Source organism: Apium graveolens, chromosome 3 (genome assembly GCF_009905375.1).
Source record: "Apium graveolens cultivar Ventura chromosome 3, ASM990537v1, whole genome shotgun sequence".
In the NCBI taxonomy this organism is placed as follows: domain Eukaryota; kingdom Viridiplantae; phylum Streptophyta; class Magnoliopsida; order Apiales; family Apiaceae; genus Apium; species Apium graveolens.
Window position 1 is genome coordinate 74,917,230 of NC_133649.1, and position 144,179 is coordinate 75,061,408.

Genomic DNA, 144,179 nt, shown 5'->3' on the forward strand with positions numbered 1-144,179 from the left:
AGTTCAAGGTTGCAATACTTTTTAATATTGTGTGATGTTGACAAATGAGTATGTCGGAATACCTGGCCTTTTGACACCAATTTGCTCAGGCTCTGGAATATGAACTGTTACACGTCTAAAAGGATTTATAAGTGTTAGTACTTTCTAAAATAATTGTGTGCTTCATTTAATTTTAAAAATATTATAAATTCGCAAATACTCTTGATAATTGTGTTTCATTCGACCTTTAAACCTGGAATCACCAAAGTAAACGCAATCAAATTTAAATTCACCATAGACCTACTTTTTGATTTTAAAAAGGGTAAGTAGGAATATACAACTGGTTATCAGCAAATCTTTATTTTTTTAATTTTTAATTAGCTAATTCAATATAAATGCCATCAAATATAAAATCAATGTAATAGAGGCTCACACCTACTTTTGAAAAAAAAAATCAAGGTCTAAAAAGTTTTAGTAGCATCATATTTGCTTTAGATAATTTATTAAAAATAATGTGTTTTAAAATAAAATATAATATTTTTTTTTAAAAATTCAGTTTTAGTTTTTCATTTAAAGGGAAGTACAGATAATTTTTTGTACATGATTTTTGTTTGTACGCTTAAAAAACATAGTCATTTTTGTTAAAAAAATCTTACAACATTGAATATTTTCATGAATAGCCCATGAAAAAAAATAATAGAATTATTAATTAGTTAATAAATTAAATATAAATAAAAATTATTTAGATAGACAGTAAAGTTTGCTTTCACATTTAATGAAATGTTTCTTTTTTTTAAAATTATCTTATTTAAGTAATAATTTTATTTATTAACATCTTGATAATGGAAAAAGGAAAGATGTTCCCATTTAATTTAAAATATTTGTAAACAATTTTTTTTTGAGAGGCCAAAAATATGATAAACTATTATGTATTAATAGTCAAGATCATGAATATTAATACATACTAAAAATTTTGTATTAAATTTCCCGATTATGTACTACACTTGAAAAAAATAAGACTTAGACCTGTTTTAGAAAGAAAAAATATCCAATATAAAAATAGTTTCTACAACATCCAATTTATATAATTTGTTTATACCAACGGAATAATATAACATTAACTCTACAATCTTTATATTTTGTTAGAGACATATTCTGAAGAATTTAGCTATGTGTTTTTTATACTCTTTCTTGCCTGCACTTTCAAATTTTTTTCTACTTCCCCGAAGGTTGTTCCCGTATGATTTACTTTTACCATATCATTTCCCTTGTCATCTCATTCTAGCTTGAACCTAGAGAAGCCAGGAGTTGCATTCATTTGAATACTTACTTTAACAGTACATTACACAAAAATGACATTGAGAAAATACTCGTCCATTAATGTCATAGTACACTTGCTTAACCGACTTTGGTAACATACTCTGTTTGTATGTAACATACTCATGTATCATGAAATAAACCACAAGGGTGCCACAATCTGTAATTTGAAATAAAAACGGGATTATATGAAGGTTGGGTTTTTTTGGTAAAGAACTTGCAATTTCTGATATTCATTCTTGGCCCTCATCAGTAGAGTCTTTCTACCGCACAACCCATTATCCTTCTGCATAATCCTTAACGAAATCGACCAGCTTGAGCACCAGTGTCGGCATCTTGCCCTCCCCTGCGATCGAAAAATATGCCTTCTGTTGTGTAGTGTTTCCTACATATTCCCTTTCACACTCCTCACCAAACCATTTTTTCTATGAAGAATATCCACATAAATACATGTCCAGACTCCCTATTAAATAACTGTATAAGATTAAATAAATTTTATCTAAATTATAATTATACCATGGTTTAGCCTAGCAACTACCCTTTTCTTAGGTACTAAATTAATTTAAGGTTTAAGTTTTGAATTCAGATCACTAAAAAAATTAAGCAGATTTAACATTGACTTTTACGCCTGAACATCCGAGATACATTTACTATAAAAAAATGGGTATTTAAAATTAATCTAATGCTTGCTGGAAGATAATTATTGGGTATCATTGACTCCAACTACATATAAATATACAGAATACTAACAGTAACACGAAGAAAAAATGTAAAACACCAGCTAAACCTAAAAAAAGAACTATATATGAAAATAAATGACAGATGGATGCAATTATAAACTATCACCAAGGAACTGTGATATTCAACCTTCCCACCTCAAGTTAGCATCATTCTCATTCTAAGTCAGAGGTAGAAACTGTTGCCACTAAGAGCGAAGCCACAACAACTCTGCATTCTTGTTACATTGCTTGTGTGGATACCTCAAAGCTCCAATCTATTCATGTTTTGGCTGACAAAATGAATTTAAATATCTCCAAGATTATTAAGAGAATATTCACAGAAAATTGATTACATTGTAGCTCATCAACATTTAAAATCACCTTTTCAGAAGAATTGGAGTCAAGATTTAGGCTTTCTACCTTCATCCCATCACTATGAAAAAGTAAAGTTATATATTAGCTTAGCTTACTTTAATCCTTTAACCGGCATCACCGAATGGCCAGCTTTATTCCATCTTGATAAACCAGCCTGATAGGCTGATGAGAAAATGTCAAATGTAAGATTAGGTAGCATTTCTAGATAAATTTGCATGTCCTAATTTATCTAGGAATATATAGAACATCAATCAAATATATCGATTAAAAGTTTTATCATCTCCAAATTGTGAGCATAAACACTAATATCAATCATTCACTATGATATATAACGTCACAAACCTGAGGAGCAATGTAAGTGGCTGTACCACTTGCTTGTGAGAAAATTTTAGTTGTCCATGTCTTCACATACAGTGGAGAAGTTACGTTTTTTGTCAGCCGATCTGAATAAAGCATGTAAAAAATAAAATAACATGCATCACTGATATATTTGGTGTATACATCAATAATCAACAAATGCAACACACGACATAATTTAACTTATTTAAATTGATAATTTAAATAGCACATACCACTATCATTTCCTATGCTAACTTATTCACATGCCTAGCACATGGAGGTGAACTCAAGAGCAGAATTTTAGCTCTTTGGAAAGATGAACCTATGCTACCAATGATACTCAATGTTATTATAGTTGTGGGATGTCACGAAAACTATCATTTCCTTAATAGGCCAATATTCATTTAGATTAATGAAACAGAAGTTACATATATCCAGTACTCGTGTCTCTTTTTAGTTATGCTATTTATTATACATTTATACTCATTAAATCCGTAGCTCATTTAACTAACACGCTTAGTATATTTCACAAACATAGATAATTATTTATGTCTCACCTTCCGTGTCCTTTCACCACATAAGGGAAGTCTGAAACATTAAGTCTTGCACATGCACAGGTTCTATGGTCCGTACATGTCCTTATACTTTTGCATCCTGAAAAACTTGGAGGGAGCTTTATATTTTCTCCAATATCATTTGACACTGCGCACTAAAATCCTGTGATAAAATTAGTAAGCAACGTATTTTATACATGGCTAATCAAACAACATATTGTGTAGGACAATAAAATCTCATTACTTCGAATTTCCTGAATAATATGGTGATCTTCCGGAATAAATTAAGAAAGAAGAAATTTTATAGCACATACATTAATCATATAAAGATATCTGTGCACATGGGAGGAACCAAGGATCTAACATGGGGGGGACCAAAATAAATAAAAGTAGAAAACATACCGATTTATTTGAGATGTGCACGCTTTTCTTTGATCAAATAAAAAGAATCAATGATCTCCTCGGCAGAAATGGTCTCCGCAATCTCCTTTTCAATATACACTATCAAATAGTCCCTAAGAAATTCATCTTCCATTCGATTGCGAAGACTTGTTTTCATAATTTTCATAGTAGAAAAAGCTCGTTCAGATGTTGCAGTAGATGCTGGAAGAGTCAAGACAAGCCTTAATAGTCTATCAACTAATGGATACATGTCAGCTTTCCCTGTGGTTACCAATCCATGACATAAATCACCAAGAGTAGACAGATTCTTTAAATCTGGATGAACTGGAACATCTAACCCATAATGTTATAGTTCACACTGTAGATGGATTTTTTCATCTCCCAAAAAATCTTCTAGATAAAACTTTTCAGCTAATTTGCAAATGTTCTCTATGTTGAAAGACATGTAACCATCCCTAGGATTTAGTGATGCACTTAAAATGAGAAGCTCTGTCGTTTGTTCACTGAATCTATTGTTTAGCTCCTGTAATTGTTGATCTATGGCAGCTGTAAAGATTTCTACTCGGTAATGATGTTCTATTGTCACCATTTGCTTTTGTTTTCCTTGTCAACGAAGAGAAGTTAAAGAAGTTGTATCTTTAACATGGACTAAATCCAAGAAACGCTCCCTCACAAAGCCGCTTTTATCAACGAACCTAACCATAATAGCCATTTTCTCCCTTTTAGAAATATCTCTAGATTCATTCACAATCAAACAATATTTTGCATCATCAATCTCATCACAAATTAAATCTTGCACTTTCCTAGCAAAAACATGTAAAAGTTCTTTTTGAATTTTTGGTGAAGTGTATTTGGCATTTTTGGGGGCTTTATCTAAAATTAATTCTTCTACTTGAGGATTGTAAGAAGCCAAAAGTTTTAACATCTCAAGAAAATTACCCTGATTCTTCGAGTTGCAGCTTTCATCATGTCCTCTGAATGCACAAGCTTGGAATGTTAACCATTTGATTGCATCTATCGATATTTTAAGACGCATTCAATTTCGTTTGATCTCTTCTGCACTTTGTTTCTCCACTATCTTCTCCAAGTGACAAGGCTGATTTTTAAGATTATAATAACATTTAGCCACAAAATTATGAGCTGAATTAGAACCATCTCCTTTCCCAACATGACATCTAAAAGCACAATCTTTTCCATTGTTTACTTTCCTCCAACTGTTAAACCCCTTGACAGTAAAAGTATTCGAGCCACAACTTCCTAATGGATTTTTAGCAAAAAGAAAACAATAAAAATAATATGCTGCAACTTTTTCTAGGGAGTACTCTAACCAAGGAAATTTATCAAACTAACTCTTTTGAAATTGGCGGGGATGATTTTCTGGACCAGAGAAGGGATAAACTTGCACAGGTTGATATGAGCCAAGATCAATGTATGCTCTCCTAATTAAATCTTTTTCATTTGGATAATAAGTCTCAATTTGTTTTCGCAAACCAGGATCACGTATTAACGAATTGAAATCAATAATTTCATCAGTGTTCTCAGAATCAATACCTTCATTAACAATCTCTGGATTTTAAGGATTTTGCTCGGAGTTTCTGTTTATCCCACCAAAAATCAGAGGCTCAACTCCATCTCCAGTGACTTCAATTGAGGCGGTAGAAGGTTCTTCATCTTCACAAGTAGTTGTTTGCTTCTTCTTGGGTTGAAAATAGGATGTAATCTCTTTTCTCTTACTCATATTTACGGATTAGATGCAAAGGTAGAGTAGATAAAGTGAGATGATATTAAGGATTGTAATTTTGTAACTTGTATGTATAGTGTGTATTGGGGGTTTTGGGACCGAGCAGAACAACTGAACAAGTATGTTTTATTTTTAGACTTTAGTTTTAAGCATCTTTTTTTTTGTTTCAAATTGTACTATCTTTATCTTATATGTTTATTTATTAATTATTAAGATTAATGAACAAATTCCATGATTTCCATCTAATCAATATTATTTTGGATGAAATAATTAAAAAAATCAATAAAATTTTGTATAATCAATTCTCAATTTCAGATTTTTTTTTAAATCTAGGGGGACCAAAAAAAATTTTGATAGTAAATTTTATATTAAAATTTTGGGGTTATTCGTAGTTGGCGGGGACCGGGGCTCCCTTCGGTCCCCCCTAGTTCCTCCCCTGTCTGTGCATGCATTATATGAAACCATGAAATCGATTGGCTAACAGGTCCTGATTTAGAGGGAAACACCTGTCAATAAGGCCCTGCAGAAAACATGCTGCATTATGCACCTGTACACCTTAATCAACAATTATTTCAATGATTTTGTAAAGAGACAATCAGGTAAAATCTTCATGATGTTTCATGTAGTGAAAGATTTTACAACTTTACTTAGAGTTTTTAAAATCAATCCAATTATCATAAAAATCAGCAGGCAATAAAGCCGTCCTTCTCAGGGTCTCAAATACCTTCTTGTAATTAAAATCAATAGAAGGATCGGTTGTAAGAGTTCTTTAGTTAAGCTTAGACCTTATTATTTCCACTTCATTCACATAGTCACATAAATAGTAAAGCATCTCAATACTAACAGATACTGGTTGTTTGTAGCAATCACTTTCAAATAACTTCAGTTGACCAAGATCAAAAGAAGGGATCACCGCAGAATGGTGTGTTAGAAGGTACTCAACCATGAAGACATGCCAAGTGATTAGGTCTAACAAATTCCAATTAAGGATCCTGTAATTTAAAAAAAATAATATGAACTTTGGAATTGTGTTACAAATTCGAAAAGAAGAATGAATTGACCATTGAATGGGTAGAAGAGTCTCAAACAAATGAAAGCAGAACTTTCATCAGAAAGAGACTCCAAATGCTTTCTCAAATTTTGTAATAGAGAAAGATCAATGTAATCAAACAGCAAAGGATCATGCCACTTAGCGCTGCCACAGAATCACCCAGCTCGAATGGACAAAAAAATAATAAAGTACTAAATGGCCTTAGAAAAATAGTTGATATTAATTCTCTACGTAAATGACCTGCATCGTTATAAGCCAAAATGCCCCATGTTGCCTCTGTTTAGAGCATGATTCTCCATATTGCGATCGGATACTTATTTTAATCGCTGAAGAATTCTGGATAAGCTGAGATAAAGGATTCCGAGATTCAGCACCTTTAACACATAATTTATAAACAATAAATCAATATTATACTAAAATAGGTGGTCAGCTATTAAAAAGTTTGACAAAAAATAACAGTGTCTAAATGTTTGAGTATAATGTGTATTATAGTACCTGAACATTTGTCAACACTACTTGGTGAATGTTTGTACATTATTGCTTAAACAATTTTGATTTTGATCTCCTTAAAGAATACCTGATACATAATTAATGGAACATTGTGAAAGGATAATAAATACAGTAATACGATACAAGTAAAATTAAAGTGTAATACAAATAATAAAAAGTTGTACAAATACAATCACATGGTGAATGTATAATAAATACAATAATACTACTGGAGAATTGACTGGAAAAATATTAACCTAATGATGAACTACCGTTTGTTTGTGAAAAATCAAGTTCATTCAGTCTTCTTTGAGATGGAGTAAGTACATTTGCAGGAAGAACACAACGATTTTTAAAGCCTATGATAAGAGAATTGAGACATATTATATATTATCAGTGTTAAGGAACATATGGAACATCAATCAAATATATCGATTAAAAGTTTTATGATCTCCAAATTGTGAGCATAAACACTAATATCAATCATTCACTATGACATATAACGTACACAAACCTGAGGAGCAATGTAAGTGGTTGTACCACTTGCTTGTGAGAAAATTTTAGTTGTCCATGTCTTCACATATGGTGGAGAAGTTACGTTTTTTGTCAGCCGATCTGAATAAAGCATGTAAAAAATAAAATAATATGCATCACTGATATATTTGGTGTATACATCAATAATCAACAAATACAACACACGACATAATTTAACTTGTTTAAATTGATAATTTAAATAGCACATACCACTAATGACAAAGAAACATTAGGATATATGCTTTCGGAGATTGTTGATCTTGGAGAAGGACTATATGTACCCGTGTTTGTGCTAGACTAACTACTTGTTCTTCTTCTGGATACTAAAAAAATAATAGTGCAAAATTATGAACAAAAAGGACTTATTATACGATATTCAAATATTGTGAGGGAGATACCAGTCGGTGCAGATGAAGGAGATAATGATTCTTCTCCGATCGTTTGTGACCTTGAGTTACAAAATATTAAAACATCACTCCTAATGTCAAATATAACAGAATGATCTGCAAATATGAGGCAATTTAGGTCTTACCCGAGGCGTCCATGAAAGTGGCTTACAACCGCATATCTAAACAACAATGAAATTAGAGGAAAATTGCAGGGTTTACATGTACATCCGATTCTCGATGGTTAGTTTTTCTTTAGATCAAATACTCATGATTGCCCCGCAATAGAAGTGAAATGGGTGGTTACGGTTTGGAAAGTTAATTGAAAATCCCTAAAATTGTGTCGTGTTGTTTACGAAGACCCATTGAGGAATCGGGTCGCTCCAGCATAATGGATAGTCCATTCCTAAACAGTACAATGCTAGTTTATTCTTGAAAATGGGTTGACCCAATAATATAAAATGGATACCTTAGTGCTAGCAAAATTTAGGAATATATTGATATTGATATTGATAGTAGATGAATTAGTGTTGTAAGGAAACCAATAATTATCATTGAATTAGTGTTGTAATAGATGTGAGAAAATCATGCAAATCTTTCCTTAGATAAGATGTTTAAATTTAAAATTCAAAAAATTTCCATGTTTAGTGTTGTGATGGGTAAAAAAATGGGTAAACTTATATGGATATATCCATGGATATATAGATTTTATACTTAATATGGGTCATGGGTAAATTTATTTACCCATTGGGTAAATTTTGCGGATATATCCATGGATCTAGTGATTTTATACTTAATATGGGTTATGGGTACCCATTTGGAAAATGGGTAAATTAAGGAGTAGTCATTAAAAATATATAGATATACGATAAGTGTTATCTAAATTTTAAAATGAAATAATAACTTAATAACTTCATTTTCGTTAACAAAATTAATTTTATGGATTTTTTCAAAAATACCTAAGTTATAATTTTTTTTGCAAAAATACGATGCAAATGGAATAAGCTCGAAAACTCGTTTAAAAATTCGAAAACTCGAATAAAAAGCTCGAAAAGCTCGAAAACTCGCAAGTAGCTCGAACTCGACTTGTTTATTATCCGGGTCGAGCTCGGACATAATTTTCAGGCTTGATTTTTTTTTTTGCTCGACTCGACTCGATTAAAAAGAGCTCGAACTCAAATATAATAAGCACAAATTTGACTCGACTCGAATTACATCCCTACGCATGCTGCTATTTAATTCGTTTATTTTCTCCGGTAATATGTCAACATAATGGGGTCACTGTCACGTTAAAAAAACGAATTAGCCTAAATAAACTGCATAAAACTATTAATTAACTAAATAAATAAGCTACGGTTATAGATCCAACTTCTGAAAGCTTACGGAACATATAGATACATCATACATCCAATAACGTGGATTACCCGAGAAGACGCAAACACCCCCCTTTCTTCTCGGACCATCTCACTTTCTTCAAACCCCTTCTCTCCCTACATCTCATTTCAATTAATCTAATTTATCATTTCAATTCAGGTAATTTTGAATCCGATCTGACTTTTTTGCTTAATGGGTTCTTGATTTATCTTGTTTCATGTGATTTTTGATTGAAAACTGTTTGATTTCAATGATCTGGAACATGGATTTTGATGTTTGTTGATTAAACTTTGAATCTTTATTCATTTTGATCTGTTTTTTTGTTGGTAGTGATTGTGTATGAATCTTAAGCTTTCAGTTTGAAATGGGTCGTTTGATCTTTATTGAGCCAAGGTCAAGATTTGTTAAGTGAATAATTTTTGTGTGAAAGAATTGAGAAAAACTAATTAAAAGACTCAATGGTTATTGGAAAATGATGTTGACCATATTTGTTGGGATAGATTTATTCTATTATTTTTGGTTATAGTTGGTAATTTTAATTTAAATCACTATGATATGTAATGAGTTACTGCATATGTATTTAGGTTGTTCGGAGTGAGTTCTATAATCTTGATCCAAATAACATTCAGTTCTGCAATTTTGTTTACCTCTATAATATTCTGTTGTTAATTTTAACAGAAAATATGACATAATTTAATGTAGTAGCAAGCACCGCTCCGCGGGAACATATTAGTTCCATGGTCAACAAGGGTTATGATTGCGCAGTAAAGTAAGAGCTGATGTTAGCTCATTTTATTAATCTTAAACATTTAAAATAAATACCATAGGCTAATGTTAATCCCCTTTTAGTTTATTTTGGGGAATATATAATTGTATCCTTGCCCCATTCTTAAAACTTGTAAATTGTAATGTAATGGAAGTGAACAAAAACGTGATTGGAATTTGGAATTGTGTCTATGGGTGAACTTGAGGTTAAATACGGGTTGAGTTGATATATAGTTAAAAATTGGAGTTAAAACGCCAATAGTATGGAAACATTAATGACCTAAGGTTTGACCTAAGGTTTGAAGCTCAAAATTCGGGTACGCTTGGTGCATGTAAAAGACTGTCAATGTGGTTGCTTCAAAAAGAGCCTTACTTTGTTGCCTATGTTTTTACTTTTGACACTTGATCATACTTAGCATATATGTTGGGGTGAACTAGTTTAGATGCTCTTATTTTACTAGGTCATTGATAAAGAAATTAGTTCTTGCTTCTACTAACAGTTGATTTGTCTACTTATTTTACTTATAATCCTTCATAACCTGTAAAGCATGAATGGTCTCACTTTCTTTTCCTCTTTTTTAATTAATTTGTTTTATTGTTGTGGATGGACTATTTCATGAATTTCATCATGCCAATTATATAATGCTAAATTAGTTTGTAATAATGTATTATGTAACTCCCTTGTTGTAATTGCAGTAGCAGCTATAGCAAAGCCGAGACTATACTATGGTCATGGTAGCCTTTAAATTTAAATTATTTTAGTTGATGGCTGAATTTTAAACTCATAGTGCCTAGATTTTCTTCCAGAGTTTGAATTTGTTATAATTCTTTAAGACGTACATTCAAATTTGTCAATTCTATAGTTTTAGGATATATATGTTATTTTTTAAATATTCATGCTGCAAAGTGAGATGGGATGGCTTCTTATTTCTCTATCATCCCAGAGTAGTTTTTGAACTTTTTGTTCAGGTAGTGTGATGTATTTTAACATATTTTGGCAGAAAATATCTGTCAGTTCTGAAATTACGAACATCACCAGTGGACACAATGTTACATTCCATGTGACTGCATCCAGTATCCCTTTAATGCTGTTCAGTTACATTTGCGAGCCATTATGTTTTGATCTCTGATATTTGTATACCTCTCTATTACTCTATATAGTATATATCCCTTACTATTCTTTATTGTATTGTTTCATGTGTATCAGGTGCTATTCTAATGGCAAAAGTTAACAATGTTGTTGGAAATTCCAATTCCCAGCGTACTAGAAGCAGCTCATGTCCATTGAGGTCATGCTGTTCGAAGGGTATAAAAGACGTCCATAAGAAGAAGAAGCAGGTTACTGTGTCGGAGAAGAAAGAATGGGGTGATGCGGTTTGTTCAGTTTGTCTTGAGTACCCTCACAATGCGGTTCTTCTTCTTTGTTCCTCCTACCACAAAGGCTGTCGCCCTTATATGTGTGCAACTAGCTATCGCTATTCCAACTGTCTTGACCAATACAAGAAGGCTTATACTAAAGTCAACCTCACAGAGAGTTCGTTTCCTATGCATAGGTCAATAGACGAATCCAACTTAAGCTTAGGGTTAGATTGGTCTGATGAGAAGAAGGAAATATCCGAACTTCTGTGCCCTCTCTGTCGGGGACAGGTGAAAGGTTGGACTGTTGTAGAACCGGCGCGCCAATATCTTGACAAGAAGAAAAGGGCCTGTATGCAAGATAAGTGCTCATTTGTTGGAAGTTACAAAGAACTAAGGAAGCACGTAAGGGCAGCACATCCATGGGCTCGACCCCGAGAGGTAGACCCTTCACTTGCAGAAAAATGGAAAAAGCTAGAGAACGAGAGAGATCAAAATGATGTGATGAGTACAATCAGGTCATCTATGCCAGGTGCAGTTATTATGGGAGATTATGTTATTGAGGGTAACTATCGTGGATTTTCTAGAAACTATGATGTAGGTGACTATCTTGGTCTGGGTGATGTTCTCCTTAGGTTAGAAACATATCATGGAGACGAGGATGATGATTCTTATCCTGATGAAATTCTTGAGGGGGGTTTTCATTCATGGGATGAGGAAGATGGCGTTGGGAACCACCCTTCTCGTTCTTTGACTTCATCTGGACGCATCAATAATTATATTACTCGTGTTGGTCGCCGCCACAACAGAATGTTGATGGGGGTTTCAAGGAGACAGCGAAGGCGTAGAGCTGGTAGTGAAAATCAGTAATCTACACTGAAATACCGCGAGGGGGAAGTTGACTAGTAGATCATCAACAAATCTGTGGCTTAAAACTGCTTACAGCTTCCCCCCTCAAATATCCGAATGCAATGATGCAGCAGCTTCTATTTCCTTTGATGTAGGCCAGATATAACTTTGTTTGATGTAGTCTCTCCCTTGTGCTTCAGCAATCAGCATTAGGTGTATGAAGGTAGATTAGTCATTAGTGACACTACTACACTCATTGGTCAAAGTTCTTTTCTATTTAGTTTTTTTTTTAATCTTGTGTCTTGGAACAGTTGTTTTCTATTCTGTGTTCTTTAATTTTACTTTTCACTGCAATTTCAGTTTATGCATTTGAATTCTTCATGTACAGATTGAACAAAATTGTAAATATATTTCTTCAAACACTTGCAAAATGCTTTCAAATTCCTGTGTAATTGCAAGTTTATATTTGGTGACCTTGTGTTCATTTGTTATCATTTAGTGTTCAGTGCTGCAATGGCTAAAAGGGATACGTCCAGTTTTAATTTAAAAAAAAATGCTAGTCCCGGAATATTTACAACCTTTCCTATAGCGCTAATATTTAGTTTCAATATTTGCAAACATGACCTCAAGTCTGATCGACTTCACTAAAATTTGAGTGCAAGTCCTCATCAACTGAGATTTCCCGTTAAATTTTACTAGCTTTATATCCATACGATTTACGGCATGCTTTATATATATCATTAGGATGCTTTATATAATATCATTAGAAATATTTTATTTTATTCGCCACTTTACTAATAATACTTTTTTTTTGGTTCTGGATGCAGATCGATCTTAATTTATTTATGTTAATCCAATTTAATTTACCTTTTCTTACTTATCTTACGTTTTTTTGCATAAAATTTCATGTTTTTCAAATTTTAAAATTAATAAATTTTATATTTATTCACTCTAACTTTATTATACTATATCTTCAAACCTTACTCACAATTTTTACAACGAAATGTACTATTTACCAATATTTTTATTTTCAATTTAATTTACTTAAAATTTATAATTATTAATATTAATGTTAGATATATTTGTGATGTCATGGCCTAATATGAATTTGTGTTTAAATTTCCAGATCTTACTTAATATGACAAATCAATACTTAACTGGAAATCAGTACTTATACTGAAGTCAGGACTTAAGATATCAGAATTTAAGTTATCAGAACTTAAGTTATCAGAAGATATTTATCAGGAAATAATATCAGGACTTAAGGAGACTTTCAGATAAGGCAGGCGGCTGATTGAAAGGAAAGAAGATCGAGACTAAGACAGAAAGAAATATGCATGAAGAAGGAATTCTATGAAGAATAGAATACTTGGAAGAAAAGATAACTAGTTGATATATTTTAGGAAGCAGAATTATATTCCATATCAATTAGAACATTATCTTGTAACTGTGTAGTATATAAACACAGGCATATGGATTTACACTATATGTGTTATCTTAATCGAAGTTATTATTCAATATAACCCTAACAGCTCTCATGATAATTTGTTCATCACTGAGAGAGTACAGTTCCATATTGTAACAGAGTTTATTGTGTTGAATAAAATATGTGTTCTGTTACTTTAGTTCTTATATTCGATTTGATTGTAGTAAACACTGTATTCAACCCCCTTCTACAGTGTGTGTGACCTAACAAGTGGTATTAGAGCAATATGTTAACACACATACAGTTTAAGATCCGAAAACAATCATGTCTGAAGAAGAAACTCCAACCAAGCCCACCAAAACCGAAGAACTTCCAAAAACCATAACCCATAGTCGATATGAGACTATAAGAGTTCCCATGTTGAAACCTTCCGAGTATTCCATATGGAAAGTGAAGATGACTATGTTTCTGGAAGCTACAGATCCTGAATATCTCGACAGGATTAATGAAGGACCACATATGCCAACCAAACTCTCTGTGGAAGTTGCAGGTCAACCAATCAAAGTCTGTACCAAAGGAGAAAAGTGATTACATTGCTGAAGATATCTCATCGATTGCAAAAGATGCAAAGGTAAGACACTTGTTGCATAGTGTCATTGATAATGTCATGTCAAACAGGGTAATTCAATGCAAGACTGCAAAAGAGATATGGGATGCTTTGGAAATAAGGTGTCAGGGAACTGATTCAATCAAGAAGAACATGAAGACTATACTCACTCAAGAGTATGAGCACTTTGACTCAAAGTCCTGATGAGTCATTAACTGATTTATATGACAGATTTGTCAAACTCTTGAATGGTTTGTCACTAGTTGACAAAGAGTATGATATTGAAGATTCAAATCTAAAATTCCTGTTAGCTCTTCCTGAAAGATGGGATTTGAAGGCCACAATAATAAGAAACAACTATAATCTTGATGAAACAACTCTTGATGAAATTTATGGGATGCTCAAGACTCATGAACTTGAGATGGAACAAAGAAGTAAGAGGAATGGAAGAAAGTCAAGGACAGTTGCCTTTGTGGCTGAGGAGGAAATTCCCAAAGTTGTTGCCTCAAAGAAAGGAAAGAGAAAGCTCTCATCACAAAGTTTGATACTGAATCATCAAGTTCTGATAGTGATGATGACTCAGAAACTGAAAGTATACCTGAGATGGACCCTGATGAAGAGATGATGAAGCTGTGTGCTCTTATGGTGAAAGGAATCACAAAGATTGCATACAGGAAATTCAGGAGAGGAAAGAAGTTTTCCAGGAAAGGTGCAAGTTCTGATAAGAAAGGTTTCAGAAAATCTGAAGGCAAAGGAGGAAAGTCTGACAGAGGAGATTACTCAAATGTTAAATGCTACAACTGTGGTGAGAAAGGCCACATATCTCCTGATTGCAAAAAGGGAAGAGTGACAAAGGCAAGGCTCTTGTCACAAAGAAGAAAAGCTGGTCAGATGCTTCAGATTCTGAGGATGAGGAAAACCATGCCTTGATGGCAAATGTTGATAGCAGTTCTGATACTGCTGACTTAAAGGTACCTCAAACTAATTATGCCTTTCATACTGATGATATTACTGAGTTGAGAAGATATCTTAAAATCATGTTCATTAGTTACAAAGATCAAACTTTAACATGTGAAAGATTAACTTCTGAAAATCTTGCTTATAAAAAGAGGAATGATTATTTAGAAAAAGAGTTAGTCATGTTCCATCAAACTCAGAAAGATAGAGATGATGCCTTTTATGTTAGGGATGAAGTTCTAAAAATGAACGAATCTCTAAAAACTGAGTTAGAAAAGGAAAGAGAGATTATCAGGACTTGGACTAACTCTGGTAGAGCAAATCAGGATATTCTTAGTAGTGGAAACTGGAAAGAGGGCTTAGGTTATGGAGATTATAAGAACAGTAAGGGAACTGTAGAAACTGAGCCTATAGTTGTTAAACAAAAACCAAAGGTAAATCCTGTTAAGTTTGTAACTGCAAAGACTGATATTGAGAAATCAGAAGTTAAGGAAAATTAACTTCTGACAAACCTAAACAGGATAAGCCAACTGAAGTTAACATAGGCTTAATGACGAAGAAGCAGCTTAATCATAAGCTGAAAGATGTTAAGAATGTAAACAAGGTAAAACCACCTAGGAAAAATAAGAATGGAAAGAAAGGTGTGAAAAAAATAACAATTATAAGCCTGTTCCTAATGCTCCTAGAAAAACATATCATAACTGTGGAAACTCTAACCATCTGGTTTCTTTTTACAGGAAGAATAAGAACATAAACTCCTTACCTTCAAAATCAGGAGTTAAGAGGCAGTCTGTTAGATATAAGCCACAAAATTCCTTGTTTTCATTGTGGTAGTTTATGACATTCCATTTATACTTGTAAGGAATATCATAGTCTTTACTATGATTATTATCAAATAAAACCTTCTTTAAAGAAAGTTAGCATTATTCCTTCTAGTGTAAGTTCTGATGCAAAGTCTGATATTGTAAATTCTGATAAGGAAACTGTTAACATAAACTCTAATGCTAAATCCGCTGCAAATGTTAACAAACTTAATAAGGCCAAAGGATCCAAGCAAGTCTAGGTCCTTAAAACTAATCAGTTAGTGGTCTTTGTGATTGCAGGGCAACATGAAGAACATCCTAGTTCTGGACAGTAGATGTTCATGACATATGACTGGAAATAAAGCCCTGCTATCAGACTTTGTGGAGAAAGCTGGCCCACATGTTTCTTATGGAGATGGCAACTATTGGAAAAACTCTGAGATATGGCAATATCAATCTTGGGAATGTCATCATTGAAAAAGTAGCTCTGGTCTCATGACTTAAACACTATCTGCTGAGTGTTAGTCAAATCTGTGACAGAGGTTATCATGTGGATTTCTTTGAAGAACACTGTGAATTTGTAAGCAAATCTACAGGCAAAGTTATTCTGAAAGGATACAGGCATGGTAACATTTATGAAACCAAGTTTTCAACAAGTACTGATGGTTCTGCAATCTGTCTGTTAAATAGAGCATCAATTGAAGAAAGCTGGGATTGGCATAAGAAACTCTCTCATTTAAATTTTAACAATATAAATGAACTAGTCAAGAAAGATCTTGTGAGAGGACTGCCAAAATCAGTATTTGCTCCTGATGGCCTTTGTGATTCATGTCAGAAGGCAAAACAAAGAAAATCTTCATTCATGTCATAAGGCAAAATCAGTATTTGCTCCTGATGGCCATTGCTCCTGATGCACCTGTGCAGGGGGAGCATACTGAAGATACAACCACATCTCAAGAAGTATCAGAACCTACAACAGGCTCTTCAAGTTCTGATGGGCCAAGTTCTGATAATTCTGGAAACTCATGTTCTGATATTTCTGGAAACTCAAATTCTGAAGGATCCAACTCAGAGAGTATAATTTCAGGGGGAGCATCAGAAAATGTTGATGGAGACAGCATGGATTATGGGGGAGCATCCAGTTCTAGAGATAACCCTCCATCTGCAAGGAAGTGGACTAAAGCACATACACCTGACTTAATTATTGGAAATCCTGATGCAGGTGTCAGAACTAGAACAGCTACATCAAATGAATGTCTCTATCATTTTCTTTCTATCTCAGACTGAACGAAAGAAAGTGTAAGAAGCTCTTCAAGATGCTGATTGGGTGAAAGCAATGCAAGAAGAGTTAAATAAATTTGAAAGAAATAAAGTTTGGACCCTAGTGGCAAGACCAAAGAACAGATCTGTTGTTGGTATAAAGTGAGTGTTCAGAAACAAAACTGACAGTGATGGCATAATTACAAGGAATAAAGTAAGGCTGGTTGCAAAAGGATACCCTCAACAGGAGGGAATTGATTATGATGAAACATTTGCACCGGTTGCTAGATTGGAAGTCATAAGGATATTTTTGGCTTATGCTGCTCACAAGAAGTTTAAAGTCTTTCAAATGGATGTGAAAAGTACTTTTCTTAATGGAGAATTGGAAGATGAAGTATATGTGGAACAACCTCCTAGGCTTTGTAGATTCTAAATGTCCAAATCATGTCTACAGGGCTTGATAAAGCACTTTATGGCCTTAAGTGTTGGAGTTTAATCGCAGCGGAGCCATGGTAAAACACTTTTACACATATAAAATCCAAATAAAAGCATATAAATCGTGATTAAAACATATGAATCGATTACTAACCTTTAATAATGATCCAAAAGCAACGATCCGAGATCCTTAGCAGCTGCCCCTCAAACGTGAAGCACTCCACCGGTATCCACCAAGAAAACGACGTTAAGGAGGAAGGAGGAGGTGGAGAGAATTAGGTTTTCTGAAAAATTTGGGTTTTTTGGGTTCCAATGAAAATAGGGTTTATAATAGTATATTTATAGGCAAAATTTTCAGCTGAAATTTTCTCATAAAATATTATTATTATTAACCCATTTATTATTCTCATTAATAATTAAAACACATTTTAATTATTAATCCTTTTTCTAAACACTTTAGAAATAATTCTCTCTCTTGATTTAATTTCCAAAAATTAAATTCTTAATTAATAATATTAAGAACTTTTCTTAATTAATTTATAATCAATTAAATCTCATTTAATCAATTATTAAATTTGCCAATTAATTATTTATTTCATAAATAAATAATTATTAGCCATTATTAATTAATTCCTCCACCATTAAACCATTTTCTTTTTATGGTGTGACCATGTAGGTTCAATATTAAGCCGGTAGTAGAAATAAATAATAATAAAACTATTTTATCATTATTTATATAAATTCTCTAATTTATTAAATATGATTAATTAATTAATCATATTTATTCTACATCGTGAGGGATACTTCTCAGCATATCGCGACTATCCGGATAATACGAATTCACTGCTTAGAATACCAAGAACCTATTCAGTGAATAGTTACCGTACAATAAACTCCTTCTACCCTACAATGTCCTGATTAAATACAAGGCATGGATCTTGTGTCAAGCCTATCTAATTTAATCATTTGCTTACCATTTACTATGCTTAGTTCTATGCAAATTAGAAACTCCTTTCTAATTTCATTCACTCTGGCCAGAGATTCCTGAACTAGCATAAGTGGATCAGCCTTGAACATTCGCTTCCTTCACTGGAAGGGGTAGATCCTTTATTGATCATACACTATCTTCGTGTACAAATTTCTATACCCAGTAGAGCCCTAATAATTGTCCCTGGAGACTAAAAACTAAACCAAAGCATAGTTCAGTGTACACAAGATGACTATGATGACCTCAAGTCTAAAGATACTTGTACAACTATCACTATGTGAACAACTGCTGACACGTGAGTGAACTCCATCAGTTGTTCAGCTGTGCGAGTCATGTTCAGTGAACTTATTCTATAATAAGCACCTACATACTAGTTATAATGTCACCACACAAATGTTTATGAGAACAGACATCCTTCATAATGAAGCAAGCATAGTATGTACCGATCTTTGCGGATTATTAATTACCAGTTAGTAATCCTATGATCAGGAACTATTTAAGTTTAGAGTAATCATCTTTTAGGTCTCAATATTATGATCTCATCATAATCCATAAAAAGCTTTACTCTAAACTATGGTATATCTTATTTAAACACTTAAATAGATAGAGCCCGTAATAAAAACAAAACAAGTCTTTTATTAATATCAATGAAATCAAAACAGATTACATAAAAGTTATTCCTAAATCCTAATACATGATTGGACTTAGGACATATTCCTTTCATTAAGCAAGCTCCAAGAGCATGGTATGAGGCATTAGCTCAGTTTCTTCGGGAAAGTGGATTTAACAGAGGGACTATTGACAAAACACTGTTCTATCTCAACCATGGAAATGACTTACTTTTGGTGCAAATATATGTTGATGATCATTTTTGGTTCTACAAATGACAGACTTTGTAAGAAGTTTGCCAAGCTGATGCAGTCAAGATATCAAATGAGTATGATAGGAGAACTTAACTATTTTCTGGGCCTTCAAGTCAAGCAGAATGAAGAAGGAACTTTTATTTGTCAATCTAAGTACACCAGAAATTTGTTGAAGAAATTTGAAATGCAAGATTGTTCAAGTGCATCCACTCCTATGGCCACTGCAACAAAATTGGATAAGGATACTGGTAAATCAGTAGATATTACTGATTACAGAGGTATGATTGGTTCACTACTCTATCTAACTGCAAGTAGACCTGATATCATGTATGCTACATGTCTTTGTGCAAGATTTCAAGCAGATCCAAGAGAACATCACTTAACAGCTGTGAAAAGAATTTTCAAGTACCTTAAGGGTACAGCTGATCTGGGATTGTGATATCCTGGAGAATCAGACTTTAAGCTAATACGTTACTCAGATGCAGATTTTGCGGGATGTAAAATTGACAGGAAAATCACAAGTGGAAGCTGCCAATTTCTTGGAGGCAGATTGGTTTCTTGGTTTAGCAAGAAACAAAAGTCAATTTCCACATCAACTGCAGAAGCATAATACATTGCTGCAGGAAGCTGTTGTGCACAGATTCTTTGGATGAAGAATCAGTTACTGGATTATGGGTTAGAATTTTCTAAAATCCCTATTTACTATGATAATCAAAGTGCTATTGCTATGACAGGTAATCCAGTTCAACACTCAATGACAAAGCACATCAACATTAGGTACCACTTTATAAGGGAACATGTGGATGAATGTACAGTGGAATTGTATTTTGTTCCAACAGATCAACAACTAGCAGATATCTTCACAAAACCACTGTGTGAAGCTACTTTTACAAGATTGGTAAATGAACTTGGAATGGTTTCAGGTTCTTTCTCTAAATCTGCTTAGTTTATGTTCTGATACATCAGACTTTATGATCAGTATTTACATATATTACTATCTTTGTGTATTTTGTGCTTAAATTGAAATTTGTTTAAGTGCTGATTGTTGTCTGATGTGAATTTCTAAACTCTGATAGTGATATGAATGTTTTTGTGACTATTCAATCCTATGAGGATAACTGTGCTAGATGCTGACCTAGTAGTCTTTTAACACAAGTAAATTATGATATTGAGCTTAGTTAAGTTTACTTTGTGTATATTATTACTAAGTCAAAAACTAGAATAGTGCTTCTTATATGTTAAGTTCTGATGTTAGTAAATCTGATGGATGTACAAAGTGCTGATAAGCCTCACTTATCAAAAGAAAAAGAAAAGAAAAGAAATGAAAATCAGGTACTCCTTTGAGATTTAGAGTAAAAATGTGGAAGGGAAGACCCAAGTGCATAGCTGGTATTAAGTAATATGCATTAGAAAAGCAAAAAAAAAAAATTCTTGGTGACTTTTCACACTCTATGATTACTAGAGAAATACTCTGATAACATCATAAATTCTTATAAGCAGTCGTGACTCACTTACACTGAGAAGCTACTGTAAAATGGAATTTCAAAAGATGTATAAAATGAGCACAAAACAGTTGAGGTGGACTCATGCATGAACTCATTCAATAGTAGGCTTCAGAATAATGACATATTTTTAGTAAAGTTCTTAGTTATGCCTTATTTCTAAGATGTACTGAAGTGAATCAGACTTTACTCTTTGTCTGATATTTAGCTTAATGCACACACTTACACTCCATATGAATGATAAAAATTACTGTGGTGATAAATGTTCTTTTAGATGAACAGTTTAAGTGTCAGTTGCATAAATTCTGAGGACAAGTTCTGATGGAAGTTCTGATGATTAAGTTCTGATGTGACCATGTCAGTATTTGTGTGAATAATTACATGAATAAACATTCACTTTTCGAGTTAAGAAGCCATATTCTGATGACTTTTAAATCCTGATAATAATCAAGTTCTAATGCTGACGTGGTAGTAATTATTTACTTGGTTTATTTTTGGTCATTACTTGAACGAGAATATTTTTACAGAATATTGGTTAATGTGAGATAAAACGGTCATAATCATTATGGGTTAGTGGTTAGCGTGTATGTCTTGAAAAACTGCATGCGCACAGTAATTGTTATTATATCTCATGCCCATTAACTCTGGCTTTAGATCTTAGCTTAGGACTAAGGTTGTTGATGTTAGGATTCTAAGAATGGACTATCTTGTAATTTTTGCATGTAATTGATAAATTTCATGAAATGTAATCATCTGATATATCAATGAAATTTTCTTTAATTGCAAGATTTGTTCTTTGTTTCTCAAATTATGTGACTGTGCATGTTTAATTGCAATTTATTAATCTTTACTTCATCGATTTTTAATTTTAATTTTGTGATGAATGTTTTGATTAAATTCTGTTGATTTGAGGAAACAACTGAGGAACAGGTTCAAACATCAGAACCTGTTATTGTAGAAGCTGAGAAGGTCTCTTCTCAGAAAGATACTGTAACTGGGAGTTCTAGGCCCCTCAAAAGGCTTAGAAAGTTAAATTCTGATGATAAAGCTCCTACAGTATCTCCACCGTTGAAGAAATTAAAGAAACAGAGAGCTCACAGGGACATAGTTGAGTCAGATTCAGAGGATGTAGTGGAAGCAGCTAAGGAAGGGGATCAGGAATCTCTGATCTCAACCGAACCAATTGTTATTGAATCACTTCCTTCTGCACATCCAGAAACTGCTCAAGACAGGATACCTACACCTCTTATGTTACCTATAGTTGATCCAGTACATACTGAAGAACCAGGTACAAGTGCTGAAATTGATATTCATAACTTGATTGTGCCTGAGATTTTGTACTTGGAAGCTCCATCAATTCAACTCCCTCCACCAACAACACCAATTTTGGATGTTGATCAGAACCTGGCTGCAGATCATAATTTAGAGGATGATGTTGAAGCCTCTATAGCCTCAAATACTGCTATTTTTATCAGAGGATGTTGATCCTGCAGGATCTACAAGTTCTGATGCTGCCAATGAAGAAACTACTGGTGAAGCTGCTGCTAATTTAGATGCTGATGCAGCTGGTCCATCAGGACATGCACCTCAACAAACAGTTAATAAAGCTGATTTAGTCAAGAAGTTTGTTACAGGGGAAGCACCAGTACCTTGGAGTGAAACTACTAGAGGAAAGGAGTGGATTAAGGAATGGAACACAGTTAGTTTTGTTCCTTCTGAAAAGATTCTTGCTGAGCATCTGGAAAAAGCTGATGAAATGATGATAAATGATGATTTTAAGGCACAGCTGAGAGTTACTGTATTGAGTACTAGGCACCTTCAAGGTCTACACTCAACAACTCATGCCAAGGTGAACAAAATTCAAGAAACCTTGATCCAGCAAGATATGAATGTGAAACTTGAAAAGAACAGATTTTTCAAGTCAGCCTTTAACAGAATTGCCTACATTGAGAATACTCAGGAGAAGCAACAAACTCAAATTGATGAAATTCTGAATAATCAAGCTTCTCACCAAAATCAACTCAATGAGATCCAATCCTCAGTGGAATTGCTTGTCTCTCTTCTTTTACCTGCTGATGCCAAAAAGGGGGAGAAAGTGATTAAGTCCAAATGCAAATCTATTTAGACACTGAAGGGAAAGGATGATGGAAATGATGACCAGGGAAACTCTGATAAGGGTAGAGGTCAAGACAAAGGATTTTCATCAAGTAAAGCTAGAATTACAAGTCAAGGAACAAGTTCTGATACGGGGAAAAGAATAAGTTCTGATACTGGTAAAAGGATAAGTTCTGGTGAACATCTGGAACTTGATGAAGAAATTTCAAAGCAATTATTTCTTAAAGAAAATCCAGGAATGGACTTTGAGAGTCTAAAGGAAGAAGAAGCTAGACTCAAAGCAGAATGTGTCAAGACAAAATCTAAAGCTTCTGTTGTTGAAAAGAAATTTCCAAAGCCTAAGGGTATTGTGATAAAGGAAAGAACAAATTTTGAGGCAACCAAAGCCAAATCACAAGTGGAAATTGATCCAAGGTCCAAGGGCAAAGAAAAAGTTGATGAACCTGTAAAGGTTTATTTGCCAGTCATGGATGAAGAAATAATTGATGATGAAGAAGATGCTAGTCTTACTCTAATTTCAAAGAAGATTTTTCAAACAACCTCTGACATGGCTCATGTTGTTCAGAGTCAAGATGTAGTAAGTTCAGATATGACAGTGAAGCAAGCAAACTCTGACATAGCTCAAGTTGGCTTGATATCAGAAGATAAGGAAAAGGAAACCTCTGACATTGCTCATGTTAAACCTTCAAAGATACTCCTATCAGGATTCACCAAAGCTAAACAAACTCAATTTTTGAAGACTGCAACAAGTAGGTTTTGAAGCAAGAGTTGTTACAGGAAAGGAAGCAAGAGATAAATCTGGATTGGGTAATTCTGATGAAAGAAGAGTACATAACACTACCAATGATCCAACTTTCTTAAGTGAACCAGGTGTTGGAGCAACTCCTGAAAGATTGAATCGACTTAAATCTGTACAAATGGTTTACCATACCTTTTTGAAAGAACATATCTTGTTATATTTTATGACAGATGGAAGGGTATACCATATCAGGCAGAATGATATACCACTGAAGTATTTTGAGGAACTGGAACATGTTCTATTCCTACTTCAAGTAAAAGACAAATTAACAGATAGTGCTGCAGGTTATTTAAAGTCACAAATTCAAAGACAGAAGAAGATTTAATCTGTAAAGTTTGACAGCATATACTGTCCCAAGTACGGAGATCACAAAGGTGATATTGTCGAAATGAAGCCTAACTTTGCTAAGATCATAACTACTTTTCTGGATTATAAGGTCGTGGAATTCAATTTAGAGTCTGACAAGGCATATCTGATCAGACTAGATCAGGAGATAAGAAAAGCTAAGATAAATGATCTCAGAGCAGCTATTTTTCAAACTGGTGAAGATACAACTGAATTGATAAATGCTAAAAGGAGGATGGTCAATGAACTTGAATATGCTGAGAGATGTCTTTTAAAGAACTATCTCGGAACAACTCCTGACATCAAAGAGATCAGAAATTGAAGCCAAGTCAAAGATCTACAACTGCTTAAATTCTGAAGTGTATACAGACTGAAGCTGTTATCAGAAGTTAAAGATGGTAAAGTTGAAAGGACTGTAAGTTGTAGTTATCTAGTCAAATTCTCATGCATTTGTACTTAATATTTTTGACATCATCAAATATCTGTTGAACTTGTATATTATGCTAATTTACAAGTTAGGGGAGATTGTTAGATATATTTGTGATGTCATGGCTAATATGATTTGTGTTTAAGTTTTCAGATCTTACTTAACAAGACAAATCAGTACTTAACTGGAAATCAGTACTTATACTGAAGTTAGGACTTAAGATATCAGAACTTAAGTTATCAGAAGATATTTATCAGGAGATAATATCAGGACTTAAGGAGACTTTCAGATAAGGCAGGCGGCTGATTGAAAGGAAAGAAGATCGAGACTAAGACAGAAAGAAATATGCATGAAGAAGGAATTCTATGAAGAATAGAATACTTGGAAGAAAAGATAATTAGTTGATATATTTTAGGAAGCAAAATTATATTCCATATCAATTAGAACTTTATCTTGTAACTGTGTAGTATATAAACACATGCATAGGGTTTACACTATATGTGTTATCTTAATCGAAGTTATTATTTTTTGTAACCCTAGCAGCTCTCGTGATAATTTGTTCATCACTGAGAGAGGACAGTTCCATATTGTAACAGAGTTTATTGTGTTAAAAAAATCTGTTTTATATTACTTGAGTTCTTATATTCGATTTGATTGTAGTAAACACTGTATTCGACCCCCTTCTACAGTGTGTGTGACATAACAATAAATTCTAAAGCAAATAAGTGACTTATAAGTAATAAATAGATTAATCCTTATAAGCTATATAAGTGTTTGGATAATCTTACTTATAAGTCATATAAGTCAGAATTTCTTTTATTTAAAATAATCAAAACAAATAATTTTTAAATATAATTACCTTATTTCATGAATTTTAGATTAGATTAACATTTAAATATATTTTTTGTAAAATTAAAGTTAATAAAAAGATAAAAAATCAAAATAAGCTGAGAAAAGCTACATCGTTACTAACATTTAATTTATCAGCTTATAAGTTAAAAATTTGATTTATAAGTTAAGTTTATAAATACCCGTGATAAATACTTACGGGGTTACCGGTGAAAAGTCACTTATGTCATCGCCAAAAAGGCCCATAATTCAAACTCGGTGGAGACTCCAAAATCAATGTCTCCGTCGCCGAAAAAAATGAAAGAAAAGCGTTTAAGAAAGTATACGTAAGATATTTGAGATATAGTTCATGTATTAGATTAGACTGTAATTTTATGTATCATAATTAAATGTTACAGATTTCGAAAATTAAAATTATTCGATAATTTACGAATTATCAAATGATTTTTAAAAAATCAGATAATTTATCGACAATTTATCAGAAATCGATTAAATTGAATTAATATTTTTGACCGATTTATTTACGTTTTTTGAAAAATCGGTCGATTTCTCTAAGAGAGATCATCTTATCTGACTTACTAATTTATTGTTTACATTATATTTTCAAACAATTTGTTTACAGTTTTATAAAACTCAATCTTAATTTTATGTAAATTGTGTACGGACGAGTTTGAATAGTAATATTGTGAGGGACACCGTACACCATTATATGATTTTTGTATCGTTCGTTGACGAGTCTGAATCACCATTATAATATATTCATGTCTCGCATTTGCTGTGCAGGAGCAGACTTGCGGTGAGCCGTTGAGATCAATTCAAGACTTCAAGGTGGAGGCAGCTGAGTCAGAGTTTCTCTATTTCATGATATCACTACTAATTGTTTCACATGAAATATATTTAATTTAAATCTTGGTTTAATCGCTTTCATATTTTCAGTTCACTTTCATTACAACTCAAAAATAATATAATTTAATTCACAACTATTGTATTCACATCACTACATACGGGCTCCATATCAGATCACCAATACAACACTTTTCTAATTATAAAAAACTTTATGAATAAAATTACACTTATCAAATAATATACAAAAATCAAAAAAAAAAAAGTATACCCAAAGATGATGCACATACAATATAAGAAAACTACCTTCATAATATGAACAACTTATAATGGACTCGTGACCTGTGTAATATCTAATATGAAACTCTGTTATAGAATTCGGTCGACTTAGCCGATAAATTGGTCAAAATATTTATTGATCCAATTTTATTTTTCATAAGTCGTGCTTTTTTTCAAAAATTGTGTATAAATCTCAAATTGGTATATCGGCAATATAAATTCGATTTCCGAAATCTATAAACATGATATGAAACAATTATTTGAGTAAGAATATATCGAAAATAATGTTTTTTAATCTCTAATAACAAAAAATAAGGCTGTATCCAGTCCGGTGTATTTAGAACAAAAACAATAGGGGTACTAGTTGCTACTTGTTATGCAAGATGACAAAATATATGAAATATCATACCAGCAGGCAGCAGCAGGAGCAACAGAAACGAGGTGACTCCAAGCAGTGGCTAAAGGCCAAGCTTCTTTTACGTTCTCAATCTGCCCTCACTTTGTTGTTAATGTTGCCTCTGACCTTTCCTCATTTTTTATCTTAAATAAATAAATATTTGTGCTTTTGTTGTTTTAAGACTGACTTTGTATCTTCAGGTGACTTGCTGAGTGGTTTCTACTTTTTGCTGCTTTTTGAATTATGCATTTCTTATCCAAGGTCGGATCCAGGTTAGGCCCAGCTGAGGACCCGTTCATTTTATCTAATTACTAATTACATAAGTTAAAAAGTGCACAAGATGCCTATCGAATTGGGTTTTAACCGGGCCTTAAAAATCCGGACTTTGACCGGACCGGGCCGAAATCCGGGCTTTTTCGGGTTGGTCGGGCTGAAACCCGAGTTTTTAACAAGGCCGGGTTTTGCCTAAAAATATAGGACCCGTCGAGGCCCGAAATCCAAGTCGGGACCGGGTCAGGCTTTGACCGGGCCGGACTTGACTGGGTTTTGACCGGATCGGGTCAGAACAAATTTTCGGACCCGGATTTTTTGTGCATCTCTAAGTGATTGAGCTCCCGCCATGAGGTCAGGATTTTTGTGGGTCTAATTAATAAAAATAATAAATATTCTGTTAATTCTTGACTCGAAATTACTGTTAACCCTATATTATGATAATTTATTTTATTAGTGTGTTTATGGACACCAGTGTGTTCATGGACACATGTAAATCGTGAAATTTATAAATTTAATTTATTTAATTGCATGTTATTTTTAAATAATAGTGGACCACGTGCATTCACAAAAATCAGACCAATTATCATGAACTAAACTTAAAAAAAAAAAAAATTGCGACTAAGAGGTGCCGCCCGCAAGGGTTGCCTCAGTTGGTTAAAGAGAGAAAAACTATCCTCTTGGTCACAGGTTCGAATTCCACGGGAGGAGAATTTATGATTATGTCTCCTGAGTCAGAGTATGTCGCTTAAATACGGTTTACCCTTGGTTCACGTGGTTTGCAGGTTATTGCGTGAGCCCGTAGGTTTACCCAGTGCGTACCCGAAGAGTAGCGGCTACGGGTTACCTACGCTGAAAAAAAGGAAGTACACGTACGAGACAAACCCTATAATAATTAAAACTTCCCCATCCCGTTAATTTTTTTACCGTTTTTCCTTATGTTTGGCACGTATCATAAGTCTACTATACAACGTATAGCTTCATAATATTTTTTTTTCATTTTTTTTGTTTTTTATAAAAAATTAAATATTACATCTTTATTTATAAGGAAAAAATTTAAACTCTTATATTTTATAAGAGTATTAAAGTGTGTCGAGCTCTCATCCCTATATAAAAAATTGGGTAGGCTGAAGGGAATTTAATTTTTCTAAATTTGAAGTGTCAGTATTGGTTTCACTTTAGCATAAATTAACATATTTGAGTAAATACTAGTTTTTTTATACTTTAGTATATGAACAAGCATTTTGGATACTAATTTATGATAATTTTTTTATTTAATGAATTTTAAATAATCCAAGACCATATTAAGTTGGCAGTTTTGATATCTTTAAGATTTTTAATGAAAATTATTATTACTGAACTTGTAATTAGTTTTATAAAGGAAAAATATTAAAGTCCATACTTTTGATATATATTATATGAAAAAAACTATGCATCTTTTGTTTTTGGTATGTTGAAAGTTAGATTTTAATAATTTTAAAGTTCAAAATTTTCAAATCTATTTTATGTGATAAACTCTCTAAATTGATAATTTTTTGCGGTGCAAAAATAATTTTCTCGGTCCTAAAATACCACTTTACATGATTTTTACACTAATAGATAATAGTGACTGAAACTAAGATATTAATATTAAAAATAAAATATTTTAAAATATTTCTGATTAATATAAATTAATAGTATTATTTAAAAATGTATTTGTAGATAATTGAACTTAAAATTAGTATGAAAATTATAACAATGAATTTTATTCAAATATGTGCTTACATAGAATTTGAGCCGCGTGAATTAAATAAGTTAAATTAATAATTAAATTATAAATTAATATTTAGTTGCATCGAATTGAAAAAGAATTTAAATTAAGAATAAGTAATTAAATTGTATCATGGTACCTTATAATTCGTGCGATGCACAATTTTCTAAAATTTATATGTTTTACTTTTTAATATTTTTAAAATTAATTTTATTATTTTTTTAATGTATTTATATTATCATTTCTAATATTATTTCAATATTTATTTTTATTTATAATAAATTATTGCAATATTATTACAACAAATTTGCAAATATTAATAAATATACAGATGCTAAATTAAATTACTGTGACACATATCAAATATTTAATCAAATTTTATTTACGCGTGTATTCTAATATGATATTTTATATATTTAAATAGCAATAGAACAATGTAATCATTTTATATTTATGATTGGTTAAACCCTATAACCATACTTTTATTATATCACATTAGTGTTTGAATAGTATTAGAATAATATAATAATTTTTTATTTATGATTGTATTAAAATATATTTTCAATTGAATTTAAAAGTCTTATTTTTTCATATAAGATATAATATTGATCATTTATATCTAAAAATATTATGTCAACGACGTAGATTGTTTATACGACCAAAATTTTGTATAAAAACTCTTATACGGTTATTATATAATAAGGATATAATATAATTATAACGAAAATTGATATTTTGATGTTAAATCAAAATAGTATCTACTTATTAATATCATTGACATTTAAAACATTTTATAATTTTTGTTTATTATAATAAGCTTTTTGTTTTTTTAATAAGCCAACACTGTCATAGTTTTTTTTCAAAAAACTTAATATTAAATTTTAAACTTACATTAACCAACATATTTTCTAACATATGACTTTAACGTGGTGCATTGATTAGGGTGACAGATTAATTTTAACTTTAGTAGTTTGCATATGTGGCTTGTAATTTAATATATTTATTTTAATATTTTTTTGTTTAACACTTATATTTATTAAGTTTGATAGTTTGTTTTCATTGTCAGACTTTTAGTTGCTGATGTAGGTGGTAAAATTTCACTTTTTATAATCATACCACCAATTGTACCATATGGTAGATAGGTTATGTTATGTTTCACTAGATATGTTATGCTTTGTTTCAGTTTTTTTGGACAGCATCAATGTAATGTGAGAAATAAAAGTGAATTATCACCAGTGGAGCTAAGTTTTTACGCATCAGTAAGTTCATGTGAAGAAAATCATGGGTTTATTATTGTCTCTACTTACTTTGACTTATTTCTATGTATCATTATTCATCATTTTTTTACCTACACACATATTTGTGCGCACACAAGCTTTCCTGAGGTTTTGTAAGAAAATAGTCTCTTCATTTTTTGAGTCTCTTCATTTTTTTGCAGATACTGCCCTAAAATAGGTGGTATTATTGGGTGATTAATAGTTTGATAGTAAAGTTTATATAAGAGTTTGATAGGATATTACAATATTGTATCTATGTTATTTTGATTTGGAAGATAGGTAGTTTTAAAATTTTAAGGTATTAGAATAATTTTTTTTTTCATAATATAATAAATGTGATATCATGTTGAGGAACAAATCATTATAAAATTTCAAGATTTAGAGTAAGATTTTAGAATAGATCATAGTCTTATATTAATATTTAAAATTAATTAATATTATAACAAAAGCCATTTTAAGAATTTAAATCAGTGATGTCAAAACTGGTCCTCTTCTATTTTTAATAAAGATTTGCAAGATTTTATGCACTAACTATGATATTTTATTAATTTAAATTACAGATGTGTGAGGTAATAATAAATTACATAACTCATTCCTATATTTTTTTAGTTTAAATAACGATTTTGTAATACTTTGTATGTTATATTGTTTGTTTCTTGTACAGTCCAGACATTTGCACCAAGCAGAAATGGTATACAAATAGAAACAACGGGGACAGTAATCTAAATGGAAAGCGGAAACAAAACAACTAGGTGTAGATAAAAGCCGACCCCTTTTGTTTACAATTGGCCATTGAGACTCCCATGCGCTGCTTCACATTGTGTTTGTCCCCTCTTCTACGTTCTTTTTCAGTTCTTTCAAAAAAATGTTGCTCTTTTTTCTGATTCGCGCGCCACAGGTGCCCACTTTAACATTTTTAATTCAAAGAGCGTTTAACAGCAACAAAGAAAAGCAATAAAAAAAAGTTTAACTCTTCAATTGCACAAGTATTTAAATCCTTGTTATAAGATATTTATTCATCATCACACACAATGTGTAAAACAATTTTTTACTTTATAAAATATAGAGGCGTAATTCAAACCAAACCGGCTCGAACTCGACTCGATAAAATGGGCTCGACTCGACTTGAACTCGTTTTCGAGCTCGATCTCAAACATAATTTGGGGCTTGATAAAAAACTCGAGTTAAGTCGCGTTTTTTTAAGCTCGATTCGAACTCGACTCGAAAAACTTGAACTCGATTATTTTGTTTTCTAAATTTCAAAATATTCATGTACTTGATAATATATTTATCATCCGATTATCTGTTAATATTAATTTTACAAACTAATTTGCTAGGTTTTCATATATTTACAAGTAATATTAGGCAAATTATAAATTCTCAAATGATTGTTTTGTCATTGACGATCAAATCACATTGCCTTATTTAAGAAAATTCTGTGTAAGATATAATACTCACATAATTATATTTATATATAGTGATTAATAATATGAAAGAAAATTTTTTACATACTTCAATTTAAATATTGAACTAATGATAATGTTATTAGCATTAGTTAAATGTATGTATATTATATCTCAATTATCACTTTAATTAATCATTTGATCAGTCGATGCATCAATCACTTGGTTAAATTTGTTTTCTAATTTTTATATCCATATAGATTGATGATTGTACAATTATAAATTACAATAATGAGATGGTAATATTGAAATATGCGAATTGCAATATTACTTTAAAATTATAAATGAAATTTATAAGTCGTAGTCTCAGTTGCACTTCATGACAAATCATACTAATAATTATAATTTATATAACTAACAATAATTTTTAGTCTATGATTCCTATTTTGAAGAAGCAAATATAAGACGTTTTCACGACAAAAAACCACATTTTGTCATTGTTACTGTTACCGTAAATTATTTAAGATGTATAGATCGAAAACTCAAAAATTCGGTAAACTCTACACAAAAACTCAGTAAGCTCGAACTCGTTAAACTGAGATAAGCTCGAAAACTCGATAAAAATACTCGATAAGCTCGAAAATTTACGGACAGCTCGAACTCGACTCGCTTAATTTACCGGTCGAGTTCGAACATAATTTGCAGGCTCTATTTTTTCTTGGATTCGACTCGACTTGATAAAAATAAGTTCAAACTTAAATTTAATAAGCACAACCTCGACCCGACTTGAATTATGCCTCTAACAGACCAGAACGTATAAATGTATGCATATGGAGACCAATTTTTTATCGGAAACCTTGGAGACCGTATATGTTCTATAATCAAAATACTATAAAATATATTATTTTGTGAAATATGTTTTACCAGTATCACTAATTCATTAAAATTATTGCAGATAATTTAAGTTTAATAAGTAGAATGTGTATGTTCTGAAAGCTGAACAAATGTTCTGCAAACTTACAACGTTTTGCAGAATAAAATATTTTTGTAATGTTTTACATACAGTACATATATGATATTCAAGATTTTGAATGAAATAAAGATTTTTGTAGAGTATGATTTATAAAATAATATATTTTATAATAACTTTATGCAATATTTAAATTGTAGAACAAAAGTGATCTCCAAAAAAAATGGTCTCTATAGAATTTAACCATTTTGTTATATTGATGACTGATTAATAATCTAAATATCTAATTCAAACTGTTAGTCGCATCTGGATGTAACTTTTGGGGTATGGCTCGGCCAACCCAAGGGCTAAGCATCCGCGTCTCTTTCTTTTAAGGTAACGATGTAAAGAAATCAAACTAACAATATCATTCTTTTATTTTTTTGATTGATTAAATGGGAAGATCTTGTAAAGCTTTCAATCGTTGTCTCAAATCTAATTCTGGTTCCCCCCTTCTAGGTTGTACTTTTTAGTAAACGAAAAGGGTCTTGCCCCTCCAAATATTCACAAATTATGTACACTAGACTCTTGTATTAACAACATACCAATATCTAGTTATCTATCAGTTTTATTAGTGGGAATAGAAATTTAAAACATTCATTCCTTACCCATATACACAGTATATCTGTTACCCCTTCTGTTTTGCAGGTTTGTTCATTCTATAGATTCAATTTATCAGTGTTCCAGAAATTGCTAGGCGTGTCAGGGCAGTGAAGGTACGTTTGAGAGATTAATCGGCAAATCGGAAATTAATCGGACAGATTAATCGGAACATTAATCGGAAGAATATAAATTTTATTTTTTAATTTCTATAATTATATAATGATTAGTATGTCAAATATTTGTTTAAAAAAAAGAAATTAGAATAGTATTAAACAATATCTACACATTTGAGACATGCGTTATGTACTAATTATTGAGTTTATAATATTAATTATATTTTAATTCACACTTTTAAATTAATTATAATATGTTATTTTTATATTTTAAGTGAGAAAATAAATATATTAGATTACTTGTTACTTATTACCAATACTTTATATTAGAAATTGACATGATATTGTGTGAAATTATGAAATTAATGAATTAAAATTATAAAAACGTAAAAAAAATATTTTTTTAATTATTTCCGCCTAGACCGCCTAGTACCGATTTTTGACCGGCTAACCCGCCTAATCCCGATTTTGACCAGATTTTTTGAAAAAACGCCTAAATCACCGCATAGGTCCGAGTCGGAGCGTTTTACCACCGCCTAACGCGTAGGCGCCTTCTATGAGGCCGCCTAGACCGATTTTTAGAACACTGCAATTTATCAATTAAATGTAGAAAATCGATTCATCGAATTTTAGTAATCATATACGAGAAGTATCCATTTTACACCCAAGACATGAAAGCACCACTCTCTTTCACTACGTACAAATTATTCGTCCAATCCATATTCCTCTTTATCCCCATCTTTGTGTTGATACGGAGAAGAAGATGAATTGTTTTATTCAATTAACATTGCAAAATCGGATAAGCGAATACACACCAATCTTTCTCGTTGAATTGAAATTGTAAGAATGATTTTCGACAGTTGTTTCGAATTTATCAGTCATCCGGGGAACCTAAATCACCTAAATTTCACGGAAGTTTCTTTGTAGATATGTTCCACGTGAATAAAATCACAAACTCTGGTTTGCCTCGTGCACTTTTCTTATTATTATGGGTTTGTCTCGTGCACTTTTTGTTGTGCAAGACATGCCTGTATCATAATAAGACTAAGTCATATTGACAACCCTAAAATTAGTTGTATTGTAACCTTAATCTGTAATTTATGCTTGTAACACTTAATGTCTGTAAAATATAAATGGAGCAGATTGGAGCATTTTTTCCCTAAACAGTGTCAAGCATAAGAATTTTATCTGGAAGAAGATCAAGAAGGTCATGTCTCAGAAGAATTACGAAGAAGTTTGGAGTTGAATAATTCTGTTTGGTGAAAAACTTTCTAAGTCAAGATCTCTACAAGTCACAAAATTAGTGTTATAGAGAAGTCATTCGAAAACTCAGAAAGACCTATCGAGAACTCAGGAATTGTCTATCGAGAACTCAGGAAATGCTATTGGAGATATCGATAAGTCAGATACCCATTCGAGAACTCAGAGATATCGACAAGTATACATTCATTAGAGAACTCTGAGTTATCGATAAACCAAAATTCACGAGAGAACTCGGAGTTGTCGATAAGTCAAGTCAACAATGAAGTTTCAGAGATATCGACAAACCAACATGCCTATCGAGATGTCGAGTTCTCTACAGCTTAATTGGAGATCTCGAAGTGAAGAAATTTCTCTAAGTACAGAATTGCAGAACAGTTCAATATCCAAGGTTGCAAATCAACAAATAATTCACACGGCTGGATTGACAAGTCTATAAAAAGCATCTTGAGAGATGTGCAAGATTAATGGTGAAGATAAACTGACAAAGGAGGATCAACCAATACACAGTGGATGAAGATATGCTAATCTAGATATGGAAATCTCACTTTTCCTTTAAATAGAAGTGATTAGTGACATGTTAGAAAAGTAATTAGCACTTCTTATTGTTCACTGTGTAAACCAAAGTTAACTATCATATAAAGTTAACTGAGGTCCTTTGTTTAAGATAGGACTGAACAGATTAGAAATTGTATTCTCTCTCAAGAAAGAAGCTAAGTTCTAAACCAAGAACTTAGAGATTTTGTAGCAAAACACTGCTTGATTTTTAATATAAAATTAAGTGAGTTTTGAAGATCTTTGTTTTACATATTTGTATTGTTATTTATGTTTAACATCTATTCTACAAAATCATTGATAACAACCAACTGCTAAACCCAAAGTCGATCAAAAAGTAAATATTTAAGCCAAAACACATTCACCCCCCCTCTGTATTGTATTCATATCTAACAAGTGGTATCAGAGCAAAATCTTAAAGTAAACAGATTAGATCTTGGAAAAATGAATACACAGAAAATCAGTAGTATCAAGATTCCTCCCTTTGATAAGGCCAACTACACTTAATGAAAAAAGAAAATGTTGCTGTTTATAAGAATGGCCAATCACCTTTACATTCAGATCCTCAAGAATGGGTCCTTCACTCCTATGGTTAGAGTTGAGGAAACCACAGATGGAGACATGGTTATTCCAGCTCATTATGCTCCCAAGGATGCCTCTGAGTATACTGAAACTGAAATAGAGAAAGTTTCCCTAGACAGTGCTTTGCAACTGATACTAATTGAGTCACTTGACAATGTAATGTATAATAACATTGTCAACTGTGACACTGCTAAACAGATCTGCGAAAAGATTGAGATACTCTGTGAAGGAAATGAGGAGGTTAGGTCAAATCAAAGAAGGATATTGATTTCTCGGTATGAGGGTTTTATGGCTAAACCAAAGGAAGGTATTACTGATATGTTTGAAATGTTTAATAAGCTGATAAATGACTTGTAACTTCGTGATAAATTTTATGGTGTTGAAGAAGTGAATTTGAAGTTCTTGCTTACTCTCCCTGATCATTTGGAACAAAAGATCTCTGCAATCAGAGAAGGAAATGATTTGAGTAGAATCACACTTGAAGTGCTCTATGGGGTTCTGAAAACTTATGAACTTGAAATGATTCAAAAGAAATCATTAAGTGATGGTCAAGGATATGTAATGGATGGCTCAAGTGCACTGATTGTGAATGATGGCCAGACCTCTAATGATGAGCAAAGATCCCAAACTCCAGAAATTTCTACAAGTGAGAAAAGAGTCAATGACACTAAAGAGCAAGTCATACTGGAATTGGATAAAGAAGATGAGTTCTACACTCTTGATGAGCTTGATGAGCTAGACAAATCAATGGCTTACTTGGCTAGAAAATTCTCTAACATTAGAGTGAAGAAACCAAGATTTTTCAAGAGCAAAGGACAGTCCTTCAACAAAGATAGCAGCTGGAAAGGAAAAGGGAAGTACACTCCTGATAGCAAAACTGGCTACAAAACTGGATCTGTTGATAGATCAAACATAAGGTGCCTTAACTGTGATGAGTTGGGCCATTTTGCTACATAATGTAGGAAACCCAAGAAGGCAAAGAAAGACAAATCCTATCTTGAATTGGAAGCAAAGTATGATGCTCTTCTAAAAAAGCAATAAGGGAAAACTTATATTGCTGAGGGCAAAAGCTGGGATGATTCAGATAATGATGAAGATGAAGAAGTTGGAAACTATGCACTCATGGCCTTGGAGCAAGGAGATTCTTCATTATCTAAATCACAGGTACCAACTCTTACCACACTTGATTTAAATGTGAGTCAATATAAGGAAACTGTTGAAAAGATGAGCACAAAAATGTTCCACATTCATACAAGCATGATTGCTGCAAATGAGGAAGTTAGCATATTGAAAAAGATCAATGAAAAACTTGAGAGTGAAAAACAAGAGACTGATTTGTTGCTGGTTGAGCTTGATGCTGCTAAGCAAGAAAATGCATACTTAAAGAACAAATTAAAGTGTGCAAGTGAAATTGAAGCAGTATTGAGAGAAAGGCTGGAGAAGAATGAAGTGAAGCTGAAATCCCTCAAAAATACTTCTGAGTTGATTGGCCAATATCATGAAAAGAACAAGCCATGTGCAAACATTGCCATTGGTCTTGATTATGAGGGTTTGAACAACAAAAAGAAGTCTGTCAGTGACAAAGGAAAATCAACTAAAACTGAGAATGTTCCAATTATTTTGAAGAAAGTTGAATCACCTTTGTTCAAGGCATGTGAGGTGAACTTCAGTGAAGAAGAGTTGATCATCAAACAGGAGATACTGATGAGGACAAGGAAAAGAAAATGATGAGACAACTCAGTCTTCCATCTCTGTTGAAACACTAAAAGCCAATCAAGAAACTAAGGAGCCTGTGAAGGAGATTAAAGCTGAAGAAGTCAAAAAGAAAAAGAAGAATAGAAATGGAAAGATTGGGATAAACAAAAGTAATAATTTTGCTTATGTTGCAGATGCTCCTAGAAAGAGGTGTGAGAATTGTGGATCAATGAATCACCTAACTCACCTTTGTAAAACGATTGTTAGCAATCCACCTGAAGGAGTCTGCAAGTACAATGAAGCTAAGGCTAATGATCCCTATTCATTCTGTGACAAGTTTGACTGCATTCCCTGCGACATGAAAGTGATGAAGAGTTGCCACAAATTGAGAATTGATCTCATAGAATTAAAAGTTGGTTCTATATCTGAAAGGGAAAATACCCAACAGTCTATGAATTCCATTTTATCTGAAATTTCTCATTCTACTTCTGCAAAATCAGTTAACAAGAAGAAAGTGCCCAACACAGCTTGGGTAGCTAAACACACTTAATCCTCATTGTGTGCAGGGCAAAGGAAAGAAGATCATATGGATCATTGATAGTAGATGTTCCAGGCATATGACAGGTGATAAGGCCCTGCTATCACAATTTGAGGAGATGGCTGGCCCTTTGGTGACCTTTGGAGACAACAACAAAGGATTCACAATGGGATATGGCAAGATTATTTCTGGAAATGTTGTCATTGAAGATGTAGCACTAGTTGCTGGATTAGAAGTAAATCTTCTAAGTGTTAGTCAATTTGCAGACAGAGGTTTTCAAGTTGTTTTTAACAAAGAAGATTGTGCTTTTATTAGCAAAAAGACTGGTGAAATTGCTCTTAAAGGAGTAAGAAAGGGAAGCTTGTTTGTTGCAGACTTAGACTCAACAAATAAGGATGGAGTGTGTTGTTTCTACACCAAGGCATCAGAAGAACAAAGCAAATTGTGGCATAAGAAGCTATCTCACTTGAATTTCAAAGCAATCAACACCTTAGTCAAGAAGGAGCTCGTGAGAGACATGCCCAGTCTGGAATTTACTCAACTGGAAGTTTGTGAAGCTTGTCAGAAAGGAAAAATGAAAAGATCAAGTCACAAGTCAAAATCTGTGAATTCTATAAGTGCACCTCTGCAACTTATTCACATGGACTTGTTTGGGCCCGTAAATGTCTTGTCCATTTCAAGGAATAAATATGCCCTTGTCATGATTGATGATTTTTCAAGATACACTTGGGTTGAGTTCATGTACTCTAAAGATGAAACTCCAAACATTATAATTGAGCATATCAAGAAAATTGAGAAGCAAGCTGAAGGAAAAGTTAGTTTGAAAAGATTAAGGAGTGATAATGGAACAAAATTCAGAAACTCAACATTAAGTGAATTCTGCAAAAGCAAAGGCATTGTTCAAGAATTTTCAGCAGCTAGAACACCTCAACAGAATGGAGTAGTTGAGAGGAAAAATAGAACATTGGTTGAAGCTGCTAGAACCTTGCTACAAGATGCTCAATTGCCAACTAATTTTTGGGAAGAGGCTATTAATACTGCATGCTACACTCAAAACAGACATCTCATCAACAAAGCTCATGGCAAATCACCTTACTCAATCATGTCTAACAGGAAGCCTACAGTGAAGCATCTACATGTGTTTGGAAGAAAGTGTTATATTCTAAAAGACAACTCTGAATATGTGGGAAAATTTGACTCTAAAGTTTTTGAAGCAATTTTTCTGGGATATTCATTGGAAAGAACAGCCTACAAAGTTTATGTGATTGATCAAAAGAAAATTATGAAAAGCACATATGTGACTTTTAATGATGACAAGTGTCTAGGATTGAAATGCCTTGATGTAAATGATGCTGAAACCCTTGCATTTGAGAATCTAACCATTGATAGTGATTCTGATGAGGAAGATGAAGTTGTGGCACAACAAATGATAAATGAAGAGACCTCTGAACAAAATCATGGGAATGAAAGCTCTCTTCAGACACCTGAATTTGATGGCACAAACTCAGGGGGGGAAGGAGAGAATGGAAATGACAGTCATGGTAATACTGAAGAAAATGATGAAGGCACTAGTCAACAGACACACACTAGAAAGTGGGATAGGAGTCATACAGTAGAAGCTATTATTGGTGATCCCTCAGCTGGTGTGAGAACTAGAAGTGCAACTGCTAATGAATGCCTACATGCATATTTTCTATCTCAAGTAGAGCCCAAGAAAACTGAAGAAGCCCTAGTGGATCCTGATTTTATATGTGCTATGCAGGAGGAGCTGAATCAGTTTGAGAGGAACAAAGTTTGGAAATTAGTCCCTGCACCAAAGAACATAAGCATAATTGGAACTAAGTGGATGTACAGGAACAAAATGGATGAAATTGGAATTGTTACTAGAAACAAAGCAAGGTTGGTTGCTAAAGGCTACTCACAAGAAGAGGGAATTGACTATGATGAGACTTTTGCTCCTGTTGCAAGACTAGAAGCATTAAGAATTTTTCTGGCATTTGTCGCACACTCAAATTTCAAGGTGTATCAAATGGATGTCAAGAGTGCTTTTCTTAATGGTGAAAAAGAACATCTTAATAATTTGAATGCTCGTGCTGATATATTGATTGAAGAAAGTGGAAAGCTTAGCAGATTATTAGATGACTATGCTCCAAATATATAAATTATGTTCTGGTCGATATGCTGTGATGATAAGTGGAGGAGTGTAATAAATGCTTTTATGCAAACAATTTAAATATGAATGATTGTTTATGTTGGATTACTATCATGTTATGTTTATTGTGGATGTTTAAAATGATACATATATGTTAGGTCACACAACACTGTAGAAGGGGGTTTAATACAGTATTTAATACAATCAAACGATTTAGAACACAAGTAACATAAAACAGATGTATTCGATATAATAAACTCTGCTAAAATAGAACTGTTCTCTCTCAGTGATGAACAAATATCACGAGAGCTGCTAGGTTACAATGTATGATCTTCTCGATAATGATAACACATATAGTATAAACCTATGCCTGTGTTTATATATTACATAGTTACAAGATAACTTCTAATTGATATGGAATATAATTCTGTCTCCTAAAATATATCAATCAGATATCTTATATAATTCTTCTAGTCCTCTAACTCTTTCCTTGCATATCTTTTTTCGTACTTATCTATAATATCAATAAGTTCAAAATTTAGTAAGATATCTAAAAGATATCTTAGTCTATAAGTCCTCCCGTACTTAAGTTCTGATATGACCTTAAGTCCTGATATGACATTAAGTCCTGACTTCCAGTAAGTACTAATTCCAGTAAGAACTGATATTATAGATAAGTACGAAAAAAGATATGCAAGGAAAGAGTTAGAGGACTAGAAGAATTATATAAGATATCTGATTGATATATTTTAGGAGACAGAATTATATTCCATATCAATTAGAAGTTATCTTCTAACTATGTACTATATAAACACAGACATAGGTTTACACTATATGTGTTATCATTATCGAGAAGATCATACATTGTAACCTAGCAGCTCTCGTGATATTTGTTCATCACTGAGAGAGAACAGTTCCATTTTAGCAGAGTTTATTATATCGAATACATCTGTTTTGTGTTACTTGTGTTCTAAATCGTTTGATTGTATTAAATACTGTATTAAACCCACTTCTATACTGTTGTGTGACCTAACATATATGTATCCTTTTAAACATCCACAATAAACATAACATGATAGTAATCCAACATAAACAATCATTCATATTTAAATTGTTTGCATAAAAGCATTTATTACACTCCTCCACTTATCATCACGGCATATCGACCAGAACATAATTTATATATTTGGAGCATAGTCATCTAATAATCTGCTAAGCTTTCCACTTTCTTCAATCAATATATCAGCACGAGCATTCAAATTATTAAGATGTTCTTTTTGTTTTTGCCAACCAAATATATGTATTATTTATATATATAATTTGTTTACAATTTTCATATACCTTACTAATGAATTTTTGAGTTTTGGAAACTTGTTCGGATGACTCCATGGATTGAGAATATAAATTTCTAATTCCCAAATCAATGTCAAAATCCAATGATAGTTGTTTTTATTATGAATTAAGCAAAGTTAGATTTGAAACAAATTACAAACACAACTACCACAAAAAAGTCTCGTCTATATAAACATTTGACTTACTTTTCATTATAAGGAATGAATAATATTGCAGAAGGTGCATCAATCAGCCTTCCAACAACATAAGCCTCAAACTCTTCATTCAGTTTTGTATGCTGCTCCAGGATCAGCAAATGCAAATATTTGTGTATTATCCGCTTGAACCACGGTAGTATACAAATATCTACAATTTAAATATAAATATTTTATAAATATTCTTATGAACATATGTGAAATGTGAGACAATTAAATTTTGAAAACTAAGGAAAAAACTTATGCCATATAACTTGATATAATGGCCTGACCAAGCATTCCAAACTTAAGACTAAGGTCCACAAGTGTATGACCAACATCATCGACCTTTACACTGATAAAAGTAGATAGACAAAATAAACAACTAGGATTTTTATTATAATACTTAATAATCAGGATACATGTCTCAATATTTATATAATAAACTGTTACAAGCTAACTTATGAAAACACCCTTAATATATTATATCAATAATAATATATAATAAATATATATTCTAACACCCCCCACAAATCACGATGCTGCACCATTAAGTATTGAGAGTTTGTCAGACAAGAACCGAAAGCGCGAAATCGAATGAGCTTTGGTAAAAATATCTGCAATCTGAAGTGAAGAAGAGACATAAGGAAATGTGATAGTACCTTGCTGCAAGTGATGACGGGTAAAATGACAATCATTCTCAATATGTTTAGTGCGTTCATCAAAAATAGAATTACGAGCAATATAAACTGCACTCTTATTATTGCAATATAGCGGAGTAGGATGAGTAAGCTTAAATCCCAAATCTGCAAGCAACCAACGTAACCAAATAACCTCACAAGTAGTAGAAGCCATTGTACGATACTCAGCTTCTGAAAAGGGTTAGCATGGAATGATGCATCAGAATCCATAACCCATGATTCAACCGAACATTCAACACAACAAATTAAAGCATCGTCATCCACCACTTCTTCAACTACGTTAGCTGAATTATCCTCTTCACTCTTTTCTTTCGAAGCCGCGGGAGCCGTGCACTGATTCCTGAAGTGACCCTTTTTCTGACAATTCCAACAAACAATATCCTTACGATCTTTGAATTGTCCTCTCTTCTGTGACTTCGATCTGCTACGCCCCTTATTCGACCCCTTTTGGAACTTTCCGCCTCTACTCTCAGCACCCAACAAGGAACCCGGCGACTCTCCTGAGTTTCTCCTACAAATATCTTCTCCAAAAATCGAATATCGAACTCCATCAAAAGTCATCTTACCGCTTCCAGATGAATTACTTATAGCAGTGACAAATCCCGACCAACTGTCTGGTAATGAGGATGCCAACAACAAGGCTTGTACTTCATCATCAAATTTAATATCCACCGATGTCAATCTTGCTAGGATGGAATTAAATTCGTTCACATGATCAGCAACACAATCGCCTTCATTCAATCTAGTGGCAACTAACAAGAGAATCAAATACACCTTATTTGAAGCAGACGACTTCTCATACATGTTTGACAAAGCCTTGATAAAACTATAAGTTGTCGTTTTCTTGACGATATTGTAAGCAACGTTCTTCGCCAAAGTCAACCTGACAACCCCCAGAGTCTGCCTGTCCAAAAACTTTCAGTCTTCCTCCTTCATTGAAGTTGGTTTCTTCTCTTCCAGCGGTTCGTGTAGTTTTTTCTGATACAAATAATCCTCAATTTGCATCTTCCAAAACCCATAATCTTTGCCATCAAATTTGTCGATCTTTACCTTCCCTTCTTCTGCCATCGCTCTCACTCGCCTGAAAACCTAGGCTCTTGATACCAGTTGTTGAGTAAACAACAACGAAAGCAAAACCAAAGCGAATAAATAAGAATAAGAAAATAAACGACAATCACACAAGACAAAAATTTACGTGTTTCGGAAATTCTTACTCACAATCCGCACTAATTTTGTATTGATCTCTCATAATTTGTTGTGTTATTATTTTACAATTACATGAGGATTTATAAGAGAAGAAACTAGACCTAAATCAAAATTATAGTCCAAATCTGAAAAGTAGACTAATCTTTAAACTAATCTGAATCTGAATCTGAATAGTCTATTTTCAAGGGTTTAATTAATAGACTCCACAAACCCAACAAAAACAAGCGGAGAAAGTTGAATAAACGAAAACTCAGGGGAGAAATTTGCAGAAAATGCGAAATGAAATAATACCAGTGCTAGTGGCCAGTGGGCTCCCTCACCCCTGGGATTGTAAAATCTATGTTCCCATAGTCCAAATTAGTCTCCCTCTATAAAAGCCGAACTTGGCCTCTCAATTTAAACAAACAACCGCATACAATACACAGCAAATACTGAGACCAATACACAAAATGGGTACTTCAGTTCAAAACCGGCTGCACCATCTCGAGCCCGGCTTTCATGATCTCAACCGAAACTACAACAAGTCCGGTTATCGGTCTGACTCACTGCCTCGTAGCTGCAGCCTTCCTGGAAATCAAAATCTTTTCACAAGCTCAAAAAAGTCCATTTCAATAGATGATTACTCGAGTGACGAAGATGACTTCAACTCTGATTATCAAGAAATGATCGAAATGACCAATGCAGAGCTCCAACCATCCGTTTATGATCCACGAGACAAAGCCACATCAGATAATTGGATTGAACGAAATCCATTTATGGTTAGACTTACTGGAAAACATCCGTTCAACAGCGAGGCGCCCTTGCCTCGACTTATGCATCACGGCTTCTTAACACCCGTGCCACTGCACTATGTCCGCAACCACGGTGCAGTCCCGCACGCTAGTTGGGACACCTGGACCGTGGAGATTTGCGGATTGGTGAAACATCCGTTCCGTTTTACCATGGATCAACTAGTCACAGAGTTTCCTAGTAGGGAACTTCCTGTGACTTTGGTTTGTGCAGGAAATCGAAGAAAAGAACAGAACATGACAAAAAAGTCTCTGGGCTTTAATTGGGGTGCATCTGCTATATCAAATTCTGTATGGCGGGGAGTGCCACTACACCACATTTTAACCAAGTGTGGGATTTTTAGTCGTAAATCTGGCGCCCTCAACGTCTGTTTTGAGGGCGCCGAAGATCTACCAGGAGGAGGTGGGTCTAAATATGGCACAAGTATTAAAAAAGAGTTTGCAATGGATCCATCAAGAGATATTATGGTGGCTTACATGCAAAATGGCGAGCGTTTGGCTCCGGACCATGGATTTCCAGTGAGGATAATAATTCCTGGTTTTATTGGAGGAAGGATGGTTAAATGGCTAAAGCGAATTATAGTAACAACTCAAGAATCAGACAATTATTATCATTTGAAGGATAATAAGGTTCTTCCTTCACATGTTGATGCTGAGCTAGCCAATGCTGAAGGTACAGTTCTAACCAATTAATTCTAACTTTTTAGTCCGTAAAATCATTTGAAATGTTGATGAACATATATGATATTGGCAGCTTGGTGGTATAAACCAGAGTACAGCATCACTGAGCTGAATACAAACTCAGCAATTACAACACCTTATCATGAAGAAGTATTGACTATAAACGCTTGGACAACTCAAACTCCTTACACTTTGAAGGGCTATGCTTACTCCGGTTAGTTTCCTTTTTTCTCTTTTCACATTTTACAGTGAAGCCCGTGTATATAATTTAGTTGAAAACTTGATTTGACAACTATATTCATCCACATATCACCTACTCAGCTACTCATATTGATGAGTATTCTCAATAAAGCTGGGTCAAGATCTACACTCACACATGTTAGTAGTTATTATATTTATAGTTGATCATTGTTGCAATAAAATATGTAGCGTGCATGGAGGAAAAGGAGTCCTAGACTCCTAGGTTAAAGGGGAAGTTAGCATTAGACTGTGCAACAAATTATCCAGATACGCAGCTTGTAGTAGTTTATGAGACTCTAATATATGTACTTGAAAAAATTAAAATTTTTTAAGATTCTTAAATATCGGGGGTCTTAAGCGCAAGTGTTAGACAGGACCACCCCCATTATTATCTACGATTAATATAAAAGAGTGTTTGGCATGGAGGCAGGTGTCTTCGTCTTTCGTTCGTCTTTCGTGCCTCTACACTCGGAGCACACATTTTTTTTGCTGTTAGATCTGAAAGGGCGTTTTTTCAAATCCGAAGTATAGTTTGATACTGTCTCATTTGTGTTATATTTCGGAGCATATGGTTATTTGTAGTCGAATTATCCGGTAATTGAAATAATGAATATCATTGATTAGGCGGGTCAGACTTTTTTCAAATCCCAAGAATCGTTCGAAACTGTCTCTTTTGCGTCATATTTCGAAATATACAGTTATTTGTAATCAGATTATCCGGTGATTGAAATAATAAATATCATATTAATTAAGGATCGTTCGATAATGTCTCTTTTACGTCATATGTCGATACAGTTATTTGTTGTCAGATTATCCGGTGATTGAAAAAATAAATATCATATTAATTAGGCCCCAATTGACTTGGATGTATTCGGCTACTAAAAAAAGGTATAATATTAATATATTTATCATATAAAAATAATTGGGGTACCAAATTTTTTTCTTTATCTAAGAATCATATGTTATAAAATTATTAATCATTTCTTTAATTATAATATGAGATTCTGTATACTTATATTAATGTACTAGACTTTCTTCAAATTTGGAAGGTCGTTTGATAATACATCATATATGTTATATATGTATTTACATTATTGTATCATACTTTTCCAAATCCGGAGGATCGCTTGATATTGCAACATGTGTAATGTATATATATTAGAGCAACTTCATTAGAGGTGGGCCAAAATTTATGTGATTTTCAAAAAATTACAAGAAAAGTTACCAAAATTTTGGCAGCCACCTTCTAGAGAAGGAAAAAAATCCAATATTTATACTAAAAATTGATACTGTTTATGTTCATTATGTTATATCTAATTTTTTATATTATTTATTTGGGAACCATTTATATACCTCACATTTGATACCAAACTATTGAAGTCGTGCTTAATGTGATATAAAGAGTACATATGATTTAATACAAATCTTTAAGTTTAAATTTTGTTTCTATAGTTGTCTATTCTTTTCTTTCTTGTTTTCCGTGCCTATGAAATCAGATCACGCCGTGCCTATGAAATCAGATCTGGAAGGGTCTTTGGTTGCTGTTAGATCTGGAAGGGTCAGACTTTTTCTGAATCTGAAGGGTCACTGCGTCATTTGTTGTATATATAGGAGTAGACTGTTATCTGTTGTCGGATTTACGTTTACCATAACTGACTTGGATATGTCCCGGAACTGCAAAACTCAATATCATACCAGATTTTTTCCAAATCCAAAGAGTCGTTGTATACTGGATCGACATATAAAACTACAGGTTTTCTAATGTGTGACCAAAGTCACACAATAAACAGTAACTCTCATGAATCAAAATGTACCAAACTCATGAGAGTTAGTGCTTATTGTGTGATCTTGGACACACATCAGAAAAACCGATAAAACTATATTACAAGATTATACAGTTATCTGTTATTTAATTTACAAAGGCCACGACACAATTGACTGGGATTGAGAAGTAAATATCATATTAATAAATTTTATAGTTGGAAAAATATTAGAATCTCTAAAAAAAATCCTAAGAAAATGTTCCAAGGATTGTATAGTAGTGTTGTGATTACTTTTAAATAATAAAATCAATTCCACACGCCAACATAAACATGTTAAATTTTTGGGAGTCATCCAACATATATGTCTTTATTTTAGAATTGAACCTTTTAACTCCCGCCTAAAAATTGGGCCAACTCGATATTTTAATTACTCTAAGTAATTAATCATAATTTAATATTATGCTTGATTTTTTTTTTTAACTTTGTGCAAGCAAGTAAAAGTTTTTAGTGAAGTTGCTCAAGCTTCAGGCAATCAAGGCCTCAATCTTTTTTAATGAATATAAATACCCAAGTAGTTGATAAAAATCTGATGTATTGATTTTGTGAACGCGAAGGTGGGGGAAAGAAAGTGGTGCGTGTAGAGGTGACGATGGACGGCGGAGAGAGCTGGTACCAGTGCACGATGGACCACCAAGAGAAGCCCAACAAGTATGGTAAACACTGGTGCTGGTGCTTTTGGTCCCTTGACGTAGACATGATGGCCCTGCTTGCTTCTAAGGAAATTGCTGTCCGGGCCTGGGATGAGTCTCATAATACGCAACCCGAGAAGCTCAACTGGAACCTCATGGTATGTGTTGCATATATATGCTTGATTTTCTTTGAATGCAGTCATTGCAATGTGTAATTTTCTACTGGAAATGATATTTACAATGGTTAGTTTATTAACTGCTGTAGTGACATTTTATTTCAGGGAATGATGAACAACTGCTGGTTTCGAGTTAAGACCAGTTTGCGAAAACCACAAAATGGCGAGATTGGGATTGTGTTCGAACACCCAGTGCAGCCTGGAAACCAGTCTGGAGGGTGGATGGCCCGTGAGAAACAGCTTGAGAAATCGTCTGAAGCCAATAAAATACTAAAGAAGACTCTTTCATCACCGTTCATAATCAATACCTCTGGTGACAAGATTTTCACAATGTCTGATTTGAAGAAACATAACTCGGTTGATTCATCGTGGATTGCTGTCCATGGTCATGTGTACGACTGCACCACTTTCCTCAAAGATCATCCGGGTGGCACTGACAGTATCCTCATCAATGCTGGGACGGATTGCACAGAAGAATTTGAAGCCATTCATTCTGATAAGGCTAAACAACTACTCGAACCTTTTCGAATTGGAGAGTTAATGGTTACTGAAGATTCACCACTTAGTTCTTGTAATGGTGAAGTAAACACAAAAGTATCAGAACTGGTCACAACCAAGCAAAGTGTTGCACTCGTTGGACGCGAAAAAGTTGCATGCAAACTCGTGCAGAAAACTTCAATTTCACATGATGTGAGATTATTCCGCTTTGCCTTTCCTTCATCTGATCAAACTCTCGGATTACCGGTTGGAAAGCACATATTCCTATGTGCCACAATTGATGGCAAGCTTTGCATGAGAGCCTACACACCATCAAGTTCAGTTGATGAAGTAGGCTATTTTGAGCTAGTGGTGAAAATATACTTGAAAGATACAAATCCTAATTTCCCCAATGGCGGAACAATGTCCCAATATTTGGACTCGATTCCAATAGGCACCGAATTACATATTAAGGGACCAATCGGTCACATCGAGTATCTTGGCAAGGGAAATTTTTATGCAAGTGGAAAGCAAAAATTTGCCAAGAATCTGGCAATGATTGCAGGTGGGAGCGGAATCACACCAATATATCAAGTCATGCAAGCAATACTAAAAGATCCGGAGGATGAGACGAAGATGTTTGTCGTGTTTGCAAACCGAACCGAAGATGATATATTGTTGAAGGATGAAATGGATGCTTGGGCAGAGAAGTATAAAAACAGGGTAAAAATCTGGTATGTGATTGGAAAAAAGTTGAGGGATGATCGGAAATATAGTGTGGGGCGTATAAGTGAGAGTATATTGAGGGAACATGTTCCGGCCGGATGTGTTGACACTTTGGCATTGGCCTGCGGTCCACCGGCGATGATTGAACATGCGGTGACTCCGAACTTGGACAAAATGGGCTACGATACCAAGGAGTCTTTACTTGTGTTTTAGACTTTTAGCTATTAGAAGAACTATTAGTATGTGAAAGTAACAGAATTGTGTATTTACATCAACAAGCACAATTAAAACACCTCATATCAATTGACATGTCATTTTGTACAATTTTTTTTTAGGAAATTCAGTATATCTAGCACTACTCAATAATTTATATGAATGTATATAGAAGTTTATAACTCAAGTATATATTGAAAATCATCATCAACTTCAATCATCATCATCACTACAGACCACTTAAAGGAGTGTTTGGGAGAGATAAAATTATACCATGCCCCTAGTGTGAATAGCAGATAAATTATTTTTATGAAGATCCACGAATTTAGTGCAATAAATACATAGTGTGGCGCATATATATATATAGGTCAACTTTCTCCATTAATCTTAGCCTTTAGATTAAAAATATATCCAACGGTCTACATATTTCAACAATTAAACTTTAAAAAATTAAACATAATTCGGTGGTTATTGTATCGTTTATACACAATTAATTCTCTTTTTGGTAACATCATTGCTACGATTTCACCGAAATAATGGTCAGTTCTTTGAATCAAGCTCAGATTCCATTGTTTACGTCCGATCATCATCATGTATTTCCCTTCTTCTTAACTTTATTTGCTAATGATTGTCATTCAGATTTGATTTAACGAATAAAACTGTTAATTATTACATGTTTACATTAATTTTTTCTATTTGTTATAGATATGAGTTTCATATGTGTAAATTTAGCATTTTTAGCTAGTTTATTATTGGATGGAACGTAATTGACTTGTTTCTGACTAAAGTTTTTTTGTACTTCATATATACTATGTTTTCGGCTTTTAATATGATTTTATGGATCATAAGTAGTTTATCTTATGCTAAAAATTTTGGGTAAGTTTTTCAATTATAGTATAGAATTAAATTAGCATTAGTTGCAGAAATTTTGATTATAGTATAGACTTTTAGTTGGATATTTTGATTCTACAATAGAATCAAAATAGAAGTTGTGTAATGTATTTTTAAATTTAATCTATGAGTGTTATTGTTGTGTTCTAGAATAGAACCAAATTTTAATTTAAATATATTAGAAAATACAAAAGTTTTAAGTTAATAATATTGTATATTAAAATCAGAGTTAATATTAGAATTATGAATTATACAAACACCAAAACTCTTGTAAACCTCACCAAAGTAGTAAATTAAGTAAAATCAGGATCTCAGATTATGGATGGTTGTGGGAGCTTAAATGGTCTAATAATATATTGTAATAAAAATAAACAAGAATAGTAGTCGGCAACCAATATGTGAGGAAACTTTAAGGTCACAAATACAACTGTGATTACTAAGTTGTCTCTCCACTCTACTGCACAATTCAAACCTTAATACATAGAATTATAAATAAACCAATTATCTCAAACTTGTGAATCCGAGCTAGTTTTTTCCTAGATTGATTGTAGTCGACTTGTTAAGTTTCAGGTTCTGTTTCTTTTTAGTATAGGCTTCATATTTATTAATTCCTTCATTTTTTATGGCGCATAAGAAGCAAATCTGTTAAAAACTGTAAATGACATGAAAATATAAGATTCTTGTAATTATTGTTACTACACTTGCTACTTCTAAGCAGGGGAAGTCATTACCGGTTAGAACAAGTTAAAAGGAGACTTTTTGTCATTTGTTATTGGTTTAGAGATCAAAGGTTGTTTAGGAGTAACTGTGAAAATTAGAAAATTCATTATTTAATGTAAAGCTCTGTGCATATGTTGAAACTACTTAAAACAAAAATTATTTTCTTAGCGAAGGTTTTTTCAAGATATGTTGCGATGAACACCAATGAGTGTAGCAATGTTGTTAAATCTAAGATGACGGTATTAATATCTAATGGTTGATTTCTACCACTTGAAAGATTACGTATCCAATGCGAGTTTTATTAAAAATAGATAACGTTACATTTGTAAAATGATTCCTTCATACTTTCTGTTGTTGTCAGAGAGTTTATTTTTTTGTCTCTCGCATGTAATGAGAAAAATATTTAACGTAAATTATCTTTTGAGAAGAATATGAAATTCGACAAGAACTTGTATAAGACTTATAAGGTACTCTAGTTTTTTTCTCAAGTTATTAATTTAGTTAGTCCTTTTTTGCCAAGATACTGAATATTCCTATACCAAAGCAATATAATTTTTGGGGGGTCTGCTTACCATTTTGATTTTTCTAATTTACGGTATTAATGACTTGTAATTCTGGTCCAAAGGTTATAATGACTTGTGTACATAGCGATGGGAAATGTGGAGCCTAGGTGTTCCTGTATTATTACATGGATTCAGGATATTACCTGATAAATTACCACAATTGAAGATCTCTAATAGATTATTATGAGTTGTAGAAATAGTGTGCGCAGGATTGAGGATGCACAACTCAGAGAGTATTTGTGTTGTTTATAATAAAGAATTAAGTCTTATTTCATTAGTTTGTTTGAAGATTAATAGAGATTGACACAACTAAATAAACATTAAGGGAGTAGAATTGGAAAATTAAGGACAGAATGAGTGAGAATATGCAAGATGGACGAAATGCCTTAAAAAATTGACGGAGATAGAAGAAAAGAAAAAATGGGGTACGAGTCAAAAGAAAACTTTATTTTTTTAATTTTACAAACTTAACAAAGCTTCTTAATAGTCAGATAATCACATCTTGAGTGTCTAGTAGTAAAGGGAGATTACACGAGTATGGTTACATTTCGATGATTGTTAGTCGCTAAACAAGCGCTAAAATTCACGCAAGTATACGCGTTCGCAAGTAATATAAAATATCTTCTAGTTCGTTCCTACATAGACTGTTTTAAGCTAACTTTGTGATTATGCACCTATGCAACAATGATATGACTATTATTCAATGCTAAGACGAATAACAATTTGAATTTTGATTATACTACGATTAACTAACGAGAATTATACTAAAGAACATTAACTAAGAGAGTAAAGAGAGTTGAATAATATATAACACAAACATGAGATTCTAACTTCATTAAGTACTTCATTCAATAGCCTTTTCATTCTTAACCTTAGCATGTAATTGTGATGACACTGATCAGATAACATGAAACTGATAAATGCCAACTTTTGTTGCACGAATACCATACTACCAGACATCCACAAAAGAGATAGAAGCTGAATAGACACCAATTATATTGAGACCCTATATGTCTATAGAATTTGACAACATAACGGTTTAATGCACAAGTTATCTATCGTGATTATATAGGGCGAGTAAGATGGTTAAAATTACCTACGAATCATACATAACAATAACACATGAACCTATGCTAGCATGGCAAGTTCTAAACCCTTAAATTCACTTTCGCTTCATTAAGAATTAACACACTATCTTATAAGTTCCCGACGCTCATAAGACGAATAAGCACAACCAATATTAGGTTATCATACAATCACCACACACTAAGGCATCAGAACAAATTAACTAAAGAAATCCATAATTAAATCTGCTAGAATCCCACGATAACGATTAGCCCATAATCGGACTCATCATCAACGTGGGTTCCGATGAAAGCATGGTATAATAAACATAGTCTTTATACTTATCAAAACCAAGTATGAAACACAAGTAAAGGTTCAAGATTAAGAAAACTAGCATCCAACGTTACAACTTAAACAAAGAATCACAAGAATAAACTAGATCTTCTTCGTCTTGGTTGAATTGTGCTCTCCGGTCTTCTTTACTCCTTTTCCTTAGTTTTTGTATGTCTCTCCTTATGAAAAAATGTCTTTATTTATGTATATATATGCTGTAGAATTGATCAGAGCTTCAAACTCTAAAAATACTATTAGAAACAGAATTCTGCTACCCCGACCTGGCGCAGTCGCACGCTTGACCAGCGCGGGCACACTGAGTTTCTGTTCTTTGGGCGCGGTCGCGCGCTATCACAGCGCGGACGCGCCGTCCTCCTGAATACAATTCTGAATTCTTTTCTTCTTCTTGCTTATTTGAGCCAGTCTTTTCACAAGCCTTTATTCCAACACCATCCCAACACCAAATTAGCACTACAACCATGCTAATTTACCTGATTACCTGGAAAATGCCTGCAATGCAAAAACACTACAAAACCCGTAAAAACACCAACAAATTGAGTATCAAATACACCAATTCAAAGTTTTACGGAGCGTAATAAGTGTCATAAATGCCACTCAACATACCCCCAAACTTAAATCAATACTTGTCCTCAAGCATAAACAGACTCAAAGAACAAGAAATAAAAATGCATGAATGCAACTAAATGAATGCAATGATCCCCAATAGAATAACTAAACCAATCAACAAGCAACATCTCAACAAATACAGTTATTCGCATAAAGATCAATCAAAACATACAAATCAACTCACAAACCAGAGACGTGCGTGTGTGCAAATGCTTACAGATATACTATCGCAACTAGATCAATAATCATGACTCACTACTCATCAAAGCAATCACAAGTTTATAAATAGAATAAAAGCTAGACTTAAAATAACTTATAACACTTCAATTCTTATTTTGGAGTTTTATATGAATTCATGCTTTTATTCTCAACAAAACAACAAGTATGCTTATTTGACCGTGCAATGAGTGAGGTCCACAAAAGACTTATACAATAGTACCAATATAACGAGCGTTAGGTTAGCGGATCCCAGACTATAAAAGCCTTAGGTCACTAGGCACAAAGTCCCCTAAGAACTTAATAACTCGAGTACTAAAGAGCCCACTCATGATCAATTATACATAACACTTATTATTATCTTTTTTCTTTTCTTTTTTTCTCTCTAAACGAGTGCGTTTCTCTCCATCTCGCTCAACCCTAGACTACTCATATAAATATGACCCGGCTACTAGCCATTTGACACCTAGTCACAAAACTAGCAATGAAATCCAATTTTCTCCAATTTTTAAAAATCCATGTTAATTTATCATTAAGAGAATATACTAAATTCTAAATATAAACAAGCGATTTAACCTCGACAAATAAACAAACCATGACCATGATCTAGCACTCAAACAACCTATAAGACTTAGTGAAATACAATTATCTCTAGCATACAAATCAATTCGACAAGACTTAACATCACTAAATAGTAAATACGACATAACTACACTAGCATCAATATCACAAATCGATCGAAAAAATAACCTAATGGATCATATTATAATGCAAATGCATGAAACTATATGAACAAACTATCATAAAAAACTACAAAAAATAAAAAACTACTATATGGCAAATATGCAACTATATGCACTAAACTATCATGAACATGCAAACTATATGTGACTCACACAAAATATATTCCCTCAACTACTACCCCCAAACTTAAAATATTCACTGTCTTCAGTGAAGGTAATAGTAAGAAATCAGGCATACCTACTCCGAATCAGGATCATCACCCTCAACGGGTGGAGTGTCAGGCGTGTCAGGAGGTGGATACACGGAATCCTCACCAAATACTGGCCACTGGATGTCAACACATGTGTCTCTGAATGCAGTCCCTAGTGCCTGGGTAAGATCACGTGCAAACCGACTATTGATGTCGTGCATAACATCCATCCTCCTCGCTAGATGCCTATACTGCATCATGCACAAACCAGCTCCAACATCTGCTCCTGCCTCCTCTTGCTCCTGCTGCTGCGATGGATCAATCTCACCCAACTCAGCTCTCCAAGTTGCCTTGCTCTCCTGTGTCGTGCCACCAGTATATGCCTGAGGAGCTAGACGTCCACCTGGAAAATGATCATAAGAATAACTAAGCCCATTAGGACCGGGCTTGCCCCCATACCACTCAGTCATGTTTAACAGCATATAACTGTCGATAGGAGCACTGTGAAGCTGCAGCTGCTCATGTGCGGGCCAATGAACACCAACTGCCACGCACAGCTTCGTCATCACTGACGCATAGGGTATGTAACCCGTAGTGTAACGCCCTCCAAACCCGGGGTCTAGATTTGGGGGTAAACAAAACTAAAATAGGAACATCAGAATAATATAATAGATATGACCCCTTGCATGCAACTGAATCGATCACAGGTTATAGTATGAAACAGACACTAATACAAACCAAAGATTATTGTTAGTCCCTAACAATGCAATAAGAATTACAGAAGGGGGGGTTGAATGGAATTCTTAAAATTTTTCTCAATTATAAAATGTTCTAACTTAAAATATATATGTCAGTGTTTTGATTTGCAAAGTGCAGAATGACAAGTTAAATATGAATCAAAACACAAAGTAATAAAAACACAAGTTTTTAAAACTTTCTGGTGGATTTGAATATATCCACTATATATATATATATATATATCAAGAGAACTCTGTGAAGCTTGAATAGCTCACAGCTGCTTACAAATAAGAATAACTAAACTTACAGAGAAATGCTAAGGATACAGCTTACAATTGTTTCTCTAGAGAAAATTACTTGCTTAGTCTTCTCGTTGTTCTATTTGCTACTCTTGGTTTATATATCACCAAGATTACACAGTAATAAGATAAAATAATAAAAGAAAACCTATCAAGTCTAATACTATGCTGCTTCATTACTCTATTCCAGTATCTTTGAATATCTTCATAATAGCATGGAAATGGAAATGCTTCTTTGTTCTCAAAAACCCAGTTGAATAGGCTTCCACATTCCTTTTTACATACACTCGACGTATGTGACTGTGTTGTCACTGTCAACAGATGTTTGAATTGATTATTCGTCGGTACATGATCATCCGTCGGGTTGCCTTGTTGATCATCCGTCGAGTAGCTTTGTTGATCATCCGTCGGGTAGCTATTTGGCACTAGACTTCATTTCATTTATGCAGAATTACAAGACATCATCTATGTACAATTAATCAACCTATTCTGCATATCTAATTAAAGTCAACATGACTTATATGCTACTTACAGAATCTAAACAAAGGTGTTTACAGAGATGTGCTACATGACTTATTGTTACACAAGCTACTCACTCGATGGATGTCAAATCATCATCCGTCGGGACTATATTGAGTCATCTGTCGGGACTATATTTGCTTATCCGTCGAGTGCTACATATTTTACTAAGTTTAATCTACTAAGGTATTTTGTTAATGAAATCATCAAGTTCACAACAAATACACAACAATCTCTCCCAATTTATGTCTATTAGAATTGTAGCCATAAATTAAGAGAAACTTGATGATAACAAAACACCCTAAAAATACAAATATAAATGGAAGTAGATAAAACTGTAAAGTGCTGTAGTTAACAAGATGTACAAAGATTTGCTCATAGTCATTTTTCAAGGTGCTCCTCTAGCCTGAGCAGATTAATCTATTTCCTTAAACATCTGGATCTCTTTTCAAGCTTCCTGTTGTTTTCTTCTATCTGATTTTGGAGCTGTCTGTGGAATTCCAGTTTATCAGATTCTAAGAGATTTAGCATTTCTTGCATTTCCAAAAGAGTCTCATTGCTAGAGATGCTCAATTGGTCTTCTAATCTGAAGAATCTTCTAACTCCTTTATCATCCATGAATTCCATCAGCCAGTAGGGCCTTAGATGCACTCTACTCCCTGTGTAAGGAATAGTTAGTGTCTTTGGGAGTGCATCCTTGGCTCTAATACTCCTCAGTTCTTCAATCTTCTTTAGAACTAGTCTTCTAGCTGTCACATTGAATCCAAAGTTCTTTTTGAAGGATGAATAAACCTTTATCAGCACAAATTGGTTTTCTTGAAGGATCATGTGAAGTGGCCACTGTATCTCTTTTCCTCCCTTGTACTTGAATACTAACCTTTCAGGTAGATTCCTGTAAGCATCAATCCCTCTAACTTCTTCCAGTTCATCTAGATAGAGGTTTAAATATGAGAATTCTTTAATGTCACAGATGTACATGATGTCTCCCTTATTGACTTTGGTTTGAGCTTTGGTTAGGGACTTGGATCTGAGAGTTGAAGGCTTCACTTTCTTAACTGCTCTGGTCTTTATCTTCTTTGGCTTTATGAAGTGAGGTAGATTGAGTTCAGGTATTGGTAGACTATCCCAGTCTATTGGTTCATCCTTTGGAATGATAGGTTCACCATGAAAATTCTTGGATGGATCTATCTTGAATTCTTCATGCGCCATAGAGGGCATGGATGTTTGAGTTGTTGCAGATATAGACTTTTTGGGAAACTGATCTTCCAATTCTTTTTTATCAAAATCCACTTTTCTCTTTGCATGAAGTTTGTATCTAAACTTTTTCTCTGCTGTGATTCTTCTTGCATTTTTAGTTCCTTAGATTCAGTGGTTTCAGATAATTGTTCAGGAATTTGTTGTGTAGGTTTTACAGCTTGCAGCTTGGCCAAGATAGCAGCTTGCTCCTTCTTTTGTTTGACCTTTTTAGCATCTAGAGCAGCTTGCTTCTTTTCTTGCTTCAATCTTGCCTTTTCTTCTCTTTTTGCTTCAGCAAATTGAGGGTGTCCAACCACCACACAAATTTCCTTACCATTCCTGAAAACCTTAGGAATTCTTCTTTTCAATGCTGAATCAGCTGGATCCTTATAGAATGCAATAGATCTTGACAACAGTTTCTTTTCATCAGGATTTGGTGTCTCATACACTATGTCCAAAGGATTCTTTAGAGATGATTTAGGATAGTTCACCTTTGGCTTCAAAATTAGCTCAGCCTTTGGAGATTTGATGCAGGATGGCTGTCCTCTTTTCAGATAATTCATGCTCATATCATTCACAGAGATTTTCCTGACTTGAGAGTGATGAATGGATGATTTTTATGGCTTCTTTGCTAGCCCAAACCTCTTTTGAATGTCCTCATCAATTTTCTCCCAGTTGATTGGGCTCAACTGCTTCTTTTCAGCTGCTCTCAATGTGGCTGCTGCTACATTAATCAGAACAATGCTGTCTGTAGTTGGTGGCTTGGTGAAAGCAATTGTAGGCACAATTACTTTGCTAACTTGAATATTGAGCTGTTTACCCCCCTCACTTGATCCTTTCTCCCCCTTTTTGTTATCATCAAGATGTGTAGGAGGGATTTGAGCAGCCACCAACTGTTGGAGTAGTGCAGTCTGAGCTTCTTGATTGTTAAGTATTTTGGCCATTGACTTCTCTACAGAAGATAGTCTCTAGTCCATGGCCTCAACTTTCCTATTGAGATCACCCTCCTTCCTTAGCTTTTGAGCAATTTCAGTCATGGTGGTTGCAGGGAGTCTAGCATCCATCATTTCTATAACATTTTGCTTGACTTCAGAAATTTCCTGCTTGATGGCATCCACACTCTGACTGTGTTGGAGGGCTTGAATTTTATGCAGCTGGAGGCTTCAAGATGTGCTTTGAGTAGTTTCTTTGTGCTAGCATTGGAAGATGCCTGAATGGCTGCTTGGGTGTCATGAATTAGCTTGAATAGTGTTGATTGGAGATATGAGTATGATCATTCTTTTGTTAGCATCCAGGCAGGAACATCTGCATCTCCCCCTATGTCCATGCTGTCTTCCTCATCATCCCCATCAGCATCCCCAAAAGAAGCTTCATCCAGTTCAAAATCACTGCCAATGTTGAAAGGTATAGCAGTGATTGCATCCTTTTCTCTTTGTAAAGATTGTGTAGTATGCACCAAGTTCAGCAATCTTTCAGCCTCCTCATTGCCCTGTACATCTAGAGTTTGGTAAGCTGTCACAGGGTAAGTAAATGTCTCAGTATCCAGGGAAATAGAATCTATAACAGCTTGATATTCTTGCTGAAATAGCCTTTCCCTTTCTGCATCATTGACATTCATTAACTCACTTGCAATGGTTTCCATCCTTATCACTCATGTACCTGCATTTCTCTCTTGATCTCTCTTTTGTTGCATCAAGGTCTCACCTTGGCTCCCCACCCTTACACCCTCACCTTCACCATCTAAGGTGGGACTCCTCACAGACTTTCACTCATTTCACTCCCTTCCCTCAATCCTAGGAGTGATTGCACTACTACTAAGTCTTTTGCACTTGTAATAATTGATGAAATTTGAAGCTGTGCAGAGACACTCGACAAATAAGGGATATTCGTCGGGTTAGCAGTTTGACTATCCGACGAATAATTGCTGTTAAGCTTATCCGCCGGGATACAATCACTACTCGACGGATGAATAATATCCATCGAGTGAGTAGAAATGAATGAGTTTGGAGTGGAAACTATTGTGGAATCTGTGCAGATTGATGACAATTTTGGCATAGATGTCTCAACAGTTTCAGAAAGAAATGGCAAGTGAGCCAACAAATCATCAAGAAGATGATGCTCACTTGCTTGGATTTTTGGCTTCTCCAAGAGAGTTAAAGATGGAGAGTTTGGAAGTGATGTGTTTATCATGTCAACATCCAAAGAGTGTGTGGGAGAATTTGGTGTTTTAGGGGCTTCAATTATTAAAGATTTTGGCTGTGACTCCACATTTATTGGATCCACATCAACCTGACTTTGAGAAGGTGCATTGACTGTGTCTTTAGCACCAGTTTGCACAGTGTGTGAACCCTGTGCATCCCCGAGGGTCTTTGATTTCTTTTTTTTAGTATAAGTTTGGGGTGAGCTTGTGTCCCTTACCCTTTTGGCATCTGCTCTTGGTTAAGAGCTATGTTCAATAGTCACATCCTTTTGGGAGGATGCAACTAGTAATGAGCTTACATCCTTATTAAGCACTGCAGTTTGTTGGGAAACTGCAGTGTGGCTAGGCTAGGAAACACTCACCTCTCCAACCTTATCCTTAGGGTTTCTTTGATGTTCACCTTGTCCCTCACCTTTCTTACCCACCTTCACACTCCCCTCTTTAGGTTTTGTGGATTTTACAACTGGCATCTTTTGAGAGACACCAGAGGGGGCTTTCTTTGTCTTTGTTTTTGAGATTTTAGGTTTGGCAGCTTAGGTAGGCAACTGTTAGGTCAATGACACAGTTGCCATAGCTACACTAGAATGTAAAGAATTTTGTGAGGTTGGAAGAGTAGACACAGTTGAAATTAGCTCACTTACCTGAGGTGCCTCCATAACTGGAAAATAGAAGGGTGGCACCTCTTTGTGATGATTTGCCCTGTTCAAATCTGCAATGATTCTCCTTTCTTGAACCCAACAATCTAATTTGTTGGTTGGGTTCTCAAGCCCAATATCCTCAGAGAGGTGGTTAGCAAGCATCATTAAAAATCTAGCATAGTAAACATTTTTACCCCTCTTATTTAGTTCCCCTAACTTAAACCCCAACTCAAATATGACAAGATCACTAAAGTTGAAAAATTTATCAGTTACTAGCATGTAAAGCATGTTGAGCATAGAGATATTAACTGGATCAAAATTGCTAATTTTACCAGAAAATACCTTAGTAACTACATCACACAGATAACTCCATTCCTTCCTAAGACCCAACCTCCTAATTTTACTTAATTTAGAAGTAGAGAGTGCATAGCCCATGGAATTAAGCATATTATCAATGTCAGTGTCTGTGTGCGGATAAGTTACAGTATTATCAGGAATTTTGAAACATGCTTAAATAATATCACTATTAACACATAATTCCTTACCTTTAATTTTGAAAGTGATAGTCTTATCGGTTAAGTTGTATGTTGCAGTCGTCCACATTTCTTCAACTACCTCACAGTAAATGGTGGGTGATTCCAGCATGGCATAGTTGAGTTTGCAGTTCTTCACAAAATCCATCATTTTATGGTAGTCCCCAGACTGCTGAATTCCCTTGTTCACTAAAGCTGTGAAGTTGTTCTTCTCGTAGATAAATCCAGTTTGAGACATGATCTTTACGACTGCTGCCATTGTTAGGGACTAAAAACTTGCAGAGAGAGTAAGTGCTTTTGAGAAAGAGAGAAGTTAGAGCAGATGATTTCAGAATGATAAAAGAAAAGCAGTGAAAATGAATTTTGCTTTTATACTATCTCAAAAAAATAACTGTCAAAAATAATAAAGTAAAATAAAGTAACCAATAAGAATTGCCCAAAATAGCCGTTTAAAAATCAAACTGTAAAAATTCCATCAATTATCCGTCATGTTATGCTTACAAACTGTAAGTATACTCGATGGATAATGTTCAGAGAATCAACGGCTAAGAATAAGACAATTCGACGGATGAGGATAAATCAGTTATCCGTCGAGACATAAAATATTCCAGAAAAATAATTGATTTTATTAATAAAATGTATACCGACAGATGATCAAACTCGATGGATAATGATCATCAGTCGAGATGTAAATTTTGACTTAGCCAAAATTTCATCCAAGACTGAAAAATCAATTAAAATTCTGGCTACATTACAACTTGCAAATTATCTGTAAAGATTCAAGAGTAATTTAGCATACCTAACTCACTTACCAACCTTGAAAAGGTGGATTCATCTAGTGGCTTCGTAAATATATCTGCAAGCTGCTTTTCACTTGGAACAAAATGTAGTTCCACAGTACCATTCATTACATGCTCCCTTATGAAGTGGTACTTGATGTCTATGTGCTTTGTTCTTGAATGCTGTACTGGGTTTTCAGTGATGGCAATTGCACTTGTGTTATCACAGAAAATGGGAATCCTTTCCACTAGCAGATCATAGTCTAGCAATTGGTTTTTCATCCACAGAATCTGTGCACAACAACTGCCAGCAACAATATATTCAGCTTCAGCTGTAGAAGTAGAAACTGAATTTTGCTTTTTACTAAACCAGGACACAAGCTTGTTCCCTAGAAATTGACAGGTTCCTGTTGTACTTTTTCTATCAATTCTGCAACCTGCATAATGTGCATCTGAATAACTAGTTAGATCAAAACCAGAATCTCTAGGGTACCAAATGCCAAGTTTTGGTGTTCCCTTGAGATATCTGAAAATTCTCTTGATAGCTACTAAGTGAGATTCTCTAGGATCATCCAAAAATCTAGCACAAAGACATGTAGCAAATATTATATCTGGCCTACTAACTGTTAAGTACATAAGTGAGCCAACCATGCCCCTATAACTTCAAATATCCACAGACTTTTCAGTAGTGTTTAATTCAAGCTTAGTTGCAGTGGCCATGGGAGTTTTTACAGATGTGCAATCCATTAGATCAAACTTCTTTAAAATATCATAAATGTACTTAGTTTGACTAATGAATATTCCATCACTAACTTGCTTAACTTGCAAACCAAGAAAGTAAGTTAGTTCTCCCATCATGCTCATTTCATACTTACTTTGCATCAATTTGACAAACTTTTTGCAAAGTTTCTCATCTGTAGAGCCAAAAATAATATCATCTACATAAATTTGAACAAGCATGCTAGAGCCATTAACATTTCTAAAGAATAAAGTTTTGTCTACAGTAGTGAAGTGATTCTCTAAAAGAAATTTTGACAAAGTGTCATATCAGGCTCTAGGTGCTTGATTCAGTCCATAAAGTGCTTTCAAAAGATAGTAGACATATTCTGGAAAATTTGGATCTTCAAAACCAGGAAGCTGACTAACATAGACTTCCTCCTCCAAATCTCCATTCAGGAAGGCTCTTTTGACATCCATTTGATAGACCTTGAAATTGGTATGGGCTGCATAAGCTAAGAAAATTCTGATGACTTCAAGTCTTGTAACAGGAGCAAAAGTTTTATCAAAATCTATTCCTTCTTGTTGACAGTAGCCCTTAGCAACCAATCTAGCTTTGTTCCTGACTACTATGCCATTTTCATCCATCTTGTTTCCGAATACCCATTTGGTGTCTATTGGATTTTTTCCTTTAGGCTTGGGTACCAACTTCCATACCTTATTCCTTTCAAATTGGTTTAACTCCTCCTGCATAGCTCTAATAATCCAATCAGGATCCAACAAGGCTTCTTCTACCTTTTTTGGTTCTTCCTTAGATAGGACACTGCTATATAGACATTCTTCCCGAGTTGCTCTCCTTGTTTAAACTTTAGAGGATATATCACCAATGATGGGCTCAAAGGGATGATCCTTTGTCCATTTCCTTTATTGAGGTAGATTAGCTCTAGATGAAGAGGCCTCATTATTGTCTTGATATGTGATTGAGTTTTGATTATTAGAAACTCCCCCTGAGTTTATGTATCTTTGATTTGAGAAAGGGGAACTTTCTGTAAGTGATCTATTCTGATTTTCAGCTTCTTTTGATGACCCGACAGATGGTGAATTTTGAGTACCGACGGATGAAGCTAGTTGTCTCCTGACGGATAAAGCAGATTATCTCCCGACGGATGAAGCATTTTGCAACTCGACAAATGTTGAATTTTGTGCTTTATTGGTAGTGGATTTTTCTGCATTATCCTTTGAAACTATTTCTTGATCACTTTCATCATCACTGTTATCACTAACCATCTCCACATTATCAAATTTGAGGCTTTCATGGTAATCACCATCTTGTAGTCCTTCAATCTTTTTATCATCAAACACAACATGTATTGATTCCATAATAATGTTGGTTCTCAGATTGTAGACTCTGTATGCTTTACCAACAGCATATCCAACAAAAATTCCTTCATCTGGTTTAGCATCAAACTTCCCATTCTGATCAGTTTTGTAACGCCCTCCAAACCCGGGGTATAAGTGTGGGGGTTACGAGGTAATCACCAAACCTGTACAATCTTATTAATAAATAATAAAGAAATGAAACTAAACCCCTTTAACACTAACCAGGACCTTTTTAGGTTGAAGTATGAAAACAAGAACCACTAACTACTTTTATTACAAGCCAACATTCAAAATCTCATAAACTCTTTTTTTATTACAAACCATTGTCTAATTCATTTTAAACTAAGTTCATCTTTTATTCAAACACACATACTATCTATCAACACTCCACCTGCTCGGGCAACTCAAAGCTTTCTTCCTGGATTGGGATCAACACCTTGGGTATGGAGAGGATCCCGAGGCTTGACCCGCTTCTTTACCACTCGAGTCCTGATGGGTTTCATATTCCTTCTTAATTGAAAACAATAAGGTGAATAACAACAAAAGGGGTGAGCCAAAAATTGCTCAACAAGTCCACAAAATATAAATAGTGTTAAAGTAATTTAAATGAATCCGCAACCCAGGTATATCTGCAAAGATATAGCCTCATGAGAATAGAAAGAAGGCCATTACTGGCGAATACAAACGAACTAAACTGGACTCAAGTTCACAGCTATACCCTGCTGATCAGCCAGGATACAGTGCAGATCTATATCTCACTATATAGATCCCGTCGGGCACCCAGGCACTACGACTTATCTCAAGGATCCGGTTTTGTTCCGGTCCTTAGGATTAAGTAAACTTAATCCCCAAAGTAGTATTATCCAGTCCTTGGAATAGCAACTGGAACAATCGGTATGCTTTGATATATTCTAATCACCAGAATATATCAATAATTGTGAATGACAATTAGAATATGAACAATGAATTCAAATGAAAAGAATAAATCAAGAATCGAAATGGAATATGAATAAGAGAATTAAAAGAGTACAAGCGTAATAAAAATTTGAAATGAATATTACTATTCTGAAAGTAGAATAGGGGAGAAACTTGCCTTCTGCGCGACTTACTGCAATTAAATCACTTTCGTCTATCACCTACTTGACCTGCCTTGCTGGCTTAGCTTCTGTTAGCAAAATAGACTGGTTAAGTCATTTTGTACTTCAATTGCATCTTGAATCAACTTCATTTCGTTCCCATTATCTACCATGCGCTCATGGCTGACTCTTATATTGAATATAAGCAAGTAATACTCGATTAACCACAGAATACACATAAGCACATAATCATTTTTTTATAGTTAAAATAAATTTTAGAATTAAAATCGACTTGCTGATTACTCCGCTGATCACCTTTTGCCTCATTTCCCATATTTCCCGGAATTCTTCGGACTCGTCTCGGCACGCATTTCGACTGATAATCAAGTAATTAATAAAGTCAACTAATTTCTAGAAGAAATTAGGTCTTCATTTTATTTTTAATGAAAAGAATTCATTTTTCTGAGTAAAATGGCTTTCGTTTCGCTCAATTCGGACTAACGGTTGAATTATTATCAATTAAACACTGATAATTCATTTTATTATTCAATATAAGTAATTATTACAATTTTTTTTAAATCCTAAAATAATTATTTAAGAAAAATCAAAGTCAAAAATAATTTTTTTTATAATATTTGGAGTTAAAATGAATAAGTTATGATTTATTGAAAGTTATTTGATTAATTATCAGAATAATTAATCACTTTTAATGATTTAATAAATAAATAACTAATAAATAATTAAAAAATAATTATTTAATAATTTAAAATAATTAATCCCTAATTATTAAGATTAATCACAATTTATTACAAATATTTACAACTTATCGTTATTTATTCGATTAGATCAATTATTTATAAATAAATAATCGATATCATTAACTGCTACGTTAATTATTGAATAAATGAGTTATTATTCGAATCATATTTCAACTCAACGATCCACTACTCGTATTTCTACGAGTTATTCGCGTTTCTCACATAATTATCGAAACATTACGGTTATTATTACAGTTTATGCGACTTAAATTAACTATCTGTATTTAATCACCCGCTACGAGTAATTATTACGATATTTTACGAACAATTAACTATCGTCTGAATAATAATAATAATATTAATAATCAAACTTATCGTTCAATTACTCGTATAATTACGAGTTATTCATTTTATTCCCCTAATTATCGAATCTGTAATCATAGTATTCGATTAATTTTAATACTTAATTATTAAATAATTACTTAATTACTAAATAATAAACAAATAAATAAATAAGTAATTAAATACTTAATTAAATCATTAAATTCGAATTTATAAATTAAGAAAATAATTTAGGAATTATTAATAATATTTTTCAGAATTTAAAACTGATTTTTAATTATTTTCAGAATTAATAAAACTAATTTTATTTTATAAAAATATAATTAAATAATTAAAAATCCATAAACATTTGTCAGAAACCAACCATCTGACAAAACAGATCAAAACCGGGTCAACCACACGGGTCAACCGGGTCATCATCCGGGTCATGAAGAACATGACCAGATTTTTCCAGAATCCGGCGACTTCACCGGATTCCAGTGAATCAATTACAGCCCCAAATCAACACCGTTTGATACGGTTCTTGGGTGCTTTTCATTACAAATCAACACAACAATCTAACCATAATCAAAACATCCCGGAATCATCCCTGTAACAACTTCTCCGGCCAAAATCGATCAAACACCGACTTCAACTCCGGCCAAAAACCCATCTTTGATTCTGTAAACGAAACTTAACGTTCTATAGTACAAATTAAAGCTAAGAATATATACAATCAAAGCCCTAACCTTTCAAGAACCAAAGATTCACAGAAATCATCGAGTTTTAATTTGAAAATCCGGTGTAAACCCTAATAATCGAACTTTGCTATTTAGGTATCGTTTCATCAATTAAACACCATGAATCAACTGTAAATCACATAACCAAGCTATATCAATCATCAAAACATCAAAATAACCCTGAAATCAAAAAGGCCTAATTCGAACATAAACCCTATAAATCAAAAATCAAAACTACGAATTAAAACTTGAAATTGATGCTAGAAATGGAAAGAACAGATCAAAACATTTGATTTGGTTACTGGAATCACACGATTTGATGAAGAAATCAGCTGGAAATCACGGTTTGATTCCCGACCCGATTCAAGTTATTCCCGACCCGAATTTCATAGAAAATTCTGATTTTTAATGATTTATTAATTATAACTAATTAATAATTAGGCTATTTATAGTAGTAAAATTAATACTCCTAAATAAAATTAAGGGGCTAATTATACATCTAATAAAAATATTTGGCCATAATTTTCATAATTTTTGGGTATTAAAATTTAATTAATAATTATTTTATATATATAATATATATGTCAAAATTTCCCAAAAATTGTGAATAATTCAAAAATACAAAGAAATGGTATAAATAAAAGTCCTATAATTTTATAAAAATAAAAATGTGATTTTTGTGGGGTTTTTAACACCCAATGGGGTCCGGAAAAGTCATTTTTCGTAAAACGAGAAAATTTATAAAAAATCTAGATGTTCAGAATAATGCGATTATAAAAGCCGTTTGATGAAAAATAAGGCCCATTATTTTATTTGAAATACTGGCTTTAAAATCCTTGTTTGGGTCGTAAAACGTTTGAAATGAAAGCTATGAATATGAAATAAAATATCTGGAAAATACCTTAAAAATACAGAAATGACACGGAATACACGTAACACATAACAATTAGGGTTTAACAGATAATCACACATAAATGACACATTAACATACCACATTTATTATAAATATAATATAATACAGACGTAAATTTCCCAGTCGTTACAAGTTTGATTTCTCAAGATATAACATTTGCAGCCAAAGACATGAAGAAAATTTAGAGTTGGCTTCTTGTTCTTGAACAATTGATAGGGAGTCATGCATTTTGCTTGATTAACCAGAGAAATTGTTAGGGCGAAAACACGCGCTAATATTCACGCAAGTATACGCGTTCGCAAGTAGTATAAGATATAAATCAGATTCGTTCCCACAGAGTCTGGTTTAGGTTAAGTTCAATTTATGCACCTATGCAACAATGTATGGTTATCGCTCAATGCTAAGACAAATAACAAATTGGGTTTTTATTAAACTAAGAGATTATACTAAATAACATTAACTAAGAGAATTGAAGTTGAATTACTATATATGACAAACATGGGATTCTAACTTCATTATATACTTCATTCAATAGCCTTCTCGTTCTTAACCTTAGCATGTGATGGTGAGGACACTAATCAGATAACACGAAACTGATAAACGCCAACTTTCGTTGCACGAGTACCATTCTACCAGACATCCACAAAAGAGATAGAAGCTGAATAGGCACCAATTATATTGAGACCCTATATGTCTATAGAATTTGACAACATAACGGTTTAAGAACAAGTTATCTATCTTGATTACATAGGGCAAGTAAAACGGTTAGAGTTACCTACGAATCATGCATACACATACATGAACCTATGCTAGCATGGCAAGTTCTAAACCTCTATATTCACTATCGCTTCAATAGAGATTAACACGCTATCTTATATGTTAGCTACATACATAAGACGAATAAGCACAACCATAATAGGATATCATACAATCACCACACACCAAGATATCGAAATAATTAATTATTGAAATCCATAAGTAAATCCGCTAGAATCCCATGACAACGATTAGCCCATAATCGAACTCATCGTCACCATGGGTTCCAATGAAAGCATATTATAAACAAGGTCTTAATAAACTAAATAATAATCAAAGTACGAATAAACGAGATCTAGGTTCAACAAGAACGAAAACGAGCATCCAAAGTTACAACTAATTCAAAGAATCACAAGTTGAAAACAAGATCTTCTTTTTCGAAGTTGTTCTGTGCTTCTAGGTCTTCTCCTTGGTATCCCAATCTTCCCGGATGATGAAAACCCTTTTTTTTAAGTATATATACGCCCCTAGTGGACCTGGACCCTTAAAATCGTCAAATTCTACTCAAAAAAGGCTTTTTCAGTGAAATCAGCGACCAGCCGCGCCCTGAGCGGCCGCTCAGCTCTCCTGAGCGGCCGCTCAGCTCTCTGAGCGGGCGCTCAGCTCTGCTGAGCGGGCGCTCAGCTCTGCTGAGCGGGCGCTCAGCTACTGACTGGAAAAATATTCTGATGAATCTTGTTTTGACCATAACTTGAGTTCTACTCGTCAGAATTAGGCGATTCAACTGCCCACGCGAAGCTATTGAGATTCTCTACAACTTGACAATGACCTTGGCTTCCAATTCTCATCACTTTTCATCATATTTCCTTTAAAAGCTCTTTTCTTCATATAACTGATACCTGAAATGCATTAACACAAAAACACATCAAAATACCAACAACTTGAGTCCAAAACACCAATTTAAGCTTGTAATAAAGCATTCCAAGTGGATATAAAATCCACTTATCACACCCCCAAACTTGAATCGATGCTTGTCCTCAAGCATAAACAGACTCAAAACTACAAAATAAACCTAATGCATGAATGCAACTATGTGAATGCAACTAAATGATAATGCAATCGATCCCCTCAGAATAACCATAACCAAATGAATAAACCAATGCCTTTAAGAATGCAATAACTTAAAACAGAGTTCAAATAAATCCCACAAACCAACTCACAAACCAGAAACGTGCGTGTGTGGATGCTTAACAGATATACTCTCGATACTAGATCAATAACCATAACTTATCTATCATCGAAACAATCAAAAGTTTATAAACAGAATAGACAATAAACGCATTATGAATCACAACACCTCCTTTCTACTAGAGTTATACAAGGATTCACACTATTATTGAACACATAACAAAGATGCTTATTTGATCGTGCAATGAATGAGGTCCCAAAAGACTTATACAATAATACCATGTAGCAAGCGTTAGGTTAGTGGATCCCAGACTATAAAAGCCTTAGGTCACTAGGCACAAAGTCCCCTAAAACTTAATAACTCGAGTATTAAAGAGCTCACTCTTGATCAATTATGCATAAACACATACTTTTTTCTTTCTTTTTCTTTCTTTTTTTTCTCTTTTCTTTTTTTTTCAACAATTTCTGAATGAGTGCGTTTCGCTCCATCTCATTCAACCCTAGACTACTCATAAAAATATGAGCTGGCTACTAGCCAGTTGACACCTAGCCTTACAACAACTAGCAATGAAATCCAAGTTTTTCTCCAGATAAAAAGAATCAGTGTTTTTACGTCACTACGAGAAGATCACAAATTCTAAATATAACCAAGTGATTAAATCTCAACAATAAACAAGTATGATCATGATCTAGATCAAAAGCAACCCTATAAGACTTTGTGAAAATATTTGTTTCTGGCATGCAAATCAATTCATTAGGACTTAAACATCCCTTTATTCGTCATCACCACACTGAAATCAACACCAACTTATCAAATATCATAGTTCATCTTAAGGGATCATGCTAAATATGCATGAAAATGCACTATATGAAATTACATAAAAACAAACAAATATGTCCTAAATGAACAATCATACAAAAATATGAATGAACTACAACTAAACATGCAATATGAATCTATATGAATCTATATGGACACACACTACTAATCCTTACATTATCACCCCCAAACTTAAAATTTTCAATGTCCTCATTGAAGGTAATAATAAGGATTTCAGGCATACCTAGTCGTCGGAAAGATCACCCTCTTCGGGTGGAGGATCAGGTGGCCAATCAACCTCGCCACCAGTGTCTCGAACAACAGTACTGAAAGCATGTGTCAAATCTGCAGCAAAATGACGGTGAATGTCGTGCATGGCCTCCATACGCCTAGTTACTCGCCTGTACTGCTCATCACCAACACCAGTCCTATCAACTACGTGTTGCACATGAGAAGAACCCTCTATAGGCACTGTAGGATCCATTCGGCTACCCTCTACATCATCAAAGATATATCCCAACCCCTTGTCAGGGGGTGCACCTAAGAATGAATAACTCAAGTGATCTGGTAGTGGGTTGAGCTCAAGTGTGGGAGCATCTTCAATAGACGGCTCGAGATGCTCCTGAGAAATTTTCAGCTCTGCTAACCCAAGAGAATCGAATGGCACATCCAACTTCCTCTTCCACGGAGGTGCATTCAAAACCTGCAGTTGCTCTACTTTAAAACACTCCTCTTTAGCTGTGGGTAACTTTATTTCCTTGAACACATTAAAAGTGACCTTTTGATCGTGAACCTTCATCGTAAGCTCTCCTTTTTGCACATCGATCATAGTTCGGCCTGTAGCCAAGAATGGTCTTCCCAAGATGATGGGAATCTTCTTATCTTCCTCGAAATCATGAATTACAAAGTTAGCAGGGAAGAAGAGTTTATCCACCTTGACCAAGACATCCTCCACTATACCTCGTGGATAAGCGATGGAACGGTCAGCTAGTTGCAATGACATGTATGTTGGTTTCGGATCAGGCAGACCAAGCTTATTGAAGATAGATAAGGGCATCAGATTGATGCTAGCTCCTAAATCACATAAACACTTGTCGAACGACAAGTTTCCGATGGTGCAAGGAATAGTGAAGCTTCCAGGATCTTTAAGCTTCGGAGGTAACTTCTGTTGCAGCACATCACTGCATTCCTCCGTGAGAGCAATGGTCTCTAAGTCATCGAGCTTCACTTTCCGAGAGAGAATACCTTTCATAAACCTCGCATAGCTAGGCATCTGTTCAAGAGCTTCAGCGAAAGGTATGTTGATATGAAGTTTCTTGAACACCTCCAAAAACTTCTCAAACTGCTTATCCGGATTTTTCTTCTGCAACCTCTTTGGAAAAGGAGGTGGAGGATCGATCTGTTTCTCCCCTGTATTACCCTCAGGAGGAGTGTGTTCCACAGTAGTCTTCCTTGGTTCCACCTCTACTTCCTTCTGCACATCTTCTTCAGCCACAACTACATTTTCTGAATCTTGAGATTTTTCAGGCTCTTCGTCTTGCTGAATTTGTGGGCTTGCGACCTTTCCAGACCTTAAGGTGATGGCGTTCACATGTTCTTCAACTTCCCTCTTTCCTGGATTGGCTTCTGTATCACTAGGAAGCGTTCCTGGTGGTCGATTTAATAAGGCATTAGCAATTTGCCCTATTTGGTTCTCCAGAGTCTTGATAGAAACAGCTTGGCTTTGGCATATAAGAGCCTGGTTTTTGCACATAAGCCTCAACTCCTCTAATTCAGATTTTTCATTCGAAGATAGACCCGCATCATGAGTTTGTTGTTGAAGTTGGAGTTGTTGCTGAAAACCAAGAGAGTTGAACAGCTTATTTCCAAACGGCTGGAACGGCTGTTGCATCACATTCTGATTGTTGCTCCAGCTGAAGTTAGGATGATTTCAGTTGTCAGGATGATAAGTGTTTGGAACTGGTTGTTGCGATCTCTGAAAGTTGCTCACAAACTGAGCTGAGTCGCTAGATATAGCGCATTGCTCTGTCGCATGCGGACCTGCACACAGCTCACAAACACTAATTATCTGCTTAACACCATAGTTAGCCAGAGAATCGATCTTCATAGACAACGCCTTTAGTTGAGCAGTGATAGCCGTAGCTGTATCCACTTCAAGAACTCCTGCTACCTTGCCCTGTGGATATCTCTGGGTTGGATACTGATATTCATTAGCAGCCATCAGTTCAATTAGATCATAAGCTTCCTTATAGCTCTTTGCCCATAATGCTCCGCCTGATGCTGCATCGAGCATGGGTCTGGACTATGCTCCCAACCCATTGTAAAAATAAGTGATGATCATCCAATCAGGAATTCCATGTTGAGGACACTTCCTAAGCATCTCCTTGTAGCGCTCCCAAGCTTCACATAGCGATTCTCCCGTTTGCTGCACAAATTGAGTAATAGCGTTCCTCATTGCAGCTGTCTTCGCCATAGGGAAGAATTTAGTAAGAAACTTCTGAGCAAGATCTTCCCAAGTAGTAATCGAACCAGCTGGTAGAGAGTGTAACCAGCTCTTAGCCTTGTCCTTCAGAGAGAATGGGAACAGTCTCAGCTTCACAGCATCTTCAGAAACACCGTTGAACTTGAAGGTGTCACATATTTCAATGAAATCCCTAATGTGTGTATTGGGATCTTCCATTGGAGAACCCCCAAACTGGACTGAAGTCTGTACCCATTGAATTATGCCAGGCTTGATCTCAAAGGTATTAGCTGTGATAGCTGGCCGGACAATGCTAGATTGAATGTCATTGATCTTGGGTTGAGAAAAATCCATCAAGGCTTTCGTTCGTGCTGCTGGATCTCCCATTTTAATGAGTACCTGAAACACAAACAAATAAACCGTGAAAGTAAAAGAATCCGAGTCAGTAAACTTTAACGACCACTAATGACAAGCACATAAACTAAAAATTAACACCGAGTCCCCGGCAGCGGCGCCAAAAACTTGTTAGGGCGAAAACACGCGTTAATATTCACGCAAGTATACGCATTCGCAAGTAGTATAAGATATAAATCAGATTCGTTCCCACAGAGACTGGTTTAGGTTAAGTTCAATTTATGCACCTATACAACAATGTATGGTTATCGCTCAATGCTAAGACAAATAACAAATTGGGTTTTTATTAAACTAAGAGATTATACTAAATAACATTAACTAAGAGAATTGAAGTTGAATTACTATATATGACAAACATGAGATTCTAACTTCATTATATACTTCATTCAATAGCCTTCTCGTTCTTAACCTTAGCATGTGATGGTGAGGACACTAATCAGATCCACTCAACGATCCACTACTCGTATTTCTACGAGTTATTCGCGTTTCTCACATAATTATCGAAACATTACGGTTATTATTACAGTTTATGTGACTTAAATTAACTATCTGTATTTAATCACCCGCTACGAGTAATTATTACGATATTTTACGAACAATTAACTATCGTCTGAATAATAATAATAATATTAATAATCAAACTTATCGTTCAATTACTCGTATAATTACGAGTTATTCATTTTATTCCCCTAATTATCGAATCTGTAATCATAGTATTCGATTAATTTTAATACTTAATTATTAAATAATTACTTAATTACTAAATAATAAACAAATAAATAAATAAGTAATTAAATACTTAATTAAATCACTAAATTCAAATTTATAAATAAAGAAAATAATTTAGGAATTATTAATAATATTTTTCAGAATTTAAAACTGATTTTTAATTGATTTTCAGAATTAATAAAACTAATTTTATTTTATAAAAATATAATTAAATAATTAAAAATCTATAAACATTTGTCAGAAACCAACCATCTGACAAAACAGATCAAAACCGGGTCAACCACACGGGTCAACCGGGTCATCATCCGGGTCATGAAGAACATAACCGGATTTTTCCAGAATCCGGCGACTTCACCGGATTCCAGTGAATCAATTACAGCCCCAAATCAACACCGTTTGATACGGTTCTTGGGTGCTTTTCATTACAAATCAACACAACAATCTAATCATAATCAAAACATCCCGGAATCATCCCTGTAACAACTTCTCCGGCCAAAATCGATCAAACACCGACTTCAACTCCGACCAAAAACCCATCTTTGATTCTGTAAACGAAACTTAACGTTCTATAGTGCAAATTAAAGCTAAGAACATATACAATCAAAGCCCTAACCTTTCAAGAACCAAAGATTCACAGAAATCATCGAGTTTTAATTTGAAAATTCGGTGTAAACCCTAATAATCGAACTTTGCTATTTAGGTATTGTTTCATCAATTAAACACCATGAATCAACTGTAAATCACATAACCAAGCTATATCAATCATCAAAACATCAAAATAACCCTGAAATCAAAAAGGCCTAATTCGAACATAAACCCTATAAATCAAAAATCAAAACTACGAATTAAAACTTGAAATTGATGCTAGAAATGGAAAGAACAGATCAAAACATTTGATTTGGTTACTGGAATCACACGATTTGATGAAGAAATCAGCTGGAAATCACGGTTTGATTCCCGACCCGATTCAAGTTATTCCCGACCCGAATTTCATAGAAAATTCTGATTTTTAATGATTTATTAATTATAACTAATTAATAATTAGGCTATTTATAGTAGTAAAATTAATACTCCTAAATAAAATTAAGGGGCTAATTATACATCTAATAAAAATATTTGGCCCTAATTTTCATAATTTTTGGGTATTAAAATTTAATTAATAATTATTTTATATATATAATATATATGTCAAAATTTCCCAAAAATTGTGAATAATTCAAAAATACAAAGAAATGGTATAAATAAAAGTCCTATAATTTTATAAAAATAAAAATGTGATTTTTGTGGGGTTTTTAACACCCAATGGGGCCCGGAAAAGTCATTTTTCGTAAAACGAGAAAATTTATAAAATATCTAGATGTTCAGAATAATGCGATTGTAAAAGCCGTTTGATGAAAAATAAGGCCCATTATTTTATTTGAAATACTGGCTTTAAAATCCTTGTTTGGGTCGTAAAACGTTTGAAATGAAAGCTATGAATGTGAAATAAAATATCTGGAAAATACCTTAAAAATACAGAAATGACACGGAATACACGTAACACATAACAATTAGGGTTTAACAGATAATCACACATAAATGACACATTAACATACCACATTTATTATAAATATAATATAATACAGACGTAAATTTCCCAGTCGTTACAAGTTTGATTTCTCAAGATATAACATTTGCAGCCAAAGACATGAAGAAAATTTAGAGTTGGCTTCTTGTTCTTGAATAATTGATAGGGAGTCATGCATTTTGCTTGATTAACCAGAGAAATTGTTAGGGCGAAAACATGCGCTAATATTCACGCAAGTATACGCGTTCGCAAGTAGTATAAGATATAAATCAGATTCGTTCCCACAGAGACTGGTTTAGGTTAAGTTCAATTTATGCACCTATGCAACAATGTATGGTTATCGCTCAATGCTAAGACAAATAACAAATTGGGTTTTTATTAAACTAAGAGATTATACTAAATAACATTAACTAAGAGAATTGAAGTTGAATTACTATATATGACAAACATGGGATTCTAACTTCATTATATACTTCATTCAATAGCCTTCTCGTTCTTAACCTTAGCATGTGATGGTGAGGACACTAATCAGATAACACGAAACTGATAAACGCCAACTTTCGTTGCACGAGTACCATTCTACCAGACACCCACAAAAGAGATAGAAGCTGAATAGGCACCAATTATATTGAGACCCTATATGTCTATAAAATTTGACAACATAACGGTTTAAGAACAAGTTATCTATCTTGATTGCATAGGGCAAGTAAAACGGTTAGAGTTACCTACGAATCATGCATACACATACATGAACCTATGCTAGCATGGCAAGTTCTAAACCTCTATATTCACTGTCGCTTCAATAGAGATTAACACGCTATCTTATATGTTAGCTACGCACATAAGACGAATAAGCACAACCATACTAGGATATCATACAATCACCACACACCAAGATATCGAAATAATTAATTATTGAAATCCATAAGTAAATCCGCTAGAATCCCATGACAACGATTAGCCCATAATCGAACTCATCGTCACCATGGGTTCCAATGAAAGCATGGTATAAACAAGGTCTTAATAAACTAAATAATAATCAAAGTACGAATAAACGAGATCTAGGTTCAACAAGAACGAAAACGAGCATCCAAAGTTACAACTAATTCAAAGAATCACAAGTTGAAAACAAGATCTTCTTTTTCGGAGTTGTTCTGTGCTTCTAGGTCTTCTCCTTGGTATCCCAATCTTCCCGGATGATGAAAACCCTTTTTTTTAAGTATATATACGCCCCTAGTGGACCTGGACCCTTAAAATCGTCAAATTCTACTCAAAAAAGGCCTTTTCAGCGAAATCAGCGACCAACCGCGCCCTGAGCGGCCGCTCAGCTCTCCTGAGCGGGCGCTCAGCTCTCCTGAGCGGGCGCTCAGCTCTCTGAGCGGGCGCTCAGCTCTGCTGAGCGGGCGCTCAGCTACTGACTGGAAAAATATTCTGATGAATCTTGTTTTGACCATAACTTGAGTTCTACTCGTCAGAATTAGGCGATTCAACTGCCCACGCGAAGCTATTGAGATTCTCTACAACTTGAAAATGGCCTTGGATTCCAATTCTGATCACTTTTCATCATATTTCCTTTAAAAGCTCTTTTCTTCATATAACTGATACCTGAAATGCATTAACACAAAAACACATCAAAATACCAACAACTTGAGTCCAAAACACCAATTTAAGCTTGTAATAAAGCATTCCAAGTGGATATAAAATCCACTTATCAGAAATATTCTGAGTGTAGCATGCAGTATTTACAGCTTCAGCCCAGAAATATGTTGGTAAATTAGATTCTTCAAGCATTGTCCTTGCAGCTTCAATAAGTGATCTGTTCTTTCTTTCTACTACTCCATTCTGTTGTGGAGTTCTTGCTGCTGAAAACTCATGCAAAATCCCATTTTCTTCACAAAATGCTCTCATGACATAATTCCTGAACTCAGTTCCATTATCACTCCTGATCCTTCTAACTTTGAAATCAGGATGATTGTTGACTTGCCTTATGTGATTGATGATGATTTCACTAGCCTCATTTTTGGACTTAAGGAAATATGTCCAAGAGAACTTTGAGAAATCATCTACAATTACTAGGCAAAATCTTTTCCTTGAAATGGACAACACATTGACTGGTCCAAAAAAATCCATGTGTAGCAGTTGCAAAGGTTCTTTAATTGTTGAATCAAGCTTCTTTCTGAATGATGCTTTAACTTGCTTTCCCTTTTAGCAAGCATCACACAGTCCATCCTTAGAAAACTCCACTTGAGGAATGCCTCTAACTAGTTCTTTCTTTACAAGTTCATTCATGGTCTGGAAGTTTAGATGGGATAGCTTCTTGTGCCATAGCCAACTTTCATCTTGACTTGCTTTACTGAGAAGACAAGTAACAGATTCTGCATTTGATGAGTTGAAGTCAGCTAGGTACACATTTCCTTTTCTCACTCCAGTGAGAACCACTTTGTTGCTCCTCTTGTTTGTCACAACACAGCCTTCTTTAGTGAAGGTTACTGAATTGCCTTTATCATAAAGCTGGCTGATACTCAACAAATTGTTCTTGAGACCATCCACTAAGGAAATCTCCTCAATGATGACATTGTCTTTTGAAATCAAGCCATATCCCATAGTATAACCCTTGCTTTCATCTCCAAAAGTAATACTTGGGCCAACTCTTTCCTTGAACTCTGTGAGCAGGGTAGAATCTCAAGTCACGTGTCTTGAACAACCACTATCCAAGTATCACAGATTCTTTCTATTTCCCTGCACACATTAAAATCAAATCAAGTTGATTTTGGTACCCAAGTTTCCTTGGGTCCTGCCTTGTTAGCTTTCTTCTTTTATTTCTTAGGTTTGATCTCATTTGACTTGGGGATATCAGATTCATCCTTAGTCATCTGAGTTGGACCTTTGAAACCATTCATTAAAACAGAATTATCATGCACATTTTGATTAACAGGAAATGGCATGCTATTTGCAAACATGTCATTCCAATAGGGCATGCTAAATGACATTTGAGGCATATTAAATGCAGCATAATAAGGATTAGGTGCAAATGGCATATTAGCAAATTGTGTATTCATATTCTGTGTAGACATAGTATTCATAGGCATAGAAGGCATGACATTCATGTTGGGAAAAGGAGGTGGCACATATATGGAAGTAGGCATGGCAGTTTTGCAATTAACATACAGATGATTTACACTACCACACTTAACACAGATTTTTCTTAGAGCATACTTATCAAGTGTGTAGTTGTTATGCTTGTTAATCCCTACTTTACCATTTCTATTGTTTTTCTTTTTAGCCTCTGTTTTACCCTCAATCTTTTCTAGTCTGTCATTCAATTGCTTGATAGAAAGATGACCAACATTCACTTTCTTCTCCTTCCTCACTTGACTAAATTCTCCTGAAATGAAGTTTTTGGAAACTGATCCATATTTATCATTTAACTTGGAAAGGTTGGCTTTACTCACAGGTTTGGTCACAGCCGATGGATGAGGATTTATGTCACTCGACGGATAATCCTTTTGATTTTCTGACGGATGAATCTCATTATCCGTCGAGTTCACATCTGTTAGCAATCCTTCAACTAAATTGGATTCCAGCTTTTCCTTATTCTTCTTCCAGGCTGCATCACAAAAGGACTCAATACCTTGAACTTTGGTGATTTAAGCATGAACATCTCTAGATGTTTTCCATGCCTTAATCACCTCATGTTCTCGTTCAAGCTGCTTCTTCAAAATCTCTTCTTTCTTCAAGGACTCAGTTAATTCATCCTTAGCAATCTTACACTCAATTCTCAGTTTTTCAAATTCAATAAACCGAGACTCTAGCACATTATTTCTCTCACTTAAAAACAAGTTGTTTTATTTAATTTTAGCATTTTCCTTAGTGAGTGACTTAAGTGTAACACGCAAATGATATAACTCTATAGATATGTCATATATTGCATCATTACACTCAGCTTTAGATAAATATGCAAGGTTAGTGGTGATTACCTGATTACTTGAAGAACTTGTCTCTGTTTCATCAGACTTGGCCATTAGGGCTAGATTAACATAGCTGACATCCTCATCCTCATCCAGACCATCTGCTGCCCAATCATTTTCTTGTGTAATGAAAGCCCTTTCCTTTTGTTTGAGCAACTCAAAATATTTCTGTTTATAATCCACAGGCTCAAACTTCTTCTTGCTGGAATCTGACTTTCTACACTCACTGGAAAAGTACCCTGCCAAGCCATATTTGAAACATTTGAATTTTGATTTATCCACCATGTTTCTATTTGGCTTAGCTGCTCCAAAGTTCTTCTTGAACTTGAGCTTGACAAATCTTCTAGAAAGAAATGCTAGATGTTCATCAATGTCATCCATATCATCTTGGCTCAAAGAATCTTCATTTTCTGCTACCAGCCCCTTGCCATTGTTTTCACAGACCTTTAAAGTAGACTCAACAACTTCTATCTTCATCTCCTTCTCTTTCTCTAACTCAGCAACCAGTGCAAGGGACCCTCCTTTCTTTCTCCCTTTTTCCATTCTTTCATCTTGCTCTATTTTAAGCTCATAAGTCTTTAGAATGCCATATAGTCTCTCTAGTATGAACTCCTTGTATTTTTGTGAATTTCTCAAGGGGACTGTCATTGGTTTCCATTCTTTTGGTAGGGATCTCAGAAATTTAAGGTTAGAATCTTTGGTTTGGTAGACTCTTCCATGCAGCTTTAGAGCATTTAGTAGCTTTTGAAATCTACTAAAGATATCAGTGAGAGTTTCACCTTCTTCAAAGTGGAAATGCTCATATTGCTGAATTAGTAACTGCATCTTGTTTTCTCTAACTTGTTCAGTGCCATCACAAATAATCTGAATTGTATCCCAAACTTCCTTGGCAGTTTTGCAATTGATGATGTTGTCAAACATGTCACCATCAACTCCATTAAACATAATATTCATGGCCTTCTTGTCATTCCTGACTTGTTCAATATTAGGATCTGACCATTCATGCCTTGGCTTGGGAACTGATGGCTCATTTCCAGTTGCAGCTCTCATTGGTACATGAGGGCCTCTCTATATGCAATCCACATAGGCCTCATCATGAGAAAGTAAGTGGAGATACATATTTACCTTCCAGTGATGGTAATTATCTTTGTCCAGAAAAGGAATCTTGACTCCAACATCCTTCTTGTTCATCTTGTTGTTTGTTATGGTCTTTAAACTCTTTGTTCTTCAAGAGCTTGCTCTGATACCAATTGTTAGTCCCTAACAATGCAACAAGAATTACGGAAGGGGGGGGGTTGAATGGAATTCTTGAAACTTTTTCTCAATTATAAAATGTTCTAACTTAAAATATATATGTCAGTGTTTTGATTTGTAAAGTACGGAATGACAAGTTAAATATGAATCAAAACACAAAGTAATAAAAACACAAGTCTTTAGAACTTTCTGGTGGATTTGAATGTATCCACCAGATATATATATATATCACGAGAACTCTATGAAGCTTGAATAGCTCGCAGCTGCTTACAAATAAGAACAACTAAACTTACAGAGAAATGCTAATGATACAGCTACAATTGTTTCTCTGAGAAAATTACTTGCTTAGTCTTCTCGTTGTTCTATTTGCTACTCTTGGTTTATATATCACCAAGATTACACAGTAATAAGACAAGATAATAAAAAAAACCTATCAAGTCTAATACTATGCTGCTTCATTACTCTATTCCAGCATCTTTGAATATCTTCATAATAGCATGGAAATGGCAATGCTTCTTTGTTCTCAAAAATCCAGTTGAATAGGCTTCCACATTCATTTTACATACACTCAACGCATGTGACTGTGTTGTCACTGTCAACATATGTTTAAATTAACTACTATCTCCGTTTAACACTTGACCGCACTCCTTGCTACTCGATTCTATAAACAAAAGGACTATCTTAAATGACAGAACCAAATTCAATCGACGTAACTATACGTCTTTACGTCTACCCCATCGTTTATAGTTAATCATGGCATTTTAAAACTGTAAACAGATAGCATGCATATCACGTAGCACTTAATCATGGTATTCATATAACACGTAATCACCTATTTCAAGTAACATATAAGTTAGATCGTTAAAAGATATGTCTCAGTATGTTCAGACTTGAAATCAGGTCAGTTATAGTGTTTACCGATCAAATACCGACTCAAACGGACTAACAAATCAAATGACATTGCAATACGACATAAATGAGGTCTTAAAAGTATTTTTATTGGAAGCGTAATGTTTTTTCTGAGTCTGTACGCGTTCATTTCGTATTAAACGGACGAGTAGTTTAATTATTACGAATAAAATAAGAAATAAATAGAATTAAATCAATTAATAATAATATTAATTGATTTTTAAATACCAAAATACAATTTTTAAAAGCTTAAAAATAATTTTTGAGAATTATTTGAATAAATTATAAATAATTTACATTTATTTAACTATTTATAAATAAAATTAATTGATTAAATGAATTAATCAATTAATTAAACTCATAAATAATAAACTAAAATAAATTATATATAATTAAATCAAATTGAATTTTGAAAATAATAAAAGAAAATAATTTTAGAAATTTAAAATAATTAAGAAAATAATTTTTAGCATTAAAAATAATAAGTAAATGATTTTTGAACATTGAATAAATGATTTTTAAAAATAGAAAATGGATTTTTTTTCTTTAAAAACTGAAAATCTGGAAACAAAAATTGAATTAGGAGTTAGGGTTTAGGCAGATCAAACCCGGGTTTTTAATAAGAAAAACAGGTTGGGTGGCGGGTCACGAAGAAGAGCCGCCGGAGACCCGCTGTTTTTTGGGAATTCCCCAGAATCCGGTCGAATCCCGCCGGCGTTCAAACTCCCGACCACTCCGATTCATTCTCAAAACAACACGATTTCAGCGGGGTTTTAACCTGTTTTCGTTCCAAATCATCCGATCAAGTTGTTCCCAACATCAACTCCCATAAACAACAAACAGAGGTCCGATTCCGGCAAGAACCGAGCTTATACCGGCGTCCTCGATGAACAATCCGGCGAACAACTTATCCGACCCGTTCTTGCACCAAATTTAATGAATTATATATCAATTTAAAGCTCTAATCAACGACAATCCGTTCCAGCAATCACAACAAATAGAAATCATACGTATAATCCAAAAGTTCAAAATTAAAAACCAAGCACAACAACAACTTCGACTTTTAACAAAACGGGACCAAAATTCATAAACATTTATACTAAATCAATCCTTGCAACCTCAGGAACAACAATCAATCATTCAAAACATCAAACAATCAATCGTTAATTCAGAAATCCAAAAGTTAAGGACGAAGGACTATTATTTCGATTTTACAAAATACTCAATTTCAAATCAAGATAATTATACCATAAGATTGGCCGTGAATCAAGCTTCAAATCGACTACTCGAGTGTCCGATTTGATTTGCTAAATCGATCAAAAACAATGATTGAAGTTAAAGAAAGAAATTTCACCCTTAAGAACTTGTTCTTGGCTTTTTACTTACTGAAAATTTTAATAAAAATAATAAAATAATAAAATCTGCTACTATTTATATTTTACAAAAATTGATATTCCAAAATAAATTAAGGGTGTTTTTATTCCCATACTTAATATAATTAATCCCCAAAATCATAATTACGGGGAATAATTTTAAAAGTAATAAAATATAAAATTCGTATCAAAATTTCCCAAAAATTGTGAATAATGTAAAAATACAAAACTAAAGGGTATTTGAAATACATATAATTCTATAAAAATAAAAATACGAATTTTGTAGACTTTAACGTCCCGGTGGGGTTCTGGTCCATTTGTTTTCGAAAACAAAAATGATACTAAAATTAACAGAAAACCCAAACACGCATAAAATACATTCAAATACACATAAACGAGATGAAAAAAATACCTCGATAAAGATGCAAGTAAATACCGAGTCCAGATTACAAATTGATTCCTATAATTGCAGTTTAAACACATATTAATCAATCAAAAAAAATTTCTGGTTCGCACGTGAACACAAATAGCATTTAAAACACATAATATCATGGCAATAAACATTTAACTTATGTACACACATAATATTTATTCTTTTAATATATAATATTCACATAATTTTCCCGGATATTACATTCTTCCCCCCTTAACAGGATTTTGTCCTCAGAATCAGCCTAGGAAAACAAGTGAGGATACTTGGATCGCATTTCGCTTTCCAATTCCCAGGTCGATTCTTCAACCTTGGGATTCCTCCATAAGACTCGCACTAAAGACACAGACTTATTCCTAAGCACTCTTTCTTTTTTATCTAAAATCTGCACTGATCACTCTACAAAAGACAAATCTGGCTGAATCTCGATTGGCTCATATTCTATCACATGATTTGAATCAGGCAAATAACGCTTCAACATTGACACATGCAACACGTTGTGGATATGCTGCATGTGAGGTGGTAATGCTAGCTCGTAAGCAACCCTTCCCACTCACCTCAAAATCTCAAAAGGGCCAACATAACGCGGACTCAGCTTTCCTTTCTATCCAAATCTGGATAAACCTTTCCAAGGTGAAACCTTCGATAGCACTGGTTCACCAACTTCAATTTCCATATCTTTTCTGGCAGGATCAGTATAGTTGTGTTGACAATCTTGAGCTGCCACTAATCATTTTCGAATTAGTTCTACTTTCTATTTTGTCTGTTGGATCAATTTTGGACCCAATATCTTTCTCTCACCCACTTCTTCCCAGCATATTGGAGATCTGCATCTTTTCCCGTACAAGGCTTCATAAGGCGGCATTCGAATACTGGCATGATAACTGTTGTTGTAGGAGAATTCAACTAATGGCAAATGTTCTTCCCAACTTCCTTCAAAATCTAGCGCACATACCCTTAGCATATCTTCGATAGTCTGAATTGTCCTTTCACTTTGACCATCTGTCTTTGGATGATACGCGGTACTCATGTTCAGCTTCGTTCCGAGAAAATCTTGAAAAATTCTCCAAAATCTTGAATTAAATCGAGGATCTCTATCTGAAACTATGGATACTGGAACTCCATGTCGAACCATAATTTCCTTTAGGTATAACTGGACCAATTTATCCAATGAGAATTTCTCGTTGGTTGGAAGAAAATGCGCTGACTTCGTCAATCTGTCAATAATAACTCAAATAGCATCATGATTTGCCCTGGTCCTTGGTAATCCAACTATAAAATCCATCGCAATATGTTCCAACTTCCATTTTGGAATGTCCAACGGTTGTATCAGTCCACTGGTCCTTTGATGTTCCGCTTTGACTCGCTGGCAAGTGTAACACATACTCACCCATTCAGCAATTTCTTTCTTAATACTTGGCCACCAAAATTTTTCTCTTAAGTCTCTATACATCTTCGTACTCCCGGGATAAATTGAATATCTGGAGTTGTGAGCGTCTCGAAGAATTTCATCTTTCAGCTCGGCTACGTCGAGTATCCATATCCTGGAAGAAAATCTTAATATCCCTTTATCATCCTTTTGACTCCCTATATCTTCTCCTGTCAAACTTTCTCGTTCATGACTCATTACTTCTTCCTGACATCTTCTTATCTTTTCGAATAGTTCGAGTTAAAAAGACATTGCACACAACACATCCGTAGACATACTTGGGGTACTGACCTCTATTTCGAGTTTCTCAAATTCTTTGATCAATTCCTCAGATGAAGTGATCATGTTTAACCTTTCTTTTCTACTCAGGGCATCTGCCACCATATTTGCTTTTCCTGGATGATAGTTGATGGTACAGTCATAGTCCTGATCAGTTCTAGCCATCTTCTTTGCCTCATGTTCAATTCCTTCTTGGTGAAAATATACCTCAAACTCTTATGGTTCGTGTAGATCTCACACTTTTTTCCATAAAGATTGTGCCTCCATATCTTCAATGCAAATACTATAGCTGCCAGTTCCAGATCATGAGTTGGATACTTCTCTTCATGTGGTTTCAACTGTCTTGAAGCGTAGGCTATTACTTTGTCATGCTGCATTAAAACACATCCTAATCCTTTGTACGATGCGTCACTATAGATCATAAAATTTCCATGATCATCTGGCAAGACTAGTATTGGTGAAGATACTAATCTGTTCTTTAATTCCTGGAAACTCTCCACGCACTTTTCGTCCCATTCAAACTTCTAGTTCTTTCTGGTGAGCTTTGTCAATGGCGTAGCTATCTTCGCAAAATCCTGTACGAACCTTCTGTAGTAACCTGCCAATCCTATGAAACTTCTTACCTTGGTTGGTGTTTTTGGTCTTTCCCAATTGATTATGCCTTCAATATTTGACGGATCCACTTCCACTCCTTTACTGCTAATTACGTGCCTAAGAAATCGTACTTCTTTTAACCAAAATTCACACTTTGAAAACTTTGCGTATAATTTCTCCTGTCGCAGTGTCTCTAGAACTATTCTTAAATGTTGCATGCTCTTCTTCCGTCTTGGAATAGATCAAAATGTCATCTATGAATACAATCATGAATTTATCCAAATACTTCATGAATATTCGATTCATCAGATCCATGAAAGCTGCTGGTGCGTTGGTTAATCCAAATGCCATTACCAAAAACTCATAATGCCCATATCTGGTTCTGAATGCTGTCTTCGAAATGTCTTTTGGATTGATCTTCAGTTGATGATATCCGGATCTTAAATCAATCTTAGAAAACCATACAGCACCTTTCAGTTGGTCGAACAAATCATCGATCCTTGGCAACAGATACTTGTTCGTTCTTGATGGTCAGCTTATTCAATTCTCGATAGTCGATACACAGCCGCATACTTCCGTCTTTCTTCTTGACAAACAAAACTGGTGTGCCCCACGCGGATATGCTGGACCTTATCACTCCTTTTTCCAAAAGATCTTGTAACTGAGTTGCCAATTCTTTCATCTCCACTGGTGCCATTCGATACGGAGCTTTAGAGACTGGTTCTGTTCCGGGTACTAAATCAATCACAAACTCGATTTCTCTATCGGGAGGTAATCCTGGAAGATCGTCTGGAAAGACATCTGGAAATTCATTGACAACTGGAATCGCTTCGAACACGGGAACTTCTTGGCTGGTATCTATCACATGGGCCAAATACGCCTCACAATTCTGACGGAATAACTTCTTCGCTTGAGCTATCGTTAAGAACTTCTTCTCTTGCTTATTTCCTCGAAATATCACCTTCTTTTTATTATCCAAGGTCTGAAGTCTCACTTTCCTATTCTTACAATCAATCTGAGCGTTATTCTCTGACAATCAATCCATTCCTAGAATAACATCAAATTCTCCCAACTTAAAAAGTATCAAGTTGGCATAAAAGTGATGTCCTCCTATCTCAATATCACACCTCGGGCACACTCGGTCGACGGGAACTTGGTTCTTATTAGGTAGTTCCATCAATAACGCTTGTTCTTATAATTCAACTTCGTAATGCAATTTATCGACAAAATCTTGAGAAATAAATGACCTTGTAGCTCCAGAATCAATTAAAACTTTAGCATCTATGGAGTTGACTGGAAGCGTACTTGCAACCACATCTGAACTCTGAACAGCATCCTTCATTGACATGTTGAATGTTCTGGATTTGGGTTGAGCTGGTGGTCCTTCAATCCTTGGCACATTCTGAGATGGAGCACCTGTAAGCCTTGGTGTGTTACTGGTCGTACCTTGTGTTGGGCAATTTCTGGCGATATGTCCCGGCTTTCCACACTTATAACAAGCAACTCCCAAATTCTGACCTTGGGTCGGATTCTGACACACACTAGCAAAGTGTCCCCTCCCGCCATACTTGAAACAAGTCACGTTGGCATTACAATTCCCAAAGTGCTTTTTTCCACAAAAATGGAAATCCGGCATTGGTGGATGATTGGGCCTCTGCTGATTTGAATTCTGAAAATGGTTGCCTTGTCCTCCATTTCCCGATTGTCATCTTCAGAATTCCACATTATTGTTACCTTGAAACTCTGGCCTTCTGTTGAAACGGCCCTGAAAATTACCTTGCTGTTGACCTCCTCCTGAGGTTTCTATTTTCCTTTTCTTTCCATCCTCTTCTCTATGAGACATGTCGCTTTTACTTTCAATCACCATCGCTTTCTGAACCACTACCACATATGAAGTCAACTCAAACACGACCACTCTATTCTGAATCCAAAACTTCAATCCCTGTTCAAACCTTCTTGCTTTCTTTTCATCATTATCAACCTGATCTGGTACAAACCTTGCCAATTCAGTAAACTTGGCTTCATACTCAACAACAGTAAGATCACCCTGTGTCAGGTTCAAGAACTTGATCTCCATTTGATTCTTCATATACCTTGGGAAAGATTTCTCCAGGAACAGCTCGGTAAACCTTTCCCAAGTCACAAACTCATCTCCTTTCAATGCTCGTGTGAATTCCCACCAATAGTTTGCCTCGCCCTTCAGAAAGTAGCTTGCAAACTTGGTCTTCTGCTCAGCTCCTGCTCCGACTAAGTCAAAAGCCTTCTCAATCTCTTTAAGCCATGCGTTGGCCTCCACAGGGCCAACACTGCCCTTGAACTTAGGTGGTTTCACAGCTTGAAATTGCTTGAAAGTCACTACAGGTGGTGCTGCTGTTTGCTGTTGTTGTTGTTGTTGCTGCTGTTGCGTAAGATGCAACACCTGCTGCTGCATCAGTCCCAACATCTGGACAATCACTAGGTCTGTACGACTCTCGGTACGATCCTCTCCTGAATAATTCCTCCTCTTTGGTGCCATTATTCTGGTAAGAAACGAGCAATATATATAATAATCTGTCAAGCACTGTGTTGAATATGTAGCAATTCTTTAACATATCAAAATTCTCAAGCATTATCTATTTTCAAAATATCATAAACTTGCTACCATATTAACACAAGCGACATGATTATCACATAATCCTGCTTATTATCTTGAGAATAACAACACAAAGAAAATTAATAAAGAATTATCCAAACCTTTTAAACCCTTGCTCAAAACCTCATATAAACCAAGAAATGGTGGATAGGGTTGCAACGCCCCCTTCCAACCTATTTCATCACTTCTTACCATTCTCAGAAACCAACAAAATAGCAAGGCAATGGCAAAAAGGCCAAGAACTAAATACAAAACAAGGAACCTAAACAATTTGACTATTAACCAATCTAATAACTTAAACTTAATCCTATAAGAGCTAAACTACATGCGCCTATCTTATGTGATCTTCCTATGACTCACCTATGACAATCCTAAGCCTGTTTCAGTGACCATAACCTGTAGCTCTGATACCAACCTGTGACGCCCTCCAAACCCGGGGTCACTAACCGATAAACAAAACTAAAATAGGAACAACGGAATAATATAATAGATATGACCCCTTGCATACAACTGGATCGATCAGGTTTTAGTTTGAAACAGACAGTAATACAAACCAAAGATTATTATAAACCATAAGTCTAATTTGTTTTACAACTTATTCAAATTTATTACAAACCTCTAGACTATTCAAGCGTCCCAACCTGACTACCTGGAAAACACACTAAACTATCTATAAGCATTCGACTTCTGATCAAACCTGGAACTCAAGCCTGCTCTGGCTTAGCTGAAAGATTAGAATAATAAAAAAGTATGAGCGAAAGAATTGCTCTACAAGCAGTATAAAGTGTATGCTTGAATTAATAAACCACATTTTGATAATAACTGAACAATAGGATAAAACCAGTGATGTTTGATCAATAATGAAAGCTTCACAAGCTATCAATAATAAATGATCATTTTTAGATTGTAATCTAACTCCGAGGGACATACTATCACATGCTGATCAGCTCGTGTGATAGTATTGGATCATGGTTCATAGAAACATGTCCTAAAACACGAGTACTCAAATAAAAAGGCAATATATCTGCCTGTGGCATAATTGTGTCATAATATTTCATATAACACTTAGAAATAGCCCTCCGCTGGACCGTCCGTCCCGGTCACTTACACATTTATCCAATCCATAAAACATTTTGATCAAAGGAGTCGAATCAAACGACATCCTTAACAATATAACTCCCCATTTCTCATGGTCCAGAGCTATCTCAACAACCGATGGCGAAATAACTAGAACAATTAGTTATTCGCTAATCTCAATTCAATGTTCCACTGTATAGAGTAATTTGTAGCGAAATATAAAACATTTAACTATTCTGAACTTAGAATAGTATAGAAATTGAAAGAATAAAATTCAGAGTCAATATCACTTGAATGATAAGTGAAGATATAAATACTTGCATAACAGGATTCACAATAGACATCACTTGAATAATAAGTGAAGGTAGGGATACTTGTCTATTATGCTTGATAACCTCTTACTATAACTCTGCTTATAGCTGTTGACTACAATCTCCTTCTAACACTTGAACGCACTCCTTGATACTCGATTCTATAAACAAAAGGACTATCTTAATTGACAAAAACCAAATTCAATCGACAGAACCAAATTCAATCGACGTAACTATACGTCTTTATGTCTACCCCATATTTATAACTAATCATGACATTTTAAAACTGTAAACAGATATCATGCATATCACATAGCACGTAATCATGGTATTCATATAACACGTAATCACGTATTTCATGTAACATATAAGTCAGACCGTTACAAGATATGTCTCAGTATATTCAGAATTGAAATCATGTTAGTAATATTGTTTACCGATCAAATACCGACTCAAGTGGACTAACAAATCAAATGACATTGCAATACAAAAGAAATGAGGTCTTAAAAGTATTTTTATTGGAAGCGTAATATTTTTCTGAGTCTGTACGCGTTCGTTTCGTATTAAACGGACGAGCGGCTTAATTATTACGAATAAAATAAGAAATAAATGGAATTAAATCAATTAATAATAATATTAATTGATTTTTAAATACCAAAATATAATTTTTAAAAGCTTAAAAATAGTTTTTAAGAATTATTTGAATTAATTATAAATAATTTACATTTATTTAACTATTTGTAAATAAAATTAATTGATTAAACGAATTAATCAATTAATTAAACTCTTAAATAATTAATTAAAATAAATTATAAATAATTAAATCAAATTGAATTTTTTTAAAAATAAAAGAAAATAATTTTAGGAATTTAAAATAATTAAGAAAATAATTTTTAGCATTAAAAATAATAAGTAAATGATTTTTGAACATAAAATAAATGATTTTTTAAAAATAGAAAATGGATTTTTGATTTATTTTAAAAACTGAAAATCTCGAAACAGAAATTGAATTAGGGGTTAGGGTTCAGGCGGATCGAACCCGAGTTTTTAATAAGAAAAACGGGTCGGGTGGCGGGTCACGAAGAACAGCCGCCGGAGACCCGCCGTTTTCGGGGAATTCCCCAGAATCCGGTCGAATACCGCCGGCATTCAAACTCCCGGCCACTCCGATTCGTTCTCAAAACATCGCGATTTCAGTGGGGTTTAACCTGTTTTCGTTCCAAATCATCACATCAAGTTGTTCCCGACATCAACACCCATAAACAACAAACAGAGCTCCGATTCCGGCAAGAACCGAGCTTATACCGGCCACCTCAATGAACAATCCGGCGAACAACTAATCCGAACCGTTCTTGCACCAAAATTAATGAATTATATATCAATTTAAAGCTCTAATCAACGACGATCCGTTCCAGCAATCACAACAAACAGAAATCATACGTATAATACAAAATTTCAAAATTAAAAACCAAGCACAACAATAACTTCGACTTTTAACAAAACGGGACCAAAATTCACAAACCTATATACTAAATCAATCCTTGCAACCTCAGGAACAACAATCAATCATTCAAAACATCAAACAATCAATCATTAATTCAGAAATCCAAAAGTTAAGGACGAAGGACTATTATTTCGATTTTACAAAAAACTCAATTTCAAATCAAGATAATTATACCATAAGATTGGCCGTGAATCAAGCTTCAAATCGACTACTCGAATGTCCGATTTGGTTTGCTAAATCGATCAAAAACAGTGATTGAAGTTGAAGACACAAATTTCACCCCAAGGACTTGTTCTTGGCTTTCTTATTTACAGAAAATTTTAATAAAAATAATAAAATAATAAATCTGTTGCTATTTATACTTTACAAAAATTAATACTCCAAAATAAATTAAGGGTGTTTTTATTCCCATAATGAAAATAATTAAGCCCCAAAATCTTAATTACAGGGAATAATTTTAAAAGTAATAAAATATAAAATTCGTATCAAAATTTTCCAAAAAATGCGAATAATGTAAAAATACAAAACTAAAGGGTATTTGAAATATAGATAATTCTATAAAAATAAAAATACGAATTTTGTGGACTCTAACGTCCCTGTGGGTCCCAGTCCATTTATTTTCGAAAATAAAAATGATACTTAAATTAACACAAAACCCAAACACGCATAAAATACATTCAAATTCATATAAACGAGATGAAACGAATACCTCGATAAAGATGCAAGTAAATACCGAGTCCAGATTACAAATCGATTCCTATAATTGCAGTTTAAACACCGATTAATCAATCAAAAAAAATTTCTGGTTCGCACGGGAACACAAATAGCATTTAAAACACATAATATCATGGTAATAAACATTTTAACTTATATTTACACATAATATTTATTCATTTAACATATAATATTCACATAAATTTCTCTAATATTACACGTAGTACCTCCTCTCAAGAACCTCAAAATACCTTGGTAAATAACCATCCCCAAATCTACATAGTTCCCCTGAAGAATACCCCACAACGGACGAGCACGCTCCACTGTAATCTCATGCACATGAGAAGATGGCATGATGTTAGCACAAATAAACGAATTCCATGCACGTGCAAACCTATTCATGGACAAGGCAGGGAACATGGAATAATCAGTCGTGTCCTTCTTGAACTTCCAGTGAGTCTCAGGCACACACAAAGTAGCAATAATCAGATAAAGATCAAAGTCCTCCGGAGTCTTATCGTTCCAAGTGTCCTGACCGGGCTTTCTTGCGGGCTGCTCAATCACCCTCCTTATTGCATCAGCACTATACTCCACAATCATCCCCCTAACCACAGTGAAACTATTTGTGGCGCCCTCCAAACCCGGGTCCGAAGTTTGGGGTCCACACACACACCTTAATTATAACCTGCTTATAACAATAATAAAGATAATAATAATATATGCAGTGACCCTACTTACCAACCATCACGGACCGCAACAGGTTAAAGTATGCACACAAGCCAAACACACTAATATATTACAAACCGTTCAAATCCCGACTATTCAAACCCAAACTGAGTATTAAATATTATTACAAACTTTTACAAATTTAACTTATCCCAAAAGAAGCCTACTAGCTCAGCTTTCTCAACCTGAACCCCTAGCTCTCGCGCTAGACTGGGGATCCTCTTTACCAACTGGTTCCTTTTTAACTGGAAAGAATATAAATAACATCGCACAAATGAGCTAACTAGCTCAGCAAGTCACAATGACAAAACTGAGAATAATGATCATCAGGTGAATATGATTATGATATCAAGTGAACAATGGATTATGATTTAGAATTGGATATTATACTTTTAATTCAAAAACCAAGGTTAGGCTGCTGATCAGTCACGCACTAACCCCGAGCAAGGCACACAACATTGCTCTAACTACTGGATCCAAGGCACATATTGGCCTAACTTGACCATTATATGGTCTGACCACGAATCTGGTCCACAATTTTATAAAAACAATCCAATTCTAACATAATAACAGAATATGCAATAATAAGCAATAACCGAAATCATTAACAACAATAAATGTTTAACAATGAAAGGGTTTCAATCCTTGTAAGGATCAATAAGGAAATTTAAAAGCTTGGATGCAGGGTAATGAAATAATTGGATAACAAAGGAATCAATATTTCAGGGTTTCAAAGATTTAGGCTTTCAAAGCATAGGATACAATGATTGAATATACGAGTAATTCAGTTCAGTGTTTGGGATTTTGTTTGCATGTATTTGTGGAGTAGTATCGTATACTTGAGATTTGTGTTTAGGTATACAACAATCAATGGTCTAGAAGAATAAGGTTTATGGCTCAAGAACAATAACTGAAATCAGGATTTAGGTTTATGTACTTCAAAGCACTTGCAATATCACAGGATTATCAAGTACTACAATATCTCGAGAAAGTTTAGAACACTTGCCTGGTATTAGGTTACTACACTGCACTCGCTTCCAATCACAACCGTTTTACTCCTCAACTACCTGTTTCCCTTTCCTACGTCTTGCCTCTTCTGCTCACATATCATAAGTATCTATCAATAATTTACTCATGGAATTCTATTCAACACATACTTCTATCTACCCTTCGTTTTACCCAAATCCGATTAACGGATTGAAAGTTATGCAATAATCAAGTAAACACCGAATATATAGACCGATAGTCAATTAACAAGTCACATATAGCACATAATACATCACGTAATCAATGATATATTATTTATAAAGAAGTCTCGGGTCATAAATAGGCTTTCTCGTATTTAAAATAATTTTTAAAACATTTTTCGGAATTAAAACAGGTCGTTGGATCAATTTCGGGTTAATAAACAGGGTTCGGTTGGCCCATTCTGGCTCCGAAATAATTTTAGAATAATTATCGAGCCTTGGAAATAATTTAGAATAATATTTTGAAGCTCGAAACTATTTTTCAGAATTTTTAAATCATTTTTAAATAACTAAATCTAATTAAATAATTAATTAAAATCAATTAATAATTAATAATTAATTAAATCAATTAATCAATTAATTTTTGAATTAATTGACCAATTAATCAATTATAAATTAACTGCATCGTTTTCAAAAGTTGGGGTACTAAACTGTAATTTTCCAGCTCTTCGCCGGAAAACAGTCGGGTTCGCCGGAGAACACGTTCCCGGCGTCCTCACCCCATCAACACCTCCAGATCACATCTACACAACATCAGGAACACAACCATGCAATCAATTCATCCTAACAATCCCTGAGTTGGCCGAAATTTGGCCGTGAAGTTTTCCAGTTTCCGGCGAACATCGGAAAACTTCAAAACACAACTCCCTTCTCTACAGACCTCGTTGGTTCATGAAACTTATACGACTAGAGTGCAAATTTCACAGAGAACACAACCCACTATAACACAACATCAATCTATCACAAAATAAGAAACCCCCAAATTTCAATTAAGAACAATCATACGGGTTATAAACCCTAATTTTAAAATTCGAAAATCAAACTCAAATTTGAACTTGTTATTGAACTCCAAATTAGACGTATGACATATGAAAATCATCAGGAAAACAAGCTCTACAACATGCAATCAGCAAATCATACAAACAATCATCCGAACAAAAATTCATATTTTTAATAAAATAAATTCAAAAATAAATAAATTTTTAGAAAAATAACCTTGATTTCTGCAGTGAAACAAAGCTCAGAATCTGATAGAACACTTCAAATCCTTCGTTTTGGTTACTCAAGCTTTGAAAACGGAGATCGGTAACGCCTTCGTTTTGCTGTTTGATTCTTAGAACAGTTTTAGGAAATTAGGGCTTTTCTCTGAAAATTATATAATTAACTATCTGCAAATGATTTTGATACGAAATAAAATACGGTAAAAGGCTATTTATAATTACGGAAAATTTGTATCCCGTTGGATCATTCCGGATATAAAACGGTACGTTTATTTGTAAAAACTGATCCAAACGGTATAGGTTTTCGGGATAATTATCCAAATCAGTACAATTTGTACTGCGGTCTTGGTCTCAGCGCCTGGTTACACGTATTACGAAGTGATAATTGGGATAGTTTAATAAAAAGCTCCCGTTTATCAAAAATACGGGTTTTATTGATTACCGAAACGAATATTGTATCGAAAATGTTGCGCCCGGACCCGCGCAGGACAAACCGTACGCCGGATCGAAAAAGTCGAAACATGGAATTTGCTCGGAATATTACAATTAGGTTAGGAAGGAGTTCTCGAAAGAGTTTCGGGTTCCAAAAATGTAACAACGGTTGACGTCGGTTGGTTCCCATTTTTATAAAATAGATTTTAATTACCCGGAAAAAGATTTTAGAAATTTCATATGATTCTTATAAATCCATAAACCAACATAAAAATAATTAGGAAGATATGACAATTATCTATATTTTATTTTGGACATATAAAAATTAAAATATTCAATTAATATTATTTTTGAATATTCAAGTACAAATAACACTTAACAATTAGCTTACAGAATAGATACTGAACACACATAATAATTATATAATAGCAAAAATAATTACACGATATATCCCGGATATTACATCCTTCCCCCCTTAAAAGGATTCTGTCCTCAGAATCTCTAAGAAAACAAACGAGGGTACTTTTCTCTCATATCAGTTTCTAACTCCCAGGTTGACTCTTCAACCTTTGGGTTTCTCCATAATACTCTTACTAACTTTACCACTTTATTTCTCAATACTTTTTCTCTCTCTTCTAGAACTTCTACCGGGCTCTTTATATATGATAAATCTGCTTGAAGTTCTATTGGCTCATATTCTATTACATGCCTGGAGTCTGGATTATATTTCTTAAGCATTGATATATGAAAAATATTGTGAATGTGCTCCATGTGCGGAGGTAACGCCAACTCGTAAGCTACCTTGCCAATACGCTTTAGGATTTCAAAAGGTCCGACATATCTTGGGTTTAGCTTCCCTTTCTTCCCAAACCTCGTTAATCCTTTCCACGGTGATACTTTCAATAATACCAAGCTTCCTTCTTCAAATTCCATGTCTTTTCTTGACTGGTCTGCATATTTCCTTTGACGATCTTGTGCGGCTATTAATCTTTTCTGGATAATTTCAACAACTTCCTTTGTCTGCTGCACCAATTCGGGTCCGAGTATTTTGCGTTCTCCTACTTCGTCCCAATATACTGGAGATCTACATTTGCGTCCATAAAGGGCTTCATAAGGTGGCATCCCAATACTGGCGTGATAACTGTTGTTATAAGCAAACTCTACTAGGGGTAAATGCTCGTCCCAACTTCCTTTGAAATCAATAGCACAAACACGTAGCATGTCCTCGATTGTCTGGATCGTTCTTTCACTTTGGCCATCCGTTTGGGGGTGATAGGCCGTACTCATATTCAATCTTGTTCCCAAACATTCTTGAAAACTCTTCCAAAATCTTGAATTAAATCTTGGATCTCGATCAGATACAATAGACACTGGAACTCCATGACGAACTACGATCTCTTTCAAGTACATATGAACTAACTTATCGAGCGAAAATCTTTCATTTATAGGCAGAAAATGAGCTGACTTGGTAAGTCTATCTACTATAACCCAAATGGCATCATGATTAGCCCTTGTCCTTGGTAATCCAACTATGAAATCCATGGCAATATGTTCCCACTTCCACTCTGGAATCTCCAATGGCTGTAGCAATCCGCTTGGTCTCTGATGCTCCGCTTTAACTTTCTGACAGGTATAGCATTTGCTAACCCATTCCGCAATTTCCCTCTTCATATTTGGCCACCAATAATTCTTCTTTAAATCTCTGTACATTTTGGTACTCCCTGGATGGATGGAATATCTTGAACTATGTGCCTCTTGTAAAATTTCATTTTTCAGCTCCGTTACTGGTGGAATCCAAATTCTTGAAGAAAACCTAAGAATACCTTGATCATCTTGTTGCGTGCATAATTCCTCACCTACCAAACTATTTATATCTTGATCCATTACCTCTTTATGGCATTTCTTTATTTTCTTCAATAACTCCGGTTGGAAAATCATACCGTACACTTTTGCTTCCTCAGGCTTGCAAATTCTAATCTCCAATTCCAATTTTTGAAATTCTTTATATATTTCTTCAGGTACGGATAATACATTTAACCTTTCCTTCCGACTTAACGCATCTGCTACAACGTTCGCCTTACCGGAATGATAATTAATCGAGCAATCATAATCTTTGATCAATTCTAACCATCTCCTTTGTCTCATATTAAGTTCCTTCTGGGTAAATATATATTTCAAACTTTTGTGATCCGTGAAAATCTCACACTTTTCTCCATACAAATAATGTCTCCAAATCTTCAAAGCGAAAACTATAGCTGCTAACTCCAAATCATGAGTAGGATACTTCTGTTCGTGTGGTTTCAATTGCCTTGACGCATACGCAATCACCTTGTCGTGCTGCATAAGAACACATCCTAATCCTTTGTAAGAAGCATCGCTATAAATTACGAAATTCCCTTGATCGTCTGGAAGTGACAAAACAGGTGTTGTGATTAATCTCCGCTTCAATTCCTGAAAACTTTCTTCACACTTGTCATTCCATATAAACTTTTCATTCTTTCGTGTAAGCTTTGTCAATGGTGTTGCAATTCTTGAGAAATTCTGAACGAATCGTCGATAATATCCTGCCAATCCCAAGAAACTTCTTACCTCAGTGGGGGTTCTCGGTCTTTCCCAATTCGTAATTGCCTCGATCTTTGCTGGGTCCACTTTGATCCCTTCGTTACTGACTATGTGTCCTAAGAACTAAACTTCCTGTAGCCAAAACTCACACTTCGACAATTTAGCATATAACTTCTTTTTCCTTAAAATCTCCAAAGCTGTCCTCAAATGTTCCGCATGATCCTCCCCCGTCTTTGAATAGATCAAAATATCGTCTATAAATACTATAACGAACTTATCCAAATATTCCTTGAAAATTCTGTTCATCAGGTCCATAAACGCTGCTGGGGCGTTGGTCAATCCAAAAGACATCACTAAAAACTCGTAATGCCCATACCTTGTTCTGAAAGCTATCTTTGGTATATCTTCTGGTTTGATCTTTAGTTGATGATATCCCGATCTTAAATTGATTTTAGAGAAATACTTGGCTCCCTTCAATTGGTCAAACAAATCATCAATTCTGGGTAACGGATACTTATTCTTGATCGTCAACTTGTTGAGCTCCCTATAGTCGATGCACAGTCTCATGCTTCCATCCTTCTTCTTGACAAATAATACCGGTGCACCCCACGGGGATACGCTGGGTCTAATTACTCCTTTCTCTAACAGCTCTTGCAATTGCTTTGCTAACTCTTTCATCTCAACGGGCGCCATTCTATACGGGGCCTTGGATACTGGTTCAGTTCCAGGTGCTAAGTCGATTGCAAATTCAATTTCTCTATCTGGAGGAAGTCCTGGTAACTCGTCGGGAAATACGTCTGGAAATTCATTTACAACTGGAATATCTTCAAGTTTTGCTGGCTCCTGATTTCTGTCGATCACATATGCTATGAAATGCTCACATCCTTGTCGTAGTAATTTCTTGGCTTGAATCATCGTTAAGAACTTCTTTACCTGCTTCTGTCCCTTGAACGTTACTGTTCTTTCGTCTGGCGTTTTCACCATTACTTTCTTATTTCGACAATCTATCTGAGCATCATGCTTAGATAACCAATCCATTCCTAATATAACGTCAAATTCTCCTAACTTAAACGGTATCAAATCTACACAAAACTTACTACCAGAAATCTCAATCTCACAATTCCCACAAACTTGGTTAACAGTTACACATTCTTGATTTGCTAATTCCACAGTCATTATTTCATTTAAATACCCAACTGGACAATTTAACTTACTAACAAAATCTTGTGAAACAAACGATCGAGTTGCTCCCGAATCTATTAACACTTTGGCATATAAAGAGTTCACATTAAGCGTACCTGCCACGACATCCGTATCCTGGATCGCATCCTTCACCGACATGTCAAAAACTCTAGCCCTCGGAGTCTCATTCACTGTTGGGGTAGATCCCATAATCCTTAATGCATTACTGACTGGGGCTGGTGTCTTGCAATCCCTGGCCATATGTCCTGGCTTCTCACATTTAAAGCATGTAAATCCAATGACTGGAACTTTCACTGCTGGATTCCGGATAGGCTGATCCTTATTCGCTGGCTCTCTTGCTGGCTGATTTCGGCACTCCCTCGAGTAGTGCCCTTTCTGGTTGCATTTAAAACATACCACATTCAACTTGTTACAAACTCCTCCATGCTTCTTTCCACATACTTGACAATCTGGAAAAGTTAATCTCAACTGATTCGGCTGATTCACATTAGCTGAACGATTGCCCTGGCCTCCGTCTCCTACATTTTGTCTCCTGAAATTAAAATTTCTCCCTGGCTGAAACTTGCCCTTCTTAAAATTTGGAAACTTCCCGGTTTGTGACTGCCCTTACTTTCCTCAACTTTCCTTTTCTTGATTTCCTTTTCTTTCTGGAACATCTCACTCTCTGTCTCTGCGATCATAGCTTTCTGTACAACCCCGGCATAGGTATCCAATTCAAAAATAGCTACCTTCCCTCTGATCCATGGCTTCAAGCCTTGCTGGAATCTCTTAGCTTTCTTTCTATCAGTATCAACATACGACGGCACATACCTTGATAATTCCTCAAACTTCCCCTCATAATCTGTTACCGACATGTTCCCTTGCTTTAATTCTAAAACTTTAGCTCCATTTGATCCTGAACAAACTGAGGAAAATACTTTTCTAAAAACAATTCCTTAAACCTTTCCCAAGTAATAACATCTGTGCTTTCCAATGTTTTCACCATTTCCCACCAATAGGTGGCCTCATTCTTCAGATAGTAACTTGCAAATTCAACCTTCTGCTCCTCTTTCACTTTTACCAAGGCAAAAGCCTTCTTTATTTCCTTTAACCACACATTTGCTTCAATTGGCTCTAAGGAACCCTTGAATTCTGGTGGGTTTACTGCCTGAAAAGTTTTGAAAGTTACCTGGGGATTGGTCTGTCTCTGGTTGTTGTGCCAGGTGAACTGTTTGTTGGGCCAAGATTTGAAGAATCTGGGCTATTGCTGGGTCCATGGGTCCTGGGTTCACATTCTGGTTTATATCATTTTGGTTGTTATTGTGGTTGTTGTTGGTTTCTTCATTCTGGGTGTTGGTGCGGGTATTTCTTCTGGGAGGCATTTTCTGTAAAGAATCAATCAATTTATTTAGCTTTTGAATCAAATCTTTGTATAAAAGAAAAGTTTTGTGAAATAGAAATATCTCTTTTTTTTTGAAAACAGTTGTAACAAAGTAAATTGCATGCTTCTTTACAGAATATAAACAGTTATGGAAAATAGGGTACATGGTATCACAGGATATACTGGTGCAATAAATAAGGTAAAGTAAAACAGGTGCAATAAAATAAATGACAATGTTGGAAAGGAAAAGGTACTGATATATAGATCAAAAGTTTTAGGTAATACAAGCGTAAAGACGCTTCGAAAGTAAAAGCAAAAAGGGTACAACAACCTACTCACTAGTCAGCATCGCTAGTCTATAAATACAACTCAAAAGTCTTCTGATACATACTACACACTACTGTCCATACTACATAACCATAATAACACTGCTCAGCATCTCCATCTCAAAATCTCTAACTCATGGCAAATCTGGACCTCCTATCTCCTCAAGATCCTCTAGAACCCACTTAGCCCACTCCACTAGGAAATCAGGGGTGATGTCCTCATGTGTAGCCTCAGCAATCCTTACAACAGCTGCTCTATGAAATGCCTGGAGCCTCTCCCTAAGTCGCCTCTCACCACTCCCCATCTCTCTGGTACGCATGATATGCAATAACTCCTGGATCTGACCCTGTAGGAATCGCTGCTCCATAAGGCAAGCCTCAAACTGATGATATGGGATAGGATAGGAAGAGAACTGGAAAGGTACTCCTGTGACTGAATGACTAGTAAAGCCTGAATCAGCAGGTGGGGGTCCTCTAACAGGTGGCCTCATGCCTGGAGGTGGAATAGCCTGCAATGGTACGGGCTGCAACATTGGTGGAGGTAGAATAGCCAATGCTGGTGGAATCACAGGACGTGGATCCGATGCTGGTGCTCCAACTGAAGGCTCTGAGTGATCAACTGATGCGGGAATAAAAGAGTCGGCCATCTCTGCTATCTGAAATCATATCGTAATATAAGAATCTCGTACCATGACGCAAACTATACTAATACCGGTTATACCATTACACTCAACCTCTCGACGTTCTATCATCCTATACCTTACTTCTAATCCTATCCCTCTACCCATTCCCGTCAACCTAGGCTTATGTCAGTGACTTATAACCTGTGGCTCTGATACCAAACCTGTGGCGCCCTCCAAACCCGGGTCAGAAGTTTGGGGTCCACACACACACCTTAATTATAACCTGCTTATAACAATAATAAAGATAATAATAATATATGCAGTGACCCTACTTACCAACCACCACGGACCGCAACAGGTTAAAGTATGCACACAAGCCAAACACACTAATATATTACAAACCGTTCAAATCCCGACTATTCAAACACAAACTGAGTATTAAACATTATTACAAACTTTTACAAATTTAACTTATCCCAAAAGAAGCCTACTAGCTCAGCTTTCTCAACCTGAACCCCTAGCTCTCGCGCTGGACTGGGGATCCTCTTTACCAACTGGTTCCTTTTTAACTGGAAAGAATATAAACAACATCGCACAAATGAGCTAACTAGCTCAGCAAGTCACAATGACAAAACTGAGAATAATGATCATCAGGTGAATATGATTATGATATCAAGTGAACAATGGATTATGATTTAGAATTGGATATTATACTTTTAATTTAAAAACCAAGGTTAGGCTGCTGATCAGTCACGCACTAATCCCGAGCAAGGCACACAACATTGCTCTAACTACTGGATCCAAGGCACACATTGGCCTAACTTGACCATTATATGGTCTGACCACGAATCTGGTCCACAATTTTATAAAAACAATCCAATTCTAACATAATAACAGAATATGCAATAATAAGCAATAACCGAAATCATTAACAACAATAAATGTTTAACAATGAAAGGGTTTCAATCCTTGTAAGGATCAATAAGGCAATTTAAAAGCTTGGATGCTGGGTAATGAAAGAATTGAATAACAAAGGAATCAATATTTCAGGGTTTCAAAGATTTAGGCTTTCAAAGCATGGGATACAATGATTGAATATACGAGTAATTCAGTTCAGTGTTTGGGATTTTGTTTGCATGTATTTGTGGAGTAGTATCGTATACTTGAGATTTGTGTTTAGGTATACAACAATCAATGGTCTAGAAGAATAAGGTTTATGGCTCAAGAACAATAACTGAAATCAGGATTTAGGTTTATGTACTTCAAAGCACTTGCAATATCACAGGATTATCAAGTACTACAATATCTCGAGAAAGTTTAGAACACTTGCCTGGTATTAGGTTACTACACTGCACTCGCTTCCAATCACAACCGTTTTACTCCTCAACTACCTGTTTCCCTTTCCTACGTCTTGCCTCTTCTGCTCACATATCATAAGTATCTATCAATAATTTACTCATGGAATTCTATTCAACACATACTTCTATCTACCCTCCGTTTTACCCAAATCCGATTAACGGATTGAAAGTTATGCAATAATCAAGTAAACACCGAATATATAGACCGATAGTCAATTAACAAGTCACATATAACACATAATACATCACGTAATCAATGATATATTATTTATAAAGAAGTCTCGGGTCATAAATAGGCTTTCTGGTATTTAAAATGATTTTTAAAATATTTTTCGGAATTAAAACGGGTCGTTGGATCAATTTCGGGTTAATAAACAGGGTTCGGTTGGCCCATTCTGGCTCCGAAATAATTTTAGAATAATTATCGAGCCTTGGAAATAATTTAGAATAATATTTTGAAACTCGAAACTATTTTTCAGAATTTTTAAATCATTTTTGAAAATAACTAAATCTAATTAAATAATTAATTAAAATCAATTAATAATTAATTAAATCAATTAATCAATTAATTTTCGAATTAATTGACCAATTAATCAATTATGAATTAACTGAAATTAATTAACTAGTTAATTTAGATTTATTTGTGAATTAAAAATAATTTTCGGAATTAAAATAATAATTTTTAGAATTTTCAGAATTTAAAAATGAATTTTTATAATAAAAATAAATAGAAAATATGATTTTTAAACATTTTATAAACAGGAATCCTAAATTTGCAAAGTCTGGAAACTTCAGGGACCTAACTGCATCATTTTCAAAAGTTGGGGTACTAAACTGTAATTTTCCAGCTCTTCGCCGGAAAACAGTCGGGTTCGCTGGAGAACACGTTCCCGGCGTCCTCACCCCATCAACACCTCCAGATCACATCTACACAACATCAGGAACACAACCATGCAATCAATTCATCCTAACAATCCCTGAGTTGGCCGGAATTTGGCCGTGAAGTTTTCCAGTTTCCGGCGAACATCGGAAAACTTCAAAACACAACTCCCTTCTCTACAGACCTCGTTGGTTCATGAAACTTATACGACTAGATTGCAAATTTCACAGAGAACACAACCCACTATAACACAACATCAATCTATCACAGAATAAGAAACCCCCAAATTTCAATTAAGAACATTCATACGGGTTATAAACCTTAATTTTAAAATTCGAAAATCAAACTCAAATTTGAACTTGTTATTGAACTTCAAATCAGACGTATGACATATGAAAATCATCAGGAAAACAAGCTCTACAACATGCAATCAGCAAATCATACAAACAATCATCCGAACAAAAATTCATATTTTTAATAAAATAAATTCGAAAATAAATAAATTTTTAGAAAAATAACCTTGATTTCAGCCGTGAAACAAAGCTCAGAATCTGATAGAACACTTCAAATCCTTCGTTTTGGTTACTCAAGCTTTGAAAACAGAGATCGGTAACGCCTTCGTTTTGCTGTTTGATTCTTAGAACAGTTTTAGGAAATTAGGGCTTTTCTCTGAAAATTATATAATTAACTATCTGCAAATGATTTTGATACGAAATAAAATACGGTAAAAGGCTATTTATAATTACGGAAAATTTGTATCCCGTTGGATCATTCCGGATATAAAACGGTACGTTTATTTGTAAAAACTGATCCAAACGGTATCGGTTTTCGGGATAATTATCCAAATCAGTACAATTTGTACTGCGGTCTTGGTCTCAGCGCCTGGTTACACGTATTACGAAGTGATAATTGGGATAGTTTAATAAAAAGCTCCCGTTTATCAAAAATACGGGTTTTATTGATTTACCGAAACGAATATTGTATCGAAAATGTTGCGCGGGGACCCGCGCAGGACAAACCGTACGCCGGATCGAAAAAGTCGAAACATGGAATATGCTCGGAATATTACAATTAGGTTAGGATGGAGTTCTCGAAAGAGTTTCGGGTTCCAAAAACGTAACAACGGTTGACGTCGGTTGGTTCCCGTTTTTATAAAATAGATTTTAATTACCCGAAAAAAGATTTTAGAAATTTCATATGATTCTTATAAATCCATAAACCAACATAAAAATAATTAGGAAGATATGACAATTATCTATATTTTATTTTGGACATATAAAAATTAAAATACTCAATTAATATTATTTTTGAATATTCAAGTACAGATAACACTTAACAATTAGCTTACAGAATAGATACCGAACACATATAATAATTATATAATAGCAAAAATAATTACACGATATATCCCGGATATTAGACTATTCTTCTCCGCCTTTGCATTAGCATAGAACACTCGAACAACACTCATGGGCACTGTAATAACCCCAAATTTTGGAAAATTTTGAAACCCTCATGAATAGTGATTTTGCAGATTATGCTGAATGAGAAAACTTTTCATGCCACACTATGTAGGGGTTCTGTTATGGATATTCTGAGATTTTATTAGTACTCTTTATGGTATCTAAGTGTATGTAAAGATCGTCAGAATCCAATTCCGAATACTTTGATTTTTCCCGGAAATCCACTAGATACGGAAAGAATTGAGTATAAGGTAACAGGATAAAAAGGATTTAAATTAAAGGAGTATAAGAGAGGATCATAAAAGGAATTTAATATATTGAGAAAGGTTAAGGAAACCTAAGTAATAAGATCCCGGGTATGATCCCTCAAATGATAAACAAAAATGAAAGTTAAGCGAACCGTATAACAGATCTACGGTCATTAGGCAAGCAATTAGGAAGTTAATCAAAGAGATTAGAGGGGATGATGTCATCCAACTAATGAGAAGAGGACAAAGAGGGAAGGATGACACCACATGATGACATAAGCATGACAAAGGGAGGAAGGAAATGTGGTTGAATTAGAACCACACAAAGTTTAAGGCTAAAAAGGTAATTAACCAAAACAAAAACAAAACTACATCCACCAAGCCAAAACAATCATTTTTCACCAAAACAAAATTCTATTTCTCATCACCAAGAACATTGCTCTCGGCTTTTTGCATTTTCAAAGGGAAAATTTTCAAAATCCAAGATCCAAGCTTCCTAAATTAGTAAGATAATTCCCTAGTATTCCTTATGCATAGTTATGGCTATATTATGAGTTTAAGCATCCCATTCATTCTCTATCTTCTCCAATAAATCAATGAAGAAGACAATGAATAGTGATTTCAAGGTTTTTAACTTGATTTTTCTTGCTTTTCCTTTAAGATCCAAGCATTCCTAAGACTCCTCAAGGCTTCCTAAGGCTTCCTAGCTACTCACACCACTTCAAGGAAGGTATATCATCTCCAAACCCTAGCTTTACTTTGTATATTAGGATGATTTTGGTTGATATGGTATTAGAGTAGCTTAGTGATTGTTGGTTTAGAGTTGGGTTGGAATGGATTGTTGAAATCTTATGATTTGGTTAAAGAATGTAGTATAGTTTAAATTCAAGTTTTAGGATTAAGTAAAGTGATTATAATGAGTTGATTTGGGGCTGTTGTAATGTAGTTTGGATGGAGTTTTGATTGGGTTGTGAATTGGGGTTGAATTGTGGTGGATTTGGAATGGTTTAAATTTGGGAAATCGCGTAAACATAGCCGTCGTAATGTCCGATTTACTTTAGACTGCTTTTGTTCATAACATTAGGACCCGAAAACTCCCTGATAGGTTTTGACCATTTCCATGTTTAGATAGTTCATGTTACGAGCTTCGTTTTGATATGCGGTTCGTTTGATTCCGATGTACGGTTTAGGAGAAACGGCCGTTTTAAGTAACGACGTTTCTCGAACGAAACATTACCCCTCGCCTAACTTTGAAACATAGGTTAAAGACCTAAAAAGGGTTAATTAGTGTATGAAACAATTATGTTAAGTGGATTAGGCAGTTGGTAAGGTACTCGCGAAAGAATCTCCTTAAAACCTTTAATGGTTAATTTATTAAAAATGGTGGATCCGAGAGTACTCGAGCGACTTAAGTAAATCGTTAAGCGCGAAAGCGAACGTTAGGACTCTAAATGGTTAAAGTCTAGTTTCTTAAGTGACCGGGGTTTAATTCCGACTTATGTTGTTGTTCATAGGTTATCGGACCCACTCTAAGCTTAAGTCTATCCGGGAGCACTCAGGCAAGTTTTCTACCCGTTATACTGTTGTTGTGATGTATATGTGTATATGCATGATCTTGTGATAAATGCATATTTGTTATTAGCAAATTCTTGCGATATATTGTAGCATGTGATATGGTATATATGCATGCCTGTTTCGTATTCTTGATTTTTATATCTGTTGGTTCAAATGCTTATTAGTTGCATAATACCTATGCTAGAGATAAACGTTATTTGCGTATACCCTTAGTATAGGGGATCAAAAAGGTGAAACATTTTCTAAAACCGGGAGGCGAGGCTCCCGAGTATAATATATATATATATATATATATGAATGGTTTTTAAATTTATTAATCGAATAAGATTTATTCGATAACTTTATATTATTTAATGAATATTACTTGAATATTCATCCGAGGACTTATGGCTCCTTTTATTTTATTAATTGAATATTATTTGAATATTCATTCGAGGGCTTATGACTATGTTTATATTATTTAATGAATATTATTTGAATATTCATTTGAAACGTATTGGTATCTTTGCCTGATCAGCAAGATATCAGGTTTATGCCAAAATTCTTTCCTTTCCAAATTTATTGTATATTGTAATTCTGTTCATACTTTACATGACAGAGGTTTTCAGGAAACGTATGTATATATATAGGTGTATATATATCGGGATTTAATGAAGTATCTCGTAACTTCATTATTTATAGTGTTATTCAAAGATTTAATCTATTCAAATCTTGTCTTGTAGTCTCATCTATGTGATGAACTGTTGAAAGCTCATTATAACTTGAACGGTGGTAGTTCAAGTAGTATTTGGAAAAGATATAAGTATATTGGAGTATCTTGTAACTTCATCTTTTAAACTTATATCTAGTAAATGATTATCTTATGCATAACAAAGATTTTCAGAAAAACGTTGATACAAGGTTAGATATATGAGATCACCTGGCAACTATATTTTTATACAGTTATAAACTGGAACTCTGTGTATATTATACATGTCAGAGGATTTCAAAGATTGTGAAAAGTATATATATATGTATATATATATATATACTGAATATTTTACGACTTGATCGCGTTAAGATATCAGCTTGGTTCATTTCTTTTGACCAAGACTTTCATGAATACTATGAGTAGGCTCATATATTGTTAATCAGTATACATATTATTTTGGCGGGCTTGTTGCTCACCCTTGCTTTCTTCTTTCATCACACAACATCAGATAGACAAGATGAACGAGACCAAGCTCCCAATTCGCGAGCGGATAGGAAACGTTCCGCAGTTTCCTATAGGCGTTGATGTCGCTGTAGCCGAGGTAGGAGCTACCAATAGGCTAGGCTTTCAACTTTTGATGTACCAGATTTATGTATATTTATGAATTGTAATAATGGCAAAGAAATGTAAATTTATTCAGAAACCCTTTTAAGGTGTATTGACTGAATAATTATGGAATAAAATGACTTGTGATTATTTTTGGATATTCATCTCTGAGACTATAACTTGTGGTGTGTGTGTTTATTGTGGGGTCACAGTACAAAGTAGTTGATTATTTATTAAGATTGGGTGTTATTAAGGGAAATGGAACTCGTGACAACCCGGATCCCCGACCCCGGATTTGGGGGTGTTACAGAAGTGGTATCAGAGCTAAGCGTTATAAACCTCAGAGATGATGTGACGTTAAGATAATAAGTTCACTAAGATAATAAGAACTCTTGCCAAGTTCATAGTCGGGCTACCTAACGTAGTACTGACAGTTAAAACCCTTATGGGAACCCTTATAAATATCGTGATAGAAGCGTAGTTCGTTATCGTATATGTTAGCGGGACTCTGAACCCTGAGGTTGAGGAGCAACAACGCGATGATGTTTCATTAGTTATTGGAGATCAGATTGTGGATCCAATAGAGCGTCCTAACACGGGACCGGATGATGTTCATATTGAGGATGTAGTGGTTGAGGATGTTGTCCTAGAAGGGATAGTTGTTGAGGAGGATCCCATGGAGGATCCTGACAAGAATGAATAAAGGACCACTGATGAATTGATGACCATGGTTAGGTCGACTACCAGAGGTAGGATTGGTCGGTCACTACCGGAGGTTCGTTCAAGTTTGTAAAGATAATAGCCCCCTTTAACACGGCTTACTCGTAAGACTGAGAAGTTCAAATGGACAGAGAAATGCGAGAACAACTTTTAAGAACCGAAGCAAAGGTTGGTGACGTCCCTTATGTTGACATTGCCGGATGGAAAAAGGAGATTTTGTGGTTTGTATTGACGCTTCGCATAAGGAATTAGGGTGCTCTTATACAACACAACAAGGTACTCGTGTACGCGTCAAGAAAATTAAGGGAATATAAAATTCGATATCTCCACCCATGAGCTTGGGCTCGTGGAAATAGTTTTGCCCTAAAGATTGGAGGCACTACTTGTAATGGAGAGAAGTGCGAGATTTACCTAAGCCATGAGTGCTCTAGTACATTTCACGCAGGAAGAGCTCAATATGCGCCAGAGGAGGTGATTAGAGGTAATCAAGGATTACGATTATGAGATTCTTTATCATCCAGGGAAAGCCAAAATGGTGGCTAATGCCCTTAGTAAAAAGGAGAGACTCAAGATAATAATGTCTTTGGGAGAGTTTATAAGAGATTTTGAGAAAATGGAAATAGAAGTGAAGGTAACCGGAGCCGGTACCGAAAAGCTGTTTGAGATTGCAATACAGCCTGAATTATTGGAAAAGAACATATTGTGCCATAAAAAGTGATGAATGAAGGCAGAGAGCCAACAATTAGATAAAAGATTAATACCGAGAAAGTTGATAAGGGAATAATTAGGTATTCCTACAGAATTTGGGTTCCAAATGTTCAAGAGCTTAAAGATGAGATCTTAGATGAAAGCTAGTTTGAGGAATAAGATTTAGAGCAAACCCTGAATGTGATAGTCAGGGAGGTTGACATCAAGATAGAAGGAACCCATAACATCATGAAGTGGAAAATGAGGATTTAAAATATGTAGGATGACCTCGATTATGGGGAGGAGGAGGGAATGTTCAGACTAAGGAAACAGAAGTCGAGTAAGGAAAGGAGACCCGAGACGGTATTCCTATACGGCAATTCATGGACCTGTCTAAAAAGAACTTAGACTATTATCCCCAACCACCACCTTGAGGAATCAATGCGGTAGGAAATTCTTTCATGACCTTTAAATCGCTAAGCTCTCAGAGTTCCAAGGAATAGGTTGACCCAGTCGAGGGAAGAGCCTGGCTAAAGGAAATAGAGGAATCATTTGAGATTCTAAATGATTGACGAATCACAAAAGACTGTTTTGTCACTTACCCTCCTAAGAGAGAGGCCACCCGCTGGTGAAAGACCAAGAAAGGCACGGAGCAAGAGATTATAATAAACCGATTTAAATTTAGTCAATTGTTTTCAGGAAAGTACTTCCCAAGGTTATGGAGATAGTGTAAAAGCTTTAGAGCCAGAACAAAGGCAGACGAGTATGATGAATTATGAATCTAAGTTGTAAAAGTTATCAAGATTCGTTCTGAGGAAACGAATCCAGAATGACGGGATGTTTGAAATCAATGCTTATGTTGTGTTGGCTCATGAAATAATGATAAGAGAAAGGAAAATAAAAAGAAACTGAAGTGGAAAGGAATATAAAGGCAATAGAGTTTGAGGAATGATAAGGGAGTTGGGTATGAGGAAACCCTAAAGACTCGTATCAAAGAAATAGAAAAGTATGTAATCGTCGTGATGAGGGTGATTCACCATGAGTTAAAGTTGATGATTGAAGGAAGTAAGAAATTAGGAAAACTGGATGAAATAAGTGACCTTCAAGAATGTGAAGTGTAAGACTGGTGGCTTGATACCCAGAAAGGGAGATGCCAGGAATGAAAGATATCCCAACATTGAGATGACTGTTGAGATAAACAACAAAAGTAAATGAGGATTTATTAAGAAGAAGTCCACGTTGAACACGACCAATATCTTCCAGAACATCCTTGTTATCGTTACCGAATTAGGCAAGAAAAGCGGATAACCGTTGTTATCTTTTGGAGGCCATATTGATTGACCCCATTTTGAATACAAATGTTATTGTGAAATTAGACATATACTATCGAGGTGGGAATGATTGAATAAGACACCCTTATCAGGGATATATGACTTGATTTATCCATGGAAGGATGCAGGTACCTTTTAAAGGTGGAATTAAGGATAGAACATCGGTAACTTAAAATGAATCCTAGGGGAATGCATAAAGGTTGGCATTTCACCCTTAATAGGGATAGTATGAGTTTTGACAGTATGAATTGGAAAGGATTAAGGTAATAACAACCTTTAAGGATCAGTGGAGAAATTTTTTTCAGAAGTATATAGACAATGATTCTGGTATTAATAAATGGTATCTTGATATGCCCTGTGCCTAGGGTGTACCTGATGAAGGATTTAAGGATAACCTTAGAGGTTTTACAAGGAGAAAGGTAATATTCAAAATTCTCAAGAATATAAATTTTGATAAAGGAAATATGACATAATAAAAATAATGCCAAGCGGGGCACATGTTAAACCATGAGAAAGTATAGATTGAACCCAACGAAGGTCAAGAATGGTGAAAACAAGAAGGACCCAAGATAAGAGACGTCCTAAGTATGATCGAGAGTTAGTCGTGATAATGACTAACCTCTAAAGACTGAGGCAATAACTTATGGAAAAAGATGGTGATATTTTTTTTTTACTCATTAGATTTTAAGGAAAACATCTTCACATAAGCTGTGATTGAAATGAGGTAGAAAATTATTTGGAGGTGGTTAAAATGACATTGACTGTAAGGAAATTTTACTATAAGGAAAGGCCAAAGAGGTGGACGACACTTTAAAGGTAAGAGGATAATTATAGGCGCTTGTGCCAAAGGAATACAGTGATGATGGTTAAAGCTGTGAAGGTTGTATTATGGTTTGGAAGATTGACATTCCTTCTGATGACTGTGCAATACCCAACCGTAATAGTAGTTGGTAAAGGTTTAATTCGTATAATCGCCATGAGCGGGCTATCTATCTTAGAAGGTACTATCTTGAGAATGAGCCTGGACCATGTTTCAAAAGGACTAAACGAACCTTTGAGTTAAGTCTTCTATCGAAGGCATATGATTAAGAATGGTATTAACCTGCTATCGTTGCTTTGATTGAAACTCTTCTGCAATTTTATTTGCTTCATGTCATGTATGTATGGCAGGATCAGGAGTGTTCTTTATGAATCATGAATGGTGATTATGTTACCTCCTTAGAAGGATTTAATACGACATGTATGGACTCCGTATGGTTAGATATTAAGATTTCATGGAAAGTGAATGACGACAGTAGGTCAGTGGTGGACCATAGTAATGCAGGAATGATTCTGCGAGTAATGTGCTGATTACAACCGTGAGAGTTGTATTGGAATGGATGATGAGATTTAGTATCACTAATCGGGTCGTGGTAATGTATAAGTTATCATTGATAGACTAATTAAGTAGAGTATCTACCTATTGAATATTTATTCTTTCTTATCAATAGAGAGTCGTATTATTATACGAGGAAGGTTGCGGTGCAAGCATAGAATTCAAGTAACGATGATGTCTAGAATGAGATCCCAGGTTCGATTTTCGATATCGAGGGAGTTTCAAAGGTGATTGTGTATAAGCTCGAGGAAGAGCATGGGTCCATAGAATGATGGACGGAATAGCAAAAATATTTAGGCATGTGAAATATGATGCTATAATACTTGATGTTGATATAAATACATATATGTTTTGTTCTCCTATGACAAACCTCTATAGTTCAGAGGTAGGTTCCAAGCCAGATATTTTGTGGCAGTATATTTTGTTTATATTTACAATTCTCTTCAATTCGTTCTTTTCTCTTCTTTTCATTTCATATAAACTGAGAAGAACAACCCTTCCAGAAGGGGAGGTATTGCCGAATGACTATCTATCTGTGTGATAGAAGCCGAGTAGGATACCAGCTATTGTTTAATTGCTTGTCAAGTACTAAAGGCTGGCCACCTTCTGTATTAACTATGCAATGTAACAAGTGTCCATGATCATAGTGATCTCTCAATGAATTCTTTTACTTCTATATGATGGATCAAGCTTTCAAAAATAGAAATAGCTGAAAAAGGAGTACTAAAGTTGTGGTAGTATTTGGAATGGAAACACATTCGTAATACTAAGGTTGACGTGGTTATTAAAAGGTTATAGAACGCTAGCGAGCAAAAGTATAACCAGTATAATATTAGGAACGGAAGGTAGTAGCGATTACGAACTGGAAAAGAATGGGTATTGAGAAGCAAAAGCTCTAATGCTAAAAGCTATAATGAGAGTCTGTGCAATAGACTTGCAAGAAATTGGAATGATCACTTAACACAGATTGAGTTTTCTTACGACAATAGATCATATGTCATTATCGACATGTCGCCTTATGAGATCCTTGAGGGAAGACAATGTCGATCTCCCTTATGTTAGGATGAAGTTGTAGAGCGCAAGATGCTCGGACCCGCAGTGGTCCAAAGGACCAGGGATATAATAGATCTAATCAGAGGACGGCTGGTAGTAACCCAAGATGGACATAAGAGGTATGCTGATTTGACTCAAAAGGACAAAGAGTATGAAATAGGGGACCTAGTAATGTTATAGGTATCCCTTGGAAAGGATTGATGAGGTTCGGAAAGAAAGGAAAGCTAAGTCTACAATTTGTTGGACCCTTGGATATATTAAGACGTTTTGGGAAGTTGGCATATGAGCTAGCCCTACCCCCGAACATGTAGCAAGTCATAACGTGTTTCACGTATCAATGTTAAGGAAGTGTAATTCGGATGCCAGATAAATAGGGGCATATGAGCGCATAGACATGCAACCCGACGTAACCTATATGGAGCAACCAGGAAGGGTTATAGAGTAAAAAGGATCAAGTGCTTAGGAGAAGGGTTATCAAACTATTCAGAGTTTGATGGAAGAACCACAATGTGGGAAAATTTACTCGAGAGTTAGAAAGTGCAATGCTAAGAGAGTATCCCTATTCATTTTCTATCTGATTCCGGGACAGAATCCTTTTAAGGAGGGGAGACTGTAATAACCCCAAATTTTGGAAAATTTTGAAACCCTCATGAATAGTGATTTTGCAGATTATGCTGAATGAGAAAACTTTTCATGCCACACTATGTAGGGGTTCTGTTATGGATATTCTGAGATTTTATTAGTACTCTTTATGGTATATAAGTGTATGTAAAGATCGTCAGAATCCAATTCCGAATACTTTGATTTTTCCCGGAAATCCACTAGATACGGAAAGAATTGAGTATAAGGTAACAGGATAAAAAAGATTTAAATTAAAGGAGTATAAGAGAGGATCATAAAAGGAATTTAATATATTGAGAAAGGTTAAGGAAACCTAAGTAATAAGATCCCGGGTATGATCCCTCAAACGATAAACGAAAATGAAAGTTAAGCGAACCATATAACAGATCTACGGTCATTAGGCAAGCAATTAGGAAGTTAATCAAAGAGATTAGAGGGGATGATGTCATCCAACCAATGAGAAGAGGACAAAGAGGGAAGGATGACACCACATGATGACATAAGCATGACAAAGGGAGGAAGGAAATGTGGTTGAATTAGAACCACACAAAGTTTAAGGCTAAAAAGGTAATTAACCAAAATAAAAACAAAACTACATCCACCAAGCCAAAACAATCATTTTTCACCAAAACAAAATTCTATTTCTCATCACCAAGAACATTGCTCTCGGCTTTTTGCATTTTCAAAGGGAAAATTTTCAAAATCCAAGATCCAAGCTTCCTAAATTAGTAAGATAATTCCCTAGTATTCCTTATGCATAGTTATGGCTATATTATGAGTTTAAGCATCCCATTCATTCTCTATCTTCTCCAATAAATCAATGAAGAAGACAATGAATAGTGATTTCAAGGTTTTTAACTTGATGTTTCTTGCTTTTCCTTTAAGATCCAAGCATTCCTAAGACTCCTCAAGGCTTCCTAAGGCTTCCTAGCTACTCACACCACTTCAAGGAAGGTATATCATCTCCAAACCCTAGCTTTACTTTGTATATTAGGATGATTTTGGTTGATATGGTATTAGAGTAGCTTAGTGATTGTTGGTTTAGAGTTGGGTTGGAATGGTGGTGAATGGATTGTTGAAATCTTATGATTTGGTTAAAGAATGTAGTATAGTTTAAATTCAAGTTTTAGGATTAAGTAAAGTGATTATAATGAGTTGATTTGGGGCTGTTGTAATGTAGTTTGGATGGAGTTTTGATTGGGTTGTGAATTGGGGTTGAATTGTGGTGGATTTGGAATGGTTTAAATTTGGGAAATCGCGTAAACATAGCCGTCGTAATGTCCGATTTACTTTAGACTGCTTTTGTTCATAACATTAGGACCCGAGAACTCCCTGCTAGGTTTTGACCATTTCCATGTTTAGATAGTTCATGTTACGAGCTTCGTTTTGATATGTGGTTCGTTTGATTCCGATGTACGGTTTAGGAGAAACGGCCGTTTTAAGTAACGACGTTTCACGAACGAAACATTACCCCTCGCCTTACTTTGAAACATAGGTTAAAGACCTAAAAAGGGTTAATTAGTGTATGAAACAATTATGTTAAGTGGATTAGGCAGTTGGTAAGGTACTCGTGAAAGAATCTCCTTAAAACCCTTAATGGTTAATTTATTAAAAATGGTGGAGCCGAGAGTACTCGAGCGACTTAAGTAAATCGTTAAGCGCGAAAGCGAACGTTAGGACTCTAAATGGTTAAAGTCTAGTTTCTTAAGTGACCGGGGTTTAATTCCGACTTATGTTGTTGTTCATAGGTTATCGGACCCACTCTAAGCTTAAGTCTATCCGGGAGCACTCAGGCAAGTTTTCTACCCGTTATACTGTTGTTGTGATGTATATGTGTATATGCATGATCTTGTGATAAATGCATATTTGTTATTAGCAAATTCTTGCGATATATTGTAGCATGTGATATGGTATATATGCATGCCTGTTTCGTATTCTTGATTTTTATATCTGTTGGTTCAAATGCTTATTAGTTGCATAATACCTATGCTAGAGATAAGCGTTATTTGCGTATACCCTTAGTATAGGGGATCAAAAAGGTGAAACATTTTCTAAAACCGGGAGGCGAGGCTCCCGAGTATAATATATATATATATATATGAATGGTTTTTAAAACTATTAATCGAATAAGATTTATTCGATAACTTTATATTATTTAATGAATATTACTTGAATATTCATCCGAGGACTTATGGCTCCTTTTATTTTATTAATTGAATATTATTTGAATATTCATTCGAGGGCTTATGACTATGTTTATATTATTTAATGAATATTATTTGAATATTCATTTGAGGATCTATGACTCCGATTATTGCTGAGTTATATTCTTTATTTTATTAAAGAATAAGGTGTCGATAATCAAACTTATTTTTGACTATTCAAATAAAGATAGTACTTTCGTATAAGTATATCTTTGGTTATTTAATACTCATTTCAAGTATAAGTCGTACAACTTCTACTTCAATTATTTGTATGAAGATTATTGTTTATGGGAATATTATTTAAATAATAATATTCAGATATTTTCTAAATATATTGGGACTGATTTACTTCATTAAATCAACATTACTCCAAACACCCTTTAAAGTGTTTTCGAGTCTTCAAAATGATTTTTAAAAGTTAGAGTGGATCCCAAAACTCATTTTTACATTTAAGATCTTCCTTTTAAAGGGGATTTAAATACTCGCTCAAAACCTGAGGGATCCGGCTCTGTGGTGTATTTTATATTCGCAACGAGGTTGCTGTTTTGGTAAATGAATTGATTACTTACCCAACGTTCGGGAAGTAAGTCCATCTATCGAGTCGGCATAAGCAACATGGGCTCAGTGGGCGTCCATGATAGTGTAAGTGGCTCAGTGGGAGTCCATCAAATGCGTAAGTGGCTGAGTGGCAGTCCAGCATAAGGTCCTATTGCGACTAGGGTGATGACCAGTGGGGAATTCGTCCATCTACTAGTAGAAAAGGTTACTTATTGGTATCTTTGCCTGATCAGCAAGATATCAGGTTTATGCCAAAATTCTTTCCTTTCCAAATTTATTGGATATTGCAATTCTGTTCATACTTTACATGATAGAGGTTTTCAGGAAATGTATATATATATATAGGTGTATATATATATCGGGACTTAATGAAGTATCTCGTAACTTCATTATTTATAGTGTTATTCAAAGATTTAATCTATTCAAATCTTGTCTTGTAGTCTCATCTATGTGATGAACTGTTGAAAGCTCATTATAACTTGAACGGTGGTAGTTCAAGTAGTATTTGGAAAAGATATAAGTATATTGGAGTATCTTGTAACTTCATCTTTTAAACTTATATGTAGTAAATGATTATCTTATGCATAACAAAGATTTTCAGAAAAACGTTGAGACAAGGTTAGATATATGAGATCACCTGGCAACGATATTTTTATACAGTTATAAACTGGAACTCTGTGTATATTATACATGTCAGAGGATTTCAAAGATTGTGAAAAGTATATATATATATGTATATATATACTGAATATTTTATGACTTGATCGCGTTAAGATATCAGCTTGGTTCATTTCTTTTGACCAAGACTTTCATGAATACTATGAGTAGGCTCATATATTGTTAATCAGTATACATATTATTTTGGTGGGCTTGTTGCTCACCCTTGCTTTCTTCTTTCATCACACAACATCAGATAGACAAGATGAACAGGACCAAGCTCCCAATTCGCGAGCGGATAGGAAACATTCCGCAGTTTTCTATAGGCGTTGATGTCGCTGTAGCTGAGGTAGGAGCTACCAATAGGCTAGGCTTTCAACTTTTGATGTACCAGATTTATGTATATTTATGAATTGTAATAATGGCAAAGAAATGTAAATTTATTCAGAAACCCTTTTAAGGTGTATTGACAGATAATTGTGGAATAAAATGACTTGTGATTATTTTTGGATATTCATCTCTGAGACTATAACTTGTGGTGTGTGTGTTTATTGTGGGGTCACAGTACAGAGTAGTTGATTATTTATTAAGATTGGGTGTTATTAAGGGAAATGGAACTCGTGACAACCCGGATCCCCGACCCCGGATTTGGGGGTGTTACAGGCACAGCAGCTGGTGCCTCGCAAAACTTACCATCAAAACGGAACTCAGCCCATCTCCAAAATCATCTCCAATAACTTACCATCCTTCCCTGATGGCAGAAAACCTCGCTCCTTTGCTATAGGCTTCGAGAGAATCCTCGTATACTCTGCTTCAGCTTCGAGAGTTGAAAACCTCGGCCTTACACCACCCGCACTTGAAGAATCGGTGGTGCTGCTGCTTACTTGAGTTCTTTGTCTCTTGGGTGCCATTGAGATTGAATAAGAGAGAATACAAGATAAGTGTTTGAGAGAGATACGTATTTGATAATTTTTGAAGTGGTGAAGAAGTTTGTGTATAAGTGTGTATATATACAGGAGGTGAGAAGAGAATTAGATATGGAATAGAAGTGGGAATTGATTATGGGAATCGTGGGAATAATGGGTTTGATTTGGAGAGGGAAATTTGGGATGTGGAAGAGTAAAATTCGGGTGGAAATTGATTTTGTAGTAAAAATCCCGATTTTCTCTTCATAAAATGCTATTTTTTTTCGAAAACAGGACCCCGTCGCGGTCGCGCGCTAGAACAGTGCGGGCGCGCTCACCTTGTGCCAAATTGGCGCGGGCGCGCACTAGATCAGCGCTGACGCACTTGGTTTCTGGAAAAATAGCTCGACCACACGCTAGATCAGCATGGGCACGCTAAGCTTCTGAAGTTGGCCCTGAATTTTTTTCTTTTTCTCATTTTTTATGTTTTTCTCTTTTCTTCTTGCTTTCTCTACCTACTAAAGTACAACAAACTTGGGTTGCCTCCCAAGAAGCGCTTGTTTTACGTCGTTAGCTCGACGTAGAAATGCGAGATCAAATGGACAATAAAACGGCACTAACCACCTCGCTGTTTGCCGTGTCACCATAGTAATGCTTCAACCTCTGACTATTTACCTTATATGCTTGGCCTGAATCATTCTCAAAAATCTCCACCGCTCCATGTGGAAACACAGTTTTGACAACAAACGGCCTTGACCATCTTGACTTCAATTTTCCAGGGAAAAGACGGAGATGAGAGTTAAACAAAAGAACCTGTTGCCCCGGCACAAATGATTTGAGCATTAGACCCCTATCATGCCACCTCTTGACTTTCTCCTTATACATTTTATTGTTCTCATAAGCTTGAAGTCGAAACTCGTCGAGTTCATTCAATTGAAGCATCCTCTTCTTTCCAGCTGCATCCAAGTTCAGATTCAACTTCTTCAAAGCCCAATACGCTTTATGCTCTAGCTCCACCAGCAGATGACACCCCTTACCATACACCAACTGAAACGGCGACATTCCCAATGGAGTCTTGTAGGCTGTTTTATATGCACAAACAGCTTCATCAAGCTTCAAAGACCAATCTTTTCTTGATGAACATACAACCTTCTTTAGAATGCGCTTGATCTCTGTGTTAGGTACCTCAGCTTGACCATTTGTCTGAGGATGATAAGCCGTAGCAATGCGATAATTAACATTATAGATCTGCATCATAGCAGTAAACTTCCGATAGCAAAAATGCGACCCCTCATCATTGATTATGACTCTTAGAGTTCCAAACCTTGTGAATATCTGCTTGTGAAGAAAATTAAGCACTACTTTCGCATCGTTCGTTGGCAACGCCTTAACTTCAACCCATTTCGACACATAATCAACTGGCCAACAAGATATACTGATTGTTATAAGATGAGACAAATGGCCCCATGAAATCAATTCCCCAAACATCGAAGACTTCAACCTCGAGAAACACATTAAGATGAATCTCATCCTTCTTGGACATATTACCCACACGTTAACAATGATCACATTTCAAAATGAACTGATGAGCATCTTTAAACAAGATTGGCAAAAAGAAACCTGCTTGAAGAATACGATCTGCTATCTTTTCTCCACCATAATGTCCTCCATAAGCCGTTGAGTGGCAATCTCGCAAGATCCCCCCCGTTTCGCTGTAAGGAATACATCTCCTGATGATTAGGTCAGCTCCCTATCAAAAAAGAAACGGCTCATCCCACATATACCACTTCACTTCATGCAGAAACTTCTTCCTTTGAGTGTACAACAAGTCGGGAGGCATGATATTACTCACAAGGTAGTTCACAATGTCTGCAAACCACGGTTCTTCCTCTTGCACTCCAAACTGGTGCTCATCGGGAAAAGACTCATTGATTAATGTCTTATCTAGTGAAGTTGCACTTGGATCTTCTAAACGCGAGAGATGATCAATAACTAGATTTTCAGTCCCTTTTCTGTCCTTGATCTCTAATTCAAATTCTTGAAGCAACAGAGCCCATTTTATCAATCTAGGCTTCGAGTCCTTCTTCGAGACGAGATAATGAATTGCAGCATGATCAGTGAAAACTATTACCTTCGTCCCAAGCAGATAAGATCGAAATTTCTCAAAATCATAGACAATAGCCAAAAGTTCTTTCTCCGTAGTAGTATAATTCAGTTGAGCACCATTTAGGGTCTTACTAGCATAGTAGACCACATGAAATGTATTGTTCTTTCTCCGCCCAAGAACTACTCTAACTGCATAGTCACTTGCATCGCACATCATCTCAAAAGGTTCATTTCAGTCAGGTGCATTTATGACAGGTGCCATAATTAAACTCTTTTTTAACATCTCAAAAGCGGTAAGGCACTCATCATCAAACTTTAAAAAGACATCTTTCTCTAGCAAACTGCTTAATGGCTTCGAAATCTTAGAAAAGTCCTTGATGAAACGCCTATAGAAACCCGCATGACCAAGAAAACTGTGAATTCCCTTTACAGAAATAGGTGGATGAATATTTTCAATGACCCGCACCTTGGCTTTGTCCACCTACAGACCCTTACTAGAAAACCTTGTGCCCAAGAATAATGCCCTGTCGCACCATAAAGTGACATTTTTCCCAATCGAGAACCAGATTGGTCTCAACACACCTCTTGAGAATGTCGCCTAAATTCTGCAAGCACTCGTCAAATGAATCACAAACACCGAGAAATCGTCCATGAACACCTCCATATTCTGACCAATCATATCAGAGAAGATAGCCATCATGCATCTCTGAAATGTGGCTGGTGCTCCACATAGTTAAAAAGAAACTCCCCAAAAAGCGAAAGTACCAAATAGACAAGTAAAAGTAGTCTTCTCCTGATCTTCTGGAGCAATGCGTATTTGATTATAACCAGAATAACCATCCAGAAGACAGTAGTACTCATGCCCAACCAATCTGTCAAGCATCTGATCAATAAATGGTAGAGGGAAGTGATCCTTTCTTGTGGCCTTGTTTAGCTTCCTGTAATCCATGCAAACTCTCCACCCCGTTACCGTTCGTGTAGGAATAAGCTCATTCTTCTCATTTGCAATGACTGTGATACCTCCTTTCTTGGGCACACACTGAACTAGGCTCACCCATGAACTGTCAGAAATAGGATAGATGATCCCTGCATCCAGCCACTTAAGAATTTCCTTCTTCACAACCTCCTTCATGATCATATTTTGGCCTTCTCTGTTGCTCAACAGTAGGCTTGCTTCCTTCCTCTAGCAGAATTTTGTGCATGCAATATGAAGGGCTGATTCCCTTGATATCTGCTATAGTCCAACCAATTGCCGATTTGAATTATCGATGAATTCTTAAAAGTTTCTCCTCGTCGCTACCTGAAAGGTCAGATGCAATAATAACAGACAAAGTAGATGCATCACCTAAAAATACATACCTCAAATGTTCAGGTAAAGGCTTAAACTCAAGAGTAGGAGCTTCCTCAATAGATGGATGGAGGTGCTTAGGAGCTTTGTTCAACTCCTCCATTCCCAGAGATTCAAAAGGCATATCAATCTTCATCTTCCAGGGAGAAGCATTCAGAAATTGCAACTGTTCATCCCCTTCATCATCTTCACTATCGGAATTCCCCAATAAGGCCTTCTCTAAGGCATCAGACCTTAGCAAATGATCAAGTTCTAAAGTAACCACAGAATCAACCAACTCCACTTTTAAGCACTCCTCATTATCCGTAGGGAATTTCATAGCATTGAACACATTAAAAGTTACATCCTGATCCAACACTCGCATTGTTAGCTCACCCTTCTGCATATCTATCAAGGTACGTCCAGTTGCCAGGAAAGGTCTTTCCAAGATTATGGGAATCTTCTTATCCTCCTTGAAATCAAGAATCACGAAGTCAGCAGGGAAGATGAGTTTATCAACCTTGACCAAGACATCCTCCACAATACCTCACGGATATGTAATAGAGCGATCGGTCAACTGTAAAGTCATATAAGTCAGTTTTAGTTCAGGCAAGTCCAACTGCTTGAAGATTGACAAAGGCATCAGATTTATGCTAGCTTCCAAGTCACATAAGCATCTATCGAATGACACCTTTCCAATGGTGCATGGAATAGTGAAGCTTTCAGGATCTTTAAGCTTCGAAGGCAACTTCTGTTGCAGCACAGCACTGCATTCCTCCGTGAGAGCAACGGTCTCTAAGTCACCAAGCTTCACCTTCCTAGAGAGAATACCTTTCATAAAATTTGCGTAACTAGGCATCTGCTCCAGAGCCTCAGCCAAAGGTATATTAATATGAAGTTTCTTGAACACCTCCAGAAACTTCTCAAATTGCTTATCCAGATTTTTCTTCTACAGTCGCTTAGGAAAAGGCGGTGGATGATAGATCTGTTTCTCCCCTGTATTACCCTCAGGAGGAGTGTGCTCAAGAGTAGTCTTCCTTGGTTCCACTTTTGCTTCCTGCTGCTTTACTACTTCTTCAGCCCCAGCTTCTTCCTCCAAAACTTGAGTTTGTTCGGGATTTGTAACCTTCCCAGACCTCAAAGTGATTGCTTTCACCTGCTCCTTAGCTTCCCTCTTTCCTGGTACTTCAGTGTCACTAGGTAGTATACCCGGTTGACGATTTAGCAAGGCATTGGTAATTTGTCCAATTTGATTTTCAAAGGTTGTTAGATATATTTGATAATGTCATGTCTAATATGATTTATGTTTAATTTTCAGATCTTACTTAAACAGGACAAATTAGTACTTAACTGAAATCAGCACTTATACTGAAGTCAGAACTTAAGTTATCAGTACTTAAGGTTCAGGAGATATTTATCAGGAGATAATATCAGGACTTAAAGGAAACTTTCAGATAAGGAAGGCGGCTGATTGAAAGGAAAGAAGATCAAGACAAACGTAAGAAAAAATATGCATGGAGAAGGAATTCTATGAAGAATGGAATACTTGGAAGAAAAGATGACTGATTGATATATTTTAGGAAGCAGAATTATATTCCATATCAATTAGCGATTATCTTGTAACTGTGTAGTATATAAACACAGACATAGGGTTTACACTATATGTGTTATCATTATCGAGAATATTATTCATTGTAACCCTAGCAGCTCTCGTGATATTTGTTCATCACTGAGAGAGGACAGTTCCATATTGTAACCGAGTTTATTATATTGAATAAAGTCTGTTTTCTGTTACTTGAGTTCTTTAATTCGATTTGATTGTGATAAACACTGTATTCAACCCCCTTCTACAGTGTGTGTGACCTAACAAGTGGTATCAGAGCCTATCTGTTAACACACAAACAGTTTAAGATCCAAAAACAATCATGTCTGAAGCAGAAACTCCAACCAAGCCCACCAAAACTGAAGAACCACCAAAGACTCAAATCCATAGTCGATATGAGGCTATTAGAGTTCCCATACTGAAGCCATCTGAATATCCCATATGGAAGGTGAGGATGACTATGTTTCTGGAAGCTACTGATCCAGAATATCTTGACAGAATCCTTGAAGGACCTCACAAGCCAACAAAACTCGCTGTTGTAGTTGTAGGTGAAGCAGCAAAGTCTGTACCAAAGGAGAAGAGTGATTACACTGCTGAAGATATCACATCAATTGCTAAGGATGCTAAGGTACGACACTTGCTACATAGTGCCATTGATAATGTAATGTCAAACAGGGTAATTAACTGCAAGACTGCAAAGGAGATATGGGATGCCTTGGAGACAAGGTGCCAGGGAACTGATTCGATTAAGAAGAACAGGAAGACAATACTCACTCAAGAGTATGAACACTTTGACTCAAAGCATAATGAGTCATTCACATAATTTTCTCTAATATTACACGTAGTACTCCTCTCAAGAACCTCAAAATACCTTGGTAAATAACCATCCCCAAATATACATAGTTCCCCTGTAGAATACCCCACAACGGACGAGCACGCTCCATTGTAATCTCATGCACATGAGAAGATGTCATGATGTTAGCATAAATAAATAAATTCCATGCACGTGCAAACCTATTCATGCACGAGGCAGGGAACATGGAATAATCAGTCGTGTCATTCTTGAACTTCCAGTGAGTCTCAGGCACACACAAAGTAGCAATAATTAGATCCAGATCAAAGTCCTCCAGAGTCTTATCATTCCAAGTGTCCTGACCGGGCTTTCTTGCGGGCTATACAATCACCCTCCTTATTGCATTAGCACTATACTCCACAATCATCCCCTAACCACAATGAAACTATTCCTCTCTGCCTTTGCATTAACATAGAACTCTCGAACAACACTCATGGGCACAGCAGCGGGTGCCTTGTAAAACAGAACTCAGCCCATCTCCAGAATCATCTCCAATAACTTACCATCCTTCCCTGATGGCAGAAAACCTCGCTCCTTTGCTATAGGCTTCGAGAGAAGCCTCGTATACTCTGCTTCAGCTTCGGGAGTTGAAAACCTCGGCCTTACACCACCCACACTTGAAGAATCGGTGGTGCTGTTGCTCACTTGAGTTCTTTGTCTCTTGGGTGCCATTGGGATTCAATAAGAGAGAATAAAAGATAAGTGTTTGAGAGAGATACGTGTTTGATAATTTTTGAAGTGGTGGAGAAGTTTGTGTATAAGTGTGTGTATATACAGGAGGTGAGAAGAGAATTATATATGGAAAAGAAGTGGGAATTAATTATGGGAATCGTGGGAATAATGGGTTTGATTTGGAGAGGGAAATTTGGGATGTGGAAGAGTAAAATTCGGGTGGAAATTGATTTTGTAGTAAAAATACCAATTTCTCTTCACAAAATGATATTTTTTTTCGAAAACAGGACCCCGTCGCGGCCGCGCGCTAGAACAGCGTGGGCGCGCTCACCTTGTGCCAAATTGGCGCGGGCGCGCACTAGATCAGCGCGGGCGCGCTTGGTTTCTGGAAAAATAGCTCGACCACACGCTAGATCAGCATGGGCACGCTCAACTTCTGAAGTTGGCCCTGAATTTTTTTCTTTTTCTCATTTTTTGTGTTTATCTCTTTTCTTCTTGCTTTCTCTACCTACTAAAGTACAACAAACTTGGGTTGCCTCCCAAGAAGTGCTTGTTTTACGTCGTTAGCTCGACGTAGAAATCCGAGATCAAATGGACAATAAAACGGCACTAACCACCTCGCTGTTTGCCGTGTCACCATAGTAATGCTTCAACCTCTGACCATTTACCTTATATGCTTGGCCCGAATCATTCTCAAAAATTTCCACCGCTCCATGTGGAAACACAGTTTTGACAACAAAAGGCCTTGACCATCTTGACTTCAATTTTCCAGGAAAAAAGACGGAGATGAGAGTTAAACAAAAGAACCTGTTGCCCCGACACAAATGATTTGAGCAGTAGACCTCTATCGTGCCACCTCTTGACTTTCTCCTTATACATTTTGTTGTCCTCATAAGCTTGAAGTCGAAACTCGTCGAGTTCATTCAATTGAAGCATTCTCTTCTTTCCAGCTGCATCCAAGTTCAGATTCAACTTCTTCAAAGCCCAATACGCTTTATGGTCTAGCTCCACCGGTAGATGACACCCCTTACCATACACCAACTGAAACGGCGACATTCCCAATGGAGTCTTGTAGGCTGTTTTATATGCACAAATAGCTTCATCAAGCTTCAAAGATCAATCTTTTCTTGATGAACATACAACCTTCTTTAGAATGCGCTTGATCTCTCTGTTAGGTACCTCAGCTTGACCATTTATCTGAAGATGATAAGCCGTAGCAATACGATAATTAACATTATACCTCCGCATCATAGCAGTAAACTTTCGATTACAAAATACGACCCCTCATCACTGATTATGACTCTTGGAGTTCCCAACCTTGTGAATATCTGCTTGTGAAGATAATTAAGCACTACTTTCGCATCGTTCGTTGGCAACGCCTTAACTTCAACCCATTTCGACACATAATCAACCGCCAACAAGATATAATGATTGTTACAAGATGAGACAAATGGCCCCATGAAATCAATTCCCCAAACATCGAAGACTTCAACCTCGAGAAGCACATTAAGAGGAATCTCATCCTTCGTGGACATATTACCCACACGTTGACATCGATCACATTTCAAAATGAACTGATGAGCATCTTTAAACAAGATTGGCAAAAAGAAACCTGCTTGAAGAATACGAGCTGCTATCTTTTCTCCACCATAATGTCCTCCATAAGCCGTTGAGTGGTAATCTCGCAAGATCCCCCCGTTTCGCTGTAAGGAATACATCTCCTGATGATTTGGTCATCTCCTTGTCAAAAAAGAAACGGCTCATCCCACATAAACCACTTCACTTCATGCAGAAACTTCTTCCTTTGAGTGTACAACAAGTCGGGAGGCATGATATTACTCACAAGGTAGTTCACAATGTCTGCAAATCACGGTTCTTCCTCTTGCACTCCAAACTGGTGCTCATCGGGAAAAGACTCATTGATTAATGTCTTATCTAGTGAAGTTGCACTTGGATCTTCTAAACGCGAGAGATGATCTGTTAGATTTTATCTATCACAAAAGCATGGTAAAATAATTTTACACATATATAATCCAAATAAAAGTATATAAATCGTGATTAAAACATATGAGATTGATTTCTAACCTTTAAAAGCGATCCAAGAAACAATGAGCGGAGATCCCTAGCAGCTGCTCCTCAAGTGTGAAGCACTCCACCGGTATCCACCAAGAAATCGATATAATGAAGGAGGAGGAGGTGAAGAGAATTAGGGTTTTTGTAAATTTTAGGTTGAGGCAAAAATAGGGTTTATAATAGTATATTTATAGGCAAAATTTTCAGCTAAAAATTTTCCCATAAAATATTATTATTATTAATTCTTTATTATTCTCACTAATAATTAAAACACCTTTTAATTATTAATTCTTTTTCTAAACACTTTAGAAATAATTCTCTCACTTGATTTAATTTCCAAAAATTATATACTTAATTAATAATATTAAGAACTTTTTCTTAATTAATTTATAATCAATTAAATCTCATTTAATCAATTATTAAATTTTCTAATTAATTATTTATTTCATAAATAAATAATTATCAGCCATTATTAATTAATTCCTCCACCATTAAATCATTCTCTTTTATGGTATGATCCTGTAGGTTCAATATTAAGCCGGTAGTAGAAATAAATAATAATAAAACTATTTTATCATTATTTATATAATTTCTCTAATTCATTAAATATGATTAATTAATTAATCATATTTATTCTACATCGTGAGGGATACTTCTCAACATATCGCAACTATCCGGATAATACGAATTCACTGCTTAGAATACCAAGAACCTATTCAGTGAGTAGTTACCATACAATTAATTCCTTCTACCCTGCAATGTCACGATTAAATATAAGGCATGGAACTTGTGTCAAGACTATCTTATTTAATCACTTGCTTTCTCATTTACTATGCTTAGTTCTATTTAATGTAAATTAGAAACTCCTTTCTAATTTCATTCAGTTTCTAATTTCATTCACTCTGGCCAGAGATTCCTGAACTAGCATAAGTGGATCAGCATTGAACATTCTCTTCCTTCACTGGAAGGGGTAGATCCTCTATTGATCATACACTATCTTTGTGTACAAATTCCTATAACCAGTAGAGCCCTTATAATTGTCCCTGAAGACTAAGAACTAAACCAAAGTATAGTTCAGTGTACACAAGATGACTATGATGACCTCAAGTCTAAGGATAATCTAGAAACCATTTTCTTTGAGATAATTTAGAAACTCTCCATTCAAGTATTTACCACCTCGATCTGATCGAAGAGTTATAATACTGTGTTTGGTTTGTTTCTCCACTTCATGTTTATATTCTTTGAACCTTTCAAAGGCTTCAGACTTGTGTTTCATCAAATACACATATCCGAATCTAGATCTATCATCTATGAAAGTAATAAAGTATGAAAATCCACCCATGGCTTGCGTAGACATTGGTCCACATACATCTGTGTGTACCAATCCTAGCAAATCTGCAGCCCTCTCTCCATGTCCACTAAATGGAGATTTGGTCATTTTACCCAATAGACAAGACTCGCATGTAGGATATGATTCAAAATCAAAGGGGTCAAGTAACCCTTCCTTATGCAATGTCCGCAGTCTATTTTCACTAATATGACCTAGCCTACAGTGCCATAAATAGGTCAAATTTTCATCATCTCGTTTTCTTTTATTAGTTTTTTCAATCTGAAGTAAATCATGCTCTACGTCACATACATACAGACCATTATTTAAAATACCACGTCCATAAAGAACATTATCTCTAAGAATGGAACATTCATTATTTTTAATAATAAATGAAAAACCATCCAAATCTAACATAGGAATAGAAACAATATTCCTCACAATAGAGGGAACGTAATAACAATTATTCAAAATAATAGTCTTGCCCGTAGGCATATGTAAACTAAATGATCCTACAGCTATGGCCGCAACCCATGCTCCATTGCCCATACGTAGAATCACCTCATCTTTTTCAAGAGTCCTACTTCCCTTTAGTCCTTGCAACAAATTGCAAATATGAGAACCACAGGCGGTATCTAATACCCAAGTAGAAATTTGACCTAGTGACATATTAACTTCGATCATGAACATGCCAGAATCAGAAGCGATAGTCTCACTACCCTTCTTCTTCTTCAATTCTGCAAGGTAAACCTTGCAGTTCCTCTTCCAGTGCCCCAACTTGTTACAGTGAAAGCAAACAGCTAAATTAGGACCAGTCAACTTGTGAGCATCTAGTATGTTCCGAAGTGATAGTGTAGAAGACATAACGAATATAGTAAATCTGTAAATGATAAACACATAACAACACTTAGCAAATATTCAATTTCATTTCAAAATACTATATGAATCGGGTCTTTATACATAAGTGGCTCCCACCGGTTTATCTAATTTATACAACCCCTAAGTGAAAATTAAGCATTCATAATGCTAGTGGGAATATGTATCCTACATTCCATCACACAACCTCGGCTGTGGCACGAAACGTCATGTGATGTTCAATAGGCAGACAACTCTTGTCAATTACATCTTATGTTATTCCCTAATAAAACTTTATCCTCTTGAATAATTGAGTCACGGATGTAGCACGACAAACTCAATATTCTAAGTCAAGTCTAACCCAACATTTCGTACAATTGAATCAGTCTCCAACGGCCCACGGCTGTAGCACGTAACGACCTTTAGATTCTAATTCAATGTACACATCTCTATGTAATAGACAAGTATTTCTTATTTCGAAATCAAAGCCCTCGGCTGTAGCACGAAACGATAATGATTTAAAAATAAGAACCACTTCCTATCATGTTGAAAGGCTATGACCGACACAATCCCGTAGTGTCATTGGCCAATTACTACTTGATATTATTTAATTTTAGAGGGATTATATTACGTTACAATCATAATCATATTATAAAGAGATTCTTCCTTTTAAATTAAATATTTTAAATCAATAATCGATAATCAGATGATTCCCAAATCGGGTGGAGCATTGTCAAGAGGCGTCACTTAATAACCCTTTCTTACAGATAGAAATCTGTTGTTAACAGAATCATCCTTTCTCTCAATATTGAAAATTCATATTCAATTACGTGTTTCATAAACACAAGAATCTCATGATCGTATTCATAATATTTATATTAAGGTCATGAAACAATTTCACAATACTAGATTGTCTAACAAACACCTTATGTTAATTAAGTTCACCTAAATCTATCATCGCATGATAAACTAAGGATATATCACATATATTAGAATGAATAAACGTAAAGGTAGTCATGTTAAATCATGTAGCATATTGGTCTAGGCATTATACATCTCTATGTATGACACGAGGCATTTAAAATCAATTAAAACAGTCAAAAACAGCTTTAAAACACTACTGTTAGCTATAAACAGTTCGAAACAATTTCAGAAAATATCATATAATATACCATTAGATGCGTCTTGAAAAGACGAATCCAACGACACCAAAAATGCCTCATTCTGACAAGCCACGCGCCCTCACGCGCCCCGAGAAGAAATTCGACGCGCCAACACGCGCACACGCGCTGTCAGGCGCGTGTCTGACTTTCATCCACGCACCCCATGCGCACACGCGCCCTAAACCCTAAGCTGACGTCAGTATGACGTCATCTGATGACGTCAGCATGACGTCAGCATAGGGCTGACCGTTGACCCGCGCGTGTCTGACACGCGCCGCGCGTGACACATGAGCGCATGTGCCCCACGCGCGCATGCCAGACGCGCGCTCCTCTGCCCGTTTCAGACTGTTGCCGTCGCTTTTCTTCGCACAGAAAAATGTGCCTTCTCTCTTTCCATGCCACCATTAAAACTCAGTACAGCAGAATTATTCTTCAGCAAAACAAATATATATATACTATATATACATATATTTAATTACGAATTTTAATTAAAACAACTTCAAAAATTCATAACAATTAATCCGTACATCATAAAATTATGAAAAAAATACCCAGACAATCTACAACACTTATAGAACCCAGATATACAGTCAAAATAATTCTGAGAAATGATTTCTAATCAGTCATAATTAATCCATGATATAACTTGTAAAAATTATAATTAATTCATACAAGCACATAAAATTCTGAAATTTTTACCACAGATCTATATGCATACAACCTATGCTCTGATACCATTGTTGGATTTTATCTATCACGGAAGCATGGTAAAACAATTTTACACATAAAAAATCCAAATAAAAGCATATAAATCGTGAATAAAACATATGGGATCGATTTCTAACCTTTAAAAGCGATCCAAGAAATAACGAGCGGAGATCCCTAGCAGCTGCTCCTCAAGTGTGAAGCACTCCACCGGTATCCACCAAGAAATCGATATAATGAAGGAGGAGGAGGTGGAGAGAATTAGGGTTTTTGTAAATTTTAGGTTGAGACAAAAATAGGGTTTATAATAGTATATTTATAGGCAAAATTTTCAGTTGAAATTTTTTCCATAAAATATTATTATTATTAACCCTTTATTATTCTCACTAATAATTAAAACACCTTTTAATTATTAATCCTTTTTCTAAACACTTTAGAAATAATTCTCTCACTTGATTTAATTTCCAAAAATTAAATACTGAATTAATAATATTAAGAACTTTTTCTTAATTAATAATTAATTAAATCTCATTTAATCAATTATTAAATTTGCCAATTAATTATTTATTTCATAAATAAATAATTATCAGCCATTATTAATTAATTCCTCCACCATTAAATCATTCTTTTTTATGGTATGATCCTGTAGGTTCAATATTAAGCCGGTAGTAGAAATAAATAATAATAAAACTATTTTATCATTATTTATATAAATTCTCTAATTCATAAATATGATTAATTAATTAATCATATATATTCTACATCGTGAGGGATACTTCTCAGCATATCGCGACTATCCAGATAATACGAATTCACTGCTTAGAATACCAAGAACCTATTCAGTGAGTAGTTACCGTACAATTAATTCCTTCTACCCTGCAATGTCACGATTAAATATAAGGCATGAAACTTGTGTCAAGCCTATCTTATTTAATCACTTGCTTTCCCATTTACTATGCTTAGTTCTATTTAATGTAAATTAGAAACTCCTTTCTAATTTCATTCAGTTTCTGATTTCATTCACTCTGGCCAGAGATTCCTGAACTAGCATAAGTGGATCAGCATTGAACATTCTCTTCCTTCACTGGAAGGGGTAGATCCTCTATTGATCATACACTATCTTCGTGTACAAATTCCTATAACCAGTAGAGCCCTTATAATTGTCCCTGAAGACTAAGAACTAAACCAAAGCATAGTTCAGTGTACACAAGATGACTATGATGACCTCAAGTCTAAGGATACTTGTACAACTATCACTATGTGAACAACTGCTGACATGTGAGTGAACTCCATCAGTTGTTCAGCTGTGTGAGTTATGTTCAGTGAACTTATTCTATAATAAGCACCTACATACTAGCTATAGTGTCACCACACAAATGTCTATGAGAACATATATCCTTCATAATGAAGCAAGCATAGTATGTACCGATCTTTGCGGATTATTAATTACCAGTTAGTAATCCTACGAACAAGAACTATTTAAGTTTAGAGTTATCATCTTTTAGGTCTCATTATTATGATCTCATCACAATCCATAAAAAGCTTTACTCTAAACTATGATATATCTTATTTAAACACTTAAAATAGATAGAGCCCGCAATAAAAACAAAACAAGTCTTTTATTAATATCAATAAAATCAAAATAGATTACATAAAAGTTATTCCTAAATCCTCATACATGATTGGACTTAGGACATATCTCTTTCATGATCAACAACTTGATTTTCAGTCCCTTTTCTGTCCTTGATCTCTAATTCAAATTCTTAAAGCAACAGAGCCCATTTTATCAATCTAGGCTTCGAGTCCTTCTTCGAGACGAGATAATGAATTGCAGCATGATCAGTGAAAACTATCACCTTCGTCCCAAGCAGATAAGATCGAAATTTCTCAAAATCATAGACAATAACCAAAAGTTCTTTCTCCGTAGTAGTATAATTCAGTTGAGCACCATTTAGGGTCTTACTAGCATAGTAGACCATATGAAATGTATTGTTCTTTCTCTACCCAAGAACTGCTCTAACTGCATAGTCACTTGAATCGCACATCATCTCAAAAGGTTCATTTCAGTCAGGTGCATTTATGACAGGTGTGACGGCCTCAACCCCGGGGTCAGGAGTTGACGTCACTAAACACAATTACCAAAAATATAAACAACAGAATTATTATTAAAATATACTAACTTGACCCCGAACCAAGATCCGATCCAGGTTCAAGTATAATTCAGGTTCTCATTATTACAACTCTTTATTCAATATCTAAGACACACTAACTTTATTCAGCAACTCCTCAGACCTCATGGTCCGATACAAACTACCTCAGAGGAGCCAGGTCCAGTAGGGGCGGGAACACGGGTCGGTCTGACTGATCTTCTAGGCATCTGCGAAATATACATAACAGTTTGCAAGGGTGAGCATAATCGCTCAGCGGTACCAAATATGAATAACAGATTAAAATAGTAATGTAACAATAACGGGAGCAGAGCTGTAATCATAATTTGAACATTTCATAATGATAATCAAAGCAACTGGATATCACTAATTAGCATGCTTTGTGAAAACAACATAGTAGTGTGCTGCGTAATACCAGAGTCCAATTTTAGCATGCTAATTATTTTATAAAACCGATGTATCAATCAATCATTCTCTTAAATAATTCACAAATCCCAATCAGATACATAGCAGATATGTGAAGACAGCTGATAAGGCTATCAACACCAGACGGCTCTAACTGCCATCCCATTTACCTGTTCCGGAACTCAGAGACTAGCTAGGTCTCTGACCTGCTGGACTCATTGGTTTTATAGTGCGCACAACCGAATTAGCCTCTTACGCCACCTCAATAGGCCCACTCTGGCCCAAATGTATCCCATATCTGACCGTTTTATCCAGTTTTCAAAACACTTGTACCTATCTCATTTTCAAAATCATTTATTTAACCAGCACACATATAAAATCCATTTTGCAAATTATTCCATTCGAGACAGGTACCTCTTGAAGTTACTTTTCCCCAAAACAATTTAAAAACAGTGAATTATAACTACAGAGGATACGTAACTTAAAACGTTTCTATTCCATTACGAGAATAAAACATTTAGCTATTCATATGCACTGAACCATAAAAGAATGGTCAGGGGTACTTGCCTTGCAACGCTTTACAAAACCCTAAGTAGCTTTCACACTGACTTTGATCCTGGAACAACTCGACTGGGATCTACAATTACCAAAATACCTTAATTAGTTATACCGACATGCTTGATATCCTCAAATCCTAATAACCCAAATCCGACAACCCGACTCGTATTATTATTATTATACACATAATCATGTAATCACATCTCTCGAACATAAATAGGGGTAACACGTAATACATAATTATGTACGATTATAAATATATTTTTAGAAAATTTTGGCAGCAACTTCTTTATTTATAAGACTACCCGTCGATTATAATCGACGTCAGCAATTCTCAACAATCCACAACATTATTTCGTACAACCCAACACCAATCAAAATTAGTTATTTAAATCCAAACATATTTTATATAATTATTTTATTTTATTTATTTATAGAATTTAGGACTCAGAACATCGTCATCACCGTCCACCGTTGACTCACCGAAGTTCATCGTCAACGGTGACACAATTTATTGGCGCACGATATATTACGGGTTCCCAAATAAATTATACCGATTATTTTAAAACCAATTACAACACGAATAATTAATATCACGAATATTAATCAATAATTCCCTGCAATAAAAGGAATTAAATTAAAAATCTGCACAATCCAAACCAACAACACCCAAACGGCCCAACAACAAAACCCAACTGCCAGGCCCAATAATAGGCCCAACAGAACCAACCGAATCGACCCCAACAGAATTTAACACAGGGAAACAGCACAACACAGAAACCAACACGACCACAGCACACACGCGCCGCGGCTCGCGCGCACACACCGCAAACAACACACACAACTCACACACAAGACACACACAACACACACAACACACACAACACACACACACAATCACAACACACACACAAGCATATACGGATGAACAGAGAAGCAAAATAGAGTGGCCGGAAAAAGAACCCACCGGAAAATGATGACGACAACCGCACCGGGAAGCAATAGGAGAACGAAAAAGTAAAAGGAGGAGGAAGAGTGGAGAGATGAGAGATAACGAGAGATGAGAGAAGAGAGACTGGAGCTGTCGAGAGAGAGACAAACAGGTCGGGTGAGCAAATAAAAAGGGGAATCCCCCTTCTGCTTATATATATATATTTTTTTTTATTCTCCCTCCTGAAATTACAACACCTGGCAGCACATGTACTGAGAAACAACCACGTTGCATTTGCGATAAATACGAAGATTTAAGGGCCCGATTTTCTCTGAAATTCAAAATTAACGGACCGGAGTGCACGCAAAATGATTTTAGAAAATTACGAAATTAGTCCTAAAATATTTTAAATATCCCAAAGTTTATAAATACATAATTTCCGAAATTTTAAAACAATTTTTGAAACGTATTTTATATCCGTTTTTAACAAATAAACGAATCAACGCGCGGGTGAAAGAGATCTCAAAAATTCTCAAATTAATTTTAAAATTCTCAGAATAATACGAACTTAATATAATATAAGTTTCATAATTTTTAAAGATTCCCATAATTAAATATGGATTTTAGCATTTAACACACTCAGAAAATCATTTAAAAATGAATAATTAACAAAATATTGATTTCTCAATTTTATAAAGTCCTAAAAATAATTATTGAAATTATAAAATTAGAAAATCAATTTTAAAGACAACCCAAATTTTTATGGAATTAAAATTACAATAAAATCACTTTTACAAGCAAAATAAAATCATATAACTCACTAATAAATGACATAATTTAATTCCACATATCAACAAATCATAATTAATTAAGTACAATCAATACTGCTGCCAAAAACCATTATACACTTCCAAATAAAATAAAAATACACGAGTCGTTATATCCTTTCCCCCTTAAAAAGATTCTGTCCCCAGAATCTGACTCAGCTAAACAAATGAGGATATTTATGAAGCATGTCTGACTCTAATTCCCAAGTAGACTCTTCTACTCGAGGATTTCTCCACAAAACTTTTACTATAGAAATTGACTTATTCCTAAGGACTCGTTCCTTACGGTATAGGATTTGAACCGGTTGTTCTACATAGGACAAATCTGGTTGAAGCTCAATCGGTTCATATTCTATGACTTGATTCGAATTAGGAACATAGGGCTTCAAAATAGACACGCGGAACACATTCTGAATGTGGTGGTAACGCTATCTCATAAGCGACCTTTCCCACTTTCTTCAAAACCTCAAAGGGTCCTATGAATCTAGGGCTAAGTTTACCCTTCTGACCAAATCGTACTAACCCTTTCCAAGATGATACCTTTAGTAACACCAGAGCTCCTATCTCAAAGTCCATGTCTTTTCTATGTAAATCTGCATATTTTCTTTATCTATCTTGAGCTGCTTCCAACCTTTTCCGAATCAACACTATGGCATCCTTAGTCTGCTGAACCAACTCAGGACCTAACACTTTCTTTTCTCCTACCTCATCCCAATACAACGGTGATCTGCATTTACGCCCATACAAAGCTTCATAAGGTGGCATCCCTATACTGGCATGGTAGCTGTTATTGTACGAGAACTCAATCAAGGGTAGGTGCTCATCCCAATTACCCTTAAAATCTAAAACACAGACTCTCAACATATCTTCTATGGTCTGAATCGTCCTCTCACTTTGGCCATCCGTCTGAGGATGATAAACGGTGCTCATATTCAATTTCGTTCCTAGGCACTCTTGGAATTTAGTCCAAAACCTGAAATTAAATCTCGGGTCTCGATCCGACACTATAGAAACAGGAATTGCATGTTCGGTAACTATCTCATCCAAGTATAACTTCACTAGCCTTTCCAATGAATACCTTTCATTAATCGGAAGGAAATGCGCTGACTTAGTCAATCTATCAATGATTACCCAAATAGCATCATGATTCGCTCTCGTCTTTGGCAATCCCACTACAAAATCCATAGCAATGTCTTCCCATTTCCATTGAGGAATCTCCAAAGGGTGTAACAATCCACTCGGTCGTTGATGCTCTGCTTTCACCATCTGACACACGTGACATTTACTTACCCAATTGGCAATCTCCTTCTTCATTCCTGGCCACCAAAAATTTCTCTTCAAATCCTGGTACATCTTGGTACTACCAGGGTGGATAGAAAACCTAGAGTTATGTGCTTCCTGCAATACTTCGTTCTTCAACTCCGTTACATCAGGAATCCAAACTCTGGATGAAAACCTATATAAACCTTGACTATCTTTTTGAGTACACACCTCTTCTCCTGTCAAAGTATCCAACTCTTGCTCCCTAACTCCTTCTTGACATCTTCTAATCTTTTCCATTAATGCCGGCTGGAAAGTAATTTCATATAGCTACTCCTGACTTTCGTTAGACACTCGAACTTCAATTTCCATTCTTTCCAAGTCTCGTGCTAATTCCTCCACAATCTTAGCCATATTCAGCCTTTCCCTCCTACTTAAGGCATCAGCCACTACATTGGCTTTACCCGGGTGATAATTAATCGAACAATCATAATCCTTAATCAACTCCAACCATCTTCTCTGTCTCATGTTCAGATCTTTTTGTGTGAATATGTATTTCAGGCTCTTATGATCCGTGTAAATATCGCATTTCTCGCCATACAATTAGTGACGCCATAACTTTAAAGCAAATACTATAGCCGCCAATTCAAGGTCATGAACCGGATATTTCTGCTCGTGAGGCTTTAGTTGTCTGGAGGCATACACAATCACTTTGTCATGCTGCATTAACACACATCCCAATCCTTTCAAAGAATCATCACTATAAATTACAAAGTTTCCCGTCTCATCTGGCAATGCTAGCACTGGAGCCGTCACTAGTCTTCGTTTTAACTCCTGGAAACTCTCTTCACACTTTTCCGTCCAAACGAACTTCTCATTCTTCCTGGTCAACTTAGTTAGTGGGGATGCAATCTTCGAGAAATCTTTCACAAACCTTCGATAATATCCTGTTAATCCAAGAAAACTTTTTATTTCTGTTGGTGTCTTCGGTTGCTCCCATTTTGATACGGCTTCAATCTTTACCGGGTCTACTTTGATACCTTCTTTACTTATTACGTGACCAAGGAACTGTACTTCCGTCAGCCAAAATTCACACTTAGAAAACTTAGCATACAATTGCTTTTCTCTTAACTTTTGAAGGGCAATCTGCAGATGTACTGCGTGATCTTCTGGATTCTTCGAATATATGAGGATATCATCAATAAATACAATAACAAATTTATCCAAATACTCCTTATATACCCTATTCATCAAATCCATGAAAGCCGCTGGCGCATTCGTCAATCTAAACGACATTACTAGAAACTCGTAATGGCCATACCTTGTTCTGAATGCAGTCTTGGGGATATCCTCTGGCTTTATCTTCAATTGGTGATAGCCAGATCTTAAGTCAATCTTTGAAAAGTAACATGCTCCCTTAAGATGATCAAATAAATCATCGATTCGCGGCAAATGATACTTATTCTATATCGTCAACTTGTTCAGCTCTCTGTAATCAATGCACAATCTCATACTTCCATCCTTTTTCTTCACAAATAACACTGGAGCACCCCACGGGGAAACACTAGGTCGAATAACTCCTTTATCCAATAATTCCTGAAGTTGCTTAGCCAATTCTTTCATTTCCATCGGGGCCATTCTGTATGGAGCCTTAGAAACTGGTTCAGTTCCAGGTATCAAATCAATGGAAAACTCTATCTCACGATCAGGTGGCAATCCTGGTAATTCTTCTGGAAAAACATCAGGGAATTCTCTTACTATAGGGATCTCATCCAAAATGGGGGTCTCTTTCTTGGTATCCACTACATGAGCCAAGTACGCTTCACATCCTTGCCTCAGCAATCTTCTTGCTTGCATCACTGAGAGAAACTTCCTATCTTGCCTCTGCCCTTGGTAACTGATCCTTCTATTATTTGAGGTGTACATAACAACTCTCTTTTTCTTACAATCAATATTTGCCCTATATCGAGACAACCAATCCATACCTAAAATAACATCAAAGTCTCCCAACTCGAAGGGTATTAAGTCAACAGGGAACATATACCCCAAAATCTCTAGGAAAAAACTAGGACAAAATTGTTTTACAGGTACTTTATCTTTATTAGCCACTTCTATAGTTAGAGATTCGTCTAAGTCTTCTAACATCAATTGCATTTTATTCACACAATTCACAGATATAAAAGATTTGGACGCTCCCGAATCAAACAAAACATTAACAGGTACGGAATTAAGAGTAAGCATACCTGCCACCACATCAGAATCATGAACTGGAGACTTCTGGGTCATCTTAAAAGTCCTAGCTCTCGCAGTACTGGTTGCTGGTCCTTGGGACACACTCTTTCCAACATTACCTTGAGTCACTGACTTGCAATTCCTAGCTATGTGTCCCACTTTGACGCAACTAAAACAAGTAACTCCTTGAATCTCAGACTTACACTACGTGGAATAGTGACCTTTCTGTCCACATTTAAAACAATTAACATTCTCTCGGCACTGTCCACTGTGCTTTTTCCCACACGTCTTACAATCAACCACTGGCTTACTCATCCTTGTCGGGGCAGAGTTAACTAATGTTGTACCGGGCTTAACTTGGGGAAAGTTCTGCCCTTTAAACTTTTTATTCTTATTCTTGCCAAACCAACGCTGGAACTTTCGACTTGCTATTCCTGATTCTGACTTTGCAGGTCCACTTTCAAATTTCCTCTTCTTCTCACCCTGCTCCTTTGCAGCTAACTTCTGATCACTCTCTATCACCAAAGCAGCTTGGACTACCGAAGTATAAGTCTTAAGCTGTAAGGCTACAACTCCACTCCTTATTTCTGGCTTCAACCCTTGTTGAAACCGCTTCGCTCGTTGGGCTTCTGAACTCACATATTCCGGTGCTATACGGGCCAACTACGTAAACTTCGCTTCATATTCCGTGACACTCCTATTTCCTTATTTCAGCTCCAAAAATTCCATCTCCATTTGACTTTGGAGACAGGCTGGAAAGTATTTTTCCAAATAAATTGTGTAAATCTGGTCCAGGGAACTGGACCTTCTCCTTCTAAGGCTCGTGTAGATTCCCACCAATAATTCGAATCATTTCTCAGAAAATAACTAGCATAATCAGTTTTTAAATCCTCACTCACCTTGGTGAGCGCAAACGCCTTTTCCATTTCCTTTAACCATATCCTGGCAGCGACAGGATCTACTTCTCCTTTAAACTCTGGGGGCTTCATTGCTTGAAAAGACTTAAAACTAACACCTTGATTTGCCCCTCTCATCTCATGCTGCTGTTGAATTTGTAGTTGCTGCTGTTGGATTTGCTGTTGTTGTTGCTGTATGAGCTACTTTTGCTGTTGTTGTTGTTGTTGCAATTGTTGTTGCTGCTGCTGGAATTGTTGTTGCTGTTGGGCCAGCTGTACAGTCTGCTGACGCAACAAGTTCATCAAGTCACTCATGGAAGGATCCCCAACAGATCCGTTATTGGGCTGAGAATTTCTCTTTGGTGGCATCTCCTGAAACATAATAGTCATATATAAGAAAATGGATTGCTCCAGCAGTTTATATTTATGCATCAGGAGAGCGTTGCCACTAAGACAATATTCTCATCCCCCATTATAATTGGATCCGTCCTGAGTGAATGATTATAGTCTAAAAATGCCAGCAACAGAAACAACAATAATAATAACAACAATAATAGAAATGCACAATATATAAAAACTGAACAATAATATAAAGCAGCTGAACTACAGTAACCAACAGAATCCAAATAGTACAACTGAAAATCCAACTAAAAAGAACCATTCGAATACACACCAAAATTGGCTGTCATAACAGCCTCGCCTACTACAACCTATCACAACATAATGTACATATACAAGGTAAACAACTGCAGAACTCCTGGAGGTCAACTCTGAGCTCTGCATCCCTCTACTGCAGCTCTGTCTAGCCACTACCACTGCCACCAATGGAACCTAGATCAAACACTAGCCAGTTCACTAGGTCCTGATACTGCAAAGCTCTGAACTCTGAACTAATGAAACGGTCGACAGATCTAGCCCTCTCTACAGCCATCTGGGTCAATGCTCTCACACGGGCTCGCACCTTAGGGGAAAGGGCAGAAATACCATGAAATGGTGCAATAGGTACCTGGTCCAACTGGGCAGCAAACTCTGGACTCTGATCTCTGATAAAGGAAGTATTCACCGCCCTATGGACATGATAAGGGATCGGTGAAGAAGTACCACTAGGGGCCATAGGAGGTACCAGAGGTCTCATTATGGAAGAACTGGGATCGCAGCCGGGTGGGAAATCCCTAACAGCAGACACAGACCTAAGTACCCAACGGGGACGAGGACCAGATCCAGGGATGTCTCGAGGCACAAAAGAAGGAACTGGGGGAGGAGGCATAGGGGTCTCCTCAGTAACAGCATCATGGGGTCTCTCAAAATCTGAGCTATCCGAATCAGAAGGATTCTCTCGAGATGGATAACTCGAAATCGTAATAGGCCACTGCCAACATAATAAATATACAGGAAAGACATAACCAGGTCAAGGCCATTCTATCAAAACATTTAATAGATGCCAGGGTAACGCCGTCGGAACCCTCGACTGACTCTAAAGGTTTGCTCCTCTATATGAGTTGCTGACTCACACTTAAAGACTCACGTTATCACCTAATTGACACAATCCCTAACCTGAATCAGGGACTTGAACCTGTAGCTCTGATACCAACTGTGACGGCCTCAACCCCGGAGTCAGGAGTTGACGTCACTAAAAACAATTACCAAAAATATAAACAACAGAATTATTATTAAAATATACTAACTTGACCCCGAACCAAGATCCGATCCAGGTTCAAGTATAATTCAGGTTCTCATTATTACAACTCTTTATTAAATATCTAAGACACACTAACTTTATTCAGCAACTCCTCAGACCTCATGGTCTGATACAAACTACCTCAGAGGAGCCAGGTCCAGTAGGGGCGGGAACACGGGTCGGTCTGACTGATCTTCTAGGCATCTGCGAAATATACATAACAGTTTGCAAGGGTGAGCATAATCGCTCAGCAGTACCAAATATGAATAACAGATTAAAATAATAATGTAACAATAACGGGAACAGAGCTGTAATCATAATATCAACATTTCATAATGATAATCAAAGCAACTGGATATCACTAATTAGCATGCTTTGTGAAAACAACATAGTAGTGTGCTGCGTAATACCTGAGTCCAATTTTAGCATGCTAATCATTTTATAAAACCACTGTATCAATCAATCATGCTCTTATATAATTCACAAATCCCAATCAGATACATAGCGGATATGTGAAGACAGCTGATCAGGCTATCAACACCAGACGGCTCTAACTGCCATCCCATTTACCTGTTCCGGAACTCAGAGACTAGCTAGGTCTCTGACCTGCTGGACTAATTGGTTTTATAGTGCGCGCAACCGAATTAGCCTCTTACGCCACCTCAATAGGCCTACTCTGGCCCAAATGTATCCCATATCTGACCGTTTTATCCAGTTTTCAAAACACTTGTACCTATCTCATTTTCAAAATCATTTATTTAACCAGCACACATATAAAATCCGTTTTGCAAATCATTCCATTCGAGACAGGTACCTCTCGAAGTTACTTTTCCCCAAAACAATTTAAAAACGGTGAATTATAGCTATAGGGGATACGTAACTTAAAATGTTTCTGTTCCATTACGAGAATAAAACATTTAGCTATTCATATGCACTGAACCATAAAAGAATGGTCAGGGGTACTTGCCTTGCAACGCTTTACAAAACCCTAAGTAGCTTTCACACTGACTTTGATCCTGGAACAACTCGACTGGGATCTACAATTACCAAAATACCCTAATTAGTTATACCGACATGCTTGATATCCTCAAATCCTAATAACCCAAATCCGACAACCCGACTCGTATTATTATTATACACATAATCATGTAATCACATCTCTCGAACATAAATAGGGGTAACACGTAATACATAATTATGTACGATTACAAATATATTTTTAGAAAATTTTGGTAGCAACTTCTTTATTTATAAGACTACCCGTCGATTATAATCGACGTCAACAATTCTCAACAATCCACAACATTATTCCGTACAACCCAACACCAATCAAAATTAGTTATTTAAATCCAAACATATTTTACATAATTATTTTATTTTATTTATTTATAGAATTTAGGACTCAGAACATCGTCATCACCGTCCACCGTTGACTCACCGAAGTTCATCATCAACGATGGCACAATTTATTGGCGCCCGATATATTACGAGTTCCCAAATAAATTATACCGATTATTTTAAAACCAATTCCAACACGAATAATTAATATCACGAATATTAATCAATAATTCCCTGCAATAAAAGGAATTAAATTAAAAATCTGCACAATCCAAACCAACAACACCCAAACGGCCCAACAACAAAACCCAACTGCCAGGCCCAATAATAAGCCCAACAGAACCAACAGAATCGAGCCCAACAGAATTCAACACAGGAAAACAACACAGCACAGAAACCAACACGACCACAGCACACACGCGCCGCGGCTCGCGCGCACACACCGCAAACAACACACACAACTCACACACACGACACACACAACACACACAACACACACAACACACACACACAATCACAACACACACACAAGCATATACGGATGAACAGAGAAGCAAAACCGAGTGGCCGGAAAAAGAACCCACCGGTAAACGATGACGACAACCGCACCGAGAAGCAATTGGAGAAGAAAAAGTAAAAGGAGGAGGAAGAGTGGAGAGATGAGAGA

General features: G+C 35.3%; 2 protein-coding genes and 1 non-coding gene across 3 annotated transcripts; all 3 read left to right on the top strand.

The window, feature by feature from the left end:
• The first annotated feature begins 9,236 nt into the window (after nucleotides 1-9,236).
• On the top strand, nucleotides 9,237-12,675 carry LOC141712455 (uncharacterized). Its single transcript, XM_074515400.1, has 2 exons — nucleotides 9,237-9,419; nucleotides 11,233-12,675. The coding sequence occupies exon 2, from the start codon at nucleotides 11,244-11,246 to the stop codon at nucleotides 12,249-12,251; it is 1,008 nt and encodes a 335-aa protein (XP_074371501.1). The 5' UTR covers nucleotides 9,237-9,419; nucleotides 11,233-11,243; the 3' UTR covers nucleotides 12,252-12,675.
• Nucleotides 12,676-44,173: 31,498 nt separating this feature from the next.
• On the top strand, nucleotides 44,174-49,629 carry LOC141712456 (nitrate reductase [NADH] 2-like). The gene is made up of 4 exons (XM_074515402.1): nucleotides 44,174-45,226; nucleotides 45,308-45,448; nucleotides 47,852-48,084; nucleotides 48,208-49,629. The coding sequence occupies exons 1-4, from the start codon at nucleotides 44,215-44,217 to the stop codon at nucleotides 49,516-49,518; spliced, it is 2,697 nt and encodes an 898-aa protein (XP_074371503.1). The 5' UTR covers nucleotides 44,174-44,214; the 3' UTR covers nucleotides 49,519-49,629.
• A 23,200-nt stretch (nucleotides 49,630-72,829) lies between these two features.
• On the top strand, nucleotides 72,830-72,936 carry LOC141715382 (small nucleolar RNA R71). Its single transcript, XR_012572147.1, has one exon. It is a non-coding gene; the product is annotated as a small nucleolar RNA R71 (small nucleolar RNA).
• Nucleotides 72,937-144,179: the final 71,243 nt, after the last annotated feature.

Bases quoted from the DNA above. Each gene is read 5' to 3' on its own strand.
- LOC141712455 (XM_074515400.1), top strand. From the start codon at position 11,244: ATGGCAAAAGTTAACAATGTTGTTGGAAATTCCAATTCCCAGCGTACT.
- LOC141712456 (XM_074515402.1), top strand. From the start codon at position 44,215: ATGGGTACTTCAGTTCAAAACCGGCTGCACCATCTCGAGCCCGGCTTT. The intron at 45,227-45,307 runs GTACAGTTCTAA...TGATATTGGCAG, and splicing joins TGAGCTAGCCAATGCTGAAG to CTTGGTGGTATAAACCAGAG. The intron at 48,085-48,207 runs GTATGTGTTGCA...ATTTTATTTCAG, and splicing joins AGCTCAACTGGAACCTCATG to GGAATGATGAACAACTGCTG.